The sequence below is a fragment of the Carassius auratus genome, unplaced genomic scaffold, assembly GCF_003368295.1.
Source record: "Carassius auratus strain Wakin unplaced genomic scaffold, ASM336829v1 scaf_tig00021987, whole genome shotgun sequence".
In the NCBI taxonomy this organism is placed as follows: Eukaryota; Metazoa; Chordata; class Actinopteri; order Cypriniformes; family Cyprinidae; genus Carassius; species Carassius auratus.
In genome coordinates, this window is record NW_020525149.1 from 149,791 (window position 1) to 291,435 (window position 141,645).

General features: G+C 36.9%; 7 protein-coding genes, 3 long non-coding RNA genes and 2 pseudogenes across 10 annotated transcripts; 7 read left to right on the top strand and 5 right to left on the bottom strand.

The window, feature by feature from the left end:
• Positions 1–35,930: 35,930 nt before the first annotated feature.
• Positions 35,931–54,147, bottom strand: LOC113077223 (uncharacterized). The gene is made up of 3 exons (XR_003281280.1): positions 53,890–54,147; positions 37,325–37,494; positions 35,931–36,898 (listed from the first exon to the last, which is right to left on the bottom strand). It is a non-coding gene; the product is annotated as an uncharacterized LOC113077223 (long non-coding RNA).
• A 790-nt stretch (positions 54,148–54,937) lies between these two features.
• LOC113077224 (DNA fragmentation factor subunit beta-like) lies at positions 54,938–56,856 on the top strand (annotated as a pseudogene).
• A 1,054-nt stretch (positions 56,857–57,910) lies between these two features.
• Positions 57,911–62,402, bottom strand: LOC113077225 (UPF0688 protein C1orf174 homolog). The gene is made up of 4 exons (XM_026249671.1): positions 62,354–62,402; positions 62,037–62,114; positions 61,493–61,879; positions 57,911–58,513 (listed from the first exon to the last, which is right to left on the bottom strand). The coding sequence occupies exons 1-4, from the start codon at positions 62,366–62,368 to the stop codon at positions 58,412–58,414; spliced, it is 582 nt and encodes a 193-aa protein (XP_026105456.1). The 5' UTR covers positions 62,369–62,402; the 3' UTR covers positions 57,911–58,411.
• A 1,590-nt stretch (positions 62,403–63,992) lies between these two features.
• On the top strand, positions 63,993–65,255 carry LOC113077219 (UDP-GlcNAc:betaGal beta-1,3-N-acetylglucosaminyltransferase 7-like; annotated as a pseudogene).
• Positions 65,256–67,431: 2,176 nt separating this feature from the next.
• Positions 67,432–84,370, bottom strand: LOC113077220 (centrosomal protein of 104 kDa-like). Its single transcript, XM_026249668.1, is given in 23 exon segments — positions 67,432–68,113; positions 68,481–68,571; positions 69,654–69,721; positions 70,191–70,329; positions 70,453–70,561; positions 70,881–70,959; positions 71,603–71,623; positions 71,626–71,662; positions 71,880–71,975; positions 72,103–72,303; positions 74,101–74,277; positions 76,473–76,646; positions 78,219–78,386; positions 78,735–78,941; positions 79,875–80,087; positions 81,071–81,226; positions 81,495–81,675; positions 81,763–81,839; positions 82,888–82,950; positions 83,039–83,177; positions 83,309–83,482; positions 83,705–83,831; positions 84,314–84,370. Coding segments are annotated over 22 exon segments (2,850 nt in total). The 5' UTR covers positions 83,818–83,831; positions 84,314–84,370; the 3' UTR covers positions 67,432–67,946.
• A 1,002-nt stretch (positions 84,371–85,372) lies between these two features.
• LOC113077221 (leucine-rich repeat-containing protein 47-like) lies at positions 85,373–89,829 on the top strand. The gene is made up of 7 exons (XM_026249669.1): positions 85,373–85,996; positions 86,385–86,837; positions 86,945–87,061; positions 87,787–87,902; positions 88,306–88,408; positions 88,743–88,832; positions 89,514–89,829. Exons 1-7 carry the CDS (start codon positions 85,394–85,396, stop codon positions 89,733–89,735), a joined length of 1,704 nt encoding a protein of 567 aa, XP_026105454.1. The 5' UTR covers positions 85,373–85,393; the 3' UTR covers positions 89,736–89,829.
• A 609-nt stretch (positions 89,830–90,438) lies between these two features.
• On the bottom strand, positions 90,439–90,814 carry LOC113077217 (uncharacterized). The gene is made up of 3 exons (XR_003281278.1): positions 90,760–90,814; positions 90,635–90,671; positions 90,439–90,523 (listed from the first exon to the last, which is right to left on the bottom strand). It is a non-coding gene; the product is annotated as an uncharacterized LOC113077217 (long non-coding RNA).
• A 1,929-nt stretch (positions 90,815–92,743) lies between these two features.
• On the bottom strand, positions 92,744–93,958 carry LOC113077227 (small integral membrane protein 1-like). Its single transcript, XM_026249673.1, has 3 exons — positions 93,596–93,958; positions 93,053–93,173; positions 92,744–92,930 (listed from the first exon to the last, which is right to left on the bottom strand). The coding sequence occupies exons 2-3, from the start codon at positions 93,142–93,144 to the stop codon at positions 92,807–92,809; spliced, it is 216 nt and encodes a 71-aa protein (XP_026105458.1). The 5' UTR covers positions 93,145–93,173; positions 93,596–93,958; the 3' UTR covers positions 92,744–92,806.
• Positions 93,959–94,155: 197 nt separating this feature from the next.
• Positions 94,156–96,666, top strand: LOC113077226 (mitotic spindle assembly checkpoint protein MAD2B). Its single transcript, XM_026249672.1, has 8 exons — positions 94,156–94,479; positions 94,576–94,694; positions 94,857–94,928; positions 95,021–95,121; positions 95,202–95,296; positions 95,410–95,483; positions 95,793–95,885; positions 96,329–96,666. Exons 1-8 carry the CDS (start codon positions 94,440–94,442, stop codon positions 96,365–96,367), a joined length of 633 nt encoding a protein of 210 aa, XP_026105457.1. The 5' UTR covers positions 94,156–94,439; the 3' UTR covers positions 96,368–96,666.
• Positions 96,667–103,963: 7,297 nt separating this feature from the next.
• Positions 103,964–119,275, top strand: LOC113077215 (tumor necrosis factor receptor superfamily member 14). Its single transcript, XM_026249666.1, has 6 exons — positions 103,964–104,157; positions 106,849–106,974; positions 115,708–115,860; positions 116,397–116,478; positions 118,726–118,827; positions 119,272–119,275. Exons 1-6 carry the CDS (start codon positions 104,022–104,024, stop codon positions 119,273–119,275), a joined length of 603 nt encoding a protein of 200 aa, XP_026105451.1. The 5' UTR covers positions 103,964–104,021.
• A 1,564-nt stretch (positions 119,276–120,839) lies between these two features.
• Positions 120,840–121,435, top strand: LOC113077222 (uncharacterized). Its single transcript, XR_003281279.1, has 3 exons — positions 120,840–120,962; positions 121,093–121,180; positions 121,257–121,435. It is a non-coding gene; the product is annotated as an uncharacterized LOC113077222 (long non-coding RNA).
• Positions 121,436–131,269: 9,834 nt separating this feature from the next.
• LOC113077216 (tumor necrosis factor receptor superfamily member 5-like) lies at positions 131,270–133,219 on the top strand. The gene is made up of 6 exons (XM_026249667.1): positions 131,270–131,399; positions 132,099–132,224; positions 132,335–132,490; positions 132,628–132,715; positions 132,791–132,975; positions 133,068–133,219. The coding sequence occupies exons 1-6, from the start codon at positions 131,270–131,272 to the stop codon at positions 133,193–133,195; spliced, it is 813 nt and encodes a 270-aa protein (XP_026105452.1). The 3' UTR covers positions 133,196–133,219.
• Positions 133,220–141,645: the final 8,426 nt, after the last annotated feature.

A 141,645-nucleotide genomic window follows, 5' to 3' on the forward strand; every position in this document is an offset into this window, starting at 1 on the left:
CAGATCTTAGAGACCTTGTGCTCCTCCACCGTCCATTTGATGATGCCCATGCTTGACCAATCCATCACCTTTCACCTCAGCTTCTTTAGCAATGCAGTGGTCGTCTTGAAGGTGTGTTTGAGGTCGTTATCATGTTGGAATACTTCCCTGTGGCCCAGTCTCTAAAGGGAGGGGATCATGCTCTGCTTCAGTATTTCACAGTACATGTTGGTATTCATGGTTCCCTCAGTGAACTGTATCTCCCTAGTGCCGGCAGCACTCATGCAGCCCCAGACCATGACACTTCCACCACCATGCTTGACTGAAGGCAAGACACATTGTCTTTGTACTCCTCACCTGGTCGCCGCCACACGCTTGACACTATCTGAAGGGAATACGTTTATTTTGGTCTCATCAGATCACAGGACATGGTTCCAGTAATCTATGTCTTTAGTCTGCTTGTCTTCAGCAAACTGTTTGCAGGCTTTCTTGTGCATCATCTTCAGAAGAGGCTTCCTTCTGGGACGACAGCCCTGCAGACCAATCTGATTCAGTCTGAGCACTGACAGGCTGACCCCCCCCCCCCCCCCCACACTCCTTCAACCTCTGCAGCAATGCTGGCAGCACTCATACGTCTATTTCCCAAACACGAAATCTGGATATGATGCTGAGCACGTGCACTCAACTTCTTTGGTTGACCATGGCGAGGCCTGTTCTGAGTGAAACCATCCTGTTAAACCACCGTGCTGCAGCTCAGTTTCAGTGTCTTGGCGATGTTCTTATAGCCCACGTCATCTTTATGTAGAGCAACAATTCTTTTTTTCAGATCCCCAGAGAGTTCTTTGCCATGAGGTGCCGTGTTGAACTTCCAGTGACCAGTATGAGAGAGTGAGAGCTATAACACCAGATTAACACACCTGCTCCCCATTCACACCTGAGATCTTGAAACACTAACAAGTCACATGACACCAGGGAGAGAAAATGGCTAATGGGCCCAATTTGAACATTTTCACTTAGGGGTCTACTCACTTTTGTGGCCAGGGCTTTATTAATGGGTATGTGTTGAGTGATGTTGAGGACACAGTAAATTTACACTGTTATACAAGCTGTACACTCACTACTTTATATTGTAGCAAAGTGTCATTTCTTCAGTGTTGTCACATGAAAAGATATAATAAAACGTTTACAAAAATGTGAGGAGTGTACTCACTTCTGTGAGATACTGTATATTTAATCAAGTTTGTTTTATTGGGGTAAATTATCTACAAGCTTTAAACATATTTCTATGCACACCAATAATATTAAACTACTGTCGCTACACTACGGTTATACACATTTATTGCATTTATTTTCAATTCAGCCAGAAACCTATGAGTTATGATGGATCATCAGTTATACTTCACAGACCACATTGCTACAACGAGCCGGTCCTGCAGATTTGCCCTATACAACATTAGGAAGATTAGACCCTTCCTGTCAGAGCAAGCCACACAACTTCTTGTCCAAGCTCTCATACTCTCCAGACTGGACTATTGTAATGCTCTCCTGGCTCTTCCTGCATGTACTATCAAGCCTTTGCAACTGATCCAGAATGCAGCAGCAAGGGTTGTCTTTAATGATCAAAAAAGCTGACGTTACTCCTCTCCTCATCAAGTTACACTGACTACCAGTAGCCGCTCGCATCAAATACAAGGTACTGATGCTTTCCTACAAGACGACCACTGGCACGACACCAACATACCTAAACTCTGGTTAAATCTGGTTAAATCATATGTGCCCTCCAGAAGTTTGCACTCTGCAAGTGAACGACGCCTTGTGGTGCCATCCCAAAGAAGTTCAAAATCACACTCACGGACCTTTTCCTGGACTGTGCCCAGCTGGTGGAATGACCTCCCAATCTCAATTCGTACAGCTGAGTTTTTACTCATTTTCATGAAACATCTTAAGACTCATCTTTTTCGCCAGCACTTAACCAACTAATACTAGCACTTTTCTTTCTTTTCATATTTAATAAAAAAATAAAAAAAAACCTGGCTATGCATTCTGTACTAGACTAACTGAGACTTGTCATGGCACTTGTATACTGTTTTTGTTCTCTTGTTGACCTGACTGCTTCTATTGTTCTCATTTGTAAGTCGCTTTGGATAAAAGTGTCTGCTAAATGATTAAATGTAAATGTAAATAAAACAGAAAAAGGCTTAGAAGAATCCTTATAATCTAAAAACTTAATACTACAGCCTTAATCTTCCAGTTGAATTGGCTGATAGTTTAGAATTTGATTTTGGCAGGGGCTATTTGAATACAATGAATTATATTTACACTAAGTGAAAATAGCATATTTTATAAGCAATAGATTTTATTTACACTTTTTAATAAATGTGAGTATTTTCTTACAGTAATAGTAGTGACCAATATGTGCACCTCATTATTGTTGTAGGCCACATTATAAAACAGTATAGGCTACAATAATATGATAGCCTATTGAGTGTAAATTATAATTTTTATTTACAAATGATTAAATGGACACTGCCCCTACAACTAGCCCGAGCATTACAAAATATCCACGTTATTTTCCACTTTTCGATAATCTCGCTGAGTTTTATTGAAAATATTTGCCTTTCGATGTGATAGGGGACGTGAAAAGGGTGAAGAAAGAACTCGGCAGAAGGCGGAATCGAACCCGGATCTGTCGCCTCCAAAAGCAAATGCTTTACGCTCTACCATCTACACCACTGTAATCAATAGCCTATAAACGTCTATTTGCAGTTTTGACAAACATTACCTAACGTTGGTAGGCGGAGTTAAATAGCCTCTGTCAAAATAAAATACAAATAATTATTAAAAACAGCCTACAGGAGCGTTTTATTTTCATGAGAGGGCAATCGAATGTGCCCATTCTCTTTTGGGCTCTTTATTTTATCGTCTATCAGCAATAAACATTCATAAAGGGTTGCACTCGTCATTAAATTATGCACATATCCAAAAAGGAGTTCATTGATATGCACATATCCAAAAAGGAATTCATGATATCTAAAATAACAATTTTTACTAGTGAAAATGCAATTTTAACATGTAACAATTAAGATAAAGATATCAAGAATTATGTGTATTACTAGTTGTAATTTCATTTTTGATATGATAAACGCATTTCTGCATTTCTGATGACGTCATTTTTGATATCAAGAACACGTGTCGTTACTAGTGGAAATGTAATTGTTGATATCAAGAATTAAATTGTTGATATCAAGAATTAAATTGTTGATATCAAGAATAGACATCTTTACTAGTAACCATGTGATTACTGATATCAAAAATAAAGGTCTTTACTAGTAAGAATTGTATTTCTGATATGTGAAATCGGAATTTCAACTAGTAAGAAAGCAATTCTTGATATCAACAATTAAATTTGAATGGAAGCCTATGGTGACATTTAACTAGTGAAAATACAATTCCTGATATCAAGAATTAACATTGTTACTAGTTGAAATATAATTCCTGATATCAAGAATTAGCATTGTTACTAGTGGAAATGTAATTGTTGATATCAAGAATTAACATTGTTACTAGTGGAAATGTAATTGTTGATATCAAAAATTCTAATTGTTACTAGTGGAAATGTAATTGTTGATATCAAGAATTAACATTGTTACTAGTAAAAATTGAATTGTTGATATCAAGAATACATATCCTGCGAATGAATAAAAGTTAATTTGGCTTGCCATACGCTCTATGTCTTCAGTGCTAGACTACAGGAGCGGCTGGAGATGGTAATGTTTTCTATTGGTTTATTTCTCTTGGTTCATTTCTCTCGGTTCATGTCAAATTAATTTTGATAAATAAGTCGCACCTGACTATAAGTCGCAGGACCAGCCAAACTATGAAAAAAAGTGTGACTTATAGTCTTGAAAATACGGTAATACTAAAGTGAAGTAAGTTTTACTTTTCTTTAGTTTGTCAATGGCTCTCTGCATCTTACTGACTGAGTGACCCGAGCAGTCGAAAGCTGCGTATTTATTGCATGGACAGATCAGAAATGTAAGTGTCTAAATCACATGCACAGTTCCATTGAATGATAAATGTGTTTTAACAATGCTGATGAACCAAATGTATGAAGGAAACTGTTAAAATAACCACAGCATTACGACGACCATGAAATAAAAGCGAGGTTTATCTGATAATCAGATGCATGAAAGTAGCGTTCGTTGCTTTGGCAAACAGACATCTGGCGTGTTTTCTCTCAGAATCATCATTCGCTGATGGAGAGGAAATGTTCAATAGCTACTATAGCATTTAATTTTGTGAAAATTAGAAGAAGTTTTCACACTGAAAGAGAAGTGATCTCGCTCTCATTGACGCGCCAGGCTTTATCTGCAGCTAAACTAAATAAAAGCAGAACGAACTGATGAAACGTTAAGAAAAACCCCCCACAATAAATACATACAATTTATGAATGATGCAGTGATAATTGACATCATTCATTACAGTACAGAAACTATAAAGTATATTTTCTACCTTATTCTGTGCAGAAAATGTAAATAATTGTTAATTAAATGTATATAGAACAATTATAAAATTGCCATTAGGGAAAAAAAAAAATACTGATTACAAATGATTGATTATTGTTCAGCAGTGTATTTGATTTCTTACAGCAAATTAAAAGTAATAAAAACAGAAGAGAATTCCTTGTAAAAAAAAATAAAAATTATAATGATTATGATAATATATAGGCTACATACATAAAATGATTGTATTTGACATTTCTGTCACTTCTGAAATGATGGCTACATCCCTGGGGTGACAAAATGTTAGCATATACATAACTGTAAATTTTGCCTTACATATATTTTTACGTATGCCATGTCATGCCATAGGATCATTAAACTAGCATCTAACAATGGACAAAGGTTTTTTGTTGTTGTTGTTGTTGTTGTTGTTATTTACCTATGGTTCTCTAATCATAAAGGCTGCTGTGTAATTTGTCCCCTGTGTCATGGTTCTGCCCTCGTGTCCTTGATTTTTCCTAGTCTTGAGGCAGGATCATGACAGACCCGTGTTTTGTGTTCAAGCACATGGCCTTGTCTTTGGGCCATGTGCTTGTGTTGTCTCGTTCCCTTGCCCCGCCCCCCTTGTTATCCTAGTCGTGTCGTGATTGCTATCTGTGCCACCTGTCGTGTCTTAATTGTTCCCCTATTTAGATCTCCTAGTGTGCTCTGTCTTGCGTCGGTTCATTGTGTTCCACACTTGTGATTGTGATTGTGATTGTGATTGTGATTGTGATTGTGATTGTGATTGTGATTGTGATTGTGATTGTGATTGTGATTGTGATTGTGATTGTGATTGTGATTGAGATTGAGATTGATTGTACCTCTGAAGTCCTTGTATAACCGTGAGTGTTATTTGTAGTTAGTGTTCTCCTGTTTTGAGTCTTTGTTTATCTTGTTTAATCAGTCCAATTTAGTATTTGTTGTATCTGCCCAAGTCCTGTTTTCCCCCTCGTGGGTTTTGTTTTCCCCTTTTTGTATTTAATAAACCCTTTGTTTGTGATTCCCTGTCTGCACTTGAGTTCCTCCCTTGCCAACCCTGACACCCTGACTAAGCATTTAAAGAATTTAGGGGAAGCATTTAAGTAATCCTGTGAATGCATTTAAAGAATGCAGAATCGAATCGTTATAATCGAATCGAATCAAATTTAATTGTGAATCGAATCGTTCTAAATTTGCAAAAATTGTTCTTGAATCGAATCAAAAACGTATGAATCATGAATCGAATCGAATCACTGCCTACAGTACTTAAAGATTCACAGCCCTACTATCGCCACAAAAACATAAAACATTTTGCGGTCAGTAATTTATATAAACATTTATATATATACACATACAAGCAAGGATGCATTTTTTTTTAAGACTTACATTTTTATAAAAAAAAAAAAAACATTTCAAATAAATGCTGTTACTTTGAACTATCTACTCATAAAAAAATATTAGTAAAAATATGTTCGTTGCACAAGTGTTTTAAACATTGATAATAATAAGAAATGTGTTTCTATTTCTAAGGCACCACTATGTACAAAATTTACGGAATGGTCAGATACTGATCAACAACTTTTCTGACTTGTCTTTGGTTGTGGCCCTGTAAGGTTTTTGGGTGCCCATTATCTCTGCCTCTAAGACTTTATATTTTGTCAACAGTCTCAAATCACCTGGGGGCAACATGACAAATCTGAGGTTCAATTATCTGGAAGAATATTGTGAAACGCTGCAGTACAACAAGCAGACAGAGGCACAGTACTCTGGAGACTGTATATTCAGCAGATATTTATTTCAACAATGGAAATGGCTATACCTGTTTTCACGAACAAAAGTGTTCTCAGTCAAGAGAGATAATTAAGTAATTAAATCACGTAGCAATGTGCCTGGTTCAGCAAATACATGTAATACAAAGCCCTCAGGTGGTGCAGCCCTGCGCAGCCTTCGATTATGTGACTACAAAAGGTCAGAGGGTAGTTTACAGGTTCTGCAGGACAGACAGCACACATTTAGGTAGGAATTAACAGTCCCACTTTGAGGAATACAGGGATTAAAACTTCAGGTCATGCAATATATTGCCTTCTCCCCTTCAGGTTATATTAATGTCACTGTAATCATGCAAATATGAAGTTAATGAAACACGGGTAGCATCTAACCAGAAGTAAAATCTCAATTTGTTCACAAAATATTTTGTATTGACCAATACTTGTAAGAGAAATAATATTTGTTGTGCTATTTACACTGCCAAGTTTGAGGTCAGTTAGATTTTGTATGTTTTTTTTTTTTTTTTTTTAAATGCTCTTATTCTCACCAAGGCTGCATTTATTTAAAAAATAAATAAAAATACAGTACAAAATATTATGACAATTTAAAATATTAGTTTTCTGTTTTATATATTTTAAAATGTAAAATATTGCTGTGATGGCAAAGCTGAATTTTCATCAGTCATCATGAAACTTTTCAGTGTCATATAATCCAGAAATCATGCTAACATTTCTTATTATTAGTAATGTTGAACTACTAATTACTAATGTTGAAAACAGCCATAGAGATTAAACTTTTTGTAGAAAACAGATACATTTTTTCTCATAAATATATATATATATAATAATATTAAATATTCACTTTTGATGTCACTTTGGACCATTTTAATGTGTAAAAATATTAATTTCTGTAAGAAACACAAAAACAAAACAAACGAAAACAAACAATATATATATATTAGTATAATGCAAATAATCTATATTTTAAAAGTTACATACATTTTTTTTTTTTTATTATACTTGCAGAAAAAGAGTCCAGTAGGAGGTGTACTTTTCTCTTTATCCATTGTTTCTGATTAGAATTTCATTTGTCTTAACAAATACTTTGTTATCAGTGTCACTACTTTCCATTTAAAAACTAAATTAGCAAGCAAGAAGCTGAGCCTCTAACCACAAAGTGATGAGACAAGTATATATCACTATGGCTTAAATCCAATCAAATGAGCTTTGTGTGCAATTGTATATGTACTGCCAATTAACTCCCTAGAGAATGACACAAGCGACGTATGTGCGTCAGAAGTGGCATACACACTAGCTCACTTAAACAAGTTCCTAACAATATGATTATGTATAATTAGTGCAGTATGCTTCTACACTGAACCCCACAACAGATTCCCATTTAAAACACAAACAGGCATAGAGTGCACTGCATTACAGACTTAAAGAGACAGGTCAGCTATTTTTTATTTTTTTTTGCTCAACTACATATCATTCCAGGTACTTCTCTGGAAGAGCTGGGGCTGATGTCAAGATTTTCAGCAAAAAAAAATAAAAAATGTGAATCTGTTTGGATCACTTTTACGATACTTTACTAATTATGAAGCTTTACAAGGCCTATCCTCATTCACATCCGTCAACAAAAGAAAAAGGTCACATAAGTTTGGCTCAACATGAGGGTGAGTAAATAATGACAGTATTTTCATTTTTGGGTGAACTAATACTTTAAAAAGAAGTGACTGATGAACAGAAAGCCAGGAAAGAGACAGAAAAGCAGAGAAGGATAAAGCGAAAGAGATAAGCATGGAAAGCGAGCCTGTCTGCAGCTTATCTAAACACATCAGCTACAGAAATATCTTATTTCTGTTTCACACTCCTGTGCTTTTTTCCCTCTCACTCTCCTTCTTGTCTGCTCTCTGTGCTGTCACAGATTTTGCTTCCTGTGCCCAAAATATGAATATTTTAGAGCTAAGAAGCTTAAAGGGAACAATGAAATGGCCTGAAGTTAAATCATACCCCATTTCCAGCTTCCCAGAGCAAAGAGAGTGACTGAGTGAGAGAGAGACTGAAGGAGAAGGAAAGAGAGGGAGGAGAATCTTTTCTGTGTATCTCACAGTAATGACAAAGCTTATCCTCTCTCATTGGCTTCTGTTTCTCATCTGTGAAATTTCTGGAGTCTGCGGGTCACGCATCATCTAGCCCAGAGGCTGTGACAACAAGACCTTTAACAGACAAGGCTGGCGACATGGATGGAGGAATATTACTTTGACTTGAACAAAATGCACAAAAGATGAGAGGCTTATATGGAACATGCAAAAGTTCATTCTAAGACTCAATGTCAAAGTAAAAGAAAAACATTATTTTGCATCTGTTTATGTGGTTGTTGCCTACTAAGGCGTTTCAGTTTGGAAGATCAACTAGACATGGAAAAAAGAGAGCTGGTTAAGTCCCCTCACTCCCGGAGTTCTGTATTTATTTCTTTTTGGATTTTAGTTTGCAGGGAATAGACGTGTTCCCATTGGCATCACAAGCAGCAAATTCAGCCTCAAACTAAAATGCTTTTGATGTTTTTGACGGTGGAATCAGAACAGAGGACTTAAAAATAGAAACATTTGAATGCATTTGAATCTTCATGAAAGACTTCAATGCTTTCTAAAGAATATCACTTATTTAACTCATGGATGTGTGGGTTGGATCACAATTTCATGGCATAAAATGACAACCAATCTTCTTTGATTTCACCTCGGTTTTGATGCTGTAATTTTTTTTAAGGTCACTATAAAGGCCTCTCAAATGCAAAAACATGTAGGACTCTCAGAAGTAGTGCATTTACTTTGACAATTCTCACGATCAACTGTCACCAATATGAACAAAAGCACTAACAATTCCACTAACAAGAGGTATAGAAGACGAAATGTGGGCCAGCAAATTGATTTTACAGAAACTGCTGTGTGTTGAATAGTCTGGTTCAGACGAGTGATTGGGAAGGTAATTTAAACCAAATACAGGAATAATAGCAGCAAGAAGAGACAAGCTCAGGAGGGGTGAGGGTCATCTTCCCATTCAGACTCAAGAATTGAAGAGGGTTTTTTCCCCTGAAAAAAAAATTGGTTTCAGGAGGTTATTTCTTTGTAGTGAGCAGATGAAATGAATACAGATTGTGTTATTTCAGAGGCGAAATTAGCATTTATTTAACACCAGCGGGCTGATTATCACGGGAAGCATCATCATTGTTTTGTTCATTGATGAGTGACCTATTTAAATCATGCAAATTTATAAAATAATTAAACTTTTAAAAAATATGTGGACATATGTGGATTTATTAACATGTCAAAACCCTAAAAAGTTACGGAGGCGTTAGTTTCTCTAATCAATAATCAATTATATTACAATTTACATAAAAGAGTTCTTTGTTCAGCAAGTCCTCGTTTCTTTGAAAATTATAAAACGGTCTGACTAAGCTATTGACTTCTGCAAGATGGCAATGTGGTTGAAAGAACTCAGAGTCAAGGGTAAGTCAGAGAACAAAGACGGGCTTCCTTATATTAATTTGAGTCTGCACTTTGGCTCCACCCACATAATAGACATTTAATGGCTTTCATAAAATGTACAATTAATTTTATTGGGATTTATTGACAAATTACTTGCCAAAGAGCTGGGAGTAAAAAGAAAAGTATCCAGGGTGTAATCAGTGGCATAACTAGAATGATGTGTGAATGCCTAATAAACCAAGAGACAATTTCTATTAACCCTTAAAGGTACAAAGTAATGATCTCCACTAAATGTTTTACACTGGAAGAAGTTAATAGTTTAAAATGTTGCATACTCATGAAGACCTGAATACTGTGGCCATGCATAACTTGCTAAACTTGCAGGTGGCTGCCATAGCATTGCTATACCATTGCTAAAATGTGTTTAGCACATTGCTTTGTGGATTGCTAGGTTGGAGGTGGGATTTTTTATATTCATATATATATCAAAACATTCTAATGTCTAAGATTTCAGATGATTATCTCTGATTTTTGTTGTTGTAGGCTTGACATGAAAAAACAGTTACTTAAATCATGAATGCAAATTTGAAAACTTCTTCCCCAATTTTTTATGAAGCTTGTCACAGGATTAATATGTGCATCTATGCATCAGAGGATGCTTGAAATCATTATCAGGGTGTTAATAAGTCACATATCACATATAACACATTATCCCACTAAGCTCTCCATCATACACCCTGGGGAAACTGTAAAACTGTGAGTGTTAGAAACACAGCACGACACAGAATGAATGATGTTGAAATCCATGAAATCCAGCAAATCAAAACATTGAGATGAACATTGCTTATGGCAGAGAATAAATGGCCTCTATGAAAGTACCAGGAGGGAGTGAGTTAAACACTTCATCCAGTACACTCAGTAATCTGGTTTATCTGTGTGGACTGTATTTTCTCAAGGACCAGGTAGTGTTCATTTTAAATACACTACACAGTATATATGACAGAGGTAAACTGGATATAGTGCAGCATAGTTAGAAATCAAGGATTTAAACTTGCTCACTTGTGCATGTCTACTGATACTGTCCACATCAAATTCACATTGTTTTACAAGCACAGGCTGTCAAAATAAAAGTCACACTCACAACAACTTGCCAACCTGAAAATCTTACCAGCCGATGCTAGTAATTAAAAATAATAATCGCACTTAGCAATGTATCAGTTGACCACTAGCATGAACAGTTACTCATTTTAAGCTTTCCTAAACATTACATATAACAGTGTTTTCAAATTATTATGAATTTTAATTAGCATTTAGTATAGTTTACACCACAGTTAAGTGCTCAGAACAGATTTCACTGCACATCTAAAAAGTTTAGTAGCATTTCAGAAGGAACATACAGTCTGTGATAAAGCCGTTTATGATGCTAATGAGCATCCCAGCATGCCTCAAGAACGAACAGAATGAATGCAGTTATACATCAAATCTCAGGCTTTAAAAGAGATTGTGAGTGTGTGTGTGTGTGCCCACACTGAGAGAGTGTGCTGGATCACACTGCGATGAGTCATGCAGGAAGTGTAACAGCAGTATCATTAGCATGTTATCCACATCCACCCACTCAGCCTCTCTCGCACACACACACACGCACACGCAGATTTCAATTGTTGCAGATGACAAACACCTCTCATTGACGATGCTAATCACTGCCCTCTGCTAAAAAGAACATCAACAAAACACACAAATGCACAGATGTACACAAAATATACAAACGCAGGTGCCAAATACAAAAATGTTTTCCAACGTGACAAAATAGCTCAAACGTTTAGGAAAGTGTTTCGGTGGGGCAGCAATGTATAAGGTAGCGTAAACTTAAAATTCATAAATGGTAAAGCTCTATGGCAACAGGTCTTTTCACATTTTATTCTCTGAACACTGAACAGTAATCAAGCATCAGCAGTAATGCAATGATAGAATCTAAGACCACCATAGCCATTTACTGAGTGCTGCGCTTTGTTTAGAATCTCTTTTCAGACAGTTAGATTCAATTTAGGCTTATTGTTTTCTTTTAGACCATCTTTGCATGCCATCATTCCTAATTAAAAAAAAAACTGCGCAGCTCTGAAAGTACAAACTGAAAATAATCATTTTTTTTAAATCTAAACAGAAGTTAAATTTAAAAAAAAAAGATAGAATCTTGCAAGGCTGAAGGACTTAATGAAAATAGCAAATGGGGGGAAAACAGTTCCCAGTTAAAAAAAAAAATCACACCTAGAATCCAATCCTCGGACAAAAGTGTCAAGGGTGTTAGATAAATTTTGTGTAAGCTGCTCCTTCTGTTCCAACTAGGATTGTTTGGTTTCTCTGTGCTTGTATTTTTTATTGAATGTACATTGGTATATCATTTTTTAGGCAGGCCTGAAAATAGAGATCTAGACAAATGGCCCAAATTCATCAGGCTTTGCCAAACTGTGAGCAAAAATAGCCAGGATAATTGTGAATGAAGTGTTCAAGCTTTGGGCCAAGGCTTAGCTTAGGCAGCTGCTAGCAGTAAGTAGTTCTCTCAGTCAGGATGACGATAAAGACAAGGATGAGGAGAAGGATAAGGTCAAAGATGAGATGAAGAAAAGGCCATGGACAGGACTTTTTTTAGCAACTTTGTTTTCTGCTTGTTAGTTGTTTAGGCTAATATCTCAGATTAGTTCAAAAGGCAACATTTTCACTAGTCCAAACACACACAAAACTATTTTTTTCACTAATTTAAATTAAATTGTAATTTAATTATTTTAATATCATATTATTTTAATAATATAATAATATCTCCTATTGCACCTTTAAGTCTGCAAAGTATAAAATTCAATGTACATAACCAAAGAATATAAACTTACAGCGCTGGCATAAAAAGACAAGTGTCAGTTCAACCGTCCTGAAACTCTCTCACTCTGACCCTGGAGAATAAAATCATCTTTGTATTTTAATTAGGGTACCTGGTCCAAACATAAACTCACACTGCACTTTTTGAGAAGTCTAATACATTTAAAGCACCTAAACTAGCACAGGAAATCTAAGGAATATAAAGGATTAAACCCTGGGTTCATGCCATAACAATCCTGTTAAAAACTACAATCCCCTTATTTTCTTTTTTTTGTTCCTGCCCGGATATAATACACCTCTGAGGGATGGGGGTTTCATGCATCTTTCACAGAGTGAGATGTGTTTAGAGTGTCAACAATATCCTGATGACAATACAATGAGAATCACACTCTCTAAAGGTCAACCACCCACATGAGGGCCAATTAGAGCCTGCTCTCAACTGCTATCACGAGTCAATTATCACCTCAGAACTGCAGAGAAGTGACGTCAGACATGAGACTGCACAGATTTTGATGAATATTCCCTCACCCAATTCTCTTTTTACATTTTGCCACCATTGCCTCCATCCTGATAATATGATAACATAATGATAATAATAGGATTATTATTATTATTATTTAAGTATTAGCATAATAAAAAATCAACTAATTTTAGAATCAATATGTGTGTCGGTACATAAAAATGGAAGTTATTATTGAACGATCCTGCTCCTCTGGTAATGCCCTTGAACAGGAAATTAAATGTTTCACATGGACTCCAACATGACTGTCTACCATGTAACTAGGTTTACATTTCCAAAAGTAAATTCTTAAAGCTTCAAAAGTACAATGTCAAATTAAGCTTAGGTAAAGATTTTGAATGCTGAACATTCAGCAACTGTGTAGGTCAATGGGAGATTTTAAAATGTTATTTTTAAAAAGTATAAAGTTAATAGTTATCAAGACTAAGGCTGAAATTATCTACAACACAAAGTTCAGGGTCTCTACTATAAGCAGTTTAGGGTGAATTAAAGGCAGAATTTAACAACTGAGGTTACATTTTTTAACAAACCCTGCCCAGAACTTCTGATGAATATCAATACAGAAATGCCTTTAAAGCACTATTGTAAAAGCACTTTCAAACACTGTAATGATATTATCATAAATACACCAAGAACAACAAAAAGAGAATCACTTCAACATGACAACAAGTGACGTCCTATGAGCTGATTTTAGCTCTGCTGAAATAGTTCCTCTGACATTCCACTGACACCGCAGGGAAAGTGACAACCTGAAGGGCTTAGAAAGCACAATTAAAATGGGCTCTTGTGTAATGTGGGTGCATAAGTCTGTCTATGTTTTAAAGTGGTTTTAAGGACAGAATACTTAAGGGTTTCTGCTTTACACCATTATACAGAGAAGCACCACCATGAAAGGGTGAGAAACAAAAGGTTTGTCACAAGTTGTCAAAAATGACATTTGTTATCAAATTCCACTTTTTTTCTCTCTCTTGTCCTTCTTCTATCTCTCTCTCTCTCTCCAAGTTTAAGGGATGACCAAAGCGGTGTGTCTGCAGTGTGTAAATAATTGCAAACGCATGAGTGCATCTGTCAAACATGGTTACCGGGGTCCAGGCTTTACACACACACACACACAGACTGCAGACAGCCTTCACAGATCCACACAGCCTGTAACACAACCACACTAGAATACAGAATACTGTCTTATAGAAAATGCACTGTTTCCTTCCCACAATGCAAAGAATGCCTGTGAGGGGGTGAATAAATTGTTGTAACAAGACTTGTCACTCGAGGTTGTATCTCATGGAGAGGGCACAGACCACAGCTTCAAATCAAACTAATTACTCATTTGTGCTCATTTGCTGACACGTTCCATCCAAAGCGACTTATATCATGTCTTAATTAAGCGTGACAAAGTGCCAAGTGATTTGTCTGTCAGGAAGAAATCTCTTTCAGGAGTAAATAAGTCTTTTAACACAACTTTCAGTGTGTATTAACGTACATGTCAATCTCGTAATTCTGTAAATTTTGTGTTCCACAGAAGGAAAAAAAAAACATGCAGGTTTCTAAAGACATGAGGGTAAATAAATCTTAGATGGATTCTTAGATTAATTGTACATAATAGTTTTCATTGTAACTATACTACAGTTCAAAAGTTTGGGTTCGGTAAGACTTCAATGCTTTTGAAAGAAGTTACTTATGCTAACTAAACCTGCATTTATTTGATCAAATATACAACAAAAAAGTAATACTTTTAAACATTATTTTATCCAGTCTTCAATATCAGATGATCTTTCAGAAATGTTTCTAATATGCTGATTTGGTGCTCAAGAAACTTTCCATGCAGCTTAATATTTTGGTGGATCAATTCTTTGATCAATAGAAACTTCAAAAGACTGATATTTATCTGTAATATATATATATATATATATATATATATATATGAAAGTGACAGTAACATGACATTCAGCCAAGTATGGTGACACATACTCAGAATTTGTGCTCTGCATTTAACCCATCCAAAGTGCACACACAGAGACCAGTGGGAAGCTATTTATGCTGCAGCACCCGGGGAGCAGTTGGGGGTTCTGCAGTTGGGGAAGAGAGAACTCCCCCCATCCACAATTCCTGCCGGCCCAGGACTCGAACTCACAACCTTTCGATTGGGAGTCCGACTCTCTAACCATTAGGCCACGACTTCCCGACTAATATATATATATATGATCGGAAATCTGGCCCGATCACATGGTTTCAGACTTGATCAGAATCGGATGTTACCTCCCGATCAGGACTCGGATATATAAATTCTCATTATTTTTTAACACATCTTTAGTTATGCGATGGCACAGAGTTAGACCCTTTTGACTCCACACAGAAACAGCAATGCGTGCGGCATGAAATCACTGGTGCTGGTGTGAATAAATATATTCAACCTCAGAGGCAGGATAGTCTGCGCATGAACTGATATTTCATTCAGACCCAGAATACTGCGAAATGAACATCACAGAGCGCTAAACTCTCATGCAGTGTGTGTTTCATTCATACTCGAAGCCGGAGGGCGCTCTCGCGCTGATAGTCATATCAGGAAATTCCTAATATGGACAAAAGCCTGTTTGTTTTCCCTGTTTGTTTGTTTTGGACTGTTGTTTTGTTTCTGATTTTGGATTACCCTATTAAACTCACACTGCACTTGGATCTCTCGTCTCCTGTGTTGCCGATCGTTACAATTAAAAACTAGAAATGAGAGAAACATTTAAGTTGCCTTTGACTTTAGTCAAAAGTTTTTGAACAGTAAGCTTGTTAATGTTTTTTTTTTAAAGAAGTCTCTTCTGTTCACCAAGCCTGCATTTATGTGATCCAAAGTACAGCAAAACAGTAAAATTTTTAAATATTTTTACTAGCCTGTTTAAAGCTGCTGTAGGTAACTTTTGTAAAAATATATTTTTTACATATTTGTTAAACCTGTCATTATGTCCTGACAGTAGAATATGAGACCGATAATCTGTGAAAAAATCAAGCTCCTCTGGCTCCTCCCAGTGGTCCTATTGCCATTTGCAGAAATGCATCCACTCCCGGTAAAAAACAACCAGTCAGAGCTGTGGTCCGTAACTTTGTTTGTGTTCAAAATGTAGAAAAATTTATATAATAAGCGAGTACACCATTAACCGTGTTTTTAGCTTGTTCTTAATCACTAGGATGCACCTATAATACGTGTTTATATTCAGACTATTTTAGATTGCTTTGGGGGTAACGCGGCGGAGTAACCCAGTACCTTTGTGATTCTTCATAGACATAAACAGAAAGAAGAAGTTCCGGCTACAATGTTCTTCCGCAAGACGCAAGCAGTTCTGTTTATTAACCGCTAGAGCGTCAAAAGTTCCCTACCGCAGCTTTAAAACAGCTGTTTTATATTTGAATATATTTCAAAATGTAATTTAAGAGTGATGTGACATTCAGCCAAGTATGGTGACCCATACTCAGAATTCATGCTCTGCATTTAACCCATCCAAAGTGCACACACACAGAGCAGTGAACACACACACACTGTGAACACACACCCGGAGCAGTGGGCCGGCCTGGGATTTAAAACCAAAACCTTAAGGTTAGGAGACAAACTCTCTAACCACTAGACCACGACTTCCCAGAACTTTACTGAACATCCTGGATCTGTTTTTTTGCTCTTTTTTTTTTTTTTTTTTTATGTATTAGAGAAGTATCGGATCAGGACTCGGTATCGGCAGATACTCAAAATCAAATGACTTAGACTCGGACTCGAGGTAAAAAAAACCTGATCGAGACATCTCTAATATATATATATATATATATATATATATATATATATATATATATTAGAAATCTGTAATGCTGGTGTTTGTGTTTTGTTTCTTATTTGGGTTTTCTCGTCTATGTTCCTGCCTTGTCATGTGTTTCCCTGACCCTGTCATGTGATCCTAACATGGGTTCCCTTTGTTCATGTGTCTTGTTCCCACTGGTTCTTCTATGTGTCATGTGATTACAGATAAGCCGGTATCAAATTTTCATTGTGCAATTAATTGCTGATGCTTTTATCACAGTATACGGTATTATTACGATATTGAAATTTTATTTGAAAATGGGTAATAATACAGTATTACAGGTTTAATAACTTTTATCTTAAAACAAAAATAACTAGGCAATAAAGCAATACAGAAAATAGATAGAGATAAAAGTTTTACACAAAAGAGCTATAAAGACCAGTAGGTAACACTTTTTAAACCACTTTACTTTTCGGCCCATCATGGCTGCCAAGAGTCTCCAGCCATCATGGACACCACTCCAGTGTTTCTGGATGTCATGAACATCACATCTGAGGCTACAAGGGCAATTCCTAGGCACGAGAATTGGCTTCCAGTTTAAAGGACACACCACTTGTGTCGGTGCGAGCAGCTTACATTTCTATGGTGGTACGCAGTCTGAGTTTGTTTGTTTATTACGTTTTTTTACGCCATGTTAGCATCATGGCTATTTACACGGCAAAAAAAATGTCAGTATCATCCATAAAATTTACATTATATAATCAATTTCAAATTAACATAAGATAGAAAATCCAAAATACATTCAGGTGGTACATTTTCAAATATTCCATGAAAGCATGTTTCTGAATAAAAGCATTTTCTAGCAGCATCATAAAGGTACAATTCAACAAAATATGCTTAATAGTCAAAGGAACTTTACATGAAAGACATAAAGGAGGAACTTTGCCTATTAATAAAAACCCAAGGTTAAGTCTTGAGTGCCCAGTCTAGACCTAGTAAAGACAACTTGATCATGCCTTGATATAAAATTATAGAAGCTACTTCTTTTATACTAGGGTTTATTTCATACAGCTTATTATTTTTATTTTCAACCCATTCTTTCTGCCACTTATTATTCATATAGAAATTATTTACTGGTTTAAAATCAGAAGGTGGTATTTGACAGTCAGATATTTCCAGGTCAAGTGCATCCCTGGCAGCTGTGTCCGCTCTCTCATTTCCAGTAAGTCCAATTTGACTTGGAACCCAGCAAAAATTTTTATTAAAGTTATCCTTCATTAAAAGATCAAATCTGGTTAAGATTTTAACAATTATGGGATGATCAGTTTTTAGAGATTCAAGTGCTTGAAGACATGATCTTGAGTCAGAGGCAATTAAAAAGTCCCGTTTTTCACCCTTCTCTATATTTTCTAGAACAAAAAGTAATGCTCGCGCCTCAGCTATAATAATAGAGCCTTGAGCCGGAATTCGAATGCCATATTGTTGATCTCCTATCACTGCTGCTGCTGATACACTGTTATTGGTCTTTGATCCGTGAATGCAGTTTTAGGTAGTGAAAAGTGAAGACCTTAGCTCTAAGACTTTCTGTTGGTATTCAATTGGATGAGTTTCTATCTCTTTGTGCTGATTCAGAGTCCAAAAAATGGTTGGCTTTTCCAGAGTCCAGGGAGGTACATGGAAATAATAGAGCCGTTTTATACAATCCATGTTGATATTTAAGTCCTCTTGATGTGGTTTAATCCATAAACAAAAAGGTCTAATATATTTCAGTCTAGCTTAATAAGTAAAGCCATTCTGGTTGGAATACTGAAAGATAAGATGGATTATTTCAATTTGCCTTGAGTTTGATCGCATATTGTAAGGACAGTTTCAAACGCCTGTTTTGGAGGGATGATTCTTCAGCTTCTGTATAGAGGCTTTGAATGGGAATAGTCCTGAAGGCTGTGCGCAGTCTGAGAGTCTCTGAGGTTGTTCCACTGTCAGCACTCCCTGTTACAGCAATGGCCATATTGTATGTTTGGGCTACACACTGCTCTCCTGTACATGAGTCCACTCCAGAGCCTGCTCCAGGCCATGAATCCACTCCAGATCCTGCTCCAGTCCATGAGTCTGCTCCAGAGCCTGCTCAAGCCCAAAAGCTCGTTCCTGTGTAGGCACCAACCAGTGAGCTTCCTGCCTGTCCTGTTTTGATCTCAGTGGTCATACAAAGACCCTCTACAAGTCCTGGCAAATGAGGTTGTCCCTGAACTCAAAGTCTGCCCTGTTACTGCCGAGGAGGCCATCCCTGAACTCACAATCTGCCCTTTCACTGCCAAGGAGGCCATCCCTGAACTCACACTCTGCCCTGTTACTGCCGAGGAGGCCGTCCCTGAACTCACAGTCTGCCCTGTTACTGCCGAGGAGGCAATCCCTGAACTAACAGTCTGCCCTTTTACTGCCAAGGAGGTCATCTCTGAACTCACAGTCTGCCCTGTTACTGCAGAGGAAGCATTCCCTGAAATCACAGTCTGCCCTGTTACTGCCGAGGGGGCTGTCCCTGAACTCACAGTCTGCCCTGTTACTGCCGAGGAGGCCGTCCCTGAACTCACAGTCTGCCCTGTTACTGCCGAGGAGGCCGTCCCTAAACTCACAGTCTGCCCTTTTACTGCCAAGGAGGCCATCTCTGAACTCACAGTCTGCCCTGTTACTGCAGAGGAAGCAGTCCCTGAACTCACAGTCTGCCCTGTTTCTGCCGAGGAGGCTGTCCCTGAACTCACAGTCTGCCCTGTTACTGCCGAGGAGGCCATCCCTGAACTCACAGTCTGCCCTATTACTGCCGAGGAGGCTGTCCCTGGACTCACAGTCTGCCCTGTTACTGCCGAGGAGGCCGTCCCTGAACTCACAGTCTGCCCTTTTACTGCCAAGGAGGCCATCTCTGAACTCACAGTCTGCCCTGTTACTGCAGAGGAAGCAGTCCCTGAACTCACAGTCTGCCCTGTTTCTGCCGAGGAGGCTATCCCTGAACTCACAGTCTGCCCTGTTACTGCCGAGGAGGCCATCCCTGAACTCACAGTCTGCCCTGTTACTGCCGAGGAGGCTGTCCCTGAACTCACAGTCTGCCCTTTTACTGCCAAGGAGGCCATTTCTGAACTCACAGTCTGCCCTGTTACTGCAGAGGAAGCAGTCCCTGAAATCACAGTCTGCCCTGTTACTGCCGAGGAGGCTGTCCCTGAACTCACAGTCTGCCCTGTTACTGCCGAGGAGGCTGTCCCTGAACTCACAGTCTGCCCTGTTACTGCCGAGGAGGCCGTCCCTGAACTCACAGCCTGCCCTTTTACTGCCAAGAAGGCCATCTCTGAACTCACAGTCTGCCCTATTACTGCAGAGGAAGCAGTCCCTGAACTCACAGTCTGCCCTGTCATGGCCAGGAAAGCCATTTCTGAACTCACAGTCACCCCTGTCACAGCCAAGGAGCCCGTCCCTAAACTCTCTGCCTGTCCTTCCAAGGCCAATAAGGTCATCCCTGAACCCCTTGCCTGTCCTGTCATGGTTTCAGAGGCGGCTCACAAACTCTCTGCCTGTCATGCTACAGCTACTGAGGCTGTTCAAGGATTTTCTGCCTGCCAAGTTGCGGCTATAGAGGCTGCTCATGAACTCTCTTCCTGTAATGTTACAACCATTAAGTCCATTCAAGGATATTCTGCCTGTCTTATCGCAGCTATGGAGGCTGCTCATGAACTCTCTTCCTGTTCTGCCATGGCCTCCTGACCTGTAGTGGTCTTCTGTTTCATAGGATTGACCTTGGACACCTAACTCCACCAGTTCTACCATGGTTGTCATCTGCTCCACAGTGGGGATTCTCAGTACTGCCTGCTCCTCCCTAGTGGTGTTCAGCTCTGCCCTGGATTCCAGGTCTGCCATTGCTCCATAGTCCAGGTCCCCCATGTTATGTTAGGGAAGCCGCCCTTAGATTGGGGAGAGTGGTGGGGGATATATAATATTAATATGTATGTTTTTGTGTTTTGTTTTTTTCTTGTCTTGTTTCCTACCCTTCCGTAATAATGCTGCATTCCATTTACCTGAAAAGTCGGATGTCTGAGCTGGTAATTATCTCATCCCCAAGTGGACCGTGTTCCAGTGCAGAAGTCGGAAAACCAAGATGTATGCAGAAATTGTTAGCTAAACACATACAAAGCAGTATTTTGCATGCCTTAGTATCGTGTCCATAAATAGTTTGGATAGCACTGTGTGTACTACTGAGTTTATTGAGACACAGACAAACATAAGTGCTAATAAACAATATATTACTACTGTTTCTCTTCTGTTTATGTAAGTGTTTTGTATCACATTTTGGTTTGTTCTGTTTTGGTTTATTAATAAAGGCTGTTTTATAAATAAAAGCTGAACATGGGTTCATCATTCATGCTTTCAGTGGGACTCTGTTACAAAATGAACGGTCTTTAATGTCACTTGATCAATGTAATGAATGCTTGCTGAATAGCAGTATTCTATTGTTTTTAATCTTACATATTCCACACATTTAAACAGTAGTGTAGTGTAGCTTTAAATGTCATGACATTAGGTCAAGGTTATGACTATTGGATCACATTTTGCATGGTTTAAACCTACCACCTTATTACCAGCCTCAAAGATTAACCACTGGGCTATATTCACCTCTCAAATTTCTTTCATCTGAAGTTTTGGAGGTCTCTATAGCCTCTTTGCACTTACTTTGTTCATTTACGTTTTCACCACAGGAAAACAGGAGCAGATGGTGTTTGTGACTGTACAGAATTGTGTTAAGATTTATAATGTACATGTGAGGTTGATCAGAGAGAAACAATACAACTCTAATATGAGAAATCTGGAATACACAATGAGTTAGTCTGCATAACAGTCTACATTCTAATACAAAACCTATCACACTGTGCCAATGAAATCAACAGTGATTTTCACTGCTGACTACTTTATCCACACTGTGTTCAGACCACATGTGCATTTGCTGAAGCACTGAAGGCAATACTCTACAAAAAAGTCAATTTATTTGGGTTGTTTATTTCAGCATGCAAAAGAGTGTACACGGGGTAATTTGTTTCAATCATCCAAATGCAACTCACTCAATCTCATTAACCACCCAATTAATGGAAATTCTGGAATAAACTAATATGTGCAAATGGAGTAGTTCAACGACAACATAAGGTTTGCTTTTGTGTTATTCTGAAGTCTGGCACTGAAAGGTGTCACTAAAAAGTTCAATACACTGTTTAATCAACTGGGGAACAAACAAAATGCTAAAATATTTTAAAAACTTCAGTCTGATTACAAAAGTTTGCTGACATTTCTGCACAGATTATAAATGGACCTTAAGGACAGAAACAATTTAATAATTGTATATCCCCCTTAAGGAGAAGTCATAGCATAACTTCTGGAAAAAAAAATGTACTTGCTGAATTTACATAATTGAACAGCTTAAAGGTCCCATTCGTCGTGATCCCATGTTTCTAAATTTAGTTTGTGTGTAATGTTGTTGTTAGAGTATAAATAATATCTGTAAAATGCTAAAGCTCAAAGTTCAATGCCAAGCGAGATATTTTATTTAACAGAATTCGCCTACAGCGAACGACCAGTTAGGACTACATCCCTCTACTTCCTTCATTAATGACGTCACTAGAACAGTTTTTAGACTAACCTCCGCCCACAGGAATACACAAAAAAGGGGGCATGGCCTTGTTGCGCTCTCACGGAGAAGAGGAAGGGTTGCGTTTGTAGAGACTGTTTGTCGCCATATCGTCAAAACGCAGTTATTTTCATCTCGGAGTCCAATCACCTTTGTTTGGGCTTCCCAGGGATGCTGTACTTGGAGATTAATGGTCACAATTTATGTTTAACTCGGTTCCCGAAAATTATAATTCACATTTAAAACTATGTGCAGAACATTTTGCTGAGGACAGCTTCCTCAATCTCAATCAGTTTAATGCCGGATTCACACAAAGATTATTCTTGAAAGATGGAGCAGTTCCCTCTTTGTCTGGAGAAGGCGTTGTTTATGGACCACAACCGGTAAGTGTATTTTACTATTTAAGTTGGTGCGTTTAACAGTTTCTGTAACTTATTACACAAAGGGCAACGCTGTTTAGCTTTGTTAACTAGATGTAAGGGCTGTGCAAAAAATCAAATGCGATTTTCATGCGCATCTCATCTGTGAGGGCGCTCTTGTGATTAGAAGTACATCTCCAGCACGTGCGTTCAGATCAGGATTGCCAGGTTTTCAAAACAAATCCTGCCCACTTGCTTCTCAAAACTTGTCCAAAACTAGCCCAATCGCATTTCAAGGAGGTCAACGTGCGCTAAGCTGCTGTCGAATCACAACACAGGAACCGCTGGCACAATCAGAACTCGTTACGTATTTCTGAAGGAGAGGCTTTATCGAACAAGGAAGTCATCAGCCCATTTATATGACAGTGAAAACAGCGGTATACAGATAAGTAAATTGTGTGAAAAATACTGTGTTGTTTTACACGCGAAACATGAACACGTTATATTGCACTGTAAACACAAACAAAGCTTCGAAAAAGCACAGAAAACGGGACCTTTAAACGTTTGGTTCGAGTGATTTAGTGGCTTACTGTATTCTGGCAGTCTCTGCTGAGCAGCTGGAGCAGGTCAGATTTGAAGACCTCACTGGACGGTAAGATTGCCACACGTAGGCCCTCTAACACACACACGAAGCTCTTCAACAGACGAGGCTTCCGCAGCGCATCTGCTGCAACAGAGATGGAGTGAATATAACTTTAACGTTGTACTAATTTCCTGCATGCACAGCCAATTCCATCTAGTCATTTTGTTATTGTCCTTTATATTTAATGGCTATTCATTTTTTACAGCATTACTGCGACAAAGGATTTAATTAGACAGTAAAAATTTATTATCAGCATGCTTCAGAATGCCAAGATCCTCTTCCTCATGGCAATGCATTCAAATATGCAGAAGAAAAAACAAAGTGTGACAACCCACATGGATCTCTGAAACTCCATAATCAATTCAAAAATCTTTTGAGGGATCTGAAAATGGTCACATCACATGTTCGTGATTGTCAAGATTTGCCTGGTTCGCCTAGGCACATCCAAACATGCTCAACTTACAGCGACACTAACCTGCTTTCTTTGAAAAACTCATCCTTGATGTTTTATTTAGACATCTCAGACAGGTTAAGTGTATCATCCTCCATAATTTATTTAAAGATAAACATATGTTATACAGCATTAACCCCTAGGCTAACTGGTTTCTGTTGTGCATTCCCTTAGTGTAAGCTGTCTATATATAATTTGTTGTTTACATGACACATGATGATTAATTTCAAAGATTTCTGAAGTGTAACCTACATGGAATGTAGGAAGAATTATTTTGAAATATTTTGTGAGGTACACATTTTCGATGTTTTTCGGAAGTCTCTTATGCTCACCAAGGCTATATTTGTAAGACTCTAAATATAGCTAAACAGTAATATTAAGAAATATTATTACAATTTAAAATAACTGTTTTCTATAAAAATACATTTTAAATTGTATTTTATTCCTGTGAATAAAAGCTGAAACTTCATCCGCCATTGGTACTAATAATATATTGATGCCATTTTTTTTAAAACATTATCGATTTTAATAACTGTAGCTTAATGGTCATGATACATTTTATCCAAATCCTTGATGAATATTTACTATATATTTTATATATGAATATTATAATATATATGGATATATGGTTTCATAGTGTTTCAAAGAACAACCACCTACATTTGGGTCAGTTTGTCAAAAAAAGTTATCATATAGTGTGTGTGTGTGTGTGTGTGTGTGTGTGTGTGTGTGTGTGTGTGTGTGTGTGTAATACACAAGTTGCTGTTGCAGCAGACAGTAGGCATGCTGGCTTGAATGAGTCACAACCAGGAGAGTTTCACTTTCACGGATCACTCAGCCATACACAAACACAGTCTATCACACTTTAGCTTTAACGCACTCACATAGACTGCCACAATCAAAGCCAGGCCCGGAGAGCTCCAACGCACTCCGTACACATTTACCGTACACACAGTCTGTTACCTCAAACACACTGCACAATCACTCTGCACTCAAGCACACATACACACCAAACCAGGCTTATCTGTACAGCAGCACTGAGGCCTGACAGCCAAACAAGTGCAGCACCGTCAGGACATTACAGTATACAAAACACTCCACCACTGCAGCCCAAGAGAGATGTGCTACAGAAGCTCTGAGAGGTTACAGCTCAACAGAAGTGAACAGGAGAAATTGCCTCTTTAAAAATATTTTGTTTTTCTGTTCATTTTCTGTTGTGAAGTTTAGAATACTGTCTTTCTCTAATGCAGGAGTTCCCCACTGTTTAACTTCAGTTTAACCCCTAGACCTAAATTTTGTATTTACTTCAAATACCACCTAATTCTAACATTTCCATAAATACAATGTTTTTCCACAACTGCACACGATTGTTAGATTGTACAGCACGTTGGTCAACATTGTATTATTTTAATTGTGCTTTATAAATAAACAGAAACAATATTCTTAGCATGTTTCAAATTACACATCTTTAATTGGGTAGATGATGCAAAAAAAAAATGTACATACAAGATTAAAACTATTTCTTTTACAAGTTTCTATGTTTTTATTTGGCTCTCAGCCTCTTGCAGCCCAATTAATTTGTCCTGAGGTATGAAAAATTATTTTTAAATGTTTCCAGCCGTGTGGCTCTTCATCAGACCTGAATGCATGTTTTTTTTGTTTTGTTTTTTGGTGAGAACAATAGTGATAAAATGTCTTGTATAATGATTAAACAAACAACTGAAATAGTGGGTTATTTCAAGTACATTATTTCACACGGACTCTTCTGTTACTGCTCACTTATATATTTTTATTATGGCTGTTAACATTATTACTTATTACAATTAATTTTTATATGTATCCCTAAAAAAATTGTATTAACTAAATTGAATACTTTTACATTTTCTTTGTTACTACCCAATTATATAGTAGACAATATATTAAGGCTGTCAATAGGTAATGACTAATTAAGAATGAATTAACTAATTAATTAATTAATTAAATAATAAATAATAAAGTTAACACTTTTCATCATATATAATTCATGTGAACCTCCTCAGGGGAAACCCTTCTTTACAGTGCAAATACAGAACATTCCTTATGCGTTAAGCATTTATTATGTTAAATCTAGAACGGCATTACAAACTGGTGTGTGTGTGTGTGTGTGTGTGTGTGTCACAGACCTGTGATCAACTGGGAGAAGTCGTGGCCTAGTGGTTAGAGAGTTTGACCCCTAACCCTACTTACTTGGCTGAATGTCACGTCACTTTTTTTCACTTGTGTGTTAAGACTAACATGAAATTGAAGCTTATTCTTTAGATACAATTATAGGAATAAAAACAGGAGGCAGTTGTTGGAATTTGGCTTTTATGACACTCACTCAAGAAAAGTTTATAATCAGACAGAATATCTTGCCTTTGGATCTTGGAATGAAGTGCTTTGGATCTTGTCTTATTAGCCACATTAACAGTCGGGGGGTATCATCTCTCTTTTTCTACTTTCAGTCTATGTGGGGGCCCAGGAGGATGCAGAATATAGCACTCAAACATTTCAGATGCAGTTCAAAGACAAACCTGCTCCAGAGGAATCTCGTTCCTACATCTGCTCATCAGTTTATAATGAGAGGGAGAGTAAGGGGGGAGCGAGAAATATAGAAATATCACTGTGGAATAATTCTCTAATTTCCTGCGTCCCTCTCTGGAACTAGACTCTGGTCATGGGTCATGCACCCTGTGAGATATTTAGGGTGCTGGAGGATTAGCCCGACATTGTGCTCAACTTCCAATCCCCCCGCCACTGTGAAACCCACCACAGTCCATTACTATCGTTCAGAAAGTCTGTCTTTACCCACCCCTGACAGCAGCTCAGAACAGAAATCATGAGCACAGTCAGAAAAGTTGTGAAAAGCCTCAAATGCTTTTGCTTTAAAGTCTCATTTATGACCTGGTTTGGTATGAAGTGATTTTGAAGCTAATCAAGGGAATGTCCTGAGAAACGGGAAGCTCTTTATTGAGGCTTCTACAGTTCCTTCTGCTGTCTCTATGGCAACACACATTCTCTTGTTACAGATAAGCAGTCGTCCAATGCCATTTGACTGTTTTATAACTGTAATGAAAATCTAGCACTTTAAAGCCTTTCTTTCACATTCAAATGATAAACTGAGAGGGGGCATTGTGGGTAATCCTACCTGTGCCTGTGTCCATGGACGACACCACACCAGGGATATTGTCATGTCCAAACACTAGGTTGTGGGGTGGGAGCAGGTGCATTATGGGAGTGAGAGCTGGGTGTGGCTGAATGGAGTAAAGCAGCTGAGAGCCCTCCATCACCGATAATATGACATTCACTACAGAGAGAAAGAAGATGTCGTTTACGTATTCTATTAGTGCAAAGCTAACTGCCACAATGCAAAGGAGCTGCTAAGTGTTTCATAAGATGGTCTGAGCATAAGGTGGTCTGTTAGATATGCTGCTTTTTTTTTCAGGATATTTTGAATATAAAGTTTAAAATATAATAATATTTGAAATAGATTTTTTACTGAACCAAAAATATAGAATAGTAGAATATAAAAAATAAAAAAAAGCAATATATTATGACCAATAAGAACATTTTGTTATTTTTCTCAATTCACTCATCATTGGCAGGCATGGAAAACAGCTTGGATTCTGATTTCAGCAAGTGGGCAGAGCCTCCTTACTGACTGAATATGACACTGCTACATACTGTATATGCCTGTTCCCTCTTTCAGCGTTAGTTTATGATTGACTGTATTGCCCAGTTTATCATCAGCCTTTTCAGCTGATAAGTCTGAAAGGTAACAGCACGCCTCTCCTCAACAAGCCACACAATTTATGTCATTTATGTCTTTAGCTCAAATGGTGCAGGACAAATGACACACTGAAGTTTATTACTGGGTTATGAAAAAAAAAAACGAATAATAGTGAATAATAGAGTAATAGTGAGGAAACACTGAAGAAAAACATTCTTGTCAAATCTGTGCTGTTGACTGCACACAATGAAACTTGCCATCAAAAAAGATTTCTTAATATAAGAGAGATATATTTCTCAAACTGGGAAAACATATGCGAGCACAAGCAGAGTGTTTCATTTCATGCTAGAGTCAACAACTATATTGTACGCAAGCAATTTTCACTTTAATTTCATTTGACCACACTTTTGCCCATTCTACATGGTTTTTGAAAAAAGTTTCACTGTCAGAAACTTTCATGGACAAGCGGAGTGTTTCATTTCATGCTAGAGTCAACAGCTATATCGTACGCTAGCAATTTTCACTTTAATTTCATTTGACCACACAGTTGCCCATTCTACATGGTTTTTTAGAATAGTTTCACTGTCAGAAACTTTCATGGAAGAGGAAAAACACCCACCTGGACCCCATTTGAGTTGCTAAACTTTATTTATTTTGAAAACAGGCACTTTATGGCTTATGTTCTCAAGCAAAGCAACACCAGTGAGCCAAGGTAAGACTCAGATATTGAAATTTCACAAAGGCCAGTATGTGTAAGGACTTATATAAGGCTTTTAAATTCAGGTGTGTCCACAAGGCCAAAGAACATTCTCTCATAGTGCAACTGGACATGGTTATATATGAGTTCGGTTTTGTTGCTTATGTGCTGCTCTTTGTCGTGCACATCTGTGAGAAAGAAAGAGCAGGCTGGTGTGAACCCGCTGAAAGATGGGCCACAAAGCTTTCCATTTTTCATTAGGCCATTCATCCTAGACACTGATACACCCGAGTGCACATTCCGCTCCATTACTTCGAAACCGTATAGCACAAAATCATGCATCACTATCGCTCAATTGGAAAAAAAAACATGGGTAGTTCTGAATGGAACAAACGTGTGTGCGCACACCTGCCTGAGTTGAGGAAAGGAATGTCAGTGACACCTGCATAGGGCGGCAAGAGACACCACATATTTTCATTCACATACCAAATGAAGGGCCTAGATGGAATCTGCAAACTTTTGGGGATTTTGGAATAGATATAACATTAAATTAAATTCCAAACAAACTCCAAAAAAGAAAGAGCAGGGGAAAAAAAGATTTCCTTTTAAAGGCCTATACATATTCTGGCACAATGCCATAGCCCGAGAGCGTGTGCAGTCACTTTATTAGACAAACTCATTTTTATTGTTCAGAATCGCACTTTGCTTACCCTGTGCTGCTGTGCAAATAAATCACTGAGCTGCAGTGTGTCATTCTGCTCACTGTTGATAACAGCTCTGAGTGGTGCTCGCCTAATGGTGAAGGATCAGGGCTTTTAAAAGGAAGGTCACAGGTCCAGTAACAAGTAGGGTGACAAAATTGCTGAGATTAATTATCAAATAGACAAATCTGTACAATTAGAGTACAACAAATTGGATTAAAAAACATCCACTTATAGCACATAAACATGCTGTTCTAATGATTATGTATTACTGGGCACAGAGAGAATCGGCACACTTTTTCTATTATTTGCACTCATTTTGGGGGTCAATCTGCAGAATGAAACAGTGTGTGATGGACGTTCCAATGCTGAGGAAATCTATGCACAGATTTTGTGTGGGCCTGCATATTTTTAGTCTGAGTAACAAAGTTCCTTCTTTGCAGCGTTATTATGCAACACTATGCATTTCAAATAAAACCTGCTGGTTTTTTTTAAGTATGTTTTTTCCTGTTTCACTGTATCTGTACAAATGAGTATTACTGCAGCTACAGTACCAGTAAAAAGTTTGGGGTCGGGAAGTGTTTTTTAATATTTTGGAAGGAAGTCCATTTGGCTCACCAAGGTTCCTGGAATATTTTAAATAAAAATAATATTGCTGTGAAATATTTTTAGAATTGACTTCAGTATATTTTTAAAGTATTAATTTCTTTAATAAATTAATGTAATTTCTTTCTGTAATGTATAGCTGAATTTTCAGCAGCCATTACTCCAGTCTTCAGTCAGATGATCCTTCAGAAATCATTATAATATGGTGATTAAACTAATCTTACTTTAATGGATCAGCAGCTATGCTAATGATGTCTGTATTTTGTTTCTATGTTTCGCCACGGGATTTACATCCCATGGTAACTAGGATTTACACAAGCTCCAGTCTGTATCCAGAACACCTGAGAAGAGATGATGCTGACCCTCAGAGGACCTCAGATGATGCTAACCCTGAATCAACAAACAGAACTAACAATTATTGCTAAATGTGTGACTGAATCATATAATAACTTAATTAATAATATTGATAGTTCATCGTCTAGCTGACTACGTCTTGTATTATTATAATTTTTTTTATTTGTTTTCTAAAAACCTGTCAAATGTGCACAAACTACTAGCTACTACTAAATATTGTTGAAACATAATTTTCTGTAAAGTTGCTTTGTAACGATTTGTTTTGTAAAAAGCGCTATACAAATAAACTTGAATTCAATTTGGTTCTCAAGATACATTTCTTAATATTATCAATACTGAAAACCATGATGCATTTGTTTTCAGGATTCTTTAATCAATATAAAGTTCAAAAGAACACCATTTTTAAAAACAGTTAATACATTTCTAATGTTACAAATGATTTCTATCACTTTTGATTCAATGTAATCCATCCTTGCTAAATAGAAGTATTAAAATAAATCTTACTAACCCCAAACTTTTGAATGGCAGCGTGTGTTTGTCTATTTATTTATTTATTAACAAAGAAAGCAGAAAAAAGACAGATTTGCATCTCTTATACAAACACCAAGGTTCAGCATATGTGAAGCACATGTATAAACCTGGACATGGCTCAAAAAACAGCAGTAAAATTATTCCAATTAAAATAAAAAAAACAGCAATCAGTGTACCCAAACCAACAGCTCTCTGTCCAATAGCTTTGCTGCTGATTCCCATTGAATACTTCATGATTAAACCTATGATTTAACAACTAATTTAACATGACAAATCTTTCTTTGGCATATTTCAAGGTTATTATTATGTATTTCTTTCACGGGTGAAGGAACAGCAGATGTAACAACATCAATGTGGCTTTGCATCTATTTGTCTCTATTCTGAAAAAAAATGACTACAAGCTACTATGCTTGTCAAAATCAGCCGTCTACAAACACTGAAGTGTGTCAAAATAAGAATTCTAATCTTCGGAGATGAAAAACTGCTCACTCATTCTCACATCTCTCCGTCTCTCTCTCTTCTATGCTCGCACACAAAGACATGCGCACAGACAAACACATCAAATAAAGCACAGATTTCAGTGTGCCAGCATTATTAGGCTCTGCCAGTGCTGTTTGCATCCTCTATGCCAGTAGTTCTCAACTTGCAGGTCATGATCCAGAAATGTTCCAAATCAATGCTTAATACTAAAAAAAAATGTAACCAACCATCCAAATAATTGAACATTAAATATAGCAAAAATTTGCATTCCTCTCCAAGTTTATGACATCACTTGCTGTACAACCAAATAAAATAGATGGGTATTTTGAAACAAAATCTGTCAGAAATATGTGCAGGTTACATAGAGCCCTAAAAAACATCCTGATCCTTAAAAAAAAGCTAATAACTACAGATGGTAACACTTCCTCCAATTTCAGACAGGAACCACTTTGGAAAGTTTACTTGAGTTTATTGAACACAATTTATATTTGGCGGTATGGTTCCTTATGGGGGTTCTTGCTCCCAGAATAATTGAACATACAAGAGCTTTAACATTAACCCCCCGGAACCATCAGCTTAGAAATACATGACAATTAAGACTCTTAGTAATGTCTTTAAAGCAAACAGTAATAATCATGTAGATGTGGCAGTGGGACATCTATCCTGTATCCTGGTTATGAAGATGAGTGTCTCTCAGCAGTGAGGTCCATACCAGCTAAGATTTGAAAGCCTTAGTGATCTGAAACAAAGAAGACAACAACCAGAAGGTGCACAGTAATATGCCCATGCTTATAATGGGGAGGGAGTGAGGGTTGCGAGCCATTGAGCATACTGACCGAGCAGTGGTGCCACGTATATATGTCTCATGTCTAATAGGAGAGTGGTAGTGATTGGAGCGATTTGACAGCTGACCGCATCAGCTGGTCACAGCCTGAACCAACGCTGCACTCGATTTCAGACAGGAACCACTTTGGCAAGTTTACTTGAGTTTATTGAACACAATTTATCTTTGGCTGTATGGTAACTTATGGGGGTTCTTGCTCCCAGAATAATTGAACATACAAGAGCTTTAACATTAACCCCCAAAACATAATGAGAGGTATTACTGCCTGAAGAAGAACCCCCCAAAACTAACCTTGTTCCAATCCTGCAAAGAGTAAAATCTGTGTTATTGAGATATCCTTAAAGGGACACTGAGTAGGAATTACTCCCATCTAGTGGTGAAATTGTATTTTGCATTCAAACTAATTTTGCTCTCCAGCGCCTCGCTTTTTCAAATGCGCGTTGCATCTACGGTAGGCGATATGTACCAAAAAGCTTTGACAGGATGTCTTCTAATAGCACTTCGTCGAGTTTTCCTTCAGGTGAACAGGTGTGTTATTTCAAACAAACTGCAACATGACAACTAACAAACGAATGTTACAGTATGAATTACTGACTGTGGAAAACATGAAATATTGTAATTAGTAGTTATGTCTAATTTATTCGTTATATTTTCTGAATTATATGCATTGTTAGATATATAAAAAAATATTATAATATAGACTGTAACACTGACTTACCTGTCGAGAAGAAAACTGGCCACTTCAGCGTCTCTTTTGAAATCTGTATCAAGCATTAGCTCTTTCCACCTAGAAAAAGCTTCCCCGACATTAACTCTTGTTTTCTGTAATCTACGGTCACGTTTCCTTTTACGTTCTATTTTTGACTGTTTTGGCGACGTTTTCTTCTCCTGTGGCGCGGCATATGTATGGTCCATAATAAGAATGCAATCCAGACTTTTAAACTTGCCGGTGCAGTTTCAAGCGCCTCTCACTGCTCTGCACCTGCGTTTCTGGCTCTGACCGAAAACGCGCTGTGGAAACGCGTTGGCTTAGTACTTTTTGTCCCTCTCTGCTATTATAGTTTTGCAAGATGGCGGAACTACATGGAAGCCTCCGTCAACCTACCCGTCCCATGTATATAAAGATAATAAATTCTTCATTTACAAGGATTAGTTTAAACATTTGCATAGGTATTTGTACACCATTGAGGGCATATTTATGAATAAAAATATTGATTTTAGATAATAAAATACCTAAAAAGTTACTTATTGTCCCTTTAATGTAGCCTACTGGCTTGTGAAGGGGTATTCTCCTCTCTAATGAGGCAGAGAGTAGTGGGCCTCTCTTAAATTAAAGTAGCTGGCAATAGCAGCGAAGGGTATTCTCTCCAGCAGGAGAACTGCAAGACAAGCAGTATGTCCCTGAGCTTGGTATGAGCGGTAGGAAAGTAGTGTGAAGACCCCCCGAAACTGTCCTTGTTCCATTCCTGAAAAAGAGAAAGATAATGTTATTGAGATGTCCTTTATGAAGCCTATGCTAGGAGAGGGGTATTCTCCCCTCTAGACGCGAGGGAGAGAATAGCAAGTCCCCTCTTGATTTAAGTAGCAGGGGTGTTGATCCCCTGCTGAAGGATGAACAGCAATCCTCTGCAGCTATAGCAGCAAGGGTGTTCTCTCCAGCTGGAGAAAACAGCCGTCCCTTTCTTCTGAGGGGTTTTCGTCCCTCGCTTGAGGGATAGAACAGCGGTCCCCTACAAGTATCGTGGCAAAGGGTGATCTCTCTAGTGGGATAAAACAGCAGTCCCTTTTGTTTTGAGGGGTGTTGGCCCCTTGCTTGAGGGATAGAAAGGCAGTCCCCTGAGTCATATCAGCAAGGGTGTTTTCTCCATCTCCATCTTCTACATCTCCTTCTCATTCTTCATCTCCTTTTCCTTCTCCTTCTCCATTTCCTTCTCATCCTCCTCCTCATTCTTGTCATCCTCCTCCTCATTCTTCTCATCCTCCTCCTCATTCTTCTCGTCCTCTTCCTCATCCTTCTCATCCTCCTCCTCATTTTTCTCATCCTCCTCCTCATTCTTCTCATCCTCCTCCTCATTCTTCTCATCCTCCTCCTCATTCTTCTCGTCCTCTTCCTCATCCTTCTCATCCTCCTCCTCATTCTTCTCGTCCTCTTCCTCATCCTTCTCATCCTCCTCCTCATTTTTCTCATCCTCCTCCTCATTCTTCTCATTCTCCATCTCCTTCTCCATTTCCTTCTTCTCATCCTCCTCTTCTTCTCCACCTCTTCCCCTCCTCCTCCTCCTCATTCTTCTCATCCTCCTCCTCATTATCCTCCTTCTCCTTGCGGTCAGTGTCGTATAATTTATATTTATTTATTTATTAAATGTATGTTGTACAAAATATCCACAGGTTATAACCAGCACTTCTATATATAGCTGCAGATCATGCTGTAGACCATTACTCTGCCTCAGAAGCCTGTCCAAAATCGGTTCATGAAAACAGACATGTCAGCCGGACACTCTGCTCCTGATAATGGCACTCACGCGGTGCTCACATACTTATCACAGATGAAGTAAACAAAATGCAGAATTGTCAAATACGCAGGCTTTTCACAACGTTTCGTGTAACTAAACTGAACTAACTTCAATGAAATCAAAATAAACTTACTAAATCAAGTTTAAACTGATTTAAAACAAAATGAATCAAACTGAACTAGATTCAACTTAAACTGAAGCAAAAAAAAAAAAAACTGATCAAACTGAACTGATCTGAACAGAACGGAACTGGGCTTGGTAGCGAATCAGGTCATCACTTGATGTTTTGCAAAGGATTCTGCACTGCTCGTCTTTTTCACTTTTCTAATCTCTGCACCATCCAGGAGGTGGCTTCAATAATATTAATGAGCAGACAATGGCTACATGTGTGTGTGCACTGCTATATAAGTCATGCAAAAGAATGTTTGCACCTATGTATATGTTTGACAGCAAGTTTATATGTGATCTGAAAGGCCCTAGCAGGCTCAGACTCTCAGAGAGACAGCGGGACATCTCCTCCCTCCAGCATGGAGAGGCATAATTGAGACAGAATGGCAGGTAGCACAGAGACATACAGCTAAAGGATAGGTTGGATTCAGAGAGAATTTTAGATCAGTGTTGCTCCCTCTCCACTCCAACAGCTGGACACCCTGCAGATACACTTCATCCATGAACCATTCTCATATGGTGCCCTCAGGGTCGAGATTAACACATCTACAAACCAAGCAGTATGATGGGACAACAACCAACTGTATAACTCTCGTTATAAAACAAAATTAAATAATTAGGTTTGTCATTCGCAGTTACATAAACATCGTTGTTTAGAAAGTCAAATATCCAAGGGAAAAAATTCTGTCTTCTGTTGTATTAACTTATCCCTTGCAAAAAGAAGTGTGCTTAATTGCACACTTGTAGTGTACTTCAAATTATTATAAGTATATTTTATATTAGTATATTTATAACACTTTTAAAAAGGGCCCGTTGTAATAATGTCAAATAAAAAAAGAATTCTTTAAAATACTTCAACTGTATACTTCATCACTACAAATATGTAAATATATATATAATAAAATGCATGACATACAAGTTTCAATAAAATAAATGGCAAAAAGTGGAACATATTCATTAAGACATAAAAGGATAAAAACATAAATAGAAGAAAGGAATCTGAAAGCTATTCTCAAACATAAAACAAATAAACCAAAATAATGCATCTTCCAGGGTATGAAAACTCTGCCAAACACAGAATAGTCTTCAATTGAGGTTACTTTCTGAAATCTGTTTCAAGAATCTCTTCAATTATAGGCGAGTTCTAACTATTTCCTTTAATTTACACATTTCAGATTCTCCTTCAAAAGAAGCAACCTTTCAGCATTAGGAAGGATAGGAAAACTGAAATGATCTGAAATGATCATGATAGGATAGAGATTTTTTTCTTACAACAGCAATGCAAGAAATAGTCCTAATTCAATTTGCTTTCAAGTGGAAATGAACTGAAATGGTAAAGACAAGGCAGATTGTATATCGAAAGCATTTGAAAAAAGAGGCAAACACACACACATATGCAAATAGTTTCTCATCACTAGTGTCAGAAAGCATGAAGTGCTGTTTATCAACTATGTATTACTAAGCTCTTGCTGTTGTCTCTGCCTCAGTTTGACTCCTTTGAGACCATGAGTAGAATATGTTATCTAGTCAAATTTCACCACATGCACTTTCCCAGAAATCAGGCCGGTTCAGTCAAGCCTTCAAATACCTGCTGTGCTGCTGGGGTAATCACATCAATGAAACATCTATCTACTGTACCCACCTAAAAAAATCAAAGAGAATTGCCTAGAAGAAAACTATGATCTCGTCGTTTCAAAATCACATTCACTGACTGAATACTTCAGCTTTAAAAGACTATGAAACACAATTCACAACCTATTTCATGCAATCTGACAGATTTACGTGTCACTCAGCATTTTCAATGTGAAAAAAGTAGGGCGGGATTTGATTGGATAATCAAAACAGTCTCAGTGTGTTGAATATCAGAACAGAGTCACATCCGAATGCCTGCTGAAATATAACTGGAACCCACTTATGAGGAGTATTTCTGACTTGGTCATGAAGTCCGCTACCTTGAAAGCTTGTTTTCAAGGACATCTCAATGCATCACAATGGTATAACTTCTTTTTCAAATATATCATAATTTACTGTAATTTCCAAATGTAATAAATCAACATTAACATGTATTGAATTAAAAAAATAAGAGTACAAATTCTGATTTCATATTGACATGAGCTGCTAAAGGTGTGGACTATGAACTATTGACTGAATGTAAAGCTTGGGGTTCTTTCAGGGTCTTTCAGCGTTGGGTGCAGGAGGGCTCCTAGGGGTCCCATTGAACAGACTCAACCTGAAAAAGACATGGTGGTTAAAAAAATAGTGAAAAGTAAAATACTTATATTCAACATTGATAATAAGAAACATTTCTTGAATGGCAAATCAGCATATTAGAATGATTTCTCAAGGCTCACGCGATAATGTTTTTTTAAATTGTAATAACATTTCAATACTATTTACTGTATTTTGAATAAAATACATGTTGTACAGTAATTTTTCTTTTTTAGTGTGACAGAGAGCATGAAATTACAGAGCAATTAAAATAGTAATGAGAGGCATGCATTCAGTACGTTCTTCTGCTGAATAGCGGGTCAATTATAATAAGCCCATTTTATTCACTCATTACAGGTTACAGGATTTGCTGCGTAGTCAATATGACAGTGTGCTTTTTCTCATTTATGGAAATGGCCATTCGTGATTGCTCTGAAGTGACTGTTACCTGCCCTCTTCCTGAGAGATACTGGAGTCTGCACGACCTGTGAAGAGCTGGAGGAGACCAAACCATGACCCCACTGCATCCTGGGAACCGTCTGCCCTGGTAGACAAAGACACCAACTCCACCACTACCACCACAGAACTCAGGAACAGAGAAGTGTGGAAGTACACCACCTACAATAAAGAGACAGACAGAGAAAATGATCAAGTTTAACTTTTTTTGACACTGTAAGCAGTGTTTGCTCATGCGAATTTCAAAGTCGAGTAAAATTTATTTACATGGTGCTTTTCAAAATACACAGTGTTTCAAAGCAGCTTTACAGAAAATCATGACATTAATGTTATACTATATTATATAAACCCAGTGGTTTGTTGAGAAAGAACCTAAAGAGGATGTCTGGAAATAATGATTTGTTTTGAAAAGTGCGTGCAGAGTCTGACATCCTGTGGCTCTTGAAAGAATCTCGCTGAGGATGCCTAAGAAAGCGCAGGCCATCTGACGCTGATTTCACAGAACATAACAATTTCTCTCTTTCACACTGAAAGTTGAATGTGTGGCCCAAGGAAATATTCATTTCCCAGAATAACAAAATTTTCTCACTTAAAGCTTTGAAGCCAAATGAGGGAAGCACCCATTTAAGTCTAGCAACCACTGAACTAGCTGAACAATTACAAGAAACACCTACTTACACCACAACAATCAATAGCAGCAGCTCTGATTACGCAGAAGAAGAAAAAAAAACTCAATCTACACAAAAATCAAAGCAAAGAGTTCTGTGAAATCAGCTGAAGAAGAGCAGGGCACAATCAATGCTGGCACCCTGCACACACACAGCACAGCAAGTCATATTTACTTAGGTCATTTGTATGCATCATCTGAACAAGATTTCACATTTGAAAACTAATAAGACAATGCTTTCCTTATCCATGTAATGTAATTATAAGGCAGGCTGATATGTTCACATAGGCTGATTATTTGTGACATTTACCCTATTTTTGTGGCGCAGGCTACTGTTTATGATATTATACGCTTCCGAAACAAATGTTTATGTGCATTTTGTGCCTATGCAATATTTGAACAATAAAACCCATTAATATTAATATTTGTAAAAACAAACAAAACAAAAAAAAGATCATTGATGTATTAGATTAGTGTTAGATTCAAAAATAAATAAGAAAATGGTTCACCAGAAAAAGAAATATAATTTAATGGAATAGCTGGCCCAAAAGTAATAAATAAATAAATAAAATGTATTCTCATCAAACAGTTGCTGGTCCCCATTGACTTCCATAGTAAAATACTATGTGTTTAGCAGAAGTTTCAAGAATCTGGATGACAGAAGAGTAGACCTAATATTAGAATTCTGGATGATATTGATAATTATACCGATAATTGTTTACATGTATTAAAATTCCATAGTATTTGTATAAATAAATTAAAAACAAAACGCTAAAACCTATAATAAAATAACATTATAATGTACAATGAAGGTTCCGTTGAGGAAGCAGTGGCTGGGGACTCGGAGGGGCACTCGTCCATCACCCGGGCTGAAGTCATCGAGGTAGTTAAAAAGCTCCTCGGTGGCAAGGCACCGGGGGTGGATGAGATCCGCCCCGAGTACCTCAAGTCTCTGGATGTTGTGGGGCTGTCTTGGCTGACACGCCTCTGCAACATCGCATGGCGGTTGGGGACAGTACCTCTGGACTGGCAGACCGGGGTGGTGGTCCCTCTTTTCAAGAAGGGGGACCGGAGAGTGTGTTCCAACTATAGGGGGATCACACTTCTCAGCCTCCCTGGGAAAGTCTATGCCAGGGTACTGGAGAGGAGAATTCGGCCGATAGTGGAACCTCGGATTCAGGAGGAACAGTGTGGTTTTCGTCCCGGTCGTGGAACACTGGACCAGCTCTATACCCTTTCCAGGGTGCTGGAGGGTTCATGGGAGTTTGCCCAACCAGTCCACATGTGTTTTGTGGACTTGGAGAAGGCATTCGACCGTGTTCCTCGCGACATCCTGTGGAGGGTGCTCCGGGAGTATGGGGTCGACGGCTCCCTACTTAGGGCTGTTCGGTCCCTGTACGACCGGAGCAAGAGCTTGGTTCGCATTGCCGGCAGTAAGTCAGACCTGTTCCCGGTGCATGTTGGACTCCGGCAGGGCTGCCCTTTGTCACCGGTTCTGTTCATAATTTTTATGGACAGAATTTCTAGGCGCAGCCAAGGGCCGGAGAGTGTCCGGTTTGGGGACCATACGATTTCATTGCTGCTTTTTGCGGACGATGTTGTCGTGTTGGCATCCTCAGACCAGGACCTTCAGCGTGCACTGGGACGGTTTGCAGCCGAGTGTGAATTGGCTGGGATGAGAATCAGCACCTCCAAGTCCGAGGCCATGGTTCTCAGTCGGAAAAGGGTGGATTGCCCACTTCAGGTTGGTGGAGAGTTCCTGCCTCAAGTGGAGGAGTTCAGGTATCTTGGGGTCTTGTTCACGAGTGAGGGAAGGATGGAACGTGAGATTGACAGACGGATCGGTGCAGCTTCTGCAGTAATGCGGTCGCTGTACCGGTCTGTCGTGGTGAAGAAGGAGCTGAGCTGTAAGGCAAAGCTCTCGATTTACCGGTCAATCTACGTTCCTACTCTCACCTATGGTCATGAGCTGTGGGTCATGACCGAAAGGACAAGATCCCGGATACAGGCGGCTGAAATGAGCTTTCTCCGTCGGGTGGCTGGGCGCTCCCTTAGAGATAGGGTGAGAAGCTCGGTCACTCGGGAGGAGCTCAGAGTAGAGCCGTTGCTCCTCCACATCGAGAGGAGCCAGCTGAGGTGGCTCGGGCATCTATTTCGGATGCCTCCTGGACGCCTTCCCAGGGAGGTGTTCCAGGCACGTCTCACCGGGAGGAGGCCCCGGGGAAGACCTAGGACACGCTGGAGGGACTATGTCTCCAGGCTGGCCTGGGAACGCCTCGGGGTCCCCCCGGAAGAGCTGGAAGAAGTGGCTAGGGAGAGGGAAGTCTGGGCGTCTCTGCTTAGACTGTTGCCCCCGCGACCCGGCCCCGGATAAGCGGAAGATGATGGATGGATGGATGGATGTACAATGAAAATATATATATTCATAATATTCAGATATGCATTTTGAGATCTAAAGAATACATTCAACAGTGTTATTAAATGATTAATGGTTTTTAAAGATTAACAGCAACTAAGCATTAGATAAAGGTAAATGTATTCTAAATATAAAAATAGGAGTAAATATCAAAAATAAATAAAAAAACTACAAAAAAAACTCATGTGATATAATATCAGCACACTCTTGAGGTAAGTTTCCAAACCTACACATATTCAAAATATGAGTCACAGGACTGAAAATTTTTGAACACATCCAATTTTCTGCACCTCTGACTCTCATTAGTAGCTAATAATCTGTAAACTGTGAATCCATCTGAAACTCTGAATCCAAGACTGGACAGGCTGGCATTTCAAAACACAAACACTCACGACACAATCAAGACTCCTAATTCTTTGCCAACCCCACAAACCCTCATAAAAAATAAATGGGCTTCAGAAATTCAGCAGAGGAGATGCTGAGATTATCATTACACAGATCTCCCCTCTCCCGCTCTTCACAAGCCAATCAGCAGAGAGAGGCTACGGCTTCTGATCCACTCTGCCAGAAATAGTTTGCACTCGTTCAGGCGCCCCCAAAAACACAGTCAACAAATCATTAGTCAGGATGAGTTGTGAAATATCCCTGTAAAATTCACAAGGGCACCAAGTCCTAGTAAAGTGGCATTATAATATGACTCAGTGCAGGCAGGGAGCAGGTTTCAGACTGTCAGGCACAGCGAGAGGGATTATTCCTAGGCTATTCTGTCGTTATGGGCTCATTAACAAAAAATGGGACCTTTTTGAAGTATTGAGTTCAAGACTCTGTGAAAATGTTGCATTACAACTGTGCAAGTCACCTAGTGTGTGTGTGTGTGTGTGTATAAGAGAGAGAGAGAGAGAGAATATAACATGTATAAGCAGCAGAAAGCAGATAACAAACACAGACCCTAGGGACTCTAACTAACCTTGTGAAAGTGAATCATAGAGCAGGGCTCTTGCCAAGAGGCTTCTGCTATCTACTGCTGCAGTCCAGCAGATGAGAAGCAAGAAGCCTGTTAATGTCTGTACATGGCATTCTCACTGCTCACTGACGAGAAAAACAGGTACAAGAAGCACCAAAGGTAATATGCTAACTCCTGAGATCAATTACCTTTAGTTTAACTAACACTGCTGTTAATTAAACTATATTTAACTAAACAGTGCTGACTTAACTCAACACATATGGCTTTAAATGGCTTTGTTTCCATTTTACCCTTGCTATTAAGACTGGTATTTGGACACTTGTCCAATGTCACTGCATTGGATAATAATAATAATAATAATAATAATGATAAATTTTTCATCTAACATTTATAAAGAAATGTATACAGTTTATATGAAACCTTGTTTTTTTTTTTAAATAGAATAATATATAATTTATAGTGAATGTATAAAATACATTTTTGGTGTCTGTAGATTTTTTCATACACTAATACTTTTATTCAAGGTTAATACAATTTATAGTAAATACTTTTTTACAAAAACTTTCTATTTATTAAAAAATCCTAGCTTTGCCACCAAATTAATAATATGAATTTTAAAAAGTTATTTTAATTTGTTATAAGATATCACAATATAATTGTGTTTTTGAACAAAAAATGTGTCTTTGATGAAAATAAAATAAAAATAAAAACTTCTTATTGACCCCAAACTTTTAAAGTATACATAAATGCTTATATACAGTGTTCAAAAAATAGACAAGACAGCATTGCATATTTTAAGAAAACATTACACCATAAAGTTTTAAATTATAGAAAAAAAGCAACAGATATGAGGGATCCAAGACACACTAAAAGCAACCACTTTTCCAGTCGTGGTGACTAAATTATGTCAACTACAAAATTGTTCCATTCTGTGATTATGTGCTGCTGCATTCTGATACATAAACAGCAAACACTCCAAAAGTGGGCTGAAACAGCGCTACCCAACTCAACTGCATAGTGCAGTCCAATTATCTGCTGGCCCAATGAACAGCACAGTGCAAACCGGTTTCAAAACCAGGCCAATTTGTAGAAGGTTGAACAAATCAGTAGCAAAGCGCAGCATGAGTTGTGCAACCCTTTTAAATTAGACACAAAAATGATGTGTTATACACCCATAGGGAACCAGAAATGGTTGAATGGTAAAGCTAGTCGACATTCTAAACAGCCCTGAAGAGGAAAGCGAATACTGTAACATCTGTCAGAGTCACAGACAGATTAGTAAATATTACACAACAGCTCGATGAATTGGCTGATGCCAGGTATCAGAGCTCATGGACACTGAAACTACAGACATTTGTCAGTTAAAACTAAGTTTAAGCATACAATCACTTTTGTATTGACTGTGTATTGACAAAATGTGTGAGCAATGCTACAATTAACAAAACCCCTGTTCATGTTTGTTGCAAACACAGGTTTCTCTCCCGCTGGAGATTTAGGTTGAATATTTCTGCATGGTATTCACTGTAAATGTATTTTGCTGCAATAGCTAACAGTGGATACTCAATTTGCAATAAAACAGATTTGGCTTTTGATGCCTTTAAAATAGATTTTATGCTATTTAAATTTTTACGTTGTAAAAACAATGCATTGCTACACTTTTAGAAGAAAAGGTTCTAAATGAATCTTTTGAGGTTCCTGGAGATTGCAACTGTGGGGGAACCTTAAAGGTTCATTTTTGAACCTTTTTGGAAAGGTTTTAATTGGAACCTTCACTTAAAGGTGCATTAATGACCCTCATTGGTTCTTTTTTGAACCTTTTTCTAGATAGCAATAATATTAGTATTATTGTTGTTGTTATTATTATTGTACATTACTAATCTAATTTCACTATAAAGACAGAACACCATGGTTGTCCATATACTGTTTAATACATAAATATGCATTACAAACAAACAGATAAATAAACAAACAGAATTATCATGCATTTATATATATATACATAAATTTAATTAAAAAAATATATAGAATTGGCCATTGTGGGTTGCATATTGGTTTTGGCATTATGATACATTAAACAGTTTTCAGCAAATGTCAGGGTGTCTCTCAATTTTGTAGCATATTCAGTGTTGAAAATGTTTTCATTATTTCTAAAATAATTCAAAGAAATTATCATGAAGATATTCCTAATGTTACTATAGAAATTTATTTTAAATTTATTTTGAATTTTCTACTCATCAGTGAAACCTGAAAAGCATCACATTTAAATATTAAGCAGCTTTTCTGCAGTTTTCTGTAAAGTTTTCTGAAGGATAATTTGCCGTAAAAGGAGCTTTGCCATAACAAATTTTGAAATATACTAAAATGTAAAAATAATAATAATAATAATAATTACAAAAAACGGATATTGTAAATTTCTAAAACAGAAAAAAAGAAAGCACACCTTTAGTATAGCTTCAAATGACCACTAACTACTTTTTCCAAAAAAAAAAAAAAAAAAACTGCTTGACTGTAGTTCCTATATACAGAAAATAAGCTTGCCAGGCTACAGTTACAAAGTATGTGAATCATCTGTTGAAATGGCCCCAGCGGTGCTTTACTTGGCCATGTTCAGTCATAACAACAAATCAGGCTTCATCTTTGCGCTCTGTGTTGTTGGACATTTACACTAAGAATGAAAAGGCTTTGAAGCCAGCTATCAATACATAATGCCTCGATGGGCCACGAGCATCTCAAACACACCGAAGGTGTAGCAAATCAATACAAACAACTCAATTAAGTTGAGCAGGATGTGCAAAAGGCGTCTGAGGGACAGGGGGCAGATGATTCAGTTTAAGGGACATCTGTACCCTGCAGGTAAACTTCAATGACCTCGCCGATCAATACTGCGGTGCTGACGGGATAACCTGGGTTAACCTCCTCTGATCAACCACCAGGTGTTACAGAATTTATTTTTAAAATTCTGTACCTCTGAGAGACTATTCGATCACAAAGAGAGGAGAACGGTTCCTTTTGAAGCACTAAAAGGAAATAAGGGCTTATTAGGGTGATGCATAGAGCCTTCTTAAATGTAAAGAGGAGTTGAGAACAGAATAGAACATGGATGAAAAACTGTACATTTTAAAAACAGATTGTCAATGAAACAAACCATCCGAACAAACCAAATCAATACATTGAATCTAATCCATTGCTACTAGTCTCTCATTATTCTATGAAATACAACTCCATATTGAAAATACAATAAGGATCAGTATGCAGAATACATTTTTTTTTTTTTTTTGTATGGTAGTGCGTGTGAGAGGAAGTTTATGCGTGTCAGTGTGCAGAGTGATTTGATGGAGCCGAGTCTGTTAGGACTGTGAGCTGCTTTGTTTGACTGCTGGAGGAGTCGATTTACTTTGGCTGTGTTGTTTCTGCAGCTCTGCCCTCAGGCGTGATGCCCAGGTCACGGTTTGTTTATTTTGCTGGGAATTGGAGAAGCTCTGCTCACAGCGGCCAAATTAAAAACCAAGGCTTCGATGTCCCGGGGAGGACGGCGATCAGATTCTTCTTGTCGTGTCAAACACACAAACAAGTCACGCAAACTCAATAACAAACAGAGAGGATGTTTGATGAGTATTTTAATGAGCACTGACAATGCAAATGCATTTCATAAAAAATGTTCTTACTGCATCTATGGTTTACCTTCACATTCGAAGAAAACTATTTTTCCATTCTTCTACCTTTCAGAACGTCTGATTCATAGACAGGGTCATTTTTAAGCAGAGCAAATTGATATGATCATTACTTGCACCAGGAGCGCCTCAGTCAAGCAACAGGTTACCTGCATATTCTAAGTAATAATCTGTGGGATATTATACATCTTAAAATAGCACCAATCTGCATTTCCACCAAAAGATCATGATGAAGCCCTACTTTAATGATTTGGAAAATCTGTTGACGCTCTGCACTCACCACAGGAATGAAGCGAGAGCTTTGCCAGTACTTCTAAGAATGTACATGCACATATGCACATGCATATCAGCTCCTTCCTCCGTGAAGAAAAGGGCATTCATCTCTGTCAGCTCGCTAAATACACAAAATCTCTCAAAACTTTGGCATAAGTGCTGTTGTAGTTGCAGCAATTTCAATGTTTCTAGCAAAACACAGGCTACATTAAAAGAGTCTCTCTAAAAGCCTACTGGGAGTGGATGGCAAGGATGTAATGTCCACAGTTGTGCTGTGGATAGATCTGCTGTTTGCAGTCGCTCACAGATGCGAGACCTTCTGGCTCAGAGCTCTCCTTGAGCAGAGACGTAATAAAACTTGATAAAGTTGTTTCTTTGTAGCATTTCAATGGGAAACATCACTGTAGAGGCCGCTATCAATCCAGCCATCTCTTGTCTGTGTTCAAGAGCTTGGAACTAGATTGACTCGTGTCTCACCTTCAAACAAACTATATACACACAAAAGTTAACAAAAGAAGAGGTTTTACAGACCAGCTGCTCTCAAGGATGAAAGCAAGGAACAAGATTCAACAATATCAAAAGAATAACCCAACAAAAGCATAAAAATAGAGCTTATAGCTTTGGCATATAGAAAAATGTCCACTCACAGTACATTCTTCTAAACAGTGTTCAAAGTATAGTCACCGTCTCCAAGAGATAGCACGTCCTATGACACTTGCATAACTTAAAGCATAACTTTCTGATACGTAGTCTACATACAGTGCCACTTGAAGGTTTGTGAACCCCTTGCAGAACCTGTGAAAATGTGAGTAATTTTAACTAAATAAAAGATATCATACAAAATTCATGTTATTTTTTATTTAGTACTGTCTTGAGTAAGATATTTTACATATTTTACATAAAAGATGTTTACATTTAGTACCACTAGATGAAAAAAAAGCTGAAATTATTAAAATAACCCCATTCAAAAGTATGTGAACCCTTGCTTCTTAAAATACTTAAAAATTTTAACATAAGTAATTTCTACCAAATTACTTATGTTAGAGCATAGCATAAATAGAAAAAATGTATACTGTTCAAAGATTTTTAAAGAAAACATTTTAATACTTTTAGCACGGGTGCATTAAATTTTCTTGTGAACTAAATCAGCATGTCAGAATGATTTCTGAAGGATCATGTGACACCGAAGACTGAAGAGATATTGGCTGCAGAAAATTCAGCTTTGCCATCTCAGGAATTAAATATTGCCACCATGTAAGTACTTTAAAGGTGATTAACTAATCCTTATTATATCTCAAAGATGAGCTCAAACACAAGCATAACAACTGACTGATGGACCGAGAACTCTCTTCAATCTTCCTAATAACATTGTAGTGTAAAACACAATTGCTCTGCCTTCCCATTCATTCACCTAAGTCGATATCCATCAGTGCCCTGTATATTCCTGCGAAACTACTGTAAAACACGCAAGATGTAAGTGAAGTACGGCTGCTAAAACGAGTTATTACCATGTAGAGCTGTGAGCGTATGCAACAGTCAGTCATATAATTCCTTTAAATCCATAATGTTAAACTTCTAAAAACTCTTTCTCTGCATGGTGCTCTTAACTAAAAGTTTAAATTCTTGGACTTAAAACAGAGAACAACGCACCAACAAAGACACTTAAACCTTTGAGCAGACAGAGAACAAAAGAATAAATAGGAGGAGTGGAGATGTTAGATTGAGAACGAGTGCCGCAGATGAAGCCACGGGGAGTGCTAATTGCAGAATTATTTTCACACCTCACACAAACCATTCTTCTCGATCTCTTTATCACATTCATATTCTTAAAAGACATATTTTTGTTCGCCGCCTCTCATTTGATGAGTACCTGCACTCCTCGTCGCTCTGTTCCTCTGCACAAGTTCCTTCTTTTTCCTTCGGGAATTGAGAATGGCGACAACAACGCTGAGGTCATGGGTTTGATTCCTAATGTTTAAATGTATATGTTCAGTCCATTCAAAAAAGCTAAACTAATGTTTTGCACTCAATAACAGCTACAGTAGCCAGGGGCGCTGGACTGGGGGTAAAACCAGTACTTTTAGATCAACAGTTTTTGAAATACTCAGACCAGCTTGTCTGGCATCATATCACATTCAAAGTCACTTAAATCCCCTTTCTTCCCCATTCTGATGCTGGGATTGAACCTCAGCAAGTCACATCTAGATGCCTAAATGCATCGAGTTGCTGCCATGTGATCAGAAGATTAGCAGTTTGTGTTACCTAGCAATTGAATAGGTGTACCTAATAAAGTGGCCGATGAGTGTGTGTACATATGTTTATAATATATATATATATATATATACATAGTTTTATTTTTTTTATATGCAAAATTTAACAATACATGGTATTTGTGTGTACAGGTGTGTTATGAACAAATGCAAGGAAATGTAAAAAGAGACATATGTGTTGAATAAATAAATGTATAAGTAGTGTTGTGCATTACACATTTATAACCAAGTTAATTTATAGCCAAGATGAGATTGATTGCCTGAAGGAAGAAACTATTCTAATGCCTGGCCATTCTGGTGCTCTTTAGCGCCGACCAGATGGCAACAGTTCAAAATGGAAATGGCATGGGCATGAGGGGTCCAGGATGATTTTACCAGCCCTTTTACTCACTCTGGATGAACACACTTACAGATCTGTTTGCTCTGTAAACGACAAACTGCGCTAGAGATGCTCCGCAAACTACAATGATCAGCAAAACATCAGAGTAATCAGTAATCAGTAATAATGTATTTTTGATCAAATAAATGCAACTAAAACATGCATAAAATGTCAGATAATATTAATAATACTAATCCTAACAATTCATCAAAATCCATCTCCATCCAAAACTGCCCTGTTCATCTTAAGGGTGTGAGGGCCTTTAAGGACCGGCTGCTCTCAGGGATGTTTGCTTCTCCATGAACTGAAATATTGATCATTTCCTGGATGGCTGGTGAGCCACATATATAATTGAAATGAATCTCTAGGCTTGTGTCAGAACGGGTGGAAGAGTTAAAAGGGGTATTGAAACATCCGTGAGGCTCTCAGAGCCAGAGAACATGAATCACACTGGAATAGGGAGATCCTTGGACCTTACGGTCTAGGCCATTGAATGCTATGAAAGTTGAAGAGATGAAGCACCTGACACAGCACTGGCTACATGCTTGCTGAGAGTCTCTTGTGGAGAAAACCAGACCAACCCAGAGGAATGATTGGACATCCCAGAAGGCCAGGGCTCTACATCACACAGCATTTAAAATCAATGTTCTCTCTCAATTAATTACAGCATTTAATGAACTCTTGGCTATCCATAAAGGAATTCTAATTTAAAGTCCAAAATATGGGCATGGCAAACTAAATCAGCACTAATAAGAGCTAATAGGTCTCTATAGAGTGGAGTTGCAAAGAGTAATGATTCCTCACAATGACTGGGATCCATTTGCAGCTTTATTTGAAAACGTGGTCGTATGAGCAGTGGTCAATGCACAGGTAAGGCAGTAGAGCAGGATGGACAGAATCATAAACAGCTACCAGGCGTGAGGTCAGGGCAGGCGGCAATTAAACAACAACGATAATCCAATACGATATAAACAGTACAAGGGGCAGGCAGCAAAAGATTGGTAACAAAGGCAGGCAGGGTAATAACAATAGGCAGTCCAAAAATACAAGGAACAAACAGTCAGAAATGTTCACCAAGCCAAAACAAGACTTCGCAAAGAGCCTGACCGTGGGCCTGCTATAAATAGCTGAGTAAATGAGGTTCAGGTGTCAGAGATGATCAGTGCCAGGTACAGGGCTTATGGGAAATGAAGTGCAGGAAAATTATCAAAACTCAGTTGATGGAGCCCTCTGATGGCCCGAAGAGGGAATTACAGTAATGCTCTCTGTGACACATGCCATAAAATGTTGGACTAATTGGTTGAACAGATACGTCACGGAGCCGTAAGATCAATTAATTGTAAATCAGTGGTGGCTGGTAGGGCACCACATCCAAGAATTTTAGCATATATCCTGGTATGATCTATCCCAGTATAACAAAAAGAGTAATATTAAGATTTGAAACATTTTAAATAAAAATATTTTTACCAAGTTTCGGATTGGGGATGATTCCACAAAACTATATTTTCTGAAAGCTTTTTTCAACAAAAATTGTATTTTTCCATTTTTATAATTTATAATTTATGTATACGGTGCAACAGCAAAAACTGAGGAAAAATATACATTTTACATTTGTTTAGAGCATTTTCTTTACCTACAGGTCAAGCTTCAATATCAAACAGAACCACACAGTGATGCCAATAACAGAGCACTAAACCAGTTACCTTAACCTGACTGTATGTATATATTTACAGATCCATTCAGAATTATTAAACATCGCAAAACACAAATTAAAAAAGTTTACCATTGCTGTATGTCACAGTAATTATCTTTATCTCCCTTACAATCATCATCCATTAAAACTTTACTGGTGAGATACTGGTTAGATTTATTCAGCGCAAACAGACTAGTCCTCACTTCATATTGCTCATTAATAGAGGTATGTTTGTTCCCACTGATCACTGCACAAATTAAGATTACGTATGATGACGAAAGCAAAAATAACTCTGTGACGTCCTATCACCCTAATGAAGAAACCACCCCGGTGCAAATTGGCCTTCAGCTTTGTTTAAATTATGTTTTGGTGTTTAAGTGACCTAGTCTAGAGGCATTTTCTCACAAAGCTAACAAAAATTTTAGAATAATACAAAAAAAAGGTTAATAAAAAATAACAAAAACAAAAGAAACAAAATAAAAAGAAAATGAAAAAATAAAAATATTTATGCGGCATGCATTAACAATTTTTATTATTATTATTTAGTACACAAAAGTAATTAGAACAGGATCCTATTCCAGTAATGACAGTTACGTTATTTAATTATTTATTCGTTTAGTTATTTATTTACTGTATTTCAGAATTAAGAATTTAAGGATAAAATTAGCTTAACTGTCCTGACAATAAACAAGTCTAAAAATCTTAAATGGGGAAAAAGCAAGCTGAATTCAACTTAATAAATAAAAAAATAAGAATAAATAAAAACAAATAATAACAACTGTATGCACAAATAAGCATGCAATGTTTTTCATATTCCAGTAATGAGAATTACATGATTTAATTATTTATTCATTTAGTTATTTATTTACTGCATTTCAGTAATAAGAATTTCGGGGCATAAATATGTTTAATTGTCCTGAAAATGATATTGCAAGGCACAAAAACTTAATGGTCCTAATAACAGCCTTCATTTTTTTCTTGCAAAATATAATTTCTTATTTGTTTTCCTTTTGAATTAGGAAAGACATATGACCTGAACATTTCTTTGTGATATTTACCAATAAATCTATGACTATATAGTTTGCCCAGCTGCCCACTGACACTGCTGTTTTGCACTTTACCGACATACAGCCAGTGAGGAGAGACAGTTTAACATCACACAAGGGGAGATGATGGACTCTTCTGAACCACAAGCCAATAACACTTCCACTTAACTGTGTGACAGCACTGCCCTCTACAGGCCGAAGAGCTGGAACATGGAATAACCCATGTTGCCCAGATACAACCTGTGGTTTTCAGGTATAATTACAAGAGGTTGGACCTTTACAAACAGAGGCCTGGTGTGACACTCCAACATCCTTTGCAAAAGAAAACATCTGATTAGGTGCACAACAAAAATGGGACTTTAGGCCTTCTTTAAGAAACTAAGCATAATCTCATTCTGTATTGCTGATAGCGATTCGCAATTGAAAATTCTCAATAACTTAATCCAACAATCGGCTTTCTTTTCACCTAAATCAACACAGGCTTCAAATCTTTACCCCTCAAAATGAAGGTCGCTGAGATCTATTGATTTCTGTGTCTCCACACAAAACATTGGTTTTGTCATAACACCCCTCTATACAGTCGGACCAGAGGGAGAGTCCTGCTTTAATTCTGTCGTCATATAATCACTCCCACTATTTGGAGTCTTTCTCTGAGGCGTATATTAAAACAAATCCATCATGTCTGACAGACCTCATGAGATCTCAGTCCCTCTTCTGTGCTGATTCTGCTGCTGCTCCTGGGGTTTCACAGAAGAGCAGACGTTTTATTCGGCTTCAGCTCTGACAATGGTTGAAACTTGCCCATCACATAAACAGAACCTCTCACTCTGTGTTAGACAGCAGACAATGAATTAGCCAGGCTCATAAGTGAATAAAAATGGGGTACAAGCAAGCAAGATCAAAATTGAACTCTTAGCACAGAATGCAAGTAACATCTGGATTTGGGAAGTAAACAATCAAATAACTCGGTAGTGGTAGATGTCTTTATGAGGACTACAAGATAATAAATGGTTCAAGCCTAATTATAAGAATTCTGTGCCGTGCTGATACAAGAGATTTGGAACAAAAGATATTTAAATAGTCTACAAATGAAACACTGGTCACGACACTTTTTTTACTCCCCTGAAGGGCATTCTGCCATACATACAGATACCCGTTCAAAAGTTTTGGGTTGTTAAGATCTTTTCTCCCTATTTTTTTAAGAAACGTTTTAAAATTCTTTGATGGATAGAAAGTAGTTTCATAATGGATTAACTTTACAGTTACTGAATAAAATGTCTCTATAATGAATACGTTTTTTATGCTCTAAATATTGCATTTAATATTTTATATTGTGCATAAAACTGGTGTGCAGAGCAAAACTTTCTTTCTAACCACAGAAATGTTTGATTTGTTAGCAAATTGTCTTGAGCCAGATTTTTTCAATGAACCAGTCAAAAAATCTGTTAGAATCAAAATTATTTTTAAAAAGCTTATCCAGTAATCACAAATGACTGGAAAAATCTTTACAATTTATGCATCAAACAGCGTTGGTACCCGAAATGTAACCCCTTTAATAAACACAATGCAAAATACAGTTTCATGGTGTGTACATTCTCTTAATTGCTTGCCATGGGCAGCTGTGGCAAAAACAGGGCATTTAACCGACAATTAGATAACAAAATGCAAATGGATAACAGGAAGACAATTTTCAATATGATATGCAAAGCCTCACAGCTGTTGGGGGAGAACATGTAATAAAACACAAAGGCACAGCGAGTAGCCGGAAATGAAGCGTTCTGCAGACATTAACCGCCGTCTCCACGGTCTGAACTTTTATTTCCCCTTGGTGGATCTAAGAGCCCATAATGGGAGATTTAAGTAAATTACTGTGGTGCCATGCATGCCAAAGTGTGTGTGTGTGTGTGTGTGTGTGTGTGTGTGTGTGTGTGTGTGTGTGTGTGTGTGTGTGTGTGTGTGTGTGTGTGTGTGTGTGTGTGTGTGTGTGTGTGTTTGTGTGCGTGTGTGTGTGTGGTCTTCTGGGTAGCTATACAGTAAATGCACAACCTCAGATGGGTCTTTATGGTCATTACTGAGAGAGGCCAGAAACACGTATATCATCTATATTGTTTAAATGACATACTGGAAAGAATGGGTTTATTTGTAAGTGCAACCAAAAATAAACACTGAAATACGGCTGAGTTAAACAGATTTTATTCAGTGGGGAGGATATTTTTTCGATGACTGTTTCTGCAAGGTACATCGATACACCAGTAGGTGACGACAAGTGACTGTCATCTGTGAGTGAGTCATTCCCTCAAACTCTTCCTTCAAAAACACTGACTTATTCAGGAACTAACAAACAGGGTTATTAAAATTAATTAAAACTAAAATCATAAAAAAAAAAACTAAATAAAATAAACATTAAAAACATAAAAAGCATAAAAAAATTATTTCAGATAGTTTCAAATGCAACATTTCTTTGAAATACTGAAATAACTTAACTTAATAATCAACTTAATGAAAACTAAATACTTATAATAAGGACACAAAAAATAATGACAAAGTAACTAAAAAACATTTAACATAACAACCGAAAATATAAAAATCAAAGTCACAATAATAACAAAAATATGATAGTATATCAATAATACTAAAATAACATTGCTAATATATATATATATTATATATATATATATATATTACTTATAACAAATATATTATATGAACTTATATACTGATCATTTATAACTTTATGTAATATAAATAAGACATATTATTTATTGATAATTAATACATATTAATATGTGTATATATAATTTAAGACTAATACATATTTTGTAGTTTAGAATTTCATAATGTATACTTATTATATACTAAATTATGTTAATATATATATATATATATATATATATATATATATATATATATAATTTGTTGTTAAATAATAAAATTATGTGTGTCATATTTAATACTATGAAATATTTATTTTAGATTCTAGAATTCCATTATAAAACATATTATATGTTATTATATTTATATTATATTGTGTTCAATGGATGGGTGTCTGTGTGTGTTTGGATAGATAGATATATGTAAAATGTAAAAAAAACTAACAAACATTGAAATCATGACTAGTGACATGATCTAACAATACATTTAAATTTTTACATATCATGAATCTGAATTAAACATACACCTGTTTTATGTGAAGTCCATCGATCTGTTTGAAGAGTAGCTGCAGACCTTGAGAAGATCCTGAAGCTTTTCTGGCTGTTTGACTGTGAGGCGGGATCACGCGCTTTCTCAAGAAAGCGTTCTTCCAGTCAGTCGTGCGCGATCTTTCTTCGCTACTATCAATCTTAAAGGCGGTCGGTCAGTGAGCGTTAATGTTCCCTGGCAAACATCCCTGAAAACGTCTAAAAGCTTTCCAGGTTGTTAAATCATTCCCGCAGGCGAAGTGAAGCAGGTGTTACTTAATTAAAATCAAATACGGAATATTGACAAAAGACTCTAAGTCACGCAGATACTCTTTTTGCAGGCTGCTATTTCATTTCAGTCTCTGTAACTTAGTCAATAGCAGTTTGATTCTTTCTTTTCTCCTACTAACGTTTCCGTCGCATGTAAGTTAACTAAGTTAGACTTATTTTTACAGAATAACTAACGTTAGTTCTCACATTTTGACACGCTCTACGCACTGTTATTTTCATAATCATAATACACGTAATAAAAATGCGGCTCAGTTAGTTTGTCAGGAAGGGGTTCTCTCTGTAGTGGTTGCCATAGAGTCTGTCAGACCCATAGACAGTAAAAGAAAGCCATAGCGTCTGTCAGACCAGCCGTTGCCAGAGTGAATTAAAGAGAAGAGTTTTGTCGCTTTTCTGCAGGAAAAAATTGCAGGGCTGCTTTATAGCGCCACCGTGTGGCTCGGTGGTGAATCTAGGCTCTCACTCGCACTGCTTTTGCAATTTAAAAAAAATCATAATCATAATAATTAAAAGATATAAGAATAAGAAAGTTAATAACAAAGGTTAACAGATTCGCACGTAGCATGTAAAAGTTGTTGTTACTGAAAACCATCTTGAACACCGAAGCGAGATGCCTGAGGAAGCCAAAATGCTGGTTCCCGGTGTTTTGGAATACAAAATAAACCACTCTATTACATTATCGTTATGAAATAATTAAAACATATTACTATTATGCTTTCTATTTTTTATTGTGTTCTTTGTTTTATTACATAACCGTGTTATTTTCATTTTCATCCACGAGGTGGCAACGCGCGTCCTGTCCTTGTTTTGAACGCTCGTGCACACGGCGAAAGTGAAACATAATATGCACAAAATGACAAAACCCAAGCTGTTTAAGATCACAAGTGCTAACCAGGCCAAAAAAAATACGGAATTGCAGCTGTTACTCTGAAGGAGCTGCTTAAAAAATCATGTCATTTACTAAAAGTAATAAAATGCATCTTCATGTGTTTTTATTATTAGTAGTAGTATGGAGAGAGTTGCTTTTCTGTGCAAGGCGTTTGAATGCAGCTGCTTTCAGACGTTCATAATTCACATTTTATCCACAGGTATCCAGCTCCGGAGGTCAGGTCTGTTTATATGAGGACGGGACAATAGTTACCGAAGAGTATTTTCAAAATCTTCCTGATAACACGGAACTTGTTCTTCTGCCGGAGGGGCAGAGGCAGAGCTGGAGTGGACGTAAGTGAATTCATTGACTGACAGTTAATCCGACACTGGAAAACACTGCCTGAATGTAATAAACAATAATATTGTGATCAGTTATAAATAATGAAACTAATCAGATTGCTTTGGCTTTTCAATTTCTACAGTTGTTCATGAGATAAATCAGGTCCTGGGTTTGGACAGAGACGCAGACTCTCTGATGAGTGCAGCGAAGGATCTTCTGGCAGATGAACATTCACTCAAGCGGCGCAGAATACTGGGAGACCTTCTGAGGAAGCTGACGAACAAATCAGAGGTGGAGAACAGAGAAGATGACAAAGACTGGTTTGAAGGTAATGAGGGCAAAGAACATGATATGCAGACATTTACTGTATGTATACTGTAATTGATTATTCTGAGGCAACAATACATTTACACAAAATAAAATTCAAATGTCTGTATGTCAGGTATTGATGCCCGGTTTAAAACCGAGTCTGCTTACATGAAGTATAACCGTGAGAGCAGAATCCGAGGATATTTGAAAGAGGTGTGACAAACAGCACTCAGTTCTGCTTTAGATGTTATTTTTTGAAATATTGAAGATGTTTATTAAGTTTAGTGGAGTTCATCATTAATTTCATGCAACACAGGAGACCTGTCGTTATTCTGGAGATATATTGTTCGCTGTCTGTAGGTTGATGGATATACACAGTCTATTCCAAATGCCAAGACAAAAAGTGAATATAGAAAGGTGGTGGAGATCCTGGCAGAGAAACTGAAGGCTGCACGGTATAATGGCACCTATTTTGACAGATCGGAGAGGGACGTCCACAGGCTCAGCACTGAAGAGGGCTGGTTCTCCTGCGAGGTGCTGTCATTTAGTCATTTCTGATGAGTCTCATTAGTTCAGTCTATTGTCATTTTTCTTTGAAGTAAAATAATTAAACATACAAATTTAAAATATCTCTCATTAACTGCTTTGTCACAGTGCTACAGTTATTTTTATTCATATAAGACTATAAAAGACTTTTGTGCTAACAGGGAGGTCTTTGATGAGACTAACTGTACATTTCTTCACTCAATAAACCCGTATGGGAACCGTGAGAGCAGAATTCTCTTCAGCACCTGGAATCTGGACCACCTGTGAGAAGTAAGGCTTAAGTGTAAATTATTATTTTGTAAACATTTAAGTGAACTTAAATCTTGATGTACATTTTAATGTCTAAATATCGGCATTTAGCACCTCTGATAAGGAATGACCTTAAGAAAATGAAATGTTTTTTAGGATAGAAAAGAAGAGGACCATCATCCCCACACTCGCTGAGGCACTGAAGGGCAATAAGAGCGGCGATATAAATGTGGATTATTTCTACAAACTGTTGTTCACAAAGGAGAATCTCAAGCTGGTTCACATAGTCTGCCATAAGAAAGGAGCCCATGAGCTCAGCTGCGACTCCCAAAAATTTTACAAACGCATCTGTGAAATGAAATAATCCTCTGCAGCTTATCGCGTGACAGTTTCGATTTTGGTGAATCATAAGTACTGATGCAAGTTCAGAGATGCTCAGGGCCCTTTTATTTTATTATGGGGTTATAGTGTTTTAGGTATATACCTTTTTAATGGTAACTTTTAGTTTGTTATAGACCAAATTTTGTACCAAAACATTTGGTTAAATTATGTGAATAACATTTTTATGGGGTTTTACAACAGTGACTGATTTAAAAGGTTTTATTTCAATTTTTACTGGTTTATTTAAAGACCTAAATGTCTTTGAACACTATTTTATCATAAAACATTTGTGGGAACAGGATATCCTGTACAGTTAATGTTTGTAGTACTTTCAACAAACAATAGCCTTGTTTATTGTACAAAATATACTCAAGCCTTCGGTGACAAATAATGTCTTCATTATTTTGTTCATTCCATGCCAAACATGTATATACATATATAACACAAAAGTCATTTTCCAACACTGTTAATGAGCTTTATTTTCTCTGGACGGAGTATTTTAACTTTCATTTGATGATTCACAGAAGATTTGATATTAAATAATTTTGTCATGTACATACAAAGCATTTGGTAGCAAAACTAAATCAGCACTTGGTACCAATAGAAAAATATAACCTTCAAAAATCACACTTTTTACCTTATACAATTTGTACATAGTAGCAAAGAAACAACATTTTAAAATGCTACATCTTTGAGCCACTTGTGAAGTTAGTGCAAATCCTGTCAAATAAGTGCAAATCCTGTCAAATAAGATTAAAAAAAAAAATTAATAAAAAAAATAATATACAGACAAATCAAATTCTTGGTGAAGCCACAGACAAATCAAATTCTTGGTGAAGCCACATGCATAATACGGTTTGAAATTGGTTTTAAAATCTTACAATAAAACCCTCTTAATTTGAGATCCTAACCTTTATATAAAAACAACCTTTACATCATCAGTCTATCAAAGAACATAAAAGGTCAAAACAGCTACATGCTTTCATTTCATTTATACAGCACCAAATCTGAAGTTTTTTTTCCAAAACATCTCTACATTCTCTACAGAGAAGGTTTCAAATTGCCAGAATCTGAATGTCCAAGCTAATGTTTAAATTTCTTTCAAAGTCTGAACAGTAAATTTGAGGCACTTGACTGATAAAACAATATTTGCTGATTTCGATTGATTAGTAAGGACAAGTGGTAGTAAACCCAGTGTACAGAAAGTTATAAAAATAAATTTTTAGCTTTAAGCAGAAACCCCAATCACATGATGGTTTTAGCCTGAAGTCTAGCACAAACCCCTCTTACTGTACATTCCTTTAGTGTAGAGTAAGTTTATAATCAGGGATGCACCAAAATATTTGTTCAATTTGCAGAAGACAAAAAATGACCACATTACTGATAAATCAACAGTGCATCTCAGTGTAGTTCAAACATTAAGAAGGCTCTTGGAATAAAATAGCTTGCTTTAAAACGATCAAATCCATTTTACCAGCATAAAACTCCTTCCCTTTCAATGGAATACAGTTTGAGTGAGTCTGAAAGGAATGGTGTCCTCATAGCTGCTCGTCTTCACTCTCCTCTTTGGCATAGTAATGCATGCTCCTGTACTTTCTCCGACTCATTCTATCGCTTCCTGGGGTTCTGCGTGGGTAATCCTACAACAAATCAGGTCATAATGTTTTAAAACAAAGTCACACAAAGACATTAAAATTGCATTAGTGGCAGTCTGTTGAGCGCATGCATCATGAAATCAGCTGGACACCTGCTGCATTCTGACACCCCACTGAGCATTAAAAGACCTTTACTCCAATAATCCTACATGGTCTTGTATTAACCTCAATATTTTAGGATTACTGTGTGCAAACAAAGCCATCTGGCTGCCTGTTATTCATCTGCAAAGCTCAACTTAGATCAGGGTTATGTTACTGGGGCAGAGAGCCATGAAAGTTCACATCCTAAATGGCCCGTCAACTGATATTAAACGATAATAAATTAACATTTCTTATTTTTAATTATGCAACTACTTTGAAACTACAATTTTATATACTTTTCCTTTTTATTACCATTATTGTACACACACCCCCCATATAGATGGATACTTACCTTTTAACAATTGTACCCCCCCCCCAATTTATATACTAAACTGGGCAAAAAGTTTCATAACTGACATGTATTATAATAGTGATTTGAGACTTTTTATATTTATAAAACTAATTTTACTCCATGTACCGATTTAATGTCGGAGACAAACAGATCATGTGACGATTTTCAACAGACGTAAAAAAAAATAAAAAATAAAAAAAAAATGCTCGCATGAAATCAACACCGTTTGAATTTAAAATTATAGTTGCAAAACATCGCTTTTGTTTAATCTTAAAGGTCAGATAAAAATGCTGGTCGAACATGTTAGCTCTGAATTAAATTCAAAACAGAGCTATTTTGCTGCATTTCTGCTCTAATACCCGATCATAACACATCAGGGGTTCAATCACTTGACCTGCCAGGTGAAGGGTGGCAGGTCACGTGGCTGCCTTTTTTTTTTTCCTTTCTTTTTTGTACATCTGTTCATATGACATTTTTAGATAATTTCACGTTTTATGGAGTGACATGGAACGCATTAAATTTGGAGCTAATAGTGACTGGCTGCAGAAGTAACCCAACAGCCGGGACCCACGTATTCGGTTTTCAAACAGGCCAGCTGACCCGCCAATGGATGGTGGCAGGTCACGTGACCAGTGCCAGCCAACTGAAGACCCAGAGCCGGCCAAGCCACTAAGCGACCCTTGCAATTGCAAAGGGCCCCGTGGCCAGCAGAGGGCCCCCTTGAGTCACTGCTATATAGTGGGTGAAAAAAATCATACATCAAAAGTAACATAAAATAAATAAATAAAAAGAAATGGGCCTACAGCGCTCTTTATCAGGCATCATGATAAGCACAGTTGTTTTTTATTTAGTTCTTTATTATGGCGAGTTCCCCGCGAATCTTGACCCTGACTGACCCCTATGATGTCACTCGTCACCCGGTCAGTGTCTGTCAGTCAGTTACACTAGCGTCGATGATGTCTGACAAAAAACGAAAATATCTTTCTGGCCATGAAAAACGACAAAAGAAAAGGCTGGAAGAAGAGAAGAAGCAAGAAGATAAAGGTACGTAAATCTGTAGGCTTAATTTTCCGATACCTGTATAGATAATCTGCAGTCTAAAAGTCATATATTTGGATGCAAACACTTACAGCGCGAAAAGGCATCAAACGCACAATAACTGGAATTTAAAACTGTGAAGAAACAAATGATCAATAAACTGTTGGACAGATATACATTAGGATTTGTGCGCTCGACATTTCTTTGCTTTGTGCCGTGAACTTTTAAATGCACACTTGAGCAGCGCAGTGCTGCACACTGTGACTCCATGTTAAAGAAAATAGTCCGCTCCGCGTCCATAGCAACGCTCTGTTTTTCATGGCAATGGTGTGTTCTACTTCACAGCAGTCTGTTATCAAGAAATAACAAACCGCATTCTACATTGGGATTCAACCAAGCCATGTAATAAATACTAATAACATGATGCATAAAATTGGTTTAGTATTATACATTTGCTGTGATGTTAAAATTTCCAGTTTGGAAATTTGGGCATTTTAAAAATTAAGTCTAACTTTATGTATGAGCACAGAGACGCATTTTTTTGACGGCCTGCTTATGGGGTAGGCAGCTAGCGGATCGTTAGGAAAGATTAGATGAATGTGATAATTTATGGTTGGGCCATTTTTGGGCCTGAAATCGCTGATACAACCTTTAATTCAATTTTTTGTTTTTTAGCAAATTACTTTTTCCAAGGAGAACATGTATGCATGTGCGCGCACACAAATACACAAGTTTGGATTTTAATAGTTCTATTAAAATGTTACCTAATTCTTATTATTGGTACTATTAATCTTGTTTGCGGTGTTTTAGATGTTATTGTTAATTTTGTTTATTTGAAAAATCCAAACATTTAAATGTTCTATTTATTATTATATATAATATTTTATTTAAATGTTATTCTATTTGCTCTATTTCATTTAAATTCTATATAAAGGCTGTTGTGTGTGCCTCTTAAACTCTGGTGTCAATTAAAAATGTTTCTTTTATGGTCAGTGAAAATCACATTATCAGTCTTTTTATTCAGCAAGTTCATCAGTGTGTGTTCGTTACACTGCCATTCAGCTCAGTGGTATCATAATTTTCCTGTTAGACATCAAACATAGAACTCAACTCAAGAACTCAAGGTCTTTTATTGTCATTCTGTACATGTTGCCACATAAGAATGAAATACTTACTCAGGGCCAGCAGCGTAAAAAATATAATTAACATACAGCATACATAGAATAATTAAAACATAATTTAATATACTAAAAAATGTATAATAAAAATATGTACAATATGTAAAATATGTTTATTTATAATAAAAATAACATAGTACATATAATATGTACAGTATAGTTACAAGGTAGTCATTAATTTCTGTAGGCCTTACTTAAAACGGTCAAAGGGGCCTCCAACCAATTTTGCTTAGGGCCCCCAAAGGTCTAGGGCCGGCTCTGTGAAGACCTAACCACCCACTCACAACGTGTTCTGAATCGGTTTAGCTTACTTACCTGAACAACATCTATGTTCCCAAAGAACTGCTCTACTGGGAAAATGTGATTGCTGTCCTCGTCGAAGAAAATGCTCGGGTCCTCTCGCGTTTGGGGACTGTGAATGACGGTCTGGTCCATCTTTGCCTCTGCATAGCCGCCTGTCAAAGCAGTACACTTGGCGGCAGAGTTTTCCTTACCGCGCCGTTCACCCGAAGTCTTTTTATCGGACTGAATTTTGACGTTTTCATTCATGGTCGAGCCAGATTTCTCTACTCCGCCGCGAAACGGTCTCTTTGGACGACGTTTGGCCTCCCCGCCGTCGCCAGCCATCTGCTGCGCTGCGCTCGCGAGATCAGACGCCGATCTCTGCACCAAACCGCGCAGAACACTCCTCCGCACAGCCTTCTGCGGATAAAAGACCAGTAATAAAATGTAAACAAAATATCAGCGCAGTTTTAGACGTGTCTGATACATCGTGAGAAACATTGTTGTTACTGTAGCCGACAGACTACAGTAAAGGAAACTGCGGGGAGGAGATAGAAGAGTAGACACTGACACTGACCTTGACTGAACTTTTTACACCAGGCGTGTTTAAAGAGACAGTGCCGCGCACTCGCAGTCTGTGGCTCCCAACGACAATCTGAAACAAGAGAGCACTAATCCTTATTAGAAACATTGTATGATAAAGAACACATACGTTTCCTCGTCACAAACTACCGAGTGAAATTTCAATTTCGTGAAACGAGGAAAATCGTAAGAAACTATATTTCACAGTGAATGCTTTGTAAATCGAAACTCGAAACTGATCGTGCATGTTCAAGCTAGCAGAAATAAACGTCGACTTGTCAAAAGTAAAAGCTCAGAATCTAGTTATCTTACCTGCTTTGCCCTCATTGGAAGTATCGGCGTCGAGAACTGAGTGTGGAGTCCTGCCAGTGTTTATCTCCAGTGACATGCTGAAGTCCCGCCCATATCCAATAATATGCGCCACACATAATCACGAGATGGGAGTTGAGAACTTTACCAGGCTTTTCTGAGGCGGTGACTGATACCCATTAATTAGTAGCCTACTAGTCCGTTTCATAACCGTTATAACCAGTGGTATACTCGATTAAATTACATGAAATGGCAAGTTATTCATCGTAGAAATATGTCGAATGAGTCATTTAACGGACTGTGTTGTGACGTGAATATGATGTTGTACTGGGTCCAGCCTCTACTGATGATGATATCCGTAAAATTATTAATGCGCTCAGTTTACTCAAAAACAAAATAAGAGAAAAAATAAAAACATTTGTTAGCAGTGAGCATTGTAATCAAGCTTCAACGTTTAACTTCCCACGTCATGGAAAATCCACAAATGAGAATGTTAACAGGCTTTAACAGCATTAATAAGCTATCATGTGGAACCCCTGCTAGAAAATGATGATTGTGTTCTCAGGAGCAAACTAGTCATTCATGATTAGAATCCAAATGGAACTCAGTTGTCCTACCAGACCATAACCAGCAAAGCAGACCATCAGTAAAGCTGGATGGGGCTGATTAAAGTAGAAACATTTTTGTACACAGATCAACATTAAAGTGTATGACTTTTAATAGAAAAAAATATGCTCTTAAAACATACATGTACTTTTTATAGTGCAGAAAACTGGTGTTAATGACTAATAATATCAATAAAATATGCTTACATTTGGTAGGACAATCTATATCTATAATATGCAATACTGCAGTGTGGTTCTCAACCCTTAACAGGAAGTGCCCCTAATACTACACATTTTGTATGTCTCCCTAATATCTGACACACTCACTTCAGGTCTTGCGGTCTCCACTAAAGAGCTGATAAGTTGAATCATGTGTGATAGATGAGAGATAAACAAAATGTGCAGGGCTGGGGGGTACTCCAGGACAGGTTTGAGAAGCGCTTCAATACTGCGAATGCTGACAATCATTGAGTGTCGCTACCACTATGAACCACACGGGGGCGCTACATACTACAATTATGAGTTTAGTGCTAATCAGCTCCTTGACGTCTTATAGCATCCTCTTGAGTGTGCTTGTGGAAGGGAGGTGAAAAGTGGGCTACAAACCTCTAAAAGGACGAGAGGTTTACTGAACTCCAATATTTACATACAGTGAATACGTCACCTAAGTAGTTCTCATTCAGACTTTTCTTGGGGACCCCCATTTATTAGGCTTGCACAGCTGTCGTGTGTAATCAGAGAGCCTGTAGCAGGTAGGTGCCGTGAAGGTGGAGGAGAGAGGAGGGCAGGCGACCGCTTGTTTTACAGGATGACTGCCTCCTATTTTCAGCAGTTCAGCGACGGAACTTGAAGCGAGAAGAACCTGTTGCAACAATATATGACGGGACAACGGACTTAAACTTCGTCTGCCAGGAAGAAGGTGAAGAAGACGGATTTTCAGCTTTATCACAATGTTTGTTTATGGACTATTCGCTCATTTTTATGTTTTCATAACACTTGGAAAATTATTTGGAGCGGACCCGGCTGACTTTTCATGACAAATCCGCTACTACTATCTAAGGAGCGCGTGCACAATGGAACTCTTCTTTCGAAAGAAAAAGAATCTAAGAACCGCGGTCAGCCTGACTTTGGTTTTTGCCACCATACTGATGCTTAATAAGTTAATAAGGGTGAACACGATTTTTAAAGATACCAAAGTCGACGTGAAACGCAAATGGTGTGGCCCCACATGTAAAAGCATAAAGGCCGTTGAAATTTCACCTCAATCACGCGTGAATGGCTTGGCGCCGGTGGGGAAACCAATTCCAAAAAAAATGGGACGTGAATAGTATAGAATGCCATGAAAATTCCACGATGAAGACCGAAGCCTGGTTTCGTCGCTTGAACCCGAGGTTCCACGAATTTGTCCTGCACAGACATTGCAGATACTTCCCAATGTTGCTGAATCACCCGGAGAAGTGTAGCGGTGACGTGGATGTTCTGCTCGTGGTCAAATCGGTTATTGAAGAACATGACTGGCGGGAAGCCGTTCGGCAGACGTGGGGAAAGGAGCAAGAAATCCAGGGCTTGAAAATCAAAACACTATTTCTTTTAGGCACTCCAGCCACTGGCAAAGACACACGAAATTTACAAGCTCTGGTCCAATATGAAGACCGAACCTACGGGGACATCTTACAGTGGGACTTTTTGGACACTTTCTTCAACCTCACCTTGAAGGAGGTGAACTTTCTGAGATGGTTCAACATCTACTGCAGTGGAGTTCCCTTCGTCTTCAAAGGGGACGATGACGTTTTTGTCCATACCAAGAACTTAGTGGAACTAATTGGCTTTCGGGTGGAGGAGAACAAAGTGGAAAACCTCATTGTAGGAGACACGATTTTAGGAGCCAAACCGATCAGAAACCGCCAGAGTAAATATTTCATTCCCAAAGAGTTGTATGATAAACGCTATCCTCCTTATTTGGGTGGGGGAGGATTTCTCATGTCCTCTCAGGTGGCCCGCAGGCTCTTCGCGGTTTCTGAGAGCGTGGAGCTTTACCCCATTGACGATGTGTTTTTGGGCATGTGTCTTCAGAGGCTGAAGATCGTCCCCGAACTGCACCTGGCCTTCAGGACATTTGGGATCATTAAGCGTAAAGTGACTCGTCTGAACCGGGAGCCGTGCTTCTTTCGTAACCTCATCGTGGTCCACAAACTCTTTCCGCGGGAGCTGCTGCAAATGTGGACGCTTGTTCAAAACGAGGACTTGAACTGCGCCAGACAAGTTGTTATATGAAACGATGCGTATCGATAAAGACACTGGGAAGATATATGTACAAATGAATTGTTTTTGTAATTTCCATCATCCTTTTTTTGTTTTGTAAGGAAGGCTGATGGTTACTTGTGTTATCAACTGCCAGATGTAGGCTAATAAATCACAAGTCTTTCAGCTATAGTCTTATAATGCAGGAAACAAATGCATCCCAAATCGATACATTTTTGTTTATTATATAAGCCTGCCCTAGTGGTTTCCTGCAGTGAGGCCTATATTTAAACATATACCTTAAAGACTTGGCTAAAAATTTGAAACTCACTGAAAAATAATAATAAATAAATAAATGAAAAAATATGCATATTGCATACTAAGGTGAACCTTTGTGACAACATGCCCCATGAGCTAATCTAATAAGAAACAAATATAAAATGTACTTTTATGCCAGTTATGATGCACCAAATACTACAAGACATTCACTTAATACTAAAAGAAATGTCCTAAATTGAAATATTTTGTATGATGTTCTGCATTAGGAAGCAAGTCATACAAGTTTGAAATGACATGTGTGAGTAAATTATATTTATCTGCATCATTTCCATTTTTGGGTGAATAACATTGCATAACATACACTCAACATCATCAACCAAAACATTTGTCAGAGGAGTTGTTTTGGGTTGGTGTACACGTCACAATCAAATAATTTTTACAAAGCTAAATATATGGAGTATATTTACGGATCAAAAAAAGCACTTAACAATTTTATTCAAATACATTTATTTAAATCAAATAAAGCTACAAAACAGATTTTAGCTTCCACTGATATCAATGCACTTAAGAGTTGAGGGGAATATAATTAAGGTGTGGTGACACAATTCAATTACAATCAGTATAAATCTTCAAACTGTTTTGCAATGTCTTAAATGTTCTCATTGCAATTGCAAACAAGCCTGTACATACAACATTAAAGCTGTGAACTGTACACCTGTGAAAATTGTAAAGTGTCCAGACCAAGACTGCACATATAAATTAGTTTGTATGTGGTTGTTAAATTAATTTAGTTTTACCAACTGAAAATTGCAATCATGTCCTTGAGAACTGACAATACACATTAGTGCAGCATTTTCAGGTACCTCATCTAGATAACCGTGATGGACAAAAACTCTACTGTGCTTCTTAATTTTGCTACTGTAACTAAAACTAATCCAAATTAAAGCAAACACAAAAAAGCTCTACTCCACATATCTCTATATATTACCAGCAAACAAAAATTGTAAACTTTGACTGAAAAATTAATACTATTTGGGTATGTGTCAGTCATCTGTGAAAACTACAGAATACTCTCTCCACTCTGAAATAATTGATTAGGTTGAATTAATAAATAAATAACTGAAATAAATATCTTTGTAAAGCCACATGAGTGAATCATGTCTGCAGGGGTTAATTTATGTCAGTTACATAATGGATGTCTCAGCAGTGAGCTGTAAGAACTACAGACAATGCATAAATGTCAACCATGACTCCAGAAGACATTCTTAAAAAGAAACGCCTCTGCTGAGATCACAATCAGTTTTAAACTGGTTTGTTTTATTCTGGTTTAACAAACTATTAAAGCCTATTGGGGTTGTAGCTTTAAAAATGCACTCCCTGGCTCACACAATAGGGAAACTGACTTTAATAATTTAAAAAGTATTTTCAGGCACAGGATCAGCCTATTCCACTCAGACTGTCTATCATAATGTTTCATATCTTCAGACTCAATGATTTTATAAGTATGACTGGACTAAATCATTACTTTTATAACACAAACAATAGAACAGCATACTGTAGTTTGATGCAGATCATACCCTGTGATTTCACACGTCACACACTAGACAAAAAACGTTTAGGTGCCAACAAACAGAGGCAAAAGTTTCTATAATACTGAAATAAATGCAAAGACCAAACATATGAAATAAGAGCCTTAATAGCATCATCATCATCATCCCTTATGGCTCTTTATTCTCCCAGAAGTGACTTCATTTATTGGCAACATCTCTGTTCCATGTCCTGATTCTTTGAGAAGCACCAAGGCAGTTCTGTGGCTTTAATTAGCCTTTGCCCTCTTCAAGAAAAACAACATTTTTGTTAGTTTGGTACCTAAATGTTGAAAAGCGAGTGCTGGAGGTAATTGAAGTGCATTATCTGAATCGGACACAATGTGAATCTGTCTGAAGTTTAAATCTCTTGGACAGGTTGTTTAATTTTCAAAGGCTACTTTTCACTTTTGGCTATGGTGCTAATGATGCTTTAAAAACTTTTAAATATCAAAATGCTTCGATCACTAAATATTCACATACTCCACACACACACAGACACACACTAAACAAACAAGTACAAAACAACATACAAGAATAAAATTCTCAAATAGATAACAAAAAAATCCAGGTGATCCACCTGAAAGGATAAACAGAGCAAAATACAGACTGCGTATCTGCTCATAAACCTGTTTTTCTGCTCAAGTATTCTTATTCACAAGCCACTGACATGATATTTTACATTCATTTATGGGTACATTTTATATCAGGTGTCAATGATAATGTGTGCTTAGAATAATGATGCTGTCTTGCAGTAATATTTATAAATCAGTACAACAGTAAGTGCAATAATGCATTATTTGAAAACTTTGTGTTTTTTCGCTATGAATCACTCATATGAGATTGTTCCAGCAAAGCTGCTAGAGTTAGCATTTAGCCCGTGTGCTATGCCTGTAGTAGTCTGTGGGTAGAAGCCTTGCCTGGAGGAATTCTGGTGTGTCTGTTGGTCCTAGAAGCAGGAGCGGGGATACGACTGCCCCTGCCCAGCCCTCGAGTCTTGGACTCTGATATGACCGTTGTTGTTTTAGCTATAGCTGTGCTGACCGTTTTTCCTAAAGGCAAAGAATACAAGACATGCAAACAGACAAACACCTGAGGAGTTAATGAGAAATGCATTGTGAGATGCTGCATAGTTTAGCCAATGTAAACACGGTATTCAAAATAATATTATAATCAACAGTTCATTTATTCAGAGGCAGTGTGTGTGGGGAGGATGGGGCATTGTGGGACTCTTTGAGGTGGAATTGAGGTTGTGTTAGGGCAGATGTGCTCCTGAACGGTAAGGAGGATGTTGTGAAGGCTGTGTGGGGCAGCTGTGATCTATACGAGCTTCATGGGGCAATGTGGGGCAGCAGGACTTGTAGGAGACAGTGTGGGGTTGTAAAGGTCTCATTGAGGCTAAAGGAGATGAATATTCACCTTGTGTGTGTGAGAGAGTGCTCTGCTGTACCGCTCTCCTCCGTGAGTTCTGTTTACAACCCTCAATTCCCATGAGGTGAGACTTCCAGACCTGCACATACAAGACATGCACTGTTACACTGCTGTACAGGCAATGTGTGTGTGTGTGTGTGTGTGTGTGTGTGTGTGAGAGAGAGAGAGACTCTAATACTCACTTTAATACTGGAGTCATGCACTTATCAACATGGGTGCTCATGTAAATAACCTCTACCTATGGAGTTGGTTTCAGTTTTGATTTTCAAATCAGTGTTCTTATATTCCTAAACCTCAGAAATAATATCGCTAACAATGTCTTTCTAGCAAAAGAGCTCTTACAAGTCGAGAACAACAAATGCATTTCCTGAACCAGTGTAGTTATTATTAAAATTAATTGAATATATATATATTATATATATATATATATATATATATTACAAAAGCACTCAAAAGTACTAAAACTAAAATCAAAAATCTAAAATAAAACCAAATTCAAAATATTAATAAATGCAAAAAATAAATAATAAATAAAAATAAATCATGGAGTTATGAGTGAAGACTACATATTTATCTATGTATTTTGGCATACTGCAATGACGACAAAATTTGCGTCCATTAAAATTAATAAAAGATGACTGATATCTTTAAAGATAATTTGTTCAGTGTCAGAGGTTAATTTCTTTACATATTGCATCGTTCTCTTTTTCTTAAGATTGTGTAGAAAACAAAGCTCACACTGTATTTCAGGAACAGCGTAACCCTAACAAAAACAGGTTTATGATTTGGACAATACGAGTGTATGCTGTACATGACATGACACATTTCATTTGACACAGAAGACTCGTCAAACCCTGAATACGTAAAACATTGTTTATCAGCTGGAGGCAGTACTTTATGTGACATTTCAGAGCTGAGAGGTAAATGACTGGAGTAAAACACTTCTCTACTGTCATAATGTCAGATCATGAGCTCATCTGTATGACATGCGGCAGAGAAATAAAATACTGATGGAGAAATAATTTAAATTCATTTCAGTCATTACTGTTGTGGCTGATTGCATTTGTACACCAGGCTTGTTTGTTATTTTGTTGTTAATGACAATAAATGGCTTGAAGATCTAGACTGGCACCTTGTGGGTATGTTTGTGTGTGGTCTCACCTCCTCCCCTGAGGTGAAGTTTTCATGGCAGAGAGGACAGTGATTACAATTTTCTCCAGAAGCAGGTGCTGACAAAAAGGTTAAAAGAATAAATCCATCAGCAGGAAACACAACTAAATATACGAAAAAATTCGCCACTTACAGAAACAACACAAAACTGCTTGGAAATAAATCTGCAGTTGTGAAAGGTTATTTTTAGTGACACTGTCATGTGAACCTGTACACTTCACATGGATGAACAAATCTGATGACAGAGTGGCTGTCTTATCTGATTTTTATGTATAAAAAGAGTGTGACACAAAGAAGAGGCACAATTAGTATCTGATGTGCCAAATGACTCCATAAGCAGCACTGAAAATATCTCTTTATGTTTCACATAAACTAGAATATCATAGTCAATAAGAAAAAATTGCCATTAATAGAAATTCACCTGCCAAATGTTAAGTTTGTACCCTTGTATCATATTTGTAACAGCACTGAGTGTGCTTTCTGGATGAGCATGAAACAAAAACACTGTGCAACCACACAGAGACTCACGATTGCAAGAAGCGCTTTGAGCATGTTCAGTTAGCTCATCTCGGGTGAGAGCTTCAGAGCAGAGAGGACACTGGGTAAAATTTGCCCTCTGCTCACACTCAGTCAGCAAGTGCTCTGTCAGGCTTGCAATCTCCACCACCTAACAAACACACAAGCATACTACATTATTAACACACTTTACAAATTGAAAGTAGTGTAACCAATATTTTGAAATATGATAACTCGCATGCATGTGTGTGTGTGTCTGTGTGTGTGTGTGTACCTGTCTGCACTGAAGGCAGCGCTGCAGCATCGGGCAGTGTTTCCAGTAGTGCAGGTCGAGTCCATCCTCAGTGAATGATTCATCTCTCTCTCCACAGAAAATACACAGACTAGAAAAAACAGCACCAGCATCACCTGATTTGATCTTTCATTTCTCACTCAACATGTTATTACAATTTTTTCCCAGCTGTACAAAGAGAAACTGATAAAATGAGAGCCCATTAGCACTGCACATTATGCTATCACTTTCCAGATGTCTTGGTGAGATTATATTCATGCATTCATAACAGCTACACAATACAAAAACTTGAGTTTGAAGAGTGGCACTGAACCAGAAACTCTCCACAAACTGAGATTCCACTGACTGGTAGAATCACTAACAGCTCAGCTGAGAGAATCGATGAAGAAGTGACGAGAAGAAGTGCTTACTTGTCTAAGAAGTTAGCAACAGATGGTTCGCTGCCTTTCACATCAGCAGGTACAGACTGGTTTACCTTCTTAACACCTGCTGAAACCAAGAGAAACATATTCATCCCTCACATTCTGCTCAGACTGAATTTACACTCATGTACCAGTGGTGTTTATTTATATAATATTATAGTGTTTATTCATATTGTGAATTAAATTTTCCAGTTTGAAGGGATTCAAATTTAACAATCATCTTGGTGGTTCAATGTTAAATCTATATATTCAAGCTATTAAATTGACCACTCTCGGTTAACAATCCAAAACTGAGGGTTAATACTGATGTGTAGGCAGCACAAGCAGGAAAATTTGTAGAGTACTGGCAAATTAGATGTAAATTTTTAGGAGGTGCGTAGCAATGCACGCTTTAGAGAGAATAAAGAAAGAGTGATAGTGTGATTCTCACTGTTTTTATCATTTGACTGAAGTTACATAAGTGAATACAAAGAAGGACATCCAGACATTCATCTTAAAAAAATAGATACAAAGATTCGTGACTGTGGCAGGTTTAGTAAAAAATTGTCACATCAGACATTTAATATGGTGACAGGTTAAGCCGTAAAACAAAAACATGAAGAACAAAAGTCGGTAAGCTGAAAACTAGCTTGTGCATGATTTGCAGTGTTTGCTGCAATTATACAGGACTGATCTTTACCGAGATGCTTCACAAAAGACACTTTACACACCTGATTTGGTTGCCTTCTCAGCTTTTTCTCAGGTACTCTAGTATTGTCCTTCCCTTTCTCCTAAAACACATATTCACATCTTTAATGCATTTATGAATTCATCTATTTGTACATTTGATGACCAAAGGGTCTCTACAGTGATTCAGTCCAGGTGCAATCTAGCTAAAGAACTTTCAGGTACGTAAATGTTAATACCAGGTGTGAAGAAAACCATTTTGTGTGAAAGCATTAAAAACAAAACAGAAGAGACTAGGCCACCTGTGACCCTTCAACCTACACTGATCTCCTTCAGCACTGCAAGCTGCTCTTGCAAGCTCCTGATTTCCTCTTTTTCTTTCTCTCCATCTTCTTTTTCTGACCCTTTTTTTGGCTTCTGGAGTAAAACAGTGAGACAGACAGACTGAATGCAGTATCCCAGCATTCTCAAAGCCCACACACAAACATTCCAAGCATTTTAATCATGAAGCTTAAGCTAACGATGCTCTCCAGACCGGTTTTACCTGTGTGTTGATGGTGTTTCCATCTAATTTTGCAAGTGAGTCAAAAAGGTTCTTGTAGAGGACATTTTTACGTGTGCTGGTGTCATCAGGTGGCAGATAATTCAGAACTGCTTTTCCATGAAGACCGTACATAGCCAGGACAACTCTCACAGAGAGTTCCCGCACCGGGGCAGCACTGTGCTCCAGACCACCTGCCAGAAACTAACACAACACACACAAATATATTTCATTATTAATTCATTTAAATACAATCAAGTGATTTTAGAATAGATGCACTACTGTTAAAGCTTTTGGGGCCAGTAAGATTTACCTAGTAGCTAAGAATAATGGTTTCCGGAAAAATATTAAGAAGCAGTTTTAACGCTTTTTAAGCTTTTAACGCTGATAATAACTAAACATATGTTTTTAACATTCTAAAGCGTTTGCATTATATTCCAAATATCTGTCCCACACTTTCTCTCTCCGTTCTCCATACACACAGATCCCATTCATCTACCCCTAGGCTCTGGATCGCTCATTTTAATTACAGGAAACCCAATCGCCTCTCTGCTGTGCCCTGAAGCCCATCTCATCTCCCAGGAAACCAGCAGGCAGGAGCCACTGAGCAGCCTGCATGTAACCTCATGAAAAAGACCAAACTAACAGAAACACCCAATAAATATAGAAAAGCACATTTGGGAGCTGATTCATTGAAGATAATTGCAAAAATATCTATTTAAAAAATAGTTTATGAGTTATGTTTTAAACAACATGAGGGTGTGTGAATGATGAGATAGATAATAGTAAAACTAACCTTAGCTAGTATCCAGTCCATAAATTCCAATTATATGTAAATTATGGCTGATACAGATAAGCTGATAATTATTTATTGTTATGGCCAATAACAATAAATGGGCAATATTAAAATTCACCATTATTTAGCTAATTTGGCACTAAACACTGAAAACAAACATTATATATTGCACAAGTGAATTTAGGCCATACAAACACATCAGAGTATAGTATGAAAAGTGGATGTATATTTTGAGATGTTTAGCATTTTTGGTTAGCGTAAAATGGGGAAATTAGCATGCACAATTGAATATTAACAATTCAATCCAATATCTAAAAATATACACTCCAAAAAAACTCTAACATTGCATGATAAATGATATGATACCATTACCCACCTAACTAAATCATGTGAAAGCCACCTAGGTGTGGTGACATAAACCTTCCACGCTAACAAGCAAAGCCAGAAGCCCAACTAGAACACAGACAGAAACCTCACTCTGCACTTTGCAGTTCCTTGTGAATTTTTTTTTCAGTCTCTGTTGTAGTAGTGCCACAAGTTTGCATTGCAAATATACTTCAAACTGCACAGGTCCCAAAAAACTAAACAAAAATAAAAGAGAAAACTGTCTAAGACAACTAAGACCCTGAAGAAAGAAAGACCCTAAGGAACTGCAATTTTAACAGCTTAACCACTTTGTACACCTAGCTGCTGGGGCAGAGAGAAAATGAGACAGTGCTTGGATGACTTACATAATCTGTGTCATGGATAAGTAACTGGCTGTCAGAACAGCCCTTTTACGAAACTAATGGTGATAGACATTACGTAGAGTTGACTACACCCTCTCTGTCATACAAAGGCCACTTTGTTTCAGTCTAATGAAGCCCTCAAAAATCCTAATGATAGCTGTGATAATGAAATTAACCTTCAGATCCCAACAGAAAGGTTGAATTTGTGTTATTTTTGGCCAATAGAATCCCAAATGTCAACTGTACATGCACCAAACAGCTGGCACCTAATGGCAGTCAGAGTGTGTGGTCTCAGACTACATAACTGTATCATGTGGTTAATAAATCTAAACCAGCCATCTGCAGTTTTTTTGAAGCTACTACTTTAAATCTGTAGCTTATTTATTTATTTTTTTATGTAAAGCTTGACTGAGCAGAAGGCCACTAGGTTGACACCCAGTGAGATCATCTCAGAAAAAGTTGAGGTTGAGCTAGTACCCGCATGACGTTGTCAAGGGTGAAGCCAGAGTCCTTGGTGCCCAGCTGTTCCAGAAGCTTCTCCAGCAGTTCCAGTCTGCTCAGCGCCAGTCTGGTGGATGCACTGCTCTGCATGGGCCTCACGAGCTCCACAGGAACCATCTGCACAGCTCGCACCTCCTTAAATAAAGCCATTTCCTGCGAAAACAAACACACAAGCCAGCTTTAAACATAGCAGCATTCAAATTACAACACACACTCTTTCTCACGCATTTATACATTCTCAAAAATATATTGCAATCAATACCAGTCTGTTTAGTCTAAAAATAATATGTAAATATTTGTATTTTTTTTTTATTTTTTTTTCAGCGATTTTATAACTGGAGACCAGGAAGTTTGCTGTACATTTGGTAGTAAGTGTTCCCGTTGCTGGCTGCTCTATCGTTGTTAGTGGGCAGCACTAACCATAACAGCTGAACATATGAACACAAAAAAGGATCTTATTCTACTTTGACAATGAGTCAGCTTTTCTTGATGCTAAAAATTTATATTCTGGAGAGAAATGTGTTGTATTTATCATCATGCTGCATACTGCATCATAAATGAGATACTAATGTAGAACTCAAACTTTCCCAAGACTTCTGCCATTTTCTGGATTACTTTGTTGTTGATAAAATCCCATTGGTGATTACTTCACTGCTCATTTGCATAATGTTAAACTCTGCAGTGATTGCATGTGTTATTTCTAGAAGATCGGTGAAGATGATATTTTGGGTACTTAATAATGAGTGATTATGATTTAACATAATATTGGGCTGTATTATTTATAATATTATACAGCACTGCTATCAGAGTACATCATCAAGTTATTCATAACAAGGTGTGGCCTTTGTTGTACTTTTTCCACTTTCCAGATGCATGAGTCACAAATGTCTTTATGAATACAGTGCAAAATACAATAAAGTTGTGCACAATGCTGACAGAGACACAACCGGTCTATCAACAACCAAAACAGATCAGTGTCTGTCGGTCAGAACATTTTTAAAACATCCTCAGTTTTCTAGGAACCTGAAACATTCCTATCCTTATCACACAGATCATGATGACTGTCACAACACAAAGTGCTTCAGCCTTTCTTTCGCACGGTATTTTTCTGAAAAACACGTTGATCTGTCTGGGTCACATTCTCCAGTTATTTTAATAGCAGAAACATTATATTTCTTAAATACAATCTGCTAAAAGTTTGTATATTGTGGTTGTACCACTGCTTATCATATGTATAAAATAACTACATTTACATGCACAGTTGCAATGGAGCTACAGCATGGTTTTGCACAGTGGCGAGTGTGATTTCACCAACTACAACATGTTCCTGGATCATGTTCCTATGACAACATTCCAATCAACCAATCTGAATTGAGTTATAACTTTTCAAGAAATATCTGTTTTAGGCTTACAATCAGGGTTAGGTGCTTCTACACTATTGTTAATCAGATATCATTTCCCACTGATTTTAGGAATAAATTATGGGTAGAGTTAGGTTAAGGGGTAGGGATTGGGTTAAGTCTATATTTTTGTAAAATAATGTTGATCAAGGATCATCAAAAGATGTTGATCCAGGAACATGTCTTACTTGGCAAAATCACAGCGACCTTTGCATAGTCAATAGTAGTCAGATTAACATACAGTATATACTGAAATACAATCACATTATCTAGGCCTGTAAGACTGATGTCACACAAAATAGTATGATACACAGAAGTACAGAAAAGTCGTGAACAATAATTTACTGCAAAAAAAGCACACTGAATTAGCAAGAGAGGACTTTTTGCCATTCTAGAAAATATTTTATTGGATAAAAGTTTTAGATATACCATTAAACATTCTTTTAAATCTTTTTATCCACAAATTAAATTATAAATTAGAAGCTCTACCTGCTAAAAGACCATTTTGTTAATTTTAAAGAGTACAATAGAATTAAGTAGGTAGCGGAGCTAAAAGACATGGATGATAAGCCTTTTTATGTGCCCAGACCTGTTTATGAAATTGTTCAGACAAAATATGGCAGATTGAAATTAGGAAATCTCATAGCAGGGCAACAGTAAGAGACAAGATCTCTACTCATGCTAACAGAAAACCACAAATATTTGAAATTTCCCGTTCACAGTTAAATTCACTTCACAAGGCCACCAGTATATATGATGCAATCCCAGTCATATGTGCAGATTCTCAGCCAGTCAGGTCACCAAGAAAAGTTTTTCTAGTCAACTGGATTGTCAACTAAATGTTTTGGAGTGGAATTTTACCACATCACAACCAATGACCCAAATAGATGCAGGAGTGGCTTCATTACAGATGTATACGGGTAAAGTATTTCAAAAGTCTGTACTGACCTGTATGAAGGTAATAGCTGGGGTTCTCAGTCTCAGGGCTGATTCTCCGGTCCTGGAGAGCAGATTATTCCAAGTCTGTTCCACACAATGACTGATCTCAGATTTGCCCAGCTGATGGTTGGGAATAAACTCACTCAGAATCATTCGAAGCAGATTCAGAGATGCAAGAAACACCTAAAATGCAATACAAATATAGACATTTATTGTTACATTACATACTAAAATTCATGTGCAGGGTTTCAATATTCAATATTGTCACATTTTATACAATATTCTATCATTTAAAAAAAAGCTACTTTTACCTCCCCTTACAAGAGTTTAAGAGTTTCTATGGTTTTTCTAAACAACTTCATGTTGAAACCTCTGTGTACCTATTACAAATGACCATCTAACCCAAGAAAAATACTGAATATTCATTTTTGAAATGTATTCATTAACAAGGCATGTTTTTTTAGAACCATCTGGAATCATTTTTCCTCAGAATTGCAGTTTTAAGGTACAATTATAAACAGAAGCTGTGTAAGAAACCGCTTGAGGCCTTTACAGCAACACATGGTGCTGAGTAAAAGCACACAATTAAATGCTGTGCTGTGTGAGTTTAACTAAATAACCGTGGAGAGGGGGTCACTGGAATGTGTTCAGCAGAGGGCACATTGTTCAAACTCTCAGTACAACCATTTACAACAGTTTAGAATGAAACTGAAAGGCCATGACTTTTTAATGTGTGTGATTTATCTACGGACTGACAGCACAATAAAAAAACAGCTGTCACGCCACAACCACAAACATGGATGTGCTTTGAGAATACCAGAGGGTTAGAAAGTGATCCATTGATATGCCAAAAAAAACAAATGAAATTTTCATTATTACACATGTTACTCAATGTCATGGCAAATTGTAAAAAACCCTTTACTGAAAAGTAAGAGCCTGAGGTCAGTGGAAAATTTCCATGAACAGAAAAACTATTCTTGATTTTGTGTGCTTATATCATTTAGCTGTTTTGTTCATATTTTTAACAAACAGTTACAGATGGTGTTCCTCATATTTCTATTTGGGTTGCTTATTGTCAAGAATATTCTGTACATGCCACTGCAGGTTTTAAGGAAAACAAATACTGTATGCTAAATTTACCACCAAGGTAAAGAGTTTTAAATATGTTCTTTAGTATATGGTTTGTCTTTCATTTTAATCAATCACTTCCCTTTAATAAGAAAGGGTCAGACTGACAGCTTTATAATTCAATAAAAATAAAAAAAATGTTACTGTTCCCAATAAATTTACTCTTTGAAACTACACTATGTCTCTATCAAAAAAAGACTGTAAGGGACTCTCATTCTGCAGCTGCCATATACTGAGCATTACGATTTATCCAAATCTCCTGTTCATTTTTCTACAGTTGGTCCGTCTTCTCCTACTCATACCCACTGTTAGTAGACAACCTGGCTAAGTTCACCCTTGGGAGAGATAAGCAAAGCTTTCCACCACATTTTTTGCAGTATCACTTCTACAGATAATCCACAATACTAGACAGAACACGACAACTGCTAAACAGTCACAACTATCAGTCGTGCTGATAGTGGAATTCTGTCTTTAGCCTTAAACGACAATGAAAAGAAGGATACATGAGAGAAATTAGAAAGAGAGGGTGAGAGAGAAAAAGAGAGTAGGAGAGGCCGAGAAACAAAAGAATGGGAGTGATAAAATCAGACTGGGGGAAAAATAAAGATAGAGTGGGAGTTCTCGTACAGATGACACTTTATCTGTGAGAGCTTTCTTGCAGAGGAACACAGCTGCTCTTGTCATGCTCCGCAGTTCTGCTTTTGGGGTTCCACGTGGAACCTCCAACAGTTTCTTGTAGACTGTCAGCAAAGCATCCTCCCTGTAGGACCACGTCTTGGAATAGGCCCCGGCCACCTTTGAGAGACAGACCGAGAAAGAGAAAGTGAAGATTACATTCCAGAAACAGCACACTAACAAAATACACAAGCTGACCATGTGACACATAGAGTTTGCCCAGTGCTGTGTGACAGTAAACAACAGTTACATCTGGACATCACAGCAAAGTGTTAAATACTTAAAAGGATAATTCTCCCAAGAATTAAAATCCTGCCATAATTAACTTAACTTCATGTTACTCCAAACCAATATGACTACTTCAAACTTGAAAATCAGATCAGTATGATTTGCAAACAAATAATTTTATAGCAGTTTTGTAAATACTAAAATCGCTGAACTGGAGGCTGTAAATGTCGAGTGTCTCACCAGACTGTCTCCATAGATGTCGATGGGCAGACTGGCCTCTCTCTGAGCTTTCTCTGTGAGCGGTTCTGGTTGTCCTGTGGCCCCAAGGCTAGATGGGGTGGTTGTGTCCGTCAGAGGGGGCATCTCATCGAGCTCACTGACTGGCTGCTCACTCGACCTCTTCCTAAGAGCAGGTAAAGGCCTCTCGTCATAAGGAAGAGAACTGGTCTGTGAAAATACACACATGACAATTCTATGAATCCCAAAATCTTGAAATCAGATATACAAAACATTCCCAGCAGGAATAATTGTCTGTGTTAAAAACTGAATTAAATGCAAAAAAATAACTAACACTTTAACATTATTTTTGTACTTTCTGTCATATGCAGAAATATAAATACTGTTACAGTTGAGGGTTTATTTTACACCAGAAAGACTGGTCTGCTTGCCATCCTATAATTTTCAATCACTAGCTGTGTTCTCATCTTACATGTTATTTCAAAGCTGGTTAACAGGATGACATGCAGAAAAACAAAAATGAAAGGTGCACTAAGAAAAGTCTGACCAAGTCATCTGACATAGTTACACAACCCCTTGATAATTCTATTTTTAAATATATATTACTTGGTAATTTGCATATGTAAGAGAGTGCTTAAATACAGAAAAGGCTAATTCAGGCTGAAAAAAAAGGTTTACAAAGACAGCTTTAGATTTAAAGAGGATGCATTACTTATTTTTATGTTTTTTTGTTAAAATATTTTTCAGAAGTATGTAAACATTTCCACCTCGGGCATGGTTTATGGCGGTACTAAGGTAGTAGCACAAAAATGACACACTTCCCCATTAAACCCTTTAATTAAATCTTGAAACGTAAAACTCTCTAGCTAAAGCAAATCCCTTATATTCATGTTAAGCAACACACATTTATATAATCTACAAGGAGCCTTGTGTCAGTTAAGATAGAGCTACATCGGTGGAAAGGAACAGAAGCCGCGTTTTATCAAGGCAGATAACTCTGACTGAGGATTACCTTAAAATTAGCATTTGTGATAAGATATTAATGAACAAGACAAAAAGTGGACACAAGTAACACATTAGAATAGTAACATCATACTTTCTTTTTCTTATACAGATGTTTATTCTGTGTACATCAAGACTTACATCGGTCTTTGGGAAGTGAGGAGGAGAGAGGGGTGTTTGGGCGACTGTATGTTTGGGGCTAGCTGCTTTTGAAGTGTCCTGCTCATCAGTCTCCTTCACACGTTGCCTCTGTCTTCTCTTCTTGGGTGAGTCTGCTAGATGAGGCATGTGTTTCTGTGTCCCAACACGTGGAGAGGGAAACTCAGAGTTGGAAAGCTCGGGAATTCTCTGGATCTGAAAAGTTTTATACATTTATTTACATTTTAAATCAAAGTTCATAAAAGCTATTTATTTAAAAAAATACAAAAATAAGCCTGAAATGATTAAAAGGCTAATAAATATTAAGAACCTTAACCTATTATTTTCCAGACACTGATTGTATGAAAAAATTATCACATGCTACAGCTACAGGTTTGTCAGAACACAGGCAGAACACAAGTGCTTGCCACAAACAAACAGAGCATACTGTCCAAGTCATTTCATGTCTGCTGTTTAAATGTGTCTCTTGACCTTAGACGAGTAAGAGCAAGCACCTGATCTCAGGAGAACCAGCACAATCACTATTCAGCTGGGAAACCAGCATATCAGACTACTAATCTCACTGGAGCTAGAGTCCCTCACGACACAAGAGATGCTTTATTCATCCATTCATTACAGGAGAAGAAATTAAGGGAGACACACAGGAATATGGATGGATGGATGAATGTCATTAACTGATGTTCTGAGAAGTGCAATGGATGGATGGACACCTCTGTTGGATTTTTAAAACATTTTTATAAGTTTAATCATGGCTATATTCGTTAAAATATTGTGTAATATTGTAATACTGTAAAATATTAATAGAGTTTATAATAACTGTTTTCTATTTTAATATATTTTAAAATGTAATGTAATTACTCCAGTCTTCATTGTCACACGATCCTTCAGAAACCATTCTATTATGTTGATTTTGTGCTAAAGAAACATTTATTACCAGTGTTGAAAAAAGTTGCTCCTTAATATTTTTGTGGAAATCATGATTTTTTTTAAGGATTCTTTGATTTATAGAAAGTTCAAATAATTTTTTATAACGTTACAAATGCCTTTATTGACACTTTTGGACTATTTAATGCATCCTTGATGAATAAAAGTATACTATATACTATAGTAAAATTGTATTGATCTTAAAATTTTGAACAGTAGTGTATATGTGGATGAACGTATGGATGGATGTTCACCTGACTGATGTCCAGCAGGTCATGGAGCTCCAGCTGCTGGTAGACTGTGAGCCTGTAAGCTTCCATTTGTTCCTTTTTCTGCTTAGCTGTGTCATAGTCCTCTCGTTCTATGGCACTGTGTTTCTCCACATCATACCGGCCCAAACGCTCACCCACCTAAAAAGAAAAAGAGAAAATGGGAAAGAAGAAATGAGAGGATGTTTAACACTTATCTGAGGTTTAGAAATAAACTTGTAATTTGCTTAGTAATCACTGTCAGGCTATAACTGACAGGTAACTAAAGGAATGCCACAGCTCTATTGGAATACACCTGGATGCATTTCAACCCTCTCAATTCCAGGTTCACATCTCCAGTGTGTAACATTATTATTAAACTACACGTGCAAACAAAGAGGTGTCAGACAAAAAAGGCAAATTTAATAACCTTTTGGAGGTCTGCGATAGCTTGTTTGAGTTTTTTGGCCAGATCAAATCTTTCCTCTCGAACCATGTCCTGTTTTTTCTGGTCCAGTAAACGAATGATGTGGGCCACCTCAGGGTCCTGATACATGTCAAACGCCAAGTCATCGAGCGGCGAGATAGAGTCACATTTATAACTTGAGAGCCTGCAAGATAACAGGAGTAAACAGAACAGAAAGACAGAAGACTGCGTGCACAAATTTACTGTAATGCAATAGATCTTTGGTTTTTACCCAGTGTGTGTGCCGTCCAAAGCTGAGCTGTATTGGCTGTTGTTTAGATACTGATCAATCAGCTGATCTTTGCTTAGCTGGGACAAAACCAAGAAATTAGCACAACGTTATTAAAGAAAGTTCAATTCTGAAACTAACAATGTAAAATCAACATCCTTTGAATCTTTGGAAATTGTATTTCCAACAAACAAAGGTTAAAATTCTTGATTTCTGCCTGTGAACTTATTATCACTAGTGACCTGGATAACACAAAGAGTCTCCAGGCTGGACAGAGAGAGAGAGGGATTAGAGATTAACAATGCAGAGATTGTTAGCAAGGTGGGAGACGACGAGAGAGAGAGGAAGTCGTGGAGGTAAAAAATGGGGGGAGACAAGGTGAGAGTAAGAGGAGAAAGAGAGCATGAGAAAGAAAGAAGGGGGTAATGGGATAGAGCAAATAGGAGATGGGGAGGGCTGAAAGTAGCGGTGATATGGATATATTGATGAGTGATCTGATCTGAAGCTCTGCTGTGCTTACGGAGCTCAGACTCACATTACACAGATCCACATACCAACACTGAGGACAAATCATTAGACCTGCTCAAGAACTGCAACACACAATGAAATGCTTGTCAGGTGCTATTGATGTAAGCCTACTGAAATTAGTAATTAATATTTAAACTTAAAAAAAAAACTAAAAGAACTGATGCATGCATACAAGCACTTATATGAACGCTGCTCCATCTAGTGTGTTATTGGTGTGTTGTAAAAAGCATCCAGATCAATGTTAGGCAAAAGAGAATATAAAAGAATTGTCTCTTTCAATTCACAGGAGTTTCATTAGTCCAAAACAACACTACACGTTTTGTGCCAAGAAATTACAATTTTAATTTACACCATCAAAATAATAAACACCACCAACAAAACCTATTTTAATTTGGGCATAAGTAAACAAAGAATTATTCTTTTCAGAAAATTAACACTACTTTAAAAACCAAGGGGTACATCAGGTGAATTATTTGGGTCAAATCAAGCTCTCTGCTTTGATCTAAATCTGATAGAGAAACATGCTCAACAGAAAACCATCGCCATCTAGAGGAGATCAAACAAGAAGAGAACAATTCCATAAACTGGACTGTTACTTACTGCTGTCCAAATCTCATTTCCATCCACAGGGTCACCCAAAATATTTAGGGCCACCAATGCAACCTAGAATTTCAGAAAGAACGCGATATGACATTGATATGATTAAAATAAACAAATCAACCCTAATTCCCCACATTAATTACTTTTGTACCTGATTGTAGCTGTTGTATTGATTAACATGGTTTCTGTGAAAGGTGAGCTTCAAGTAAGACCCAACAGCATCAACATGAACAGACTTCAGCTCTCTGGCTCTGAAACCAGTCTTCTCGTTGTCAGAGAGAGACACGTACCTAGACAACACATTACATTCAATACAGTTAGATCAGAAAAAATAAATGAGATTTGATAAGGTGTTACATACCGAATCACATTATACATTGATAATGACAGAACCAAGCAGTGATCTAAACTCTTTCCTCACCCCAATCTGTGAAGACTATGGGTCTGTTGGGGCGAGCTGGACTCCGGCAGTCTGTCTCCAATGTGGAACTCGATCTTGGATGGGATCAGGTACTGATGGGCCAGTAGCTGGAGTTTCCTGATTCGACATCTCTCAACCAACTGCAATATGATTTCCTGAGGGAATGGACAGAACCTACACACGATAATAAAAAAAAAATTCTTAAAAAGCGTTTTAGAACTGTAATCTTTGGTAGAAAAAGCAGCTATAAAACGGAATATTATCAGCTATTAAATAGCCTTGATATTTATAAATTATTTATCATTATTATCCTACGTCTACAGTTTGTCTTCTAAACCAATCCTATCTAAATTACATGAAATACACTGTAACATAAATAGTATAAAATGTATTGACCTGGTGGATCTCCAGCCACTGACAGTGGGCCCGTGGACCATCAGATTTTTGCCACTGTAGTTTCCTTCATGACCAGACCAGCTTATCACAGAGAAGTCTATCTTATGAGGCATCCTGTACCTGAGCTCTGATGGATGTAGGATATGAACAAAACATGATGTTTTATTCCACAAAGCACCAGCACTCTTAACATAAAACATATAGAAAGAACCTGTAATTTGGCAACATTCCTTTACATGAGAGTAACAGGATGTATCCTTAGAGGGAAATCTATTCAGGGTATATCTATGTTTACCACATCTACTTGTTGTAACACTGTAATTTCAGTTAAGTATACACTTAAATGTTGCATATATTCAGAGGTTTGGTGCTTATTATGAAGGACTTGAGTCATAATTATGATTGTTATTTATAGAATGTAGCCTTAGCGTGCACTCTGGCTAACGTTAATTAAACAGTAACATTACGGTTACAACTCATCCAAAACAGCGATAAGGATCTTAATCACAAACCACACGTTAATCAGATAAAGTTCCGAATCACTCATTCTTAGAGTAGTACTAATATTCACTATTGGGCAGATAAAATTCCGATAAATAAGTAGTTTACCCAAGTACAGCAGTTGCCTACGTTTATCTCCATAACCACCGTTTGACAACTGAAACGTGTACGCATGCGCGAAGTTTTCGTTCGTTCTAGAAAGAATCCGGTAGAATGAATCTTTTAGGTAAACGAATCGTTTCTTTCACTTCCGTACGGACAGACTGTAACAGGTTCTGACTCTTCTTCACTTCTATGTTCAGTACTTTTGTTTACTAAAGTCTATCCTAGTTGAAGTACGTGTCTCACATGCAGTGTTCTACAATATATAAATAATATTTTTTGTGTTTATTATTATTTTATTATTTATAATTTGTAGAATACCCTTATATAACGTTTTATATTTATATGTCCCCTACTACATTCTATAATCCTTTTTCTATTTTATTTAAAAAAAAAACATTTTATTATTATATCTAATATATATATTATTTTCTACTATGAGCGTGTATGCCTACAATTATTTGTTGTTTCTGTTTGTAGTTGCAACAGGAACTAAAGACGAAGAATTTAGAAAAATTAACTTCCATCGCACATATTTGACAAATTATGTACCCTAAACCTTGAACTATGAAGAATTTTATATTAATTTAATAATTTCTATATTAATTTTCATATTTATATTTTATACAAACTGAGAAGAAAAATAAATAAATAAATAAATAAATAATAAAAAAAATATATATATATATATATATATATATATATATATATATATATATATATATATATATATATATATATATAATTCTAGTAACACAAAAGAAAGTCTACTTCCAGTTCGCCACCTGCTGGCCCTCGATGTAACTTAAAGAAAGAATCAGTAAACAGTTCTTTTAGATGAACTGATTCAAACGTTCGAGTCACTTTATTGAATCAAAAGTCCTGACTCGGTCGAATAAAAAGGGATGCTGGTTCTTGTAGTCCTTTATTATTGCTCTGGTTACAGATGGGAGAGTTACTCTAAGAACGTGTGTAAAATATTACTATTAAAATATGTAATATGCAAATACTAAATTCCAAATCCAATGCTTACTGAGTTAATTACATTTTAATGTACATTTTAACTCTTCCGGGTTGCGTCCGTCCATGTTCCGGGTTACGTTGGACAACATGGCTGAAGATGGCTCGCTGAATATTTGGCCCGAAATAGAAAAGGTAGAAAAGGAGAATAGACGTGAGCTGGTGCTTCAGGGTTCAGCAGTTGACAAAAAGATCCAGAGCAGCGGCGGACTTCACGCGCGACTTTATTCCCTTTCTCTCCTAAACTACCTGGAGATCAGTCAGTGTCCCAGTTTACACGAGATCCACGAGAACATCAGCCATCTGTCCCATCTACAGAGTCTGATCCTCTGCAGGAACAAGCTCACTGCAGTCCCAAAAAGCATTGGCGATCTGAAGGCGATCAAAGTCCTGGATTTGTCCGTCAACCAGCTGCAGGCTTTGCCCGAGGAGATCTGTGCACTGAGCGAGCTCAACACTTTAAATGTCAGCTGCAACAGCATCACTGCTCTGCCGGATGGCCTTAGCAAGTGTGTAAAGCTCGCCAGCATCAATGTGTCCAAAAATGCACTCTCGCGGCTCCCAGACGACTTATGGTGCTCCAAGCTGGAGCTCCTCAGCACCATCATTGCATCAGAAAACGCGATAGAGGAGCTGAGCAGTGAGGTCCATAACCTGTCTGCGCTCAAGGTGCGTTTCATGACAAGACCTAATAGTGAAATCCTGTTTATGCTGTATTTTAATTCAGCATGTGCAATGGTTCAATAAATACACATTTGAAAAAGAGTGGTTTTGGTGTATTATGTACTCACAATTATTTAATTCTATTGATTGTATGTGGTAGACTATGTGTTTAAATAAGATTTTATTATTATTGTTTTTGTATTTTTTAAAATAAATAAAATAATGTATAATTTAAAAGTTATTAAGTATCAGTTAAAATAGTTGTCATTTAAAAAAATAATTCTAGAGATTGTATGTGATGTATTTATTTACTTAAATTATTGTTAAGATTTCAATATGCATTAATACTATTTGAAAAGCCCTCCAGCATGCATCTCACTCTCCGCTATCTCAGGTTTTGGATCTCTCTGGCAACAAGCTTCAGGAGCTTCCATGGGAGCTGGCCGACTGCTCCAAGCTGAAAGAGACCAATTTTAAAGGGAACAAGCTGAAGGACAAGAGGCTTGAGAAGATGGTGAACGGCTGCCAAACCAAATCAGTCCTAGATTACCTGAGGGCAGGTGGGAGGGGGAAAGGGAAAGGCAAGCAACAGGATGGAGAGGCGAGCGAGAAGCTTGTCTCAAAGAAGAAAAGCAGTGGAAAGCAGAAGGGCAAAAAAGAGGCAGAGGAAGTGGATGAGCTTAATCGGATGGTTGTGAGAGTTCTGCATGTATCCAAAGTGCCAACAGCAGTTACAGTCAAAGTTTCTGAAGGCATCAAGGATGTCCGGCCTTACATTGTGTGCTGCATTGTAAAAGGCATGAACCTCAGACAAGGAAATGCACTCAAGCGATTTCTGGTGGCTCAGGTGACACAAGTTTCAACAAATAACTCAGCCATCAGAACTATTGTTTTCTGTCTTTTTAAACTGATTTTATATAAGCTTATATAAATGTCCGAGTATTTTGTCTGCAGACCAAACTTCATGATGAGATTTGTGGCAAAAGGACAACGGCAACAATCGCAACTCATGACCTGGGCTTGCTCAAGGCTCCTCTGTTGTACGATGTCAGACCACGAGATACACTGAAGGTATGGGAGGAGGTTTCTCAAATATATCATTTTTATATATATACTTAGTATTAATTTTATAATAAATCCTCAATTCAACGCAATTTAAAAGTCTTGCTCTTTCACAATCATAATTGTCCCTATAGTTTATCACTTAATTCACTTATCAATCAGAGCATCTCCACTAGTTGCATAATGGATAAAACAATGCAGAGCGATGAATATTCAATAACCGTTGTTGATGCAGTTGAATGACAGGAATCCGGTTTCAAAGCCACCAGCTGATTAATGACACAGAAGTCCCATAATCTTCAGATTTGAATAATAAATGAACAGTCCCTTTTCTCGCTGTTGTTTCTTTTGTGTTGATGGTGAATTCATCACTTCTCTAAGAGCCCATAGGCCGTCGGACAATAGGATGTGTTACACTGCTTCAGCCTCATAATTGATGGTTTCAATTATACACCAGATAACAGCCTTTAGCAGTAAACTAAGATACATTTATGCTATATTGTGAATCTAGTGCCTTGAGCTGACTATACTAACAATATATCCTGTCAATCATTTCCTTATTTTACTTTATTGTATTATATATATTTTTTTTTAAATCACACAAATTACAATATTGCCACATGAAAACATACCTACTGCAGAGTAATATATATATATATATATATTATTATATTATTATTATTATTATTATTTGTTTTATAACTAAAAATGTATAATATTTTCAACATGTGTAGATCGTTCCTCTTGGTCGTAAGGAGATGAGGGCAGCTGAACTGCTGGAGATACTTCAACAGGAAGCAGATGAGCTAAGAAAACATAAAAAACGACAGAACGTTTCAGGACTCCATAAGTAAGAAAATGCATATTTAATACCTGATTATATAATATTAATAGAGGCAAATATTAAATATTATAATGACTTGTCTGCAGTATAGTTTGGAGCTGTGGAGGGCACAATCTGTCAAGCAAAGCAATAGTTTTGTGCAAAACATTGATCTAACATAATTTCAGAAGAAAATGGGCTATGTCATGCTCACTAATCACATTGTGTACTATTTAGGCCCTTTTTAAGTGATCCAAAAAATATCCCTCTTTTGTCAGACAACTGTTGTGTTGTTCATCCATGTAATCGCACTGACTGCACAGAACACTAAGTACTGAAACACTAAATACTGAACTGTGACACAGAGAATGAATTCATTATTCAGTGTTTCATGGACGTATTCCCATTTTTTTTTTTTTTTTTTACCCAGATACCTTCAACTCCTTGATGGGAAGGATCTTTACCCCTGCTTGGTTGACGCAGAGGATCATGTGGTCTCATTCCCACCAATCACAAACAGCGAGAGGACAAAGGTAATTTATTCAAATTAAGTGAACTATGAAGAGGTTATTTCAGGTCTTGATGAAAAAGGTATTTTTTTATGACATTTATTATTATTTTATCCAGAAGGACACAAAAAAATATGTCATGACAAAAATAAAATACAATATTTAATCCTTTCAAGCATTAATGTCATATTCATACATTCTTGTTAATGCATGTTTATTTTATTTTTATTTTATTTTTTCACATTTAAAATAATGTTTTTTTTTGTTTTTAAATTATTATTCTTATTACTTTATAATTATTCTGGTTATTATAACTATTATTATTTTTGCCAAACAACCAAATAATCTGTCTTTGCAGATAAAGAGGTCCACACAAGAGCTGTTTTTAGAGGTGACGAGTTCCACCAGTCTGCAGATCTGTAAAGATGTCATGGACGCATTGATAATAGTAAGAAATATTACTAGTGTTTTGGTTTATTTACATATATATATATATATATATATATATATATATATATATATATATATATATATATATATATATATATATATATATATATTACATGTACCTTTGAACGCTGATTTCTTCATTGAAGAAATGAGCTCATCATTCTGCACACACACACACATACACACACATTTGGTGTACAGTGTCACATAATACAAGTGCAATTTAAAAGCCCCTGATTTTTGCACTTAGAAAAAAATACCTGACGTAATTGAAAACCTTGAAATGTGACAAGGAAAATTAAATTGAGAAAATGGTTTCTATTGCAGCTGCGAGATTTATTTCATGATACAAAAGACCTGTCCCACTTTCACGCATTCTTCTTTTACGACAGCTCAGATAACTACTGAATATTTTACTATAAAACACAATCTGAATAGCTGGCTCATTGCATTCAGTTCATCAGCATGTACTAGCAATTATGCTATTACAATTAGTACCAAGACTATTGAAATGCATTTGTTTTCACATTTCTCATCCAAATGCTTTTATACAAGCATTTTACATCATTGTAGTTAGTAGCTTTTATCCAGCTATGAATGTTCACAGTGAAAAACAGCTTCCATGTTTGTTAGTGTAACATTCATACATTTTCTCTAACCATTCTTGTTTCTATTTCAGAGAATGGCAGAGCTTAATAAATTAACCTTTGATGTAAAGGAGGATGCGGGCTCAGATGAAGAGACTGATGTGACTTCAGCTCCTCCTGCAGAGGACCCGGCCTCCTCCGAGCTGACCGTAGTACAAGTGAAGGTAGTGGACGTAGATGGAAACCTTAAAGTGGTCTACCCATCAAAAACCGACCTGATGTCTGACGTCAGCAATCTAACAGTCGTCCGATAGCAAATTCAACCGTTGGTTTTCTGTCCAATTTTGCAATGCATTTTGTAATGCATCATCAAATTAAAATGGATATTAAAACATTAATTCAAATATTGGATTCAGTCCTTCTCATTTACACTTCTGTCTTTTGTATGGAAACCCGTTTTCACCATGGTGTAAAAAATAAATAAATGTATTCTTAAATTATCTTTTCTACTATGAGGTGGTAAAAGATGTTATACTTTTGAATTTCATTGCATTTTATGCAATAAAATGATACTATTAATATTATACCTTGTCAAATATTTTGTGTTTATAGAACACTGATTTATACTTCTAATAGAATTAATAGTCACTTTGTCCTACTCCGTGAAATAGACTTGGCCTGTTTTGCTGAAAGAAAATCATCTGTATCATTATCAAAACTAGTAGTTTAGTAGTTCATAATTCAGTTTATAGTACACTCTTAAGAAAAGTGGTTCTAAACCGTTCCAGAAAAAGGTTCTTCGGCTAGCAGAACCCTTTTTGTTGCTAAATAGAACCCTTTTAGGGTTTCATAAAGAACCATGCTTTGAAAATGCTATTTAGGACCCTAATTATGTTATAAATAACCTTTTTAATGATAGTTTATTTTCATTAATATTAGTATATCAACATTTATATCATAAATAATATACAAATAATATTATTTGTATATATTATTTATTAATATTGTTTTTTTACCTCTCTATCTGCCTGGTATTACAATTTGGTGTGAGTGCGTGACCGTTTCGCTCTGCAGATGACAAGGTTGTAGGATGTTAGGGCATCTGAAATATACAATTGAGTTCAGAGTTACAGTGTGTAAAAACAACAAAAAAAAAGACCATAAATTAAATATTTTTGTTACTTAGTGGTGAAGAGGAGAAAAGTATCCTTACCTGAACATAGCTGGTCACACTTACATGATCTCTTAAACTGAAAAGAGAAGAAGACATGATTTGTAAGAAACCGTTAAAATTTTAGAGTAAAAAATTATAGACATTTTAAGAAAGTGATCATTTACCTGCTGAGAGTGTGTTGAAAGGTCTGTGTAGTTAGATAGCTGAACTCCAGAGAATCAGTAAGCCAACTGAGCCATGTTTGTTTTTAAAATGTAGCCACCTGCCGGAGGTAGGTTTTTAATTATAAGTAAGTAATTATTTAAAAATTCAATTATAAATTCAATGTCTCCGTTACTTAGTGGAGAAGAGGAGTATCCTCAGCCAGCACTGCTCATACTTCCATGATCAAAAAAGAAGAGAAAATATTTGTTTGAAAACCAGATACAATTTAAAGTTAAATTTGTATTTCAATTTAAGTATGAAATAATGTACCTGTTGAGAGTGTGTTGACATTCTGTAGTTGGATCACTGAACTCCAGAAGTTAAGTAATGAAGTGCTTTGAAAAAAAGGGGTTGGGAATAAAGTACCCTAAACTGACACAAAGAACCATTTCAACATTAAAAGGGTTCTTCAGGATGCATGGTTCTAAATAGACCTGGCTCTACAGGTAAAGAACCTTTAAAGAACCATCTTTTTTTTAGAGTGTAAGGTTGAGTTAGCATTAACTATTTCTAAAATGCATATCTTCAAACATTTTTAGTGAAGTAACAGTAGCATTGTTTGCATCCTGTGTTTGTTTGTGCCCGTCAAGCACATGAATACTCTGGGTTTGGTTAAAGAACAGATGACTGGCCGACTCAGGAAATGTAAAGAGGAGGAGAGTAAGTCTGGAGGACACTCTCTCAGGACACTCCATCATGCTACATGACATTGACAGTTGTCCAGTTTGCTCTTATTAAAAAGTTATGAAAATGACCAAGAGGAATGACATCTGGGACCACAGGACAAGATGGAAGAATGGGTCCAACAAAACTCTTAACATTCTGGACACTTTCCATACATTTGAGACTTCCAGTGCATCTGTGCCCATCTTTCTGGAGGATAACAGCATGGATTGTCGAGTTTAATATATGCTATTGCATAAATGCAAGCTTGTTTCTTCAATCAAAAGATGAGATTATTGACCAAATACTAGAAGAGCAGGATGTGGATACTATTAAAATCATCTATGACCAGGACTGATGTCGAATGCAATGGTAATTGTAAACAGTGTAAAATAATGTTCAGCTGTAGTTAATGCATTAGGTGTTCATTCATGCCACAGTGCCTTTCCAAATTTGGGGTTAGTAAGAATTTTTCATGTTTTAAAAGTCCCTTACACTGGCTGCATGCAAAAAATACAGCAAAAATGTATTTCACTTAATGTAACATTATGGAATATTATAACAATTTAAAATTATAAATTATTAAACAAAATATAGGTCACACTTTATTTTAAGGTCCAATTCTCACTATTAGCTAACCATTAACTATGACTTTTGCCTCAATTAACTCCTAATTTGCTGCTTATTATTAGTTTATAAGGTAGTTGTTAAGTGTAGGGTATTGGGTAGGATTATGGATGTCATGCATTATATGTACTTTATAAGCACCAATAAACAGCCAATATGTTAATAATAGGCATGCTAATAAGCGACTAGTTATTAGTGTGAATTGGACCCTATACTAAAGTGTTACCTTAATGTGCTGAAAAAATGTATTTATTCTTGTGATTTATTTTCAGCTGCCATTTCTTCAGTCTTCAGTGTCACATGATCCTTCAGATCATTCAATTATTCTAGTGTTGATTTAGTGCTCAAGAATTATTTGCTATTATTGTCAAGTTAAAAACAGTTTAAATGGATTTACTGTCACTTTAGTCACTGCCCTAAACATTTGAACTGTAGTGTTCGTACAAAAATTAATAAAAGCTGCTATAAAAGTGTTGTTCCTTGATAGTTCATGACAATGTTCATCATAATTGTAGTTATGTTATAACAACAAATATGGGTGTTGTAATCACTAAAGCGCTTCTGGATAAGATAAAATAAAATCTGGTCTGCTTTTTGATATTTTGAATTTTGATATTTTATTCATGTTGGTACTATAATAAACAGCAAAAAACAAGGTGTTTCTTTGATGGCCATAATGTTTCAAATAACAGCCAGTTCGTTCAAATAGTATCCTTGTCAGCATCGATGAACGTAGTATCCTGTGATGTATCCAACAGTGTATATAACTACCATCATGGTCAAAGATGCCCCCACTTTCATCACAATGCCCAGTCGCCCAGTGCACAGTCTGTTATAGAGACTATACGGGTACAGACATGATTGACATGAGTTATTTGATTCACTACAATAATAAGTTATGAATATTTGCTTTTAAACGGTTTATTTTTCAGTTCTTTGAAATATATAGAGTAGATTTCTCACCCAATCAGTCTGGACTGTGAATGCGGCTCTTGCATGTTCATGTTGTCTTCATTCCAGCGGTCGTATTGAACACTGGCCTCACTCGATTCCATTTCCCTCCAGCTCTCGGCTTCTCAGTCAGCTATAAAGCCAACACCAATACAAAAGAGAAACTACTTGCAAATGATTTAAACAAAAGCTTATCCTGCTACTTTTCACTCCAAGAAAGTGTATTTTGCAGAGCTTAGTAACAGAAAAGGCTATTTACTTTCCAGTTATGTGTCAAGTTAATAATTCAGCAGATCAGTAATCCATAATAAAGAAATGTTAATGAATAAGATAAAGCAGCTTGTGACTGAAGTCCAGTGTACATTGTAACAAAAACTGCTATATTTTCTATTCATATTCAATATTTCACTCTCAGTTGTTTTTCCCAAATAAGTTTGTAATGCATCACAATAATATGTTACAGTTAAAGAAGGTACAGTTTAAATGACTATTATGATGATTTTCTAGCTTTATTTGCAAATCTTTCACAAATCAAAGCATAGTTTGAATACTTACAGGTTCTCAGGTCATCAGCTGGTAAATCAATCAAATCCTTAGTCTCTGACACTGTCTTATGTTTGTCATTTCTGAAGAGCAGTGGGTCCATGAGTTCATTCAGGTAAACCTTTGCTCACAGCCTGTCATAAATGAAATCCCTGGACTACCTGCTGTGCTGGTTAAAGAAAAATAAACTGCTTGTCAGGTTCCCTGAGTTAAGTGGGCATAGTATTAATAATTATGAATACATACATATTTCACAAACAGCTTTAAATGAATAAATAAACAAGATATTGTATGAAATATCTGGAGAAATGGACACACGTCAGTTAATCAGCTCCGTGCCTTAATGTTAATTGTCTATATTTCTCACCTGCCAGTTTTAGTTTGCTCAGAAAGGTGTAGTTTATTTTGTACCAAAATAAGTTATTTCACCTGTTGTCACTCAGTTTATTCGAGATATTTGGTCTTACTACCAACGTACTGCATATTAGATGCAAAATTCAGACCATTGTTTTGTTGTTGCGTTCCTCCACTCCGGCAGGTGGCAGCATACATACAGCCACATAACGCTGCGGTTCTCCTACAGATTACAGAAGAAAAGAGTAAATATCCTTCGAGGGGGGATAGCCTCCTGTGTTGTTTTATAACATTTTTGTTTGTATACTGCTTACTTGTAAATTACAGACATTTCCCCAATAATCGGACTGTATTATAGTTTTTTGTATTATCGTAGAGAACGGAATTTTTTTCTGAATACAACACTTCCACGCGTATTCTGTAGCAACCATGCATGATCGCCGATGTTTTATAAGCGAGACGCTGCTTTTTCATTAAAAGTTGTTGCATCTATGATCTCATTATGGCCACTCTGACGAGGCAGGACCTTAATTTCGGGCAGGGTAAATTTCAGTTCATCTGTAAATGTTGAGCACTGTAACGTTACAGCTTTCCAGATAAAGCCTTTGTGAGATTCTGAATATATTGGTCATTTGCAGTTGTTGCTGACATTCTGTGTGAGTTTCTGGAAGTGGCCATTCACCTCATTCTCTATGTCAGAGATGTCTATCCATCTGGTATCTTTCAGAAAAGGAAGAAATACAACGTACCTGTGCAGGTAATGTTTTTAAGGTTGATGCAGCACTAACATAATGCATTACTGCTTGGCTTATTCATCATGGAGCGTGAAAAGAGAAATAAAGACAAAATGTTTGTTGAAGTTTCTGTATTGTTGAATGGAAGTGATGATTTAAACACTTATATGTACTGTCTTTGACAGATGTCATGCCATCCAGATTTAAATCAGTACATTCAAGACACGCTGCATTGTGTCAAGCCACTGATAGAAAAAGTAAGGTTTTTATTTCATATTCGATAAATACATATTTGAAAGAAAACAGGCTGAACAATATAATAGCATTCGTTTCCATCTCTACTGTGCAGAATGAGGCTGAGAAGGTTGTAGTGGTGATCATGGATAAAGAGCACCATCCTGTGGAGAGATTTGTGTTTGAGATCTCACAGCCTCCGCTGCTGTCCATCAAGTGAGTGACAGTGGGTTCACAGCTGTTAAATCAAGTTGTGCATGTTTCTCATATGTGTGTGTTGGGTTTTGCTGTGTCAGCTCAGAGACTCTGCTGTCTCATGTGGAGCAGCTGCTGAGAGCCATGATCCTAAAGATCAGTGTGTGTGACGCTGTCCTAGACAACAATCCTCCAGGTAGGAGCTCAGCTTTTATGTAATTACTGATATAAAATAGCCCTGATAATGACCTCACATTTATTAAAGTTAGAATAGATTTTCATTAACCATGCATTTTCTTTTGCTCACAGGATGCACATTCACAGTGCTTGTACACACCAGGGAAGCTGCCACAAAAAACATGGAGAAAGTTCAGGTCATCAAGGTGTGCTAATACAGTTGTATATTTTAAACCTTTTAATGGTCTTTAATTGTAAAAGTGAACTTGCTGGAGATCCTGAGAAACCAAACTTTGTTTCTCAGACTTTCCTCAAAAAGACAATCTATATGCACACCTGCTGTGAAGTCTTTTGTGATTAATTTTGTTGTTTTCAGGCTTTATTTATATATATATTGTGTTTTGCAAAAGAAGAAAAGTTTCAAACTACACGAGGGTGAATAAATGATTCCTTTTTGCGTTAACTATCACTTTTCTCTGCAGATTCTTGTCTTATCTGTTTTGTGTATTTTACAGGATTTTCCATGGATTGTAGCAGATGAGCAGGAAGTTCACATGGAAGAGGCAAAACTCATTCCTCTAAAAACAATGACTTCTGATATCCTCAAGGTGAGACAACTACAGTGTGTCAGATTTCATGGCTTCCACCAAATCACAAAATGTTAATTTTCAAATCATCATGCATGATCGTTAAGTTTGATTAAAAAAAAAACCTTTTCAAGCAGCCCAAGTACTGCTGACAGTAAAGTGAAAGAGGAAAAAACTAAATTCTAACACATTCTGACATTCACATTACTTACTTCACTCAAATTGTTGTGCTAATTGTATTATTTGTAATTTGAAAAAAATAAAGATTTTCCCATAGTGAACTTTAGAGGCCCCACTGTGTCAGAAATCTTTAAAATAAGTATTTCAGAATCAGTCAGGGTACCATATTCCCCTTTTTTGGGGTCAGAGCTACCATGCTGAACACACTAAGAGAACACTGTGTTCTTGTAAAAGTAAAAGAGGGTTAAACAAGTTCATGATGTTTTTTCCTGTTCTGTAAACAGATGCAGCTCTATGTTGAAGAAAAAACACAGAAAACTTGATGCTGTGGATCACATGAAAGCATCTGCAGGGTGTGACACAGTAAACAGGAACTGATTTTTGTTGTGAAAACAGCATTGTTTACATATTTGGGTTTGGTAAAATGAAGAATATTGAGCTGGACTGTGCATCTTGTTAAGTAGAATCAATGTTTATCACAATGTCTGGTTGCTTTAGGTCTGTCATGGAGCTGAAACTGTTTAATTGTTTTAAACAGTTAAGTAATCTTTCACTGCCTCTGCTTACCTCTGTCATGAATCCATATGTTGTTCTCAAAGTGTCCACAGTGTTGTTGTTGGGAGCACACATAAAGTTTAATAGATTAAAGTTTTGAAACTGCTTTTACGTTATTAAACGTGTGATCATTTGTCTATCCTGTTATTGTGAAATTTCATACTGGTTATTACCTAACATAATAGAAATATACAATTATGTAAATCATCCAAACTTCCAAGGGCACACATAACAGTCATTAGGACAACACCAGACAAAGAACCAGGGAAAACACGGGTTTAAATACACAAGTCAACAAGCCTAACAAGGGGTTGGAGATAATAAATTACTATGGTACCAAGGGAACTAACAATAGGTGCAACAAGGAAAACAGGAAAAGTTTCTCACCCATGGTAGTTCAAACATGGCAGATTCAAAGCACGGTCTCAAAAACAAAGATCTGTTTCAGTGTGTGATATTCTTGTTATTCCGGATGTAAAAAAGAGTGAGGAGAGAACATCACATCAAAAGGACTTGCCTGTGAAAACTGAGTAATGTATTTTTTTACAGTCTATGGTTTAAACAAGGTGTTTTAGGAGGGCGTCAACCTTTCTTAACTTTTATAAAGAATATTTATTTGGGTTTGAGACTTTAGTCTTTGCAGCTTTAGAGATCTTCTGTATGCACGAACATCTTGTAACACTCCAAATAGAAAGGAAAACTTGAAATCGCATCACATGACCCCTTTAAGGTAAAAAGTTATTCTGTGGGTTTGTAGATTTAATTTAATGTGTAAACTTTATTAACAAAATCAATTTATTGTTTTTTTTGGTTTGTTTTTAATTAAAACTAATAAAAAATGACTTGAATAAAACCTACTCAATTCTGTTGTTAAGGATTTAGCTATTATTTTTTTATAATTCCAAATAGAGAGATTATTGAATGAATCCATCATGAAGAAAATGAGTTGTTTTCACTGTTCTTTATTATAGATCAGTGGTTGTTTTCAATTTACAAACATTTCCTGTTACAACGAGGCACGCATACACTGGAGTTTCCCACTGACAACCTGGATATATTTTATATATGATAAAACTGTTGTAAATTGTTATAATTTAGTAATTTATCCAATATAGGTATCAATAATAATAATCATAATAACCATAAAATACTAGTTAAAATCTGAAAATTGATTCACTGATAGTGCATGTTAATTTGTGCTATGGAAAAATAAAGATACTTATGTTAATTCGTTCATGTAGACAATTTTTTTTAAATATAAAGATTAACTAACGCAGAATGAACAACATTGTTTAATTTTTGTAGGAATTCTTATTTTGTGGCCTATCCACATCACGTATTGGTTCTGTACGCCTGAACTAGATTGTTGCTCATAAAGTATTGAAAATCATGTTTTACACCGATTAATGGCTGAAGGTTCATTTTAAAACTATTTAACATTAGTAGTCATGCATGTCACTATATTCTAATTTGTATGTATATATATATATATATATATATATACATATATATGTATGTATATATTTACATTTATTCATTTAGCAGACGCTTTTATTTATCCAAAGTGACTTACAAATGAGGACAGTGGAAGCAATCAAAAACAACAAAAAGAGCAATGATATATAAGTGCTATAACAAGTATTAGTTAGGTTAACACAGTACACATGTAACATGGGCTTTTAAATAATAGAATAATTAAAAAGAAAACAGATAGAATAAAAAAAGAATAGAGCAAGCTAGTGTTAGAGGTCTTTACACACACATAATTGCATAATAAATGAAAAGAAAATAGAATACAAAAAGATTAGTCCAGCCTGGACAGAACAAGAGCTTGAACAAGGAGTTTTGCAGCATATTCCGAAAGAAAGGGCTTGATCTTCTTGTTGAATAAAGCAAATCTGCTGGATCAGTCAATATATATATAGTTGTGTGTGTGTGTGTGTGTGTGTGTGTGTGTGTATGTGTCACTATGTTACATTTTAATTATAGTAACAACTTCAGTAAAACATTAAAGTGACAACCTTGAGTTAGTTTCATGGACAGAAAATATTCAGTAAGTAATGTTTATAAGTAAATTTTCAAATATATATAGTATAGTATATATAATTTCAGTTTGAAATGTAAATCAACTGTTCAGAGGATAATACAGTGCTATTATGTGTTTATTCACCAGCTTCTGTTGATATATTCAATATTCAAGCACTGTTTAATTCATAAAATTTTCAAAAAAATTACTTCATCTGTTTTTAGGCCATGTGATCAAGCCGAATGGAGAAAGGCAAACCAAGCACATTAACTATAAAGATAATGATATATTTCTTAAAATCAATCTCAATATTAAAGAATAGCAGACCACAACTATGATAAAGGCACAGAGAAACGATATCATTGAAATCAGTTCCAGAATTATTTATTCCAGCTGATGAAAGATACAAACGTTGACACCCAATCAGAATATAATGAGAGAATTTAAAGCGGCAGACGAGCATGCACTTAGAATAAACAGACAATATTGTTCGCTGTTGTGGACACTAATATTGTTCAATCAGGACCACTTCCATCAAGTATATTTATGACAATTGCATACAGTTAGTGTTGGCGGTATGTTTATGTTCTGGGCAACACTCCACACACCATGCAGCAATGCTTGGACAGAGCGAGGAGAGCAGCAAGACAAAACCCCCCTGGGGTACAGAACAGAACCATTATAAGCATATATAATTACAATTCACAATTACGTGAGTTGTAAACAAAATGTGAGAGACTGCTTCCAATGAAGAGACTGTAAAGAAAAAACAAAGTTAGATTGTATTACAGGTTCAGTTGGTGGAGCTGGGGTTGGAGGAGGGAGTTAATTGCAAGCAGCAATGCGATGGAGAGACACTGAATAATGGGAATTTAAATAGACCGCAGGTAATAGGTGTCAAGACTGGATTGGTACATGTCAGGAACAGCTGACTGTCAGCTGATGCAAGCGTGACTAACGTGGCCTGACTGAACTAACGCGATGCTCGATTTATCTTTATCGTTATCTTTATAGTTATCTTTGTAGTTATCGTTCTTTGTATGAATGGGCCTTTTTACAGTTTTTTGCTCCCCTGTTGACATTTCTTCCACCCCTGTTTAACGACACTAAATTAAACTTATTTTTTTTTTAGGATGAGCAGTGTTCTGATGATATGACGAGAGGTGGTCATCAGCTGCATTATAGAATTTCTTGAGGAAGTATGAATATACAGTATATCAAAATTGTTGTTTGCTTCCTGAAGAGGCCATAATATTGTTTATTGGACTTTCTGATTAAACAAATTGAGTTTCAGATCATTTGATCTATATTTTATAGGTTTTGATTGTCACTGCTTTAATATTTCAGGACAATTAGACCAGACAGGAATTGAACTGCTTGGGATGGCAGCAATTGAGAGATTCCATTGACAGTCCAAAGGAATTTTTATCGAGGGGGAGAAAGTTGTTACAGGACTTGAAGGTGTTCCCAGGGCTTGCTATATCCTCCTTAGTTTGACGTATAAACACTGAATCTCCATTATCCCAGGGGTGTAAAGTATACTTTGAGATATTTCAGAAATTATCATGGTGATGGATGCTTCTAATCTGTCAAACGGAGTCTAGTCACTCAGGTCTAAAGTGCTGACTTAAAATAAGATGGGTATCTGTTCTGTGGTTCCATGTTGCCAAAATAACACCTCACATATTTGAAAAAAAAAAAAGTGTCTAGAAAGGGAAAAAATGCCCCAAATAAAGTAACTGCATTGTGTATTTTAAACTATTTTTACCTAAAAAGAAACACAAAAAGTGACATTATTCTGCAGATTTGAATTTATATGCCTTAGAAAGTAAAAAACAAACAAACAAAAAAAAAACAAATAGTTAGTTCTGTTGAGAGACTGAATGCTCCCTCTGTCTGAGAATACTTATAGATGCCACTGTAACTGTTGTCGGCAATAAATCAGAAGTTTGTAATTCATCTTAAGCAGGGGCGTAGCCATCTTTTCAGAAGTGAGGGGGACAGAAATCACTCTCACACACACACACACACACACTCACACAGATATAATATATATATATATATATATATATATATGCGTATTCTATGCCCCTGATCTTAAAGAGCCAGTAAGATGAAAATTCTAAGCTTCCTATCACTGTTTATAAGTCATGTACAATAGGTTTAAATCCATCCAAGGTTAAAAAACATTGTCATTTTGTCAAAATATCATTTTAAAATTACCTCAATTTTCAGAGATCCCCAAACAGTTCGCGCGAAGCTGTTCAAAAGATTCAGTTTCCTTAAACCCCACCTTTCGGTAGCATTATGTGTTCTAATTGGTCAACTGACATAGTCAGGTTTGATTGGTTGTTTCGCACACAACTTCATGGTAAACAATGCGTTAGCATCTTTTTGGGGTGAATTATGTCTTATTCCTCTCATCGCGAAGCAAACAGTAAAATAAAAAACTTGAAACGCGAGGGCATGGTCACATTAGATATAATGAAGGGAGACGTGAAAAAAGGACATTGCGTTTTCATATGGATTACTTTATCACAGAATATCTGTTAGCAGCACTTATTCAGTTTTAAAGAAGACATGTCAAGCTTTCTATAGATATCTCTCTCATGTCTCTTCGTTGAGTATTCACGGAGTTACACTTCATTTTAATGACGTGTTTGTAAATAAAGATCAGCACAAACAAAGGCTGCAGACAGCACACATAACGTTACTGATAAGACGCTCGGGAGAAAACAATCACATAACTTCATAATCATACTTCGCGTAGTGATTCTGAGATGCTCGTTGGTCTAAATGAAGTTGGTAATGAACCCTCTTTTATGGCCAAACGCTTTGAAAATCCCGCTGTACTCACCGAGATTAGAAAAGCAGTCATCAGTGAAATGTTGTGAACACAACAAAAGGGATTTGTTGTTCTGCTCTGGTATTGTGGTAAAAATGAATTTTAGCCATTGGTTCTTCTGAAATTCATCCTTTGGCAGTGAAAATAAAACAAACTTGCCTTTACAATTAAAAACACACTGTCTCCTCGACATGATGCTCTCACACCAACCAGAGCGTCTGTGTGTGTGTGTGGGGGGGGGGGGCAGGTCAGAGTTCCGTTTCTCCCAACACGGTAGGCGGAGATTATTATGCAAAGTGCTCCTAGTTTCGTACATAGAGATGGGCAAAAGATTTGAAATCTATAACAACTCGTTTCAGCGATTCAGAGTCGACTCCTTACTTTAGAAGCCAATTACTTTATAAATTGTGTACTTTTTGGTTTAATTACTTTGCACATTGTTTACACTGATGGACAGCTACATCATACACTGTAATACAGGTAATTTTTGATTTCCCATCTGTGTGGCTCTTTAAGGTATGTGTCTGTTATTCATACATGCAATCATTCAAATGAATTTAATACACACATTAAAAATAATACTAAGTTATTTTTTGTGTTAAATCAAAACAATTCCTTTAAGTAGTAATCATTAACATAGTGCTCTGATGAAAACAATATTTTTGTTTAAATTTTACTTAACTTTTTGTGTGTGATATTTTCATCTAATTAATTTGAATGAATTAATTGTAACTAAATTCTTAATAGTTGTTGAATTTAATTAATATTAATTCTTGTAATCTGTTGCCACAATTTTATTGAGTAGATGTAGTGTATTATTTTTTACAGTGAAAGGTTGGGGTGGGTTAGGTCCTTAAACTCTATTAAAGTAACAATCTAAAATAAAGGCTATATAACTTTTACAAATGCATGCAAATAATTAAATGTTTCTGAGGTCCTGTACAGGGCAAAATGAAAAGCTCTTCAACAGAGCAACACCTCTTTAGCGAAATGAAACTTGGCATATGATTGGCTTCTGGTTGTGATTTATTTTGTTTTCCAGATCTTGGGGTTTTCCACTGCAGTCAGGCAATTCTCCATTTTGAAAAACACGGTTATTTTTGGCATGGCACACATTTGGTAGGTGAGTAAAAACTCAGATAGCAACATGGATTAACAAATTCATGTTGTTTTTTCCTATCCTGTAAAAAGATGCAGCTCTACTGTATGTATAAGAAAAAACACAGAAAACTTGATGCTCTGCAAATGGATCACAGGAAAGCAGCTGCAGGGTAACAGGAAACACTGCAGCTACTGTGGGTGTTTTTCTGTGAAAACAGCTTGTTTACATTTTATGGTTTGGTAAGCTGTTTTTTTTTTGTGAAAACAGCTTGTTTACATTTTATGGTTTGTTAAAATTAAGTATATAGAGCTTGATTGTGCATCTTGTTAAGAAAAAAGAATGAATATTTATCAGAATGTATTGTGCTTCTATTTAACTTTTAGCACTGGTTGCTTAAGATCTGTCATTGTGCTGACACTGTTTTATTTTTTAAAACAGTTTTGTAATCTTTCACTGCCTCTGCTTACCTCTGTCATGAATCCAAAGTGGGGAAATTCTAACTTCGGAAGGACAGTCTGGCACTTCTGACACATGAAATATGTAACGTTAAGGAATTGCCACTGATGAGCCAAATGTGAGTTTTGAGCCGTCCAGAGTAACTATTACAGCTTGTTGTTTGTCCTTTCTCTGATCACAAATGCAGACATGGTTTTATGTTTATGCAGCGTGTTATGAAAAGCAATTCACAAGTCATAATAACCACTCGTTATGTCCCCAGTTGCAGTGATTTTGTCAAGTAGGACATGTTCCTGGATCAACATCTAACCCATAATTTATTCCTATAATCAGAGGGAAATGATAGCTGATTAACAAAGGTGTAGAAGCACCTGATTGTAAGCCTAAAACAGATATTTTTATAAGATTTATTTCTATCACTGCTTTGAACTGACCACCACACAGAATATGCAGAATATCAAAAACTTTAGGAGTCAGCTGTCCATGGAAGTCCTTAAGATACCAATACAAAAACTTACTCAACAAATCAATATTTGTTGAGTGCATAAATCGTTTTTATTGATATTATCGATAAATATTTAGATTTTTTTTATATCGCACTCCCCTAATATATTTAACGTTTTGTTTAAGAAAAAAATAAATAAATATGAGAAGTGCCCTTTTTTCCCACTTGAGCCCCTGCTCAATGTATGTGCACGTCTCTGCCTCTCATGGTATTGATGAATTGACATGTTACATGCTGTAAAGTGCCTGGTGTGTTTACTTTTGATAGCCTTGGTTTTCAGTAGTAGGCATGAAAGAGAGATGATACAAAACGTTGTATAGCCCAGTTATTAATATTAAAGACAAGTTATATATAAATTTTTTAGGTTCTGGCACAATTTATGTTTCTATTTCTGAAAGCTATCTAAAATAAATTTCTTTTTCAGCTCTGTAAGAAAAAAGAGGGCAAAATGATTTTCTCTGGACCGGCAATGATTCTGGTTCCCTGATATGTACATAAGCTACACCTTCATTCATCCATCAACATTTCTACCTCTACTTGTCATCAAAATTGTGTTTTGTATGGCTACTTGTAATAATGCAGAATATGAGATTAATGGACAGTGTTGCCCCATGTGTGATCCAGGTATGTGTCCTCCTTTACTTATCACCATAACATTTCCATGAGGTCTGATTTAATGAGGTCACATGATATTTTATATATAATTTCTCACATGGTACCAGCCAGTCTTTGAATGATCTCATCATTATTACTGATGAACCTAATAACTGTAATCAGGACGGCCTTGACTGTAATATGCTCATAAAACAATCTATTAAGAATAGACTAAAGGCCTTGTTAAAGGCCTTGTTAAAAATAAATGTCAGCCCTTGAGTATTTCTTAGGTATTTTTGGTGTGCTAGTCGCAGCAGCAGGTGCTGTGCTATTTACAAAAACTACTTTATAAAAAACTATTTTAGTAGCATAATCCACATTTAGACTTCATAGTCCAGGTCAGTGGTTCCCAACCATGTTTCAGGAAGCTCCAAAAGTACACCAAACTTACTTTAAAATGTTTACATTTTACACAATTTAAATAAATATACAGACATACAATAAATACATATAATTATACAAATATATAATTACCTTTGACAGAAGACTGTGTTTTATTACTCATATTAAATGAATGAAAAATAAATGTTTAAAGCCATGAATGTTTTAAAAGTTTTATCTAAAACCAAATGGGGAGCAGACAGTTAAACTCTTATGGATTAGTACAGAGCTTTGATTCACTTAAAGCTGTATGGAAGTATAATTAATGGATCAGCCAGGAAATCATATAATAATAATAATAATACATTTTATTTATGTGCACCTTACGTGACAATCAATGACAACTTGCATGCAAATAAAACAGTTAACAAGCAACAATAAATTGCAAAGCCCACATTAAATGTATGCATTTAGCAGATGCTTTTATCCAAAGCAACTTTGCAACTTTCAGTGCATTCAGGATATACATTTTTTACTAGAATGTGTGTTTCCTGGGTATTGAACCCACAGCCTTTTGTGTTGCTGATGCAGTGCTCTACCACTGAGCAACACAAAGCACGTAAAATAAATTCCACAAATGAGGAGCAGCCAAAAGCATATGAGGAAGAACTAAAGAGAATGAAGACAGTGTTTTCAGTGAAAACATCTGATTTTGAGAGAGAGTATATGTTGAAAGTAGGTCAGATAATTAAGAAGTTTATGTAATTCCTTATAAACAAAAAGCTACATTTTACATTCAATACACTGTTTAACAGGAAGCCAGTGCAGATATGTGTTCCTGCACTAACTGTAATTTGTATAAAAGTTTAAGAGGAAGACCATAAAAAGAGCATTGCAGAAGTAAATATGTGAAGTGACAAGAGTATAAAGCATAATGTCAGTGCTCCTCGTTTACAGTTAATGTTACATATATGATAATAAGCTGTCTGAGTAACCTTGATAATATGTGCTTCAAAGGATAATGTAATATCTAGGCTAACACCCAAGCTTTTAACCTGCACTGAAGGAGCAATTGTAGAACCATATATACATCTAGAAAAACCACTGGTCTTTGAGAAAATATTTTTGTACCTACAAGAAGTAGTCCTGTTTTAACTACTAAGTTTAAGAAAATTGCTTGAAAACCAAGAATTAACTTCAGTCAAACAGTTAGAAAAAGAAAATGGAGAAAGCTTAAACGTAGATTTTGAAGACAGATGGAGATGGGCCATAAAAAGAGGACTCTGGTTTGAGTGATAATTTCTACCATCACAGGTAGTAGGACACTTAAGTCTTCCAAATCCTATCCAGGATCTACACATGGTGGTTCCATAGATCTGGATGCAGGTGCCATATGGTGCCCTGTCACAAAGAAAGTACTTCCTCAGAGGAATTGCGAGGTCTGAGAATCATTCAAAACCTGCTCCTCGTCCTCCCTGACCTTGCACAGGGTCTGTGCAAGGCGACTCATTGGGGTAACGCATAATTGCGCAGGCCTTTGGGACCAGCTGTGCACCAGTGCATCTTTGAAGGAGTGCCTCAATCAGGGAATAGAATGGCTGGCAGTGCGAGGACCCCATAAAGCAACTTCTGGCAGTAAAAGCTGCCTTCCCTGAATTCCCTGTGTGACGAGTGGGGCGGGGCGAGGCTGGTGGAGTGATTGGAAATGAGCGACAGCTGCTCGACCCACGGCTCTCGGCCTCACCCCACTCATCACACCCTGACTTCCTGATCTCCTCATGCACCTCCAAGAAGAAAGGCACTGGGAAAGAGTGCAGTTGTGAGCATCTGGCCACTCTGCTATAAAGCCCAAATTGGTGGAGTGTTAAAGTGATGTTTGTCCTTCTGAAAGTTTTTCCCATCTCCATTTATGGTCAGGATTCCAGCTCAAGGAAGAGTCCTGTTTGTTCCAAAGCTCTTCTGTTCAGGATTATGGAGGCCAAATGCCCCGTGAACCTTTAATGCAGCAGAATTTTCTGATGTCTTCCCTAGATCTGTGTCACAACACAATCCTGTCTCTCAGCTCTGCAGACCTCATGGCTTGGTTTTTGCTCTAATATGTGTTTGCAGCGGTTAGACCTTATATAGACAGTAATGTGCCTTACCAAATCATGTCGTCAATTGAATTTGCTAGAGGTTAACTCCATTTGAAGAACAGAAACAAGGTGATACAACAAAAGTAGGAATTGAAAAAAATAAGGGGTATGAATACTTTTGCTAGTCGCTGTATATGTAGAAGTTTACAAAAGACAAATTGCATTAATGTGTTAATTATTAATGGTAATCATTAATATTGTCTAGGAAAGCAAGTTAAGAACCATTGTGATGAGTACACAAGCACAACATGTGATTCATGTCCTGCGTTGACCTTTACTAATGTTCCTAATGGATTCACAAAATGTCTGCCGTGTTTTGTCTGTGATTCAAGTGAGTAACCTTTTATTTTGCCTTTTTGTTAGTGAGTCATGGTGGTTTCATGTCACCCCTTGCTTAAAAATATATTGCAACAGTTTTTTTTTCTCCAGATGACTTAACATTGACTCATTTGTTTCCTTTCTTGTCAAAGGTAATGGGTTAAGAGAAAAGCAGGCATGTACATCAATATCAGATACAGTGTGTGAACCTCTTCTAGGTTATTACTGTGTAGACTTGCTCTCAAACTGTAAAAAGGCCATGAAACATTCAACCTGCTCACCTGGGCAATACATCAACCAAACCGGTGAGTTATCATTTGAACAGCTTTATTATACAACAATAAAAACTGAAAGGCTGATATGACATCCAAGAACAATAACTCTGCTTGTATTTATATTAAATAACTATTGGAACAATGTAAAAAAAAAAAACTTTTATAATCACAGGAAGGAGGAAGCGGGAACCAGCAAACATTCAAATTAATCTTTAATTACCAAATAAACATAAAACAGCACAACAGCCCCTCGCGGACAACTACCGCACACAAACAAAACCAAAACACAAAATAAAACCCAGGCCTGGTCCTCTCTGGTCCTTCACTGTCGTAACTCCTCTTTTATCCTTCAGAAGCTCCTCCGTGGGACTGGAGACCAGTGAGTGGCGCAGGTGTCACTCATTTCCAATTACTCAACCGGCGTCGCTCCGTTCCCATGGCTCTCAGCCCCACCCTCGTCACAAATATGACTAACTATGACTAGCACCTGGCAAAATCACCTAAAAATCGACTGAATTATGTTTAAATAAATGATTAGTTCTTTGATTATTCAGTATAGAATTGTAAGGTCCACCCACAGTTCCAACGAAGGTAGCCAATGATCCGGCAGAAGGATTCTCACGTGTTGCCATCTTTCCTTTTAATACAGCACAACAATATTAAAATAAATACATTTTCTTATAAGTTTGACCTCTTTTATTCCTCTGATTCCAAAAATGAAAGGGTTAGAAGAGACAAATACTCATTAAATTTAAGTCAGTGTTTGATCATTTAACTCTTTACTTTATATTTGCTCGTTCATTAGGAATCTATGTTGCTCAGGGCGCCTCACGTAGGCAGCTCTATGTGGGCTCCACGATCACAAACTTGCCAGTCTGATCATTAGCCAGAGGTTAGGACTAATACTCACCCAAGCTTACCATTTTTAAAATAGTAGTTCTGTTTAGTCTCCTACAGTTACTCATGTACAACAAGTTAAAGCTCAAAACAATAATCAGCAGTAATGCTAGTACTAGTCTAGCCCCAAGACAGATAACTTAACTTAAGCTGAGACAATAATCAGCTGTTATGACCAGTACTATGACTAGTCCAAATGCACTTATTATGCACTTAACCCTGGATGCAAATCTGCCTACAGTTCCCTGAGCTCTTTGTCACCCTCTCTTAAATATCCAGAAGAACCCCAAAGTTACCAAATGGTTTTGTCTGTTTATTTCAGGGTTTTAGCAAATCACTTTTGGGGGTTTCAAGTGAATTACAAGTAGATTTCTTTGGGAGGTCATTTAGATGAAGGAGGTAATTTGTGTGAAATACCCGGGAATAGTCTGTTTTCAGTATTTATGGGTACCTGTTCTACTGTTAAGAGAATGAGACCCCTTTTACCAAACACTCTGCAGTGTCCTGTGTTTAGATGGAAATGAGGGTAGAGAGGGGGATAGTTATGCATAATTTGTGGAGCTGTTGATTCTATCAGTTGGGTGTGTAGACTTGTGATACAGAATTTAGGTGTTGATTCTCTTAAGAGTTCCTTGTTTTTTCAAACTATGACCTTCTTCTAATTCAGCCAAATCACATCAATAATCATACAGAATCTGAAACACAAAATGAATAATGATGTCACTGTTCCTTTTCCATTTCTGCACCCAAACTTTGAAATTCACTTCCCCTGGCACTCAGAACAGTCACCACTTTTAGTGAATAAAAATATAAAAACTTAAAACTTATTTGTTTAATGAACACTAACACTAATTTACATTGTGTATTTGTCCGGTTTGTTTTCTATTTCTATATCTTTACTACATTATTTGCAACTGAATTGGGCAAATGTCCAATAAAATTTTTTATTTCTTAACAATATTTGTTGCTTTGGTGTACCATGTTCAGTGTCCACGAGCTCGGGAAAGGCGCTATATAAACATATTATTATAATTACTGGTTCACTGTTTTAATTGCTCATGGAGTTGAAACTCGAACTGATACTGTGTATTTCTGCATCTGTTTCTGTAGGAACAGAGTTAAGTGATACAATGTGTGAAGACTGTCCTGTTTGTTCATATTCAAATGGTACATTTTGCAAATGGCATACAAAGTAAGTATCATTATAACATAGCTGTTCCACGCATTCTCAAATGTACAATTGTAATTTTATTTATTAAATTTTTTTTGCACAATTTGCTTAAATGGATTTTTGTGGTTAAATCAAGCTCTCATAAGAGATATATTTGCTCTTCAACTCTCTTACAGCTGTGAATCTCTTGGAAAAACAATAGTCAAAGCAGGAACTGATACGTCTGATGTTGAATGCAGTAATGGAAGATCCTATTTCGGGTTTGTGATTCTGTCGAGCGGAGTATTTGTGGTGCTTTTCATAACTGCATTTATTATAAAGAGAAAAAATAAGCATGACAGTGGTGCTACTCAAGTTACATAAGTTACTTAAATTTGGAACTGTACAGAACTATTTCCCCAAACACCATGTAAAAAGGATGAAATATGTTTATAAACTAACAATTAAACTGATCTGTCTGTGTTCATTGACATTAATTTGTATTTTCTATTTCATTATTTAATGGTCTTCCAAAATAATGTGATGTCTTGAAATAATTAACTATATACATTTTATACAAGTGCCAAAGTCCAGCTGGGAGCGTGCGAGTAAAATACTTAAAAAGTAGTGCAAATCATAATTTTTTATGGCAATGCAACAATGACCCGATTAGTCAGGAGTCAATTCTGTCAGCTGTCCCGAAATCTGAGTGAAAGTCTTGTATCGCAGCATGCGGCAGGTCATGGTGTGCAGTCAGAGACAAGATGCGCTGATGTGAAGCGCGCTCCATGAGAATGTATGGATTCGAAGGCTGGTATCGAATGACTGATTTAATCTTATAGTTTGTGTGGATTTATTTTATGATTCAAACCTACATGCTATGTTGAATAAATGCAGGAATTCCCTCATTATGAACATGAAAGCTGCAAGAATGATTAAACCATTCGATAGCTATAGTCCCCCACCAAAATTTAGGACCTGATTAAATATAACTCTATTATACAGAGATTTGTCAAAAAAAATTCCACAACTTTAAAAAAATATAAAATATATCTTTAGGCCTGGAAATTGCCGTTTTAAAATTGCATGGCATTTCCAGGTTATTCATGACCTTATAGAGTAGACCATATAAAAGCAACTGATGCACGGTCTTAAAGAGTAACTAAACCCTAAACCAACTGTTTTTTACTTAATGATCTGTAAGAATGGGGCTTTATTAGTGCTAATCATTAATTTGAGTAATTTTTTTGACATTTGAGTATAAAGTGTTTTAATTCTACAATATATGGTGTAAAAACGTCTGAACGGTGGCTACTGCAGTTGATTTTTCATATTGGATGTTTGCGGTGGCAGGTGATTGTCAGTGGGTGGAGTCAGGCTCTGACCAGGGGTTTAGTTACCCTTTAATCACTTCAACTGATCCACCAATGTGATTGCGCGAGTGCTCCATTATTAGCTATCTGTTAGCCCGCTTTGCTCCGGGACCTCGTAATTTACATATTAATCACTGGTGGTGCCCACATTTACTTGAAAAATAAGGTGTAAATAATTTACAGCATTAGCTGAGAAAAAAAATTACATCAAGATAATTTTTATTATAATTGAATGTATTTAAAGACAGAGACACAATTTGTTAAAGGGATACTCCACCGTGTTTTCATATTAAACTGTTTTTCCCTTAACTAAGACGAGTTGATACATACCTCTCTCGTCTCAGTGCGTGCACTCAATCGCTTTGGCGCACGGTGACACTTTGAAAGCACTTAGCTTAGCCCATTCATTCAATATGGGCCAAGCAGAGAAGCTACCAAACACCTCCACGTTTTCCCTATTTAAATACAGTTACTCGCGTATAGTGTAACTCGACCTAGGACAAAACACAAAACAAAACGTTGCGCTTTTCTAAGCGTGTAAAATGGATAACTATATTGTATGGTGGAATACCATGGCAAGTGCTTGTAAGCACTTCGTCTTGGCACGCCAAAGCGATTGAGTGCATGCACTGAGACAAGAGAGGTATGTATCAACTTGTCTTAGGTAAGGGAAAAACATAGTTTAATATGAAAACGGTGGAGTATCCCTTTAAGTAAACAATCAAAATATACCAAACTTTTACTTCAAAATGGAATAATATAGGCCCTACCTAACCGTCATTTTTGGGTACTATTACTGTCACAATTGTCAGCTAGAGTGGCCATGAACTCCACAATAACAGACCGGTGTATAAAACTCTCGGACGTATTTTAAGGATCCTGTGCCTTAAACTTTCAATATTTTACATACTTTTGAGAATCCAGCATTTAGTTGATCCTGATAAGCGCTCGTTGTTACAGTGGTAAACACAATGGCTTTCTTCTTTTTTTGGGGGGTTTGGCAGGATGGCATTTTTGTTGCTGTTTGAGTAGATGAATTACTCCAGGATATTGGTTTGTTTTAACTCAGAGGGACTGTCAGCCACATTAAAAGAGTTAACAGCTTAAGTCATTTGTGGATTAATGCATATTGGAGATGCGAACCGTTTAAAACGATTCAGTTCGATTTGGTGAACTGGTTCAAAAAGATCCGGTTACATCGAATGATTCGTTTGCGAACCGGATATGACAAAATGCTTTGTTTTGAACTCTCTCACAACAGACACGGAAGAGAAGACAATGCTGAATAAAGTCGTAGTTTTTTGCTATTTTTGGACCACAATGTATTTTCGATGCTTCAAAATATTCTAACTGACCCTCCGATGTCACATGGACTACTTTAATGATGTTTTTCTTACCTTTCTGGACATGGACAGTAGACCGTACACACAGCTTCACTGGAGGGACTGAGAGCTCTTGGACTAAATCTAAAATATCTTAAACTGTGTTCCAAAGATAAATGGAGGCCTTACCGGTTTGGAAGGACATGAGGGTGAGTTATTAATAACATAATTATGATTTTTGGGTGAACTATCCCTTTAAAGGGGTCATATTATACAATTAAAATTTTTCCTTTCTCTTTGGAGTGTTACAAGCTGTTGTTGCATAAAGAAGATCAGTAAAGTTTCAAAGCCTAAAGTCTCAAATCCAAAGAGAGATTCTTTATTAAGGTTAAGAGTCAATCATGCCCACCTCATTCTAACACGCCCCCACATATCTACATCATGGTGTGTGAAGATTTGCATAACAGCACCCAAAAGTTCACACAAAGAATGCATAACTTTTATTCTCATTGTCGCCGCCGCCATGTTGTGGAGTCGCTGTGTTTCATTATGAAAGCAAAAATACTTTGCATGGCTTTCCAAAAGAGGACAAAACTAGAAATCAGTGGTAAGTATGTCTTTTATATTTAAATAATTTGCCAATGATGATTCAAACACGAGTTTTGTGCAGTGTAGAGTAGGCTTGTTGTATGTTGTTTCTTAGTGTATCCCATCATGCATCATGTTCTGGAAATAAATCATGAGACTTTTTGCCAAGAGAGGTCGAGAGGTCCTGGAAACCTTTGCAATGTAAGTTAAATATTATTAATAATAAGATATTACATATAATTGGGTAGTAAAACAAAGTGCTACACGTTTTATTGCTGCAAATATTAGTATATCAATTTTGTACAACATTTGGAACTGCTTTTTATCACTTCATTAGAAGCACCACAAATTAAAATGATGTCATGTTATAGGGTCTACTGAACAGACATTTAGAAGTTGATTTTAAAATGCAAAGTCTTTCAAAAAAAAAAAAAAAAAAAAAAAAAGCTATGTAAACACTTGCATTTTTACAATACTATAAGTGTGTTCCATAAGCCGGTAGGCCTAATGAAAAGTTTGCCACACACTTGTGGTCTTCATCCTAACTTGAACACTTGGGCCAAATACAGGAAATACATCATAGAAGTAATCAATTGACAAGTGCAAAGACCACAAGTGTGGGTATTTGGACAAAGCATAGGTCAAGTCGCTAGTCTTATTTAATTATGGTGACCATATGAGCCATTTTCCCAGGACGCGTCATTGCCAGGATTTTTACATTGCCTAAAATATTCAGTTTGGCTTTTTGTGCTGTGCAGATCGATCATTGTATGACATTAAATTGTATGACATTAATATTTTACTAATTTACAGAGGTGGTATTGTTGTTAACTTACAAAAATTATGATAATTTGGTGGATAATTAAAAAATGTTCGTTAATCACAGTAGCTTAATCATTCTGATGTAAAATTATCGGTGGCCTGAGGACGCTCTTCTACCATCTGTGCTCAAAACGCTGCTTGAGCGAGTTTCAAGATGCTAAAAATAATATATATACACAGTTATGGACGTGTTAATGTGTGTCTATTTTTGTTCTCAGTATTTTAGTAGCATTTAATGATTATGAACATAAAAGCATAAAAAAAAAAGTTATATACCATCATACCATCGATGAAACCACAAAGCTGACGCGGAGGAATGTATAACTGCAATATAAAGTCATTTTGAGTAGGCTATTATTGCTATCAATATTATTTTCTAAAATAAGCTACATGTAATATAAATATAATTATACATATGGCAAAGTTTTTGCAACAAGTCTCACGTGCAGTCCGTTCATTTATTTGTTCACTCCCTTTTGATATCGTACACTCAACTGCCATACACTATATAGGGATCAGTGAATGAGTGAACGAATGAGTGATTTCGGACACAGCTAGGTTAAACAGTGGCTTAAGATTAATAGGAAAACACCAGACAGGGTTATGTATACATTGTGGTGAAGTGGAAAGTGCAAAACGTGTACTCATGATATGTTTAGGAAATATTCTGAAAAAAGGATTACAGAGGGAATCGAATAATTGATTGAGCTTAAAAAACGGATTGAGTCTGCCTGGCACACAATATATAATTAAGGCTATCATGACTTTTCAAAAAGAAACTCAGTTGTAAACAGGATTTAATATAATAAGGAATTGTTTTGTTGTTGTTACACAGAGTATAATTGAACATTTTATATGCCGTGCACACTTCAGTCCCGCAGATGGCGGTAATGTACTTCGTTTGCAAACCGCCAAAGAAAAACCACAGAAGAAGAAGAAGCGCGTTCGGCTCTGCAGATTTGAAAGTCTACAATTGTATCACACGTGCAATGCAGTTAAGCAAGCTCAAAAACTGCTCGACCGTAATTAATTTACAGTGAGAAATGTCAAAGGAAACATCAGGTAAATATTTCCTGACTTTCAGGGGAGAAATCCCTTACAGCAAAGAAGTAACCATGTCTTGGACATTCGCCTCATAAACATTATTGAACGTAAATTAATATGTGTTTAATAAAGTTCAAATAAGTAAAACGTTGAAGGAAATGATTGGTCTAATTCTAGGGAATTAATAATTTAGCGCATTTAAATGATAAATGTCGATGTAAAACGTTTTCAGTGTAAAGCATGAAAGTGATGACACATGGTTGCTGGTAACGTTACAGAGATTGAACATTGTTTTAGAGAAAACTGGTAATGCCTTGGACATGTTAAGTAAACAGTTTGTAGGTTCTGGCACAGTTTCACTCTACTTTTTAAAAGCCTTCTAACATCAATTTATTTTTCAGCTTCATAAGAAACAAAGAAGGCAGTTTGATCTCCTCTGGACCAGTGATGATTCTTTTAGTTCCTTGAAATGCACATATGTACCTTCATTCATCTGTCAACATTACTACCTCTCATTCTCACCATCAACATTGTACTTTGTATGGCAACATGTAATAATGCAGAATATGAAATTAATGGAGAGTGTTGCCCAATGTGTGATCCAGGTATGTGGCATCCTTCACTCATTACCACAACATATGAGGTCAGATTTAAAGAGGTCAAATTATTATTATTATTATTATTTTGTAATTTGTCACATGGTAACTGGCTTTGAACGGTCTCATCATTATTACTGATGAGGCTAATAACTGTAATATGCTCATGAAACAGTCTTATAAGTTTGGACTGATGTGGTCAAAGCTTTGTTAAAAATGCACTTTTTTTATTATATTAATCATTTAACTTATTTGACAGATGTAGGATTAAGTGATTCCCAACCATGGTTTATGATGCATAAAATGTTTATATTTCACACAGTTGACATAAATATACAGATGTACAATAAATAGAGCTTATATAATTACACATGTGTACAAGTTGTTATTTTCAAAAGATATCTATAATAATGTGTTGGCAATAATTAATATTGTCTAGGAAAAAGAGTTAAGATCCATTGTGATGAGTACACAAGCACAACATGTGATTCATGTCCTGCAATGACCTACGCTAATGTTCCTAATGGATTCACAAAATGTCTACCATGTTTTGTGTGTGATTCAAGTGAGTAACAATTTATTTTGTATCTTGTCACCCCTTGTTTTTATTTCATGTGACCCATTGATTTCAAATATATTGTAACGCTTTCTTTCTCATTTGTTTCCTTTCTTGTCAAAGGTAATGGGTTGAGAGAAAAGCAGGCATGTACATCAATATCAGATACAGTGTGTGAACCTCTTCCAGGTTATTACTGTGTAGACTTGCTCTCAAACTGTAAAAAGGCCATGAAACATTCAACCTGCTCACCTGGGCAATACATCAACCAAACTGGTCAGTCCGTTATCATTCAAACATCTTTATTATACATCCACAAAAACTGAAAAGCTCAGATGACATCTGAGATCAATAACTCCACTTATGTTTATATTAAAAAACTGTACATCTCTCAGTTTGCATATTTTAAACTTACATTTATGCATTTAGCCGACGCTTTTGTCCAAAGCGACTTATACTGCACTCAGGCTATAATTATTATTATTTTTTTTACCAGTTTGTGTTCCCTGGGAATTGAACCCATGACCTTTTGCGCTGTTAACGCAATGCTCTACTACTAAGCCACAGACAGTGTTTGCTTGTGACTGACAGGACCTGACATAACCATCCAAAAATCTACTTGATTACAGTATTATATTATTATAATAAGAAAATAATTATTTGGTTATGTGATTATTCATTTTGTCTATAAGATGCAATACTGAAGAATTTAATAATTTCATTAGCTAATGTGAGACCAGTCACAGCCTTTGTTGATCATGGAGTTGAAACTGAAGTACTTACACTGTGTATTCCTCCATGTGTTTGTACAGGAACAGAATTTAGTGATACGGTGTGTGATATCTGTCCTGATGGTTCATATTCAGATGGTACATTCTGCATACTGCATACAAAGTGAGTTCCATTATTTTAGAATATTGACTTTCCACTCATTCATAAGCCTCAATCGGATGGTAATTGTTTCTCAGGGAGATGAAAGTGATTTTCACCATTTACAGATGGTAGTCAGTTATTTAATTTCTGGTTGAATCCATGATGTCTGTGTTTTTCTCTCACCACCCCCTGTAAAAATCGCTGACCAAATTACTGTTTTTTTAACAAAAACCAAGTTCGTGTGAATCTCTGAATTTACAAGAAGAAATTGATTCAAAATTCAGTGCTTAAACCCTTTTTGAGCACTCCTGAACTATAAGGTACGTTTACTGTTGTACTTCGGTGTAATTTGCATACATATTTATTTCTGAAATGCTGGAAAGTATTTAAAAGAATAATACTTCATAACTGCTCACAGCGACTGGGAGCAGAAAGAGAAGAAAAGCACACAAACATTCGAAATTGGTCTTTAAAATGGTAGCAGCAGGTATGCAATATAGTTTTAAAATGTGTATTATAAATTTATATATAGGATACAGACCTATATTGCCTATAATTATATACAACTATAGCTTGTCTTTCAAAACAGGAGATTTAAATAATAAAATAACAAATAGGAATATATATTGTGAAATGTTTGGAATAATAAAAATATACTTTACATAAGTATTTTTAAATGCATTTTACACAATATTAAGAATACATTTTGTAAATGCCTCAGGGCTCAGTTCTTAGACCACTTCTCTGTCTACATGCATCATTAGGTTCTGTCATTCAGAAACATGGCTTTTCAAACCACTGCTATGCTGATGACACTCATACCTCTCATTCCATCCTGATGATCAAACGGTAGCTGCTCGCATCTCAGCTTGTCTAACAGACATTTCTTCCTGGATGATGGACCGTCACCTTCAACTGAACCTTGCCAACTGCTTGTGGTTCCAGCAAACCCATCGTTTCATCACAATTTCACCATCAAGTTAGGCACATCAACCATAACTCCTTCAAAAACAGCCAGAAGCCTTGGAGTTATGAGTGATGATCAGCTGACTTTCTCAGACCACATTACTAAAACTGTCAGATCCTGCAGATTTGTTTTATTCAACATCAAGAAGATCAAGCCCTTTCTTTCAGAACATGCTGCACAACTCCTTGTTCAAGCTCTTGTTCTGTCCAGGCTGGACTATTGCAATGCCCTCTTGGCAGGTCTTCCAGCCAATTCTATCAAACCTTTACAATTAATCCAGAATGACGCAGCAAGATTAATTTTTAATTAGCCAAAATGAATACACATCACACCTCTGTTTATCAATTTGCACTGGCTTCCAATAGCTGCTCGCATAAAATTCAAGGCATTGATGTTTGCCTACAAAATTACCACTGGCTCTGCACCCATTTACCTAAATTTGTTACTACAGACTTATGTGCCCTCTGGAAGCTTGCGTTCTTCAAGTGAACGTCGCTTGATTGTGCCATCCCAAAGAAGACCAAAGTCACTTTTACGGACTTTTAAATTAAATGTTCCCTCCTGGTGGAATGACCTGCCCAACTCAATCCGAGCAGCTGAGTCCTTAGCCATCTTCAAGAATCGGCTTAAAACACATCTCTTCCATCTTTATTTGACTCTCTAACTTTAACACTCACTATTCTAATTATATTCTTAAATCAAATCAAACTACCTTTCTAATCTTTTTGTTATTATATTTTCTTTTCATTTATTATGCAATTATGTGTGTGTAAAGACCTCTAACACTAGCTTGCTCTATCCTTTTTTTATTCTATCTGTTTTTTATTTATTTATTATATTATTTAAAAGCCCATGCTACATGTACTGTGTTAACCTAACTAAGACTTGTTATAGCACTTATATATCATTGCTCTTTTTGTTGTTTTTGATTTCTTCCACTGTCCTCATTTGTAAGTCGCTTTGGATAAAAGCGTCTGCTAAATGAATAAATGTAAATAAAATTAATTTTATTTACAGCAAACACTCATGTGACTGGCCACATGAGCAGCACATTTCCATGTCTGTATAGGATCACACTGTGAATAAATCACCATCTGAATCCATGAGTTTCATCACTGAGGTGATTTGTAAGTTTATTTTTACAAACATCCACATGAGAAACAATTACCTTCCGATTCAAGTTTTAAAATGCATTTTGTTCATTTGTTGTTCATAATTTGCTTCACTAGATTTTGTAAGTAAATTTAGCTATTTTCTCACAAGCAATATAGTCTTATTTGTAGTTCAACTCTTTTCAACAGGTGTGAATCTCTTGGAAAAACAACAGTTAAAGCCGGAACTGAGATATCTGATGTTGAATGCAGTAAAGGAACACCTTATTTACAGATTTTAATTCCATCTATGTGCGGAGTATTTGTGGTGCTTGTCATACTTGCAGTTACTATAAAGAGAAAAAAGAACCATTCAAGGTTTTTCCTTGATCAAACTTTGATGGCAGACGGTCATCCACACACACAGTAAAAAGAACTCTAACCATGTGATCTGCAAGCAAATGACTGACAATAAAAGAAACAGTTTGTGATTTTTGCTTATCCTATTAATTCATGAAATATAAAAACAAGCACTGTCGAGACATAAAAAAACAAAGTGTAATTTACATGTAAATGTCACCATTACCAAAGTAGTTAAAACTACTATAAACTGGTCATTGTTTACACTTGGTTGCTCTTACTTTTTATTATTTTAGTCCCTTATTTTCTTCCAGACTGTGGCTGAGAATTATTCAGTTTTACAACCTCTCCCAAATTACTCTCACTGTCTTGACCTTTTTGCTTTTACTTAAACAGATGAGAAGCACCCACTGTCTAAACTCATTTGTGTATTTCTACACATCCAAATGCTGTGACATTCCATAACCTCATCATCTGCAGAGAGAAACTGCCATTCAGTTACACCATAATAAATTATGATGGATGTAAAAACATTGAATCGATTTTGTGTTTGTTTTGATTTATTTTATGTATTTCTTTATGTTAAAGGTCAGTAATCATTTATATTTCCTTATTATGTTTTCAAGTAAAACTGTGAGAGTGTGAAACATGTTTTTATTTCCCCCAAATATTCACAAGCCATACATGTTCTTGACTGAAGAAATGTTTTTTTTTTCATTAAATATACCAAATCACTAAAATTTGTCACAAAAATACAAAACACCATGATGGTTATTCACATCACTAAAATAATGCAGCAAACATTTAATTTAAAAGATGTAACTTAAAACTTAATAATGTACTTAACTGATAAGAAAAAACAAGAAGCTGTATTTTACTGTAAAATTACAATAAATGCCCATTAGATCTGTCAAGTTTTTTTCACCATATGGAGTAAGGAAACTTACCGTTAATTAAGTTTTTTTTAAAGTAGCATTTTTAGTCTTTTCACACTAAAATAACCATAATTTTCTACAGTGTATGAATGAGGAGTTCAACAATGAGCTAATCCTTTTCTGTTTCAGTTTGATTTCAAGAGAACGCATAGGTCTGCAAGAAGCCTGTGGAAACACGACCTGTACAAGAAATGAGTCTTGAAGAATCTTGAATTATTGTCTCTCAGATTTCTATGAAATCCCGGTTTACTGTTAAGGCATGCATCAACCAATATCACAGCATGTGAAGCGTCTGAAGATTGTGCTGAACTGCACATAATGTTACATTAACTGGATAGATCTAGAATGTGACCATGTTCGCTTTAAGGATTATCATTTTTATTACACTTCTTCTTCTTAATTATGATCTTTGTTCTTGTCAGTGTGCTCATACTGAATATAAAATAGACAAGCAATGCTGTCCAATGTGTGCCCCTGGTAAGACTGCAAGTTATAGCATATATTGTCTTTATATGTTTATTTACGATTACATTATGAGAAATTTGTTACTTATGAAATTAAATGACATTTCTAATACTTAAATTTTAAAAAGTGCTACAAATATTGTTCAATACTGTCAAATCAAGAACAAATTTTGTGTGCTGCCTTTTTAGGAAACCACGTTCGCTGGCACTGCACAGATGACACCAGCACAACTTGTGTCCCATGCCCTCCATTAACTTTCACTGATGAACCAAATGGCCTCGTGGAATGCTTTCCCTGTACTGTATGTGATGCAAGTGAGTGTTTCCACCTTATAGAAGTTCATCTGAAAATGTTAAGTTGTTGGTAAAAAATGATGTCTGTTAATTCAAGTGATTTAAGATCTGAAGAGTTGCAAGCTAGTTGCTCCAGAAACTGTCCCTGAAAATAAAATTAGCTAGTTAGCTTCAGATGCAACTGCGAATGTATCTTCTAAAAGACAAGTAACTTAATGCTTTATATTTTTCATCCTAGACAGAGGTTTAAGACCGAGTGAAGTATGCACTCGGTCATCAGATACGGTTTGTGGGCCACTGGAGAGATTCTACTGCATTAAAGAAGAGAAAGGCAGCTGCACTTTAGCTGTGAAATATTCTGAATGTAACCCTGGACAATATATCAAACAAGCAGGTAAATGATAAAAATAATAATCATAATGTATTAAAATAATGGAAACATTGTTTATTGTGCTGCATGAATTGTAGTAGACAAACACAAAGGTGACAGTTTAATTGTATCCTTATACTGACTGTCTCTGTAGGACCTGGCTCCACAGATCCTGTATGTGCTGACTGTACAGGTGACACATATTCAAACGGATCTTTCTCATCCTGTTTACCACATACAAAGTGAGTGCACACTTATGCTGTTAATGTGTGATGTGAGTCATTTTTCAGCAAATCTGATCCTGGATATTATTCACAGATGTGAGGCCATGGGACTTGCTGAAACAAATCCAGGGACACATTCATCAGACTCTGAATGTGGAAATCCCTCTACTGCTGTAGCAATCATTCCCTCTATTGTTATAGTTACTTTATTATTAATTACAGTTATAAGTGTTTTAATATTTAAACACATTCGGAAGAAGAAACTATCTAAAAGTTCAGGTAAGCTTTATTCACTTATTTTTGTAGTATGACAGCTATAGTTTTTGTTTTCTATTATGTAATTTTCTATGAAAATTCAACAATCATTTGAGACTGGGACACTTTGAATCATTCATATACACTGTATATTGCTGGATTTAAAAATGATAGTGATGTAAAGAGATAATATAATATTAATATTAGAATATAAGATAATATTAGAATTATATTAGAATGATTTATCATGGATTCATTAAATAAATGCAGCTTTGCCGTCTAATGTATACCATTTTAAAATACATTAAAATATAAAACAGTTATTTCAAATTGTAATCATATTTTACAGAATTAATGTTTTTACAGTATTTTTGATCAAATATATCTTTGGTGAGCATTAAAGATTTATTTCAAAAACATTGTTAAAAACATTAATAATTATACTGTTCTCTCTATTCTTTTCATACAGGGTTGCAGGTATATTAAACTTTTTCTTCACATGAAATAAAAGGAAAAAAAAAATATTTACTTGGTTTTAAAAATGTCTGTTTGTTTTTGTTCAAAAGGAAACCGGAAATGGTTTACATGAAAAAGACAGTTCAAAGGGTAAGAATTAAGTATGTCATAGACAGGTAAACAATACACAGTTATATATCTTATAAACATGATGAGAAGCTTCAGTTACATCATATAAGATTTTAATTATGTGAATTTTCTGGGTCTCCTATGGTTTGACTGAAAAAGTAATGAAAACCTTCCTTGTGCTTTTGTAAATTGAAGTAATGTTTGATTGTTTTTCAGTTGTTGGGGGCAGGATAAATGTTGAATCATTTGGAACAGAAGAATGAGCCCTAAGAACCTGGGAATGACTACAGTTTCTAAACTGCTACATATTTCACCACATTCACTGAAATAGTTATCATGCTTAAAATTTATTCGCTTTCAGCCACAGAAAATAATTACTAATCCTCTTATTTTTACATTAGCAGATACACATTGTCTGTACATTTCACTTACAGACTAGAATAATCACGGCTGATAGACACTGTGTAAACAAAAAAACAAAAAAAGATCTCAAGAAGTAACATCTGTTACTTCATTGCCCAACTTTTAATTACATGAAAAGGAAATAATCGTGAAATGTTTCTAAAGTTTTTGTTATTATTTTATTACTGTTTGTGATTTAGTCTTAGTGACTTAGGAGTCCTCTTGTTTTAGCTGCATGGTTTTAGTGCTAATATGTTTAGGGAAATTATCTTTTTAACTAAAAACTCTAAAAGTTAACTCTAAAACTTTAGTAGCTACTTTTAGCCTTGATGTTTTGTGAATATGGCCTCAGTTCATTCTGATATATTAGGACATTTTGTCTTGTGTTCATTATGTGGGATGTAATTCTGGTGAACACAGAATTCTGGGAACATAGACATGACTCTGACCCGATGGACAATGATAAGCTTTCACTACAAAGAAATACCCCGCATACACATTAGTCACAGTTTTTTTCCAGTTTCAACAATGACATCTTTTTCCTTCTATTCTGTTCTGTTCTGTTTTGTTCTGTGCCAGTATCAAGATTAAATGAAAATACTATTGAAAAGTCTTATATGTTATTGTGAATGCATTTAAGAAACATAAAAGACATTTATAACACCATTTTGCTACCCTTTTGCTGCATTTATAGCTCAGAATGTTTTCTGAAACTAACACTGCATTTTGCCACAGTATTATGATGAAAATGCAATCCCAAGATAATTTTGCTACAGTTTTTGCTTGGACATGTTAAACACCTCTAATATATTTGGGTTGTACATTTTAATTTTGCAACTTTTAAAGTGTTAAAATGTTTTTAATTTGCATACTTAACTAGTGAACGTGTAAACGTACAAAACTAGTGTAGAAAATTACAAATGTAAATTTTATAACTGAATTTTAATTTTGCACTAAATATGTCTTCAGAAAATTAAAACTAAACCGCAAGATTCATATGGATTAGTTTTCTCTTTATGAAGTTTTTGAGGCATCAAAAGCCCCTTTCACACTGCGATACATGCGTCATCACTAAGACACAGAATTAGATCTGGCTTTTGTTTACACCGTGCTTGTCCCGAGACTGAACCCGGCAATGTTACTAGGTCCCCAACCCAGGTTCAATGTCGGAATCAATCCCGGAACGTGTTTGCTTTCACACAGAAGGCGACCCGGCAATGTTCCGGCAATTTGCCGGGTCCGACGTGCAGTGTGAAAGGGACTAAAGTGGTAGCTACAAAATGGAAGGATATCTTACAGCATTTTCATTTTGGGTTGAATTAACCCTTTAACAATGGGATACTTTGTATCCACTATGCAAAGAATCGCACACAACCGGTCAAGTCACAAGTTTTTTCTCATGTTTTATTCATTATTGTTGCCCACCCTCTCAATATATTGACCTGCAGCTGAGAGAAACATCTCATTCCTTTAAAGAAAGTGCTTTTCTTATGCTCTCGTGTTGGTAAATAGTGATTCATTCTATTCACTGCTTGTCAAGTTGACTGGGTAATGCCAAATATATATTTTGGGGAACTGGAGAAGAAAGAAATTGTTATTTTCAAAGCAGTTGCTTTTTTGATGACTTTATTTAAATTTCTACATTTTAAGATTAACATTTACTAAGATTAATAAAAGCTGTAGAAGTATTTTTAATTGTTATCTCATGTAGTTATGTTGTTGCTTTTGTAATTAACTGATGTTAATAAATACAACTTGGACTAATACATTTTTGAAAGCTTGTGAAAGTCATGTGTTTACATGAAAAATTACATTAAACAATATTCAGTTGTTGATTCAAAACTTTTTGGTTGTGGGTGACACCTACCAACTATATGTTACTGAAATCTATATTAATTTTGTGTGCTTTACTGACTTTTTTTTTAGAAAACGATTATCAGTATTTTTGTAGGATCTGAGGAATGAGGATGCGTCCACAACAGCATCCTGTAAATGCTCGAACGACACAGATGAGACTCTCCCTCACTCCACCTGCCCTTACTGTCTCATCAGGACAGGATGTTGCTGTGGTTTCTGCATTCTCAGTGACCCATAACCAGCAAGTGTGTGTGTGTGTGTGTGTGTGTGTGTGTGAACAATAAATTTAGAACGAAATGTGCAAATTACAAAAATTCACATTCAAAATTTATAACTGATTTGTGTGTGTGTGTGATGAAAACATTTTTCAAACACAGTCTTTGCGAATGAAACCATCGTCATCACAGATACAATTCTTTTCACCACCAGGCAGAACATGGATCACATTTTACCCATTCCTCAATAGCCTAAGGGTCATTTGGGTCACCATAGTGGGTGTTGTAGGCTTTGCAAGGTGATTTGCTTCTCTTGCCCTTCTTTTTTTTTTTTTTTTTTTTTTTTGGTTGCTTGCTGCCCGGGTACTTGCTGGCTTGCTTGGCTGGTTGCTTGCTGGATTACTTTTTTTGTTTTAATATATTCCATTTGTTGTTCACTTGTGAGGTTATGATGGTGGCTTCACTCTCTTTCTGATGGCACCGAGATCAAGTCAGTGAATGTGACCGATCTCACAGACTGAACAGAAAGAAAATAACACTTCCTCTCTCTTTCCTTCTCCCCCTCTCTTCTCCTCTCGCTTCCTTCTCGTTTGCCATACTCACTGTAAATAAAATATCCACTACCATTACACACACACACACACTCACCATGACTCCCCCAACAGTAATAATAGTAGATATTTTATTTAGAGTTATTTACACAGATTTATAATATAATAATCCTTATAATAGTTAAGTTAGATTTGGTATGCCAGGCTACTTACCATGCAGCTTTCAGGCGCAGTCTTAAGAAAAATTGCCTCGCCCACCATAGCAACTATAAACCAATCAAATCACCTCTTATTTGTCAAGCACAGTTATGACAATATGAAATCCTTTTTAGTCTTTGGTTCTAAATTCCAGAGGGGCTGGGACCCCCAAACCTTAAATGGCCCATTTTACCTGATATCACCCTATTTATATGTATATACTTTGAATAAATAATCTGTAAATTCTAGTAGTATACTGACAAGCTATTTGCTTCATAATACTGTACATCACACATTTAAGAAACATTAATAACTCATGACATTTCTCTTTCAGACAAGTTTTGTACCAACATTCAGAATGTTTGATGGTTGAAGTTCACTGCAAAAAGAGCTAATAAACTAGCAAATATCATGGCATCACTATATTATTCACAGTAAATACATGTATGTGTTTTGTGCCAAGTAAAATCTGATCACCTCTCACAACTGAGTATACAGTAGGAATCTGCAATATATCTTATACGTTCACAGTATTCCTGTACAGACATTATGAATACTTAATCCGTTCTTAATATGGCTTAAATTGATATCTGCAAGACTTCAGGAGAATTCCATGTTGGCCTCACTGAAGCATGAAGACGTCCAAATAGGAGGAGCCAATAAGTAGATGAAGACCTTCAATTAGGTGAGGTTAAGTATCGAACATCTATGCCTGGGATTTTCAAATCTGTCCTGGAGGCCTCACAGTATGTCTGCCTTATACGACAGACTCAGTTCAGATCTTGCAGTCTCTAATAATGAGCCTGATTGGTTGAATCAGATGTTTTAGAAGATGGAGATATACAAAATGTGCAGTGCTGATTTTAAAACCTTTTAAGATAGAAGGGGTGTTGGGCTTTTCTGTATGCATGGAATACCCAAATACTATATTTGACAGAATCTGCTAAATATAATTCAAGTACACTGAAATTGGTAGCTACTACCATACCATAAAAGTCCTTCTCCTATCTTGCAGTATATACAATATGTATCCTGTGAAAAGTATGTTAATTTACTGTATGCATGGAATTCCCAGATTACCAACTACATTTGCTGAAATATGTTGCATGCATCTGAGGACACTGCATGGGATTCTGTTTCCTACAATGCAACACGCTCCATTCCATCTTCAAATGTGTGTGTCAACTGGAGCCCGGGAATAGTTATTATTAATGTAACATAACGGATGCTAAAAAAAGCTTTCTTTTGTCCAATGGCCATTTACATACTTGGTGCTTATCGCCACCTTATTGTTTTTTTTTTTTTTTTTGATTGATTTATATTAATTATATCACATATATATTTTTTATTATAGAAAGACATTATAGAAGATGCTGATCCATGATGTGAGATGACAATAAAATATAATAACAGAATAAAAATATAAATAAAAACAGTTTCTTATATATATATATATATATATATATATATATATATATATATATATATATATATATATATATATATATATATATATATATATATATATATATATGCATCTAGATGCGCCAGTGTTCTAACATAATGCTACATAATGCCATAATGCCACATATGATATACTGTCCTCTCCAAAAAACTTGCTACTATGATGTGGACAGTACCCACTTTTGGTAGCTGCATTCTAAATCCACTTGGCTCAAAACATTTAAATGGCCATGGCACCTCTGCATGGAAGGTACACATGACGCTACAAACAAGTACTGGAGTGCTTGGTGGCAGCAAACATATGGTATTTTTATGCTGTAGAAAATAAAAAACTTACATACAGCGCCTTTAAGTTACCTGCGGGCCACTTAAAATTAATCCACGGTCTGTAGTTTGGATACCCCTTGGCTAAACTCTTCCTCTGCATAAGCAGTGACTTTGGGTTGTTTAAAGTTAATCTGGGAAAACTCACTTTATTTGAAACGTAAATCATTTAAAGGTGGGAAAAGCTGATTTAGGTCGAATAGCAAAACAAACTTGTATCCAGTCAGCAGTAAGGAGTTTGTCTTCTCATGATTTGGAGGAGAGAGCGTTCAGTGCACAGGATGGACTTAACCGAGCCAAGCCACAGAAAGATAAAATGTTGGATTAAAAACAAAAGAGGACTAAAGCCAAGAAGTAGGACTCATATAAATATTGGATAATTTTTCCAGTGCCTTAAGGAGCAGAATGCCTGGGATTGGAGGCCGAGGATGCTTCGTTTCCACTCTAAATTTGTGTTGATATGTCATAAATCGAACACAGCAGCAGTTTTCTGTCTGGGAATTGTCGTATTGTGTATTTGTACATCACAGTAATTTTACAGCTTCTGACTTTGCACGTGGTAAAATATTAAAATTAAATTAACTTAAACGTAGTTGAATCACATGAAACAGCAGCAGACCGTTTGCGCCCTCTGTAGGTATTTGTTATAATATAGGCATATTACATTGTGCATTTAATAGTGTTGTTCAACTGAAATGAAATTTGTTAGAGTAGTGCAAGTTATGTAAACAAACAAATCTACGTAAAGGAACTAAACATAATCTCTTTTACATTATCTATTGTATTTTGTCCATTTGCAATATTGATAATTTAAGGATAATTTGTGCTGGATAAAAAACGAGTCAGCAACTAACTAAACATGTAAATGCAGTATTGAGCAGATAAATCACAGAAGTGACTTGACTTGTCTGGATGTTACAGGGACAGATGAGACACACGTGTGATGGGGGACAGAAAATTACACACACACACACACACACACACACACACAAACAGTGTATTTGTGTGTGTGTGTGTGTATATATATATATATATATATATATATATATATATATATATACATTCATACTGTATAACATTACGATATTACATTTCTGTAATCTATATATCCTACCAGCAGTTTTTAACGTTTTGAAAAAAGTATCTGCTCACCAAGCCTGCCTATATTTAATCCAAAGTACAGCAAAAGCATAATTAGCATAATTATTTCTGAAGGATCGTGTGACTGGAGTAATGATGCAAAAAAAAAATCAACTTTGAAATCTCAATAAATTACATTTTGAAATATATTCAAATATAAAACAGCTACTTTGTTAGCCTGGTAATAGCAGACTCTGCAACTTTGCTTCGTAGACAGTGAGTACAGAAGCGAAATGAAATTGAGCGGAAGTAGGAAGTTTGACGTAGTCAGGCTACTATTTTGTATAGGGTAGTAAAAATATTTCAAAATTTCACTGATTTGCTGTACATTGGATCAAATAAATGCAGGCTTGGTGAACAGAAGAGACTTCTTTAAAAAAAAACATGAACAAGCTTACTGTTCTAAACATTTTTACTGGTAGTGCAGGCAAATATTATTTTTCTCTAATTTCTAGCTTTTAATTGTCTTAGAAATTCAGAACTGCTGGACATTAACAAATAGTAATAACGATTTGTTTATATACTACAAACACTTTTTATCACATAATAAGTCAGAATAGTTTCTATACTGTAATAAATGCTATGTCAATTAGCACTGTATTGTTCATATAATAGCCTACTTTATTTATCACCTGCTGGAGATTTTTTTGGATTTGAAAAAACTAAACCGAAAACAACTGTTTTCATACAGCAATAGCTGGACGCTGTTTTCCATATTAGGAGTTTCCTGTTATGACTTCGAGTATGAATGAAACACACACACACACACACTGCAGGAGAGTTTAGCGCTCCGTGATGCTCATTTCGCCTTCTCGGTCCGAAAAAACATCAGGTCATTCGCTGACTATCATGACTCTTTTGAGTTTAAAACTATATTTATTCACACCAGCTCTTGAAACCCTCTATACGAACACACTTGCATGAAAAAGTGCGGGGGACGAATTTCCGTGATGATAAAAGTGGGGGGGGGACACGTCCCCCGCATCATCTACGCCCCTGTCCAGTGCAGAGTGACCGATGAAGAAATGCTGCCATCAAAGGATTTGTGTAAGTACACTACAAAAAGAAATAAATAATTTTGAATCTTAATTTGTTGTTTATTTTAATTAGTCTAATTTATACAACTATTGCAGCATTTTTCTTATTCTTGATTTCTGCGGTTTGCTGCAGATCTTTTGTGGTGCAGCAGGACCTGCAGAGAAAGATGAAAAAAAGGGATAAAATAAGACCTTATTTTACTTCTTATGGTGCTATGAAGTTAATGTGTAAACACAGTGTTATGATGCATGGAGAACATTTGCAACAAAGAATTGAGACAACGAATAGGCTACTTCAGCAATTAAGTTTTATTGCATCTTAAAATAAATCGAAGGCACCCGTCGATAACTCTCTGTGTCTTTTCTACGAAAATGAAGGGGCCGCTACAGTAAAACTCGCTCTGCTTGCCAAAGGGAGACTAAAGCTTAAAGCTTGAACCATTTTCTCAAGCTTGTTAGCTCAAGAACAAACGTGAAAAAATGGTTCAAGCTTTAAGCTTTAGTCTCCCTTTGTCAAGCAGAGCGAGTTTTCTGTAGCGGCACTTTGATGCGCAGTAAACCCGGGTAGGAAAATCTGACGGGTAGGATAAAATGTCAGGACACCTGGCAGGAAAGTCTGACGCGAAGGATATGTCAGGACACCTGCTTGAAATGCTGGACGTTTCTGTTTTTAACTCCGCCCCGAATGCAAGCGGCTGCTCTTGTTGTTTGCCCTCTGTATTCCTGCTTCACGTCGAACGCACCTACCGTCATTAACTCTGTGACTGGCCGGATAATTTTCTTTCTTTGGTGAGATTTTTTTTTTGTGGGTATGCCTAGTCCTTGATTTTACCGTTGGTAAAACTAGTGTTTTACCAAACTATGCCTGTGTTACATTATTCTTTCGAGTAGAAATAACGTTTTTGAAAATGTGGTTATGCAACACCGACTTTGAAAAACTCTTTATAAGTGTGTCCAATTTTCATTTATATTTATAAATAAAAAAAATCGAAAAGGTTGCAAATTATTTGATGGTTTGCTTTTTAGACCTTGTTGGTTTTCATTTTCGAAATGATAACTATTATAACGTCTTGATAAATACGCATTAAGCACACAGGCTTTTAACCCATAATACCTGAAGAGCTTGGAGAACATCTGACAATAATTCAGAGACATTTTCTCATCCAGCTCATTTCTATTTCCAGGTCCGTGTTGTTAATTGTTAATATTTTTTTAATAAAAGATGATATTGATAAACGATGCAGACTTATTTTTACAGCTTTCTTGGATCATATTTACCAAGGGTGTAAATAATTGAGCACAACTGTAGGTCTACTTTAAGTTATGAATTATGCTTGATTGGATCTGTTTTAACATGTCTGTTGTTCATGTAAGCCCTAAAATAGAAAATGAAAGCACGCACAGAACAAGCTAGAACTTAATAAACAGGAATATCTTAGTTTATTTCCCTTTTAGTCTAAAATGGTCAGTGAAAAGATTTCTCCAAGCCTGTGTATCCCATTTTTGTTGCACATTTGATATGTAATGCCTGTCTTAATAAATGCATATGTTAGTTATTTTATTTTGTTCTCTTACATTGTTTTTGCATAGGCATTTTAGTTTTTTTCTCAAACCTTATAATTAATGGGGACTTTTTTTTTTTGCTACTGTGTATTATAGATTGCATGTGAAATGATTATGTATTTGTTGTTTTTTGCTTTTCTTATTAAATTATAATCTTTTAACTCTTATTTATTATTTGAACTCTTTACAGAATTCAACTGATGGCTGTACTTACCCAAGAGGAGTCATGCTGAGTATGCAGAGGAACAAGAATTTGGTGGGGTTTTCTGTCAAAGCATCTTAAGACTCCATCAGACTGATCACCTAAAGGCAGGGAAACCTTTATATGGACATAATCAGAGACCTAAAGTACCTGTCAGTGAACAGGAATGCAAGTACCGCGATTTAACTCATTATTTAAGTTGAAGTTGTAAAGAAAGAAATAGATTCATGAAATCTGAGGGTGAAACGTTTTTCCTTTTTCACTTTGATGGACTAAAATGGACTAAATAATCCTCCTTTGCACTTTATATGGACATGTTTTTGCTGAGGACCATTATATCCACCATTGCTGTCATCATCGCCAGTAATTTTGAACTTTCCTTCTGTGGATGTGCCCGTGCTGAATATGAAATAGATGGAAAATGTTGCCCCATCTGTGCTCCTGGTAAAGTACAAATATTTACTTTAGATTCTGTACAATAAAAGCTGGAATACACTGCACAAACTCTGGACAGATTTTTTCCCAGTGTTTGCAGTCTGGAGAAGTTGATGTTAGTTGCCAAAAGCCTAAGCCAGTCTTCAACTTGTGGGCAGGCAAAATTTACATATTTTGCAGAAAATAGTGTATAATGGTAAACAATTGATTTTATCCAGTTGGAGATCAAACATGTTTAATATTTATGTCCGGGTTTTCCTCAGTAACCATAATGTATAATGCCTAGTGTTTTCAAATTTATGAAGATTTTAAAAGTTGTGTAGTGTATTCTAGCTGTGAGTAATGTTAACCAATATAACAAATAATAGAGTAATAATTTTACAATAATATAGTTAATAGATCCAACAGTTAAGTTATAATTTAAAGTTAAAAGTTATGTTTTAAATACAGGCAGCACAAAGATACACTGTTTTCAAACATGTATTACACAAGTCATTTAAACTATTGATTCAGTTTTGTTAAAATGCTGTTATGGCTATGTTTTGAATAACTGTGGTTGTAAGACACACGTGACTAGAAATGTCAAATCAGCTGATAAATCATGTGATGCAGCAAAGAGGTCACTTGACCAGAATTTTTTTCTTGAAAGTGTTTGTTTGATATGCAATCACTTTCTTTCAAGGAAAAACTTGTTTACCTTTCTTGTAGGGTACCATGTTTATTGGCATTGTACTGCTGACACCAGTACAACATGTTTTCCTTGTCCTCAATCAACTTACACAGATGAACCCAATAGACTCACAGAATGTTTTTCCTGCACTGTGTGTGATACAGGTGTGTGCCCATTAACTGATGGTAAAGAGATATAAAACTGTAATAAGGAAGTGCTCTGTAATGTATTTACACTTTCAATATGATGAGTTGCTTTGTTTTTGTGTCCACAGTCCAACACTTAAAAGATAAAAAGGACTGTACACGCTCTGCAGATACAATTTGTGAGCCTCAGGAAGGATTTCATTGCATTAAACTAAATAAAGCATCCTGTGCATTAGCAGTGGAACACACCGAATGTAAACCTGGACAATATATCAAACAGACAGGTGAGTGGATATATACTCAATTGTAGAATTTTAAAAACAGGGACAAAATGCGTTTTAGCTAATGTATTTAACCCTAGTAATTACAACAAAAAAATCAGTTTTACTGATTTATGTACAATACATTTTCTATTTTACAGGAACAGCATTTACTGATACAGTATGTGCAGGCTGCACAGATGGAACTTATTCAAATGGCTCTCTGACGGCCTGCTTACCACATTCAAAGTGAGAAGTGTCAATTTCATTTAAAGATTACTCTAAAACTTGACATACTAATATTACTGAATTAAATCTCTTCAGATGTGAGACTATGGGACTTACAGAAATGAAACCAGGAACATCGTCCTCTGATGCTGAATGTGAGAAAGTGACTTCGGTTGGTCTTATAGTTGGAGTCACTATAGTTCTTGTAGCTGTTGTCACTGTGGCTATTATATCAGCATACATCATATACAGAAAACATAAAGCAAGTCGTTCTAAGAAATGTAAGAACTAAATTCTTATTATAAAATTGCATTAAATGCTTATTTTAACGTTACTATAATTAACAATAGCTGTACTTATACTTTTTATATAGCAGGTGAATGTCGCACCCCACGAGAAGCAACTGAGGATGATGAAACAGTAAGTGAATATCTGAACAGTTCTTTATTAACACAGTCAAACATTTCAAATATGATTGTAATAGGAAGCACCTTACTATAATATTGATGTAGTCTTCAATCTAAAAGTACATAATGCTTTATTTTATTTTTTTATTCCTTTAAAGACGTTGCCGACTCAGCTGAACCTACTTTGATAAACCAGTGTTACCAGGTAAGAGCAAACAGCTGATCAATTGTATCTTTATATTATAATGTTTGGCTGCTCACATTAAACCTGCTGTGTCGTTCTTCCTTTGAAAAAGTGCTTTCTAGTAAATGTCCCAGATTCTCCAAATGACAACCATTTATTTTTCAGTACTGATTTTCCTTAAAACAATTAAGAAACTAAAGACATTACTACTATAGAGTGCATTTAATTGACTAGGGAAAAATTTATTATAAATTATTATATTATATATATTATATTATAATTATTAATTAAATATTGCTAATGTAATTATTTTCAGACATTGTTGTCTAGGCTAGTGAGGGGAGAAGCTTTTCTAAACTCTGAATAAGTTGAATCATGAACTTTGATTTGTTCTTTCAATTCACTTGAAGCAGCACATTCTGGTGGCACCTATAGTCAAACCAACATAACGAGAACACCAGTGTATAATGACACCTTTAGCAAATTGTTAAGTTTTTCATAAAGTATAACCTATCAAAATCATTAAATATCTTAAACATTAAGTATATATTTTTTTGTGTTTTTTATTTGTTTTTAGTGTTTGTGTTTTTTGAGAGGGCTTGCTATCAGGCCAATTTGAGACAAGGCCTATATAACATCACTCTATTTTTTCCAAATATGACTCATTAAAACTGAGCCTAAATTATAAAGATCACTGATCAGTTAAAACCATATTTCTGCTTCATTGGTCAACAAGATCAACTACCTTTGTGAACCATCAAAATGTACAAATCTAGTTTTTTTCACTACTAGAACCTGTCATTGCTTGATGTGTGTTCACTTAAATGACACAGTACAGTAAAATTACATGGCATTGTGGGGGGAAAAATGTATTACACAGGCCAATTTTGTGTTATTCATACAGGACATACAAGACTTTTTACAGATTATGAGGAAAAAATGGCTTAAGCACATCAGTGGATCAAAGGATTAATTATGTTTTTCTTTCCACAGAATCGCAACATGTTTTCTTCTCCACTAAGAAACACAAAAGTGTGTGCTGACATCAGGGACCCTTATAGTGTTAAAGTGTATGTTGATTTTATGACTATTGTTTTTAAATTTAAATAATAAAACTTTACAATGATGACCTCATGTTTATCAGCCATTTGTCCCAAAGAAATCAGTGACCAGCTTCTTTCTGCAATGTAAATCCACAATGTAGTTTTCTCTGGAGAGTGACCATGGATACACTGATTCTAACATCAACTGCAACCAAGAGAATATGGCAAGATAACTTTTTTTTTCTTTGTGAAATGCAATATCATACTGTGTTCATCATAATTAAGGACCTTCCCAACTGACACCTCATGTGCACTTCCGGTTTTGTGGACTTATAATGGTTGAACACAAAAGAAGATATTTGGAAGAATGTTTGTAACCAAACAGATCTCAGTCCCCATTGACTACCATAGTATATATTTTTTTCCTACTATGGAAGTCAATGGGGACCGAGATCTGTTTGATTCTGTCATTCTTCCAAATATCTTCCTTTGTGTTCAACAGAACAACTCATACAGGTTTGGAACAACCTGAGGGTGAATAAAGTTAATCTGGGAAAACTCACTTTATTTGAAACGTAAATCATTTAAAGGTGGGAAAAGCTGATTTAGGTCGAATAGCAAAATAAACTTGTATCCAGTCAGCAGTAAGGAGTTTGTCTTCTCATGATTTGGAGGAGAGAGCGTTCAGTGCACAGGATGGACTTAACCGAGCCAAGCCACAGAAAGATAAAATGTTGGATTAAAAACAAAAGAGGGCTAAAGCCAAGAAGTAGGACTCATATAAATATTGGATAATTTTTCCAATGCCTTAAGGAGCAGAATGCCTGGGATCGGAGGCCGAGGATGCTTCATTTCCACTCTAAATTTGTGTTGATATGTCATAAATCGAAACACCAGCAGCAGTTTTCTGTCTGGCAATTGTCGTATTGTGTATTTGAACATCACAGTAATGTACAGCTTCTGACTTTGCACGTGGTAAAAATATTAAAATTAAATGAATTTAAACGTAGTTGAATCACATGAAACAGCAGCAGACCGTTTGCGCCCTCTGTAGGTAATTGTTATAATATAGGAATATTACATTGTGCATTAAATAGTGTTGTTCAACTGAAATGAAATTTGTTAGAGTAGTGCAAGTCATGTAAACAAACAAATCTACGTAAAGGAACTAAACATAATCTATTTTACATTATCTATTGTATTTTGTCCATTTGCAATATTGATAATTTAAGGATAATTTGTGCTGGATAAAAAAACGAGTCAGCAACTAACTAAACATGTAAATGCAGTATTGAGCAGATAAATCACAGAAGTGACTTGACTTGTCTGGATGTTACAGGGACAGATGAGACACACGTGTGTTTATCCAGTGCCAGGGGCGTAGCCATCTTTTCAGAAGTGATGGGGGACAGAAAATTACACACACACACACACACAAACAGTGTGTTTGTGTGTGTGTGTGTGTGTGTATATATATATATATATATATATATATATATATATATATATATATATATATATATATATATATATATATATATATATATACATACTGTATAACATTACGATATTACATTTCTGTAATCTATATATCCTACCAGCAGTTTTTTTAACAGTAAGATTTTTAACGTTTTGAAAAAAGTATCTGCTCACCAAGCCTGCGCTATATTTCATCCAAAGTACAGCAAAAGCATAATTAGCAGAATTATTTCTGAAGGATCGTGTGACTGGAGTAATGATGCAAAAAAATTCAGCTTTGAAATAAATTACATTATGAAATATATTCAAATATAAACAGCAATTTTGTATAGGGTAGTAAAAATATTTCAAAATTTCACTGATTTGCTGTACATTGGATCAAATAAATGCAGGCTTGGTGAACAGAAGAGACTTCTTTAAAAAAAACATGAACAAGCTTACTGTTCTAAACATTTTTACTGGTAGTGCAGGCAAATATTATTTTTCTCTAATTTCTAGCTTTTAATTGTCTTAGAAATTCAGAACTGCTGGACATTAACAAATAGTAATAACGATTTGTTCATATACTACAAACACTTTTTATCACATAATAAGTCAGAATAGTTTCTATACTGTAGGCCTAATAAATGCTATGTCAATTAGCACTGTATTGTTCATATAATAGCCTACTTTATTTATCACCTGCTGGAGATTTTTTTGGATTTGAAAAAAAAAAACTAAACCGAAAACAACTGTTTTCATACAGCAATAGCTGGACGCTGTTTTCCATATTAGGAGTTTCCTGTTATGACTTCGAGTATGAATGAAACACACACACACACACACACACACACTGCAGGAGAGTTTAGCGCTCCGTGATGCTCATTTCGCCTTCTCGGTCAGAAAAACATCAGGTCATTCGCAGACTATCATGACTCTCTGAGTTTAAAACTATATTTATTCACACCAGCTCTTGAAACCCTCTATACGAACACACTTGCACGAAAAAGTGCGGGGGACGAATTTCCGTGATGATAAAAGTGGGGGGGAAACGTCCCCCGCATCATCTACGCCCCTGTCCAGTGCAGAGTGACCGATGAAGAAATGCTGCCATCAAAGGATTTGTGTAAGTACACTACAAAAATAAATAAATCATTTTAAATCTTAATTTGTTGTTTATTTTAATTAGTCTAATTTATAGAACTATTGCAGCATTTTTCTTATTCTTGATTTCTGCGGTTTGCTGCAGATCTTTTGTGGTGCAGCAGGACCTGCAGGGAAAGATGAAAAAAGGGATAAAATAAGACCTTATTTTACATCTTATGGTGCTATGAAGTTAATGTGTAAACACAGTGTTATGATGCATGGAGAACATTTGCAACAAAGAATTGAGACAACGAATAGGCTACTTCAGCAATTAAGTTTTATTGCATCTTAAAATAAATCGAAGGCACCCGTCGATAACTCTCTGTGTCTTTTCTACGAAAATGAAGGGGCCGCTACAGTAAAACTCGCTCTGCTTGCCAAAGGGAGACTAAAGCTTAAAGCTTGAACCATTTTTTCAAGCTTGTTAGCTCAAGAACAAACGTGAAAAATGGTTCAAGCTTTAAGCTTTAGTATCCCTTTGTCAAGCAGAGCGAGTTTTCTGTAGCGGCACTTTGATGCGCAGTAAACCCGGGTAGGAAAATCTGACGGGTAGGATAAAATGTCAGGACACCTGGCAGGAAAGTCTGACGCGAAGGATACGTCAGGACACCTGCTTGAAAGGCTGGACGTGTCTGTTTTTAACTCCGCCCCGAATGCAAGCGACTGCTCTTGTTGTTTGCCCTCTGTATTCCTGCTTCACGTCGAACATCTCGGTTACGTATGTAACCTTGGTTCCCTGAATAGGGAACGAGATGCTGCGGTGACGTCACCACATATGGGAACACCTCCGGTGTGACGAATGTCTGAAGCCCTATACCATCCCGCCAATCCTATTGGCCAAATGGCGCATAGCACCACCCTACGCATGCGCACGCATGATATACCTGGGTGCAGCGCGCCATTTCGCTCAGATTTCATGACTGAAGATGAAGAAGTTATCAAGGTACGGAACGGCCAGAACCGCAGCATCTCGTTCCCTATTCAGGGAACCAAGGTTACATACGTAACCGAGATGTTCCCTATCATAGGTCACTTCGATGCTGCGGTGACGTCACCACATATGGGAACGATATACCAAAACGCCTGACGTACCTGATAACTGAGATCCGAGGAAGCATCTGCTCAAGCGGAGAGAACCCGGGAGCCAGGGGCCATCCTCACATCCAGACTGTAGGACTTGATAAAGGTGCTCGGTGAGGACCATCCTGCCGCAGCACAGATATCATCCATAGAAGAACCACTGAGAAAAGCTTGAGAAGAAGCTACAGCTCGAGGTGGAATGAGCCTTAATCCCTAAGGGCGAAGCGAGTCCGCGCGCCTCATAGGCCAAAGAAATTGCCTCCACCAGCCAATGGGACATGCGCTGCTTTGTAACCGCATGGCCCTTACTTTTATGTCCAAAGCAGACAAACAGCTGGTCAGATTCACGCCAAGGGGCTGTACGATCCACATAAGTCTTTAAAGCTCTCACAGGGCAAAGACTTAGATCTCCTGACCCCAGCCTCAGCAGGTGAAAAAGCTTCCAGAACCACTTGCTGAAAGCGAAAGGGGTTAGCTGCGACTTTAGGAACATAGTTAGGCCTGGGCCGCAGCAGCACCTTCACAAGGCCCGGTGCAAATTCCATGCATGAGGGTGAAAACAGAAAGAGCCTGTAAATCCCCAACTCTCTTGAGGGAGGATAAAGCTATGAGAAGAAGTGTCTTGAGTGTCAGGAATTTATCCGATACGGTTTCCAAGGGCTCAAACGGATGCCCTGATAAACCTAACAATACAATGGATAAATCCCAATGAAGGAACTCGCACAGGGCGGAAAGGCCTCAGCCGCCGCGCACCCTGTATGAAACGAGAAACTAACGGATGACGCCCCACAGAGGCACCGCCTATGTATTCGTGGTAAGCTGAAATGGCTGCCACGTAAACCTTTAAAGTGGCTGGTGTAACGCCATCCGAAAAAACGCTCCTGGAGGAACTCCAGCACTGAAGCCACTGGGCAGTAAACTGGATCCACATTATGATTGCCACACCAGGCTGTAAACAGTCTCCACTTGAAAGCATATAAGCGTCTCGTAGAAGCTGCTCTAGAATTCAATATAGTCTCAGTGGTTTCGACAGAAAGACCGGGACATACTAATGCACTCCGCTCAATGGCCACGCCCACAGTTTCCACAGATCTGGCCTCGGGTGCCAAATCAGCCCCTGTGCTTGTGATAATAAATCCTGTCTGAGGGGAATCTCCCACGGAGAGCCCGCTAGCAGACTGATCAGATCCGCAAACCACGGCTGCGTGTGCCATCGCGGAGCCACCAGCAGCAGCTGTTCCACTCTGTCCCGCCGTATTCTGCATAATACCGCTGGGATCAAACGAATCGGAGGAAAAGCATACAGACTGGTCCTGGGCCAGCTGTGAGCTAACGCATCCACGCCCAGGGGCGATGGTGAGCGTAGGGAGAACCATAGCGGGCAATGCGTAGTCATGCTCGACGCGAATAAATCCACTTTCGCTTTGCCGAATATCCGCCATAAAAGATCCACCGTCTGGGGGTGTAATCGCCATTCTCCCTGTTCCAGAGCCTGTCTGGATAGCAAGTCCGCTCCGAAATTCAATCGTCCGGGGACATGAATGGCCCGGATCGATAGAAACTTGTTCCGAGACCACAGAAGAACATGCCTCGCCAGCCTGCACAGGGGGCGAGAGTGCAATCCTCCTTGATGGTTCAGATAAGACACAACCGCTGTGTTGTCTGATCTGAGCAGCACATGACGGCCGATCAGCAGATCCGTGAAATACTGGAGAGCCAGAAAAACTGCCAGTAATTCCAGTCTGTTTATGTGCCAGCTGCGCTGAGCCGCTGTCCATACTCCGTGGGCTGGCCGCCCTCGACACACAGCTCCCCAACCAGTCAAAGACGCGTCCGTCGTGACAGTCTCTCGGAAAGCATATATTCCCAGTCGCACTCCTGACAGGAGAAATTCGGTTGACATCCAAATTTTTTAGCGACATCACACACCGCCGTGTCACCGAAATCGTGCGATGCGGGAGACAACGGGGTGAAATATTCCGCCTTTTCGCCCACCACTGAAAGGGGCGCATTTGAAGCAATCCCAGACGAATCACGGGGGATGCTGCTGCCATTAGACCCAGAGCCTGAGGCACAATCTCACGGGTCACCGTGCGACCCACTTTGAAGTGCCGCACGCATGACGCAATCGACTGAGCGCGCGGAGAGAAAGCTTCGCTGTCATCGCGCGAGAGTCCAGATCTATTCCCAGAAAAGTTATCCGTTGAGAGGGAGTTAAAACACTTTTCTTGAAATTTGTTCGTAAGCCCAGGCTGTTCAAATGATTCAGCACAAGATCTCGGTGAGAGTGTGCTTGAGTCCGCGATTGCGCTAGCACCAGCCAATCGTCCAAATAATTCAACACACGAACGCCCTGGAGCCGCAACGGGGCCAGAGCTGCGTCCATGCATTTTGAGAAAGTACGGGGCGCTAAAGCCAAGCCAAAGGGAAGAACGCGGGTACTGATACGCTTTGCCCTCTAAAAGCGAATCTGAGGAATTTCCTGTGTCTTTGAACGATCTGAATATGGAAATACGCATCCTTCAGATCGATCGTAACAAACCAATCGTCTGGTTTGGATCTGAGACAGAATAGATTTCACCGTCAACTCTTGAATTTGATCGGTCTGAGTGCAAGATTCAGACGGCGTAAATCCAGAATGGGCCGTAATCCGCCGTTCCTTTTTCGGTACCACGAAATAACGGCTGTAAAAACCTGTCTCCATCTGAGGAGGGGTGTACTTCTTCTATAGCCCCTTTGCTCAGCAGAGCTGACATTTCCTGTCGCAGCACCGCCATTTCCGTAGACTTCACCGTAGTGGAGAGAATTCCGCGGAAAGGAGGCGGGCCTTTCCGAAACTGAATGGTGATCCGTGACAAACCGTGCGTAACACCCATTGAGAAATGCCGGCAAGCGGTTCCCACGCGGCCCGAAACAATATCAGCGGTTTCAAACTTCCGCTCCCTGCAACGCTGTCATACGCGTTAAAACGACCGGACACGAAAAACCCGTGGTGTTCGTGCACCGGGGAAGCGTATGCGCCAGAATCGTTGCGTTCAGTTGAGTATAATCCTGAAACGTGTCCACGGCAGGAATTAGGCCAACAGATGGAACATCGGGCTCTGCCGCTAGCGAAAAAGCGGCGGCTGCGCGAGCCGTCATAAACGGGCCGTTTGTGTAGGGTCCTTGAGTCGGCTCTCGCACTCCGAAAGCAGGATTGCGCAGAGTGTCTGAGGGAGCGTCTGTCATTACAGCTCGATCAATGTTGCTGAGGCGGCTGTTTGCGGGCGGAGACAATCAATGTTTGAGCATGGGGACTGCAATGAGAGTGTAGGATGCGCGAAAGCGGTCCGACAGCGCTCTCTAGCGGAGGGCACAGTCCCCTGGCAAGCAGCAAAAAGATGCAGGAGCTGCTATTCGGTACCCCGAGACGAGAGGCTTTAGCCGTCGAGGCCAGGTTCAAACGTTTACGTTTGACGCTGGTGCGCCGGAGGAAAACCCTAGGGGCCCCCAATCCTTACGAGGAGGCGCCATAGGTGTGGGTTCCTCTCGAGAGGCTGCTCGCATGGCGGTGAGAGGAGGTTGAGCGAGAACGCACGGGCGCTTGCCGGCGTTCAGACTCCCTGGGTCTGCGGGGAATCAGCTGGCGGAAAG

Excerpts from the sequence above, each read along its gene's own strand:
- LOC113077221 (XM_026249669.1), top strand. The coding sequence starts at position 85,394 with ATGTTCCGGGTTACGTTGGACAACATGGCTGAAGATGGCTCGCTGAAT. Across the intron at positions 87,062-87,786 it reads GACCACGAGATACACTGAAG|ATCGTTCCTCTTGGTCGTAA; the intron begins GTATGGGAGGAG and ends CAACATGTGTAG. Across the intron at positions 87,903-88,305 it reads AACGTTTCAGGACTCCATAA|ATACCTTCAACTCCTTGATG; the intron begins GTAAGAAAATGC and ends TTTTTTACCCAG.
- LOC113077225 (XM_026249671.1), bottom strand. Across the intron at positions 61,880-62,036 it reads GTGTAAAAAGTTCAGTCAAG|AAGGCTGTGCGGAGGAGTGT; the intron begins GTCAGTGTCAGT and ends TTTTATCCGCAG. Across the intron at positions 58,514-61,492 it reads GGAACATAGATGTTGTTCAG|GATTACCCACGCAGAACCCC; the intron begins GTAAGTAAGCTA and ends GATTTGTTGTAG.
- LOC113077227 (XM_026249673.1), bottom strand. The coding sequence starts at position 93,144 with ATGGAATCGAGTGAGGCCAGTGTTCAATACGACCGCTGGAATGAAGAC. Across the intron at positions 92,931-93,052 it reads TCACAGTCCAGACTGATTGG|TCTCTATAACAGACTGTGCA; the intron begins GTGAGAAATCTA and ends GTACCCGTATAG.
- LOC113077216 (XM_026249667.1), top strand. The coding sequence starts at position 131,270 with ATGTTTTTGCTGAGGACCATTATATCCACCATTGCTGTCATCATCGCC. Across the intron at positions 132,225-132,334 it reads CTGCACTGTGTGTGATACAG|TCCAACACTTAAAAGATAAA; the intron begins GTGTGTGCCCAT and ends TTGTGTCCACAG. Across the intron at positions 132,716-132,790 it reads GCCTGCTTACCACATTCAAA|ATGTGAGACTATGGGACTTA; the intron begins GTGAGAAGTGTC and ends AAATCTCTTCAG.
- LOC113077215 (XM_026249666.1), top strand. The coding sequence starts at position 104,022 with ATGTACATAAGCTACACCTTCATTCATCCATCAACATTTCTACCTCTA. Across the intron at positions 106,975-115,707 it reads GTGTTTTGTCTGTGATTCAA|GTAATGGGTTGAGAGAAAAG; the intron begins GTGAGTAACCTT and ends TTCTTGTCAAAG. Across the intron at positions 116,479-118,725 it reads TTCTGCATACTGCATACAAA|GTGTGAATCTCTTGGAAAAA; the intron begins GTGAGTTCCATT and ends TCTTTTCAACAG.
- LOC113077226 (XM_026249672.1), top strand. The coding sequence starts at position 94,440 with ATGGCCACTCTGACGAGGCAGGACCTTAATTTCGGGCAGG. Across the intron at positions 95,484-95,792 it reads AGAAAGTTCAGGTCATCAAG|GATTTTCCATGGATTGTAGC; the intron begins GTGTGCTAATAC and ends TGTATTTTACAG. Across the intron at positions 95,886-96,328 it reads TGACTTCTGATATCCTCAAG|ATGCAGCTCTATGTTGAAGA; the intron begins GTGAGACAACTA and ends TTCTGTAAACAG.